Source organism: Pholcus phalangioides, unplaced genomic scaffold (assembly GCF_987345545.1).
Source record: "Pholcus phalangioides strain wild (caught in Gottingen) unplaced genomic scaffold, Ppha-v1.0 ptg000004l_1, whole genome shotgun sequence".
NCBI lineage: Eukaryota > Metazoa > Arthropoda > Arachnida > Araneae > Pholcidae > Pholcus > Pholcus phalangioides.
This window is the reverse complement of record NW_028301597.1, coordinates 3,897,190-4,024,264: the sequence shown is the minus strand read 5'-3', so window position 1 is coordinate 4,024,264 and position 127,075 is coordinate 3,897,190. Positions and strand designations below refer to the sequence as shown.

Here is a 127,075-nt window from a genome sequence, read left to right as displayed (position 1 = left end):
TTTTTTCTTAAGGTTTGAGGGACATAAAATCTATTTTCCCCAGTAGAACTATCACAATAGAGGTGAATATCGGATGCAGGCATCCTCAGTTTCGTTAATTCTACACTACAATCAATATTACCATCCAGGATATTTTTCATTTCCTCATCTTGAGATTGCATTTTGCTCCATAACTGCATGTCTGCTAATGAGGAAAATTGGATTTCACAAATGCGGGATAAACTATCCGCTACAATATTACTTTTACCTGGTAAATACTGAATATCTGTGGTAAACTGCGAAATGAAGTCAAGCTGCCTAAGCCTACGAGGTGAGCATTTATCCTGTTTTTGCTGAAATGCAAATATGAGGGGTTTATGGTCCACAAATAAAGTGAAGGGCCTAGCCTCTAACAAATACCTAAAATACTGAATTGCTGAATATGCAGCAAGCAATTCCCTATCATAAGCTGAATAATTGCATTGTGCAGGTGACAGCTTTTTGGAAAAATATCCAAGAGGTTTTGGGCCATCAGGTGTTACTTCATGTAAAGGCCCGTTTACACGAGGCAAGCGCTTTAGTTGGTAACTTAATTTTTAGTTGCCAAGTACGATACAATGTATGCAGACGATAAGGGCCGTTTACACGGCTTTAGTTGGCAAGTGCGCAAGTGATTTAGTTGGGATTTAGTAATTTAGTTGGTAAGTGAATACGAATGGTTCTATTTTTTCCGGTTAAGTAGACGTATGCGCATGCGCCAGTGGGCGTGACCTGCCGCGCTGGAGGGGTCTTTTTGCTCTCTCACGGAGGGGTTTATTTTGATCTCAAGCGTGAACCTGTTCATGCTCCGTCGTCTCCTGAAGTTTCGCTAGAATTCCGCGGAAATATTGGATGGTGAGTTGGCCAGAGGACACAAGCTTCAAGTTTGTTGAAAAATATCTTCGCCATGAATGTTTGTTGAACTATTGAAATGAAAATTACCTTAACAAACAAGCTAAAAATTATTCGATGTTGGAAAAAGCTATGGAATATTCTGTCGACGTGATGTCAGGAGTTGAAAAAAATTGAAGATTCTTAAATATATATCAGGTGGGGAGGATTTATAAATTAAAAACTGGAAGGGGGCTTTCGAATATTTCTCTCGTCCAGAACGAATTTGCTGTCATCTGTTGTAAAAATACATGATCAAATATTCAACATAAAGATATCATCTCTATAGATTAAATTAAAAAATAATAATGATTTTGAAAATTTGGAAATAATTTTTGTTATTACCCTTACATGCACCTCCTGATGCGTGGGTGGCAGAGGCGAATAAAGGGGACAAGCGAACTGTTTCCCTTGCGTGACCTACTTCTTGCTCAGTGTGTTGCTCTCGCGCAAGTGATATAGTTTCCCCTTTTTTGTTGAATAAATTTATTTAAGTGAATAAATTTATATTCTTTAAAAGAAATATCATATAATGTGGCTCTGATCACAGTATTCTTAAGTTCTACCTGATCATCTTCATCCATCGTTACGAAAGCTATGAGCTTTAAAAAAAGCACCTCTCTGAATGCCAGATAAATAAAAAATTATTGCTATTATACTCCCGCGCGTTGCGTCTCTCTCCGTGGATGTGAGTAGACTGAAGCGCGCATGCGCTAACTGCGCTCACCTCCGTAAAAATTATCCAATGAGCATCTACTTACCACTAAATCGTGTGGACACCTTCAAGAAGAATCGGTAAGTTAAAATTAAGTTGCCCACTAAAGCGCTTGCCTCGTGTAAACGGGCCTTAATACAGCACCCATCGCAAAACCACTACAATCAGTGACCAAAGCCATTTTAGCATTTGCTGAAGGATGGTACAATAAAGTTGCCTCAGCCATGGCATTTTTTGCTTTTTCGAAAGCTGTGTCTAAGTCCGAATTCCATTCGATTTTCCGCTTGTCATTCTTTCTTGCCCCAACCAGTAACTTATTTAAGGGTGCAAGAATGACCGCACTGTCTGGAATGAAACGGTGATAGAAATTTATCATCCCCAAAAATCGTCTCAGTTGGCTAATATCACTAGGTTTGGGAAAATTCAAGATTGCATCAACTTTTTCTTTAGTAGGACAACAACCATTTTGATTGATTGTGTGACCTAAAAATTCAATTTTCTCTTTGCCAAATTCACATTTAGATTCGTTAATGACAATACCATATTCCAAAAAACGTTTAAAAATTTCTTCCAAATGCTGCCTATGCTGCTCCGGATTCTCACTGGCAACCAAAATATCGTCAATGTATGAAAAAACATAGTCCAAACCACGCATAACCTCATTGATAAATCTTTGGAAAGTTTGTGCTGCTGAACAGAGGCCAAAATTTAGAAATGGAAATTCAAATAACCCAAATGGTGTTATTATGGCAGTCTTGGGTATATCAGGTGGATTAACTGGAATTTGGTGGTAGGCGCGAACCAAATTAATTTTAGAAAATATGCACTTTCCATTGAGCATATGCGAGAAATCGTGAATGTGTGGTACAGGGTACTTATCTGGTACAGTAATGCGGTTCAGAGCTCTGTAGTCACCCGTGGGTCGCCAGTCAGACGAACCCTTGGGAACCATGTGTAAAGGGCTGGCCCAATTACTTTTTGAAGGTCTGCAAATACCCTTATCCAGCATGTAATCGAATTCTCGCTTGGCTATATTCAATTGCGCAGGATTTAATCTGCGTGCTTTGGCTGAAACAGGAGGGCCTACGGTAGGTATAAAATGTAACGTGTTATGCTTTACAGTATTTTGAGGTGCAGTATTTAACTGCGTGATCTCTTTATACTTGAGCAAAAGATCGGCATACCCAGATTTGTCCGAAACTGTTTTTACTGCCTGAATGTCACATAAACCAGCACGACCATGAGACACAAGATTTGTCAAGGGGTCAATTAAGTTTCGTTTTTTAATGTCAACAAGCAAACCAAAATGCTGTAAAAAATCAGCTCCTATAATGGGTTTGCTGACATCAGCAACGATAAATGGCCACTGCAATGTACGGCGTAATCCTAAATCTAAAGTGAGCAATTTTACACCATATGCTTTTATACATGTCCCATTCGCAACATAGAGATTAAATGTGCTAACAGCAGTTTCTTTACTCATAAAAGATCTGGGATAACATGAAACATCGCTACCTGTATCTACCAAATATTCAGACTTATTTAAGCGATCCTTCACATACAGCCTGCGACTTAAAACCAAATTCCCAGAAGTCGCAGCTACTTCGGTTGGCTTGACTCGTTTTTTGACCCATAGGAACAGGGCGAAACGCACTTAGTTGCCTTTTCTCCAAATCGAAAATGGTACCAACAAAGCGAATTTTCTTTTTTTACTGCATTACGATTTCTAGAATTAGAGCGATATCGACCTCGATTATTGTTTGTTCGACGGTGACTCAACTCAGTCAAATTCTCTACTTGTTTTGTTAATTCATTTACCTGATGTTTGAGATCAACTAGTGTTGCGCTTTCATCACTTTTACGAGCAGTCAAATGAGAGGCATTTACGGAAGCAACAGAGACAGCAGTGCATTCGCAAATTTTATCTGCCATCTGTGCCAATTTGTCCAAATTTTCGGAACTAATGGCCAGAACGGTTTGCACTGTGATCGGCAATCTACGCAACCATAAATTTTTCAAAAAATTATCATCAACGTGACCTTCGCTGAGATCTCTCATTTGCCTTAACAACATTGAGGGTGAGCGATCCCCTAACTCAACATCCTCAAGTAATGTTTGAATTTTTTTCGTGTGAGAAATTTCAAATTCTGAAAGCAAACGGGCTTTTAGCTGAGAATAAGGCCGATCTGACGGGGGGTCGCAAACTACGTCAGTAACATGTCGACAGTGTTTCAGGGTCTAACGAAGCAACTAATGTGTCAAATTTTGTCTGCTCAACAGTAATACCAGACACCCTAAAACTGGACTCTAATTGAACAAAAAATAGTTTCACATTGTTTGGCCAAAAATTTGGTACTTTGACAGACACGACCACATTGTGATTCAACTTTCTCATCTCCTGAATTTCCAGGTTTCGGATCCGGCATCATGAGCGTGTAAACTTCAATACCAATGCGAACGGAATTGCACTTTTAACACCCCAGAGGACACACGAGAAAGTGAACATACGAATCCGGCCTACCTTTATTCAGCCACGTGCCAATTAATGTTCTTGCGTCATTCCACGCCGCGTCACCACATTTGGTATGTCGACCGAGTTGATTTGATAACGCTCATCTGACTCCACTCTAATTAAAAGACGACTTGTCACAATCACCAAATTAATTTATTTACAAAAAATGCACACACACGAAAAAACATCAACATGTCATTTACACCAAAGCGGCTCAAGATTTAATACAGCTTTAATACAGCTTTGATTTACACTCACTCGCAACCACTGAATATTTTTTCTTCTTTCCGTCGCTTGGCGCGCGTAACCTGCGTAGTCACTTTTTACGCCAAGCGTTGGCGAAACTCCGCCACACATTCATTAGAAGATATCGTAATGTTATTATATGTGATCTATATGTCTCGTGAAAGAGAGAAATTTCAATTACCTTCCTAGAATTCCTCCTACATTCAGAAAAAAAAAAAATTGTGTATGAGATGTTTTTGTACTGCAGGAGCTCCAAATAATTTCTTTTTTCATTTGTGTACCGTATCTTTGATGTTATTATTATTATGGACAAAACACATACGTGAAAAAAGTGCAGAAAAAACATAAAAAAGGGACAAATGAGCACATAAAATACAGTAGATACCTACTGTGTGATCTTCAAGGATCTTTTCGTCTTTCCAGAAAAGGTCAATAACAAATTCTAACATAAAATTTATCCTATTATCTAGGTCCTTCTGTTAAGTTGCTATGTTATTGTATCCGGGTATTAGTGATGTAATATAGATCAACGCACGAGTGGTGCAGTGGTATGATGCTCGTCTCCCGCCAAATGAAGGTTGCCGTCGAGGTCCACGGGTTCTAACCCATGTAAGAACATTAGAAATAAGTTATTTACCTACAGAGTCTGGAGCTACCACCGATAGATGGCACCTGCATTTCCCAACTCCACTAGTTGGAAATTTCCGCATGGTGATACCTTTATATGACCGAAGTTGATGTGCGGTAAAGTTAATTTTCGTGTCAAAATCCAGACTGAAGTCAAAACTCAGGAATCCGCTATTTTTCACATCAAAATATAGAAGGTAGATGACAGCACCACTAGAAAAGAAACACTCATAACTCTGACACCATAAATACGCCAGAAAACCACACTTACGCTCAAAACACACGTTCTGGCATATACTGATTCGTTAGAAATTCCTAAGGGAAATGTTCACTAAGTGCATGCGCAGTTAAATCAGTCTTCGTGTTCAGCTTAGGGAGTGATATCGTAACCCTTACAATTCCGAGATATCTCGTCAAATTTGATCTCTGCTTTATTTCAGTCACCCCGAAATATCTCGGGTTGAAGTTGGTTTTACAGTCAAACATGTTTTCCACCCTCTCCAATCGATCAACTGCCACTGGGCAGTGCCAGCTTTGTTCAAAGTCAGATAACAGAAGGAGAGAGAAACATGGAAACTGTGTTTGTCCCCCCCCCCCTTCTTTCAGCACAGTAAAGAAATATAGTCTCAGTAAAAATAATATGAAAAGATTTTTTCCCCAAAAAAAGTATTTCTCTTGCTAGAAAGCTACACATTTCATGGCAGGTGTCTTTGTATCATAGTGAGGGAAATGAAAGCGATGGGCGGAGTAAATTTTCTTTATTTCTTGTTGGGGGGGGGGGGACATTTATCAGCTCCAATTGAAAAACAAATCTTCTTTAAACTAGGTGGCAATTCGAAACAGGTTTATTTCCAATGTGGCAGTTATAATGCGGATCAGGAAAATTTTAAAAACCGCTTAAAGTGTTAAAAACATTTTAAAAAAAGAAATCTTAAAAATATAAAAAATATATATCTCTATATTACACAGTTGCCAGCCGTTCCGTATCATGTTTCAAAGAAATGTCACGGTGTTCCGAAATTTTTTTTCTGGTCGATTGTTTTTCTCATCTTGTATTTCATCTTGTATTCAGAAAGACTTTAGAAAATGAATTTTTCAGCACAGCTTATGAAGTTAAAAAAATTCTTCTTACTGTACAATTCTTTGATGGAGAAAAGAAAAAAAAGTTTTTGTGTGAAATTTAAATAATAGCAGCCGTAAAAGATTATGTTCCTTATTAATAGATGGCGCAGGAGTTTGAATTGAAACAATCATTCACGGTGGGTGTAGTGTTCCAAGGTTCTCCGAAAAGTGAGCACTCGTCGATACAAACTGAAACAGGAATTTATTAGTAAAAATGTTAGAATAAGAACATACACTGAGGATGACGATTCTACTCTATTGTTTTCACACACACTCCTCTCTCATCTTTTATTTTCGAATGTCCCCCTCAGTCCCCGCGATTTTCCTTCTTCTTTGACTCTTGAGCCTTATACCGTATTGTTACGACAAGGTCTTAACTGGAAGACGCGCATACTACTACTACTACTGAACCACACATGCACCTCGTCCATATTCCTCTGCAGAATTTCTAACGAATTGGTACATGTTGGAATGTGTGTGTATGTGTAGTGAACCTGATGCAAAGTTTGTTTCTGTGTAATGCCTGTTGTGTATAGTGCTTCCACCTGCCATTAACTTTTTTAACTACGAGTGAAATGTAATGATTGAATAATTGTATTGTTGTATCTGTTTCTCTCTGTGGCGAGCCTTTTTAACGGGGAGATCGTCTCGTATTCGAGCCTCGAAGTTGGGAACCACAGAAAACCAACTTCAGCCGCCCACCACTATGGCGATGGTGGGGTTCAAACCCGGATCCTCGCGATGCGAGTCCGTCACTGTGACCATTCGACCACCATCCATAACGGTGAGAGACGCGCATACAGAACACTACGGGGGGTTCGTACATTATAATTTTCGCCACTGACGACCTAGTAGTTTTTTAGCACTGATTATTGTCAAAGGCAACAATATTTCTTATATGCGATATCATCTCATCACAGCCCAGATGAAAAGAAACGGTACTGTTCCATTGAAAACGGTTCACTTGGTTGAAAATTTACTTTAAAAAACATTGTGCTGGAGGGGGGGGGGGTGTGAATTGAAATAGAGTCGTCCTTAAGAGTATGCGATAGCAACGGCCGTACAAGTCTCCGCTCTCGTGAAGTCGCTCCACTTCAGAAATGAAAATCTTTAAAAAAATTCAAAATAATATTGTCAAAAGAATTAACAAAAAAAAAAAAACCTTTTCTGCGATCGTTTTTGTACGAGGAAGTTGGGATTAAGGCCTCCGGGTGCAGAAGAAAATATTGGATTCCTTAAATCAGAAAAAGTGCAAAGTTTGGGTTTTTCGAGGCCCTTCAGAAGTTCGGGGCCTCAGTCGCGAACCCGTCGTTAAATCCGCCATCGGAACCCACATCCAGTAAGTCTGCCCTGGGTTGAGAACACAAACGCACTCACGAAAGGATAATTAAAAAAAACATGAATTGGTAAGAGTCTGTTTCCATCTGCACATACAACTCATAAACACACGCCTGGGGAATTTCAAACGAATTGGAATACGCCGAAACGTGTGTTTTAAATGTATGCTCTGTCCTAACCTATAAACTTTCTCACCCCGGATACCGCACCTAAAATGCAACCGGGAATTTCCCGAGAAATGAGTTCAGATCCCGGAAGGGTAATTAGGTTGAACAAGATCACATTTCTGTATTAAAATAGACGTGTTGAGAAATTTTAATCACTAAAACCATGCATTTTAGAAGCTCAATCAATAAATTTTGGATGAACCCAATCATATTAACCGATAAATTATTAAATTGGTGAATGGCGTTGCGAGTGGGGGGGGGGGGGGGGAGGACTTGGGGGTCTGCCCCCCCCCCCGAAATGTGAGAAAATGACCAAAGAAAGGGAAAAAGATGGCCAAATCTATTGTTCTATCACTTTGCCCTCCCCCCGAACGAAATTTCTGGCTACGCCCCTGATTACTTACATTGCATTTAACACTTTAGGTGTCATTGACGGGATATCTTGTGAATCTCTTGCCTCTTATTTTAGCATCGCCAAGCCCAGACATTTTGTAATGTCGGAAAAATTGTCAGTGATTTGTCGGATAGTTGGAATCTGGAACAACTCACTTGAATGCGGACTTATTTTTCACTCATTTGAATTCAATTATTAACCCTTTATTGACGATATATTTCGCCTCCTTGAAAGGCTTTTATTTTAGACAAACCCAGATATTTTGTAAAGTTGATTTTTCAATAGAACACTTTTCCCTACATGTTTTCACCTGCTGAAAATGGAAAGAAAGCCTACTTCATCAAAAAATATATGGCATTTTGAAAGAGGTTTAATGGTTTCTGCTGTACTGCTTAAAGGGTTAATAACTGAAATATTGCTGCTAGTGCGGAAGTGAAGTTTTAATGCAACGGGAAATCTTTCCGTTTCAAAACTATTTCAGTGTGCGTGTGAGCTGTTACCTTTTTTTCTTTTCTTTTTTTTGAAAAATAGAAAGTACCTAGCTCAAATTGGTTAACGGATTGTTCTACAAAATATTGAAATTACTTCGAAAGGGAAAAAATAGATTTTTCTGTAGTTTATTAAATTTTTCTAAACAAATTTACCAAAGAATTATTTGAAATTATATTATTTCTGACAATATTGTATAACAGTTAACACTGCGGTAATTCTTCTAATTAATTAAAATATTATAGTGTAATAGTTTAATTATAATAATTTATTAACTGCACACATTTACTAAATAGTATTTTAGGCAAGTACTATTGGCGCTCCGCGAGATATCTACATCGCCCTCCCAGACACATTTATCTGTTTTAAAGTCGAACCTTAGGAGAGAAGAGAACGCCGCTGTGGTGTTCGAGTGGTTACAGTGACGGACTCGCATAGCGAAGATCCCAAATTCGAACCCCAGTGCGCCACGGTGATGGTCGGTTGAAGTTGATTTTCTGTGGTCAGGGCTACAACGGTACAAATACTCAGTCATTACACTCTTCACTCACGGTTCGAAATGTAGATGACGGCACTATAACAAACATTGCACAGAAACAAACTTAACGTGTAGGTTCACAACATATACACGCACAGCTTGCAGTATGATCCAGGTCTTATTTAATCACCTGCTCTTCATTGAGACAGAGCGGTGGGCCATGATCTGGTTAGGAGTAGGTGAGAAGAGAACAAATTATTTCTACAAACTAATTTATTTACTCAGATTTTTTTTAACAAACTAATTAATGCACAATTATAATTATCTTAGTTAATAAACTTTAAATATTGTTAACTTTTTAATATTAATACTTTATTTGTTATCAAATGCTTTTAAACTCACTTGAATTGCTCACATGTTTGCACCAAGGGTGCATGCGCAGGCCTCCTCTTTCTCAGTTTTTGAACCTGGTATATATAGAATGTCCCTTTCACGTGGGGTGACCATACGTCCCGTATTTCCCGGGACAGTCCCGGTATTTTCTCTTTTTTTGGCCATCCCGACTTTTTGGCAAAAGTGTCCCGGTTTTTCCCGTATTTCACAAGAAGCCTACTTGAATTTTTATTCTTTATTAAAGTCGAAGATTGAAATTATTTTTCAACTCAAATTATTTTATGATAGTTACAACTATATATGGGATATTAATCTCCCACATTTGCCTTGGTAAACGTTTTTTTTTCCGTGGAATACATTTTAATCCACTGCAATTTGCAGTAATGCATCATTTCCCGCCATTGTGATTTTTCCGTAATTTCAACAATATTTGGCAACTTTATTTGGTTTTGGCGTCGTTTTTGGCGATAATTGGCAAAGTCCCGTATTTTCCCGTATTTAGAATCCCGATGTCCCGTATTTCTCTCGAGGAAATATGGTCAGCCTACTTTCACGTATACCCCTATATACCGTATATGAAGGCGTCTTAGAACCTGGTAACCTTACATTAATTCTCAGTGACGTAATTATGTCAGAAAAAAAAATCGTGCTTTTGTTGCTGTGGTACAGCCATCTGTTATTCCATATTTCCAGTGAAAATAACAGCTTCCAGCATTTTTTTTTGTCTGTTTCCGTTGTTCTACTAGATGGCAGCAGCTTCTAAGAGTGTACAAGAAGTGGATATCTGTGTTGAAAGAAAATAAATTTTTAAAACGTTTGTTTGAAATTAAAGTGCATATACAGTTGCTCAAATTCATTCAATATCAATGACAAGATTGAAAAAAAAAATTCTGGCTGCTCACATTTTTTCTTTTCACACAAATTCTGCATAGGTAGAATAGTTTTTGGCAACACTGCAAATAGTAAACAAATCAGCATTTTTCAAAACAAACATGCCGTGGCCGGGATTTTTTGCCCTGACATCGAATGTTAAAAGTGGCTTCCGCGATGAGCAACAGTAATAATGTGTTCGGCAAAACACGTTGGGCTTTCAATGTCAAAGCGTGGACACCGACGGCCTCCGAGTGGGAAGACGCGGTCAAATGCATACAGGAAGAAGAGAGGGACAGGATCCGCAGCTTCCACTACAAAGACGACACCAAATCGGCCATGGTCAGCAATCACGTGGTCTATTTCTTTATAACTGATGGTGGTATAATATTCCGATTAGATATATTCACAATACACTAGCAGGAACAGCTATTGTATAGCCCACTGCCGTCTTAAGGCATGGGCTGCCATCTCTTTTATGAGATTTGGTTGAAATTCTCGAGAATTTGCCTGGTAAAAAGGGCCTCAGAAAAATCGCTTGGCCCTGGAGCCCATGGTGCTTTTAAAGGCCCGTTTACGCGCGTTAAGTGATTAAGTAGTTAACTAAATTGTAAAGTTGTCAAGTACTTTAAAATGTATGCAGACGAAAATGGCCGTTTACATGGGTTTAGTTAGTAAGTGATTAAGTAATTTAGTAAAATAAAGACGGCTCTATGTTTTCTCATTAAGTATACGCATGCGCCAGTGGGCGTGGCCTGTCGTCTCCTACCGTTTCGCTAGAATTCCCTGGAAATATAGGATAGTGAAGTGGCTAGAGGACACAACCTTCAAGTTTGTTGAAGAATATCTTTGCCATGGATGTTTGTTGAACTATAAGAATGAAAACTACCTTAACAAACAAGCTAAAAATTATTAGTGTTCGAAAAAGCTATGGAATATTCGGTCGACGTGATGTTAGGAGTTGAAAAAGAAAATGAAGATTCAAAAATATATCGGGTGCTGGTGTGGAGGATTTATTATATATTAAAAACTGGACGGGGAGGGGGGGGGGGGAATATTTCTCTCATCCGCAACGAATTTGCTGTCATCGATTGTAAAAAAACCATAATCAAATATTTAACAAAGATAGCATCTGCATTAAATTTTAAAAAAAATTCAAAAATTTTGAAATAATTTTTATGTTTAATGAATTTTTATTATTTAATTTTTAACCCTTAGAATTTCCTACGAATGCCAAGAATCTCCCATGTTTTCGGCTTACATAATTTATTTATTCTTTAACTTTGATTAAAATGTCATATAATCGATATTTACATCAGTGTATATTATGTTGTGTATTCTTTTTTTCCCCTCTTGTATAAGTGAAAGTGAATAAATTTATTCTTTAAAAAAAAAATCATATAATGTGGCTCTGATACAAAATTCGTAAGTTCTACTGGATCATCTTCATCCATTGTTGCAGTAGCTATGAGCTTTGAAAAAAAAAAACACCTCTGAATACCAGATAAATAAAAAATTATTACTATTATTCTCCCGCACGTTACGTCTCTTTCCCTCCATAGATTTGAGTAGACTAGCTAGATTTGAGTAGCGTGCGCTGGTTGCTCTTGGCCTCCATAAAAATTATCCTATGAGCATCTACTTACTTATCGTGTAGACACACGTTAAGAACAATCGGTAACTTAAAATTTAGTTACCAACTTAATCACTTACCGGGTGTAAACGGGCCTTGAATGAGGACATCAACTTGAATAACAATTACAAATGAAGGTTTTAACAACTAGCTGTAGCAAAGATGAATTTTTGGAAAAAGAGAAACTTCATCTTCACAACAGCCAGTTGTTAAAAACCTTCATATGGTAGTGGAGAGTGATATCATCCTTGCATAAGTCACCATCTGGTGGCAGCGTCAGCAGTTATGAGCTTGGACTGAGTCAAGTCCGACCGTCCATCTGCAGTCCTGTTCAGTGCACATGAGGAAAGATTGCTTGAAGAAAAAAGAGATTCGTTGCCTTTGTAGTCTAGTGGTCTAGGGCAGTGTTTCTCAACCGCCTGGCCGCGGCACAATACCAGGCCCTCGCATCAGTCAAACCGGCTGTGAGTGATTCATCATTTCATTTTTCCCAATTTATTTACTGTTAGTTATATTTGTGACTAGGCATTCCCCTCAAAATAAAGAATTCAACCAGGCCGCAGACTTCTAAAGGTTGAGAATCACTGGTCTGACATTCACCCAGAAAATGGATGGATGTGGGTTCAATTCCCTGCAAAGGCAGTTGAATTTTCTTTCTTTCCAAAAATTCATCTTTGTATAGCAGCGTAAAGTGACGTCATCCTTGCAATTACAAATGATTAGTTAACAAAATTTTATGTTTGTGTATTTTTCGTTAAGTACGTTGCAAATATTGCATTTCGCATGATCTGTTTTTTTTCCATTGCAGATCGGAAGGCTATTAATGAGAAAAGCTGCAAATGAAGCAACTGGCATTCCATATGACAAGATTCATTTTTCTAGAACCGAATATGGAAAACCCTATCTCAGTGACTATGCTGATTTCTTGAAAGAGGTCAATTTCAGTTTTAACATCTCTCACCATGGCGATTTCTGTGTCATCGCTGCTGAGCCGCATAACATTCGTCTGGGAGTTGACATCATGAAAATTGAATACAGAGGTAGAGTTTTATTTATTTTTTTTAAATACATGAGCTTTATATAGAGCGCTATCAGTTTATGGTGTAACTTATAAACTTGAAAGCTTGTTTTGTTGAGAATGTTTAACAGAATGAAGACCACCAGCTTGTTTTGGGAAATATCTTCTGATTAGAATACTACTTCGACTAACCCACATATGTATCTCATAAATAGTCTTATTGAGGAACTATTAATTGATTGATGCAAGCAGGAAAGTGTTGTAAATGCATTCTGCATTACAATGGTGGCCAACTTTTTCCCCACCACCCATGCCAATATCAAAGCTAGAAATGTTAAGCTGCTTCTGAGTTGTGCTGGGGTAAGATGCTTGTCTACCAACCGCCATAAAGGTTTCCGCCAGGTCTGTGGGTTTGATCCTGGGTGAAAAAACATGGAAAACAAGTTTTCTTTCCCAATGAACCTGAAGCGACTGCTGATAGATGCCACCTTTATTTTTAACCCAGCTCTCGGTACTAAATTCCTATATAGCAATATGACCAGTGTTGATATGCGGTAAAGTTTTACCCGAAATGTCTGGAATACCACTCTTGAACGTAAATTTTCCCATCATTCATACCATTAATTTTTTATCATTACTCTGATTCGGGATAGCTAGAGGCCATGCTGTACAACGAAATCATTCTTGTACATTTAAAAATTTCCCATCCCCTCTCTCAAAATATTTCAACTTGATGAATGAGAGCTTTTTCTTTAAAAATATTTTTTTTAATGCAGTCATATCCTGACTTATATGAATAATGTTCAGTGGTGTCAGGGCTGGGGGTGCAGCAGATGTTCAAACACTCACATTATTTTGTATCACCATCTGAGCACCCACAGGTGCATAACACTTTCAACACCTCAGGTAATTTTTTTCAAGACTGATGATATATGTCCAAAAAAGACATAAATCAAGGTAAACTTTTTTTAATTGCAATGACCTACCTTCCTCAGGAAGAGACGAGACATAAATTTGGAGGTTTTCTTTATTTTTTCCTATTTGTCTCTCAGGTAAACGTTTATCAAGAACACAACATCATAAGCTTCAAAGCTATGCTCAAAATGTGTCTGATTGAAAAAAAATCATTTTTAAGATGAGATGATGTGAATGCAGGGTGACATAAGTGAATACAGAGTGATAATACTGTCACTGACTAGAGGTTCTGGTTTAAAAATTGGCATTCAGGTGTAAGCTACAACTTATCAAATTAAATCAGAAAATAAGTTTTCATTTATAGCCAAAAATATTTCCTTCCAGAATAATACCCAATGGTCATGAAAACTTCAGTATCTTCAAGTATTTTTCAATCCAAAATTTTCGGGTGTCACTTTTCTTTGTGGTTCTGAACAGTATGTATAGCATAGTTAGCGACTCCTGCCCTAATGTATTCATAAATGTCTAAGGTGTGAATTTTGTGTTTAAAGTGCTGCATCTATCTTTCAAATCGGAAGTAACAGTGGCAGATCCCTGAATTATTGGTAATGTTTGTGGGTCTGCACAATCTCTAGGGAGTGCCTTTTTTTATGAATCGGTATCAAACTAACGACACCTCTGAACATCCTTTAGTACTGTAAGAGAGTATCTTATTGATCTGGGCTACCATCCCCCCCCCCCCATTCAGTGTTTTCCTTTGGAAGGGGTTTGACCAAGGGGTTCTTAACGTTTTGTGTTCGGCAGACAATGTGTGACAGTAAGTCCATGAATCCCCCTGCTCCAATAAAATGAAGAAAAATGAGGGACACAGGCCTATTTACAAAATATTCTTTGTATAGCAATGTGAAAAAAAAGTTGATTATTTCCTCATCCACACAAACTCACAGGCTCTCTGTTAAAGAACCACTGACGCTGTATTGATCATAATGACTGACTCACATCGCGAGGACTTGGGTTGGCTGAAATTAGTTTTCTGTGGTTCTCAACTTTGATGTGCAAATATGACCTGTCTCTCCATTAAAAAACTTTGCCACAGACAGCAACAGGACTACAATGGTACAATTATTTAATCATTATACTTCACTCATAGTTAGAAAAGTTGATGGCAGGTGGCAGCACTACACATAACAAACATTACATAGAAACCAACTTCATGGTAGTTTCACAACACATACACACACATTCCAACATGTAACAATTGATTAGAAGTTCTGCAGAGGAATATGCACAAGATGTATGTTTGGTTTAGTAGTGGTTAAGAACCACTGCTTTTGACTAAGTAAATGAAGTTTTTTCTTCCTGAACTTGAATAGGGTATTACGTTACTTTTTGAACAACTAGAATTACAAATAACAAGAGAAAGAACTAGCTTCAGGTTGCAAAATTTTATAGGATGAACAACAAACAAAAATGGAGCTATGAAGTTTCATGGGGATGGGAGTGCTCCCCTGACAAAAGTTCTAGTGCGGGTGGGGGACATCAGGATTTCACAGATACTTTGATGGGGCATGGGCTGAACTGGGTGGTTGGGAACCACTCAAATACAAATACAACGCCACAACAGGCAAATTGCCCAACGAGGTAGCTGACTTAAGAACATCATGGATCCCCGAGCCATTTTTTGGAGGCCCTACGTACTACTGCTACACCACACATGCACCCCGCCCACGCGGAACCCCCAACGAATCGGTACATGCGGGAATGTGCGTGTACATGTAGTGAAACTTGACGTGAAGTTTGTTTTTGTTTCTCTGTAATGCTTGTTATGTGTAGTGCTGCCATCTGCCACCAGTTTTTCTAACTATGAGTGAAGTGTTATGATTGGATGATTTATCGTTGTAGGACTGTTGCTCTCTGTGGCGAGACTTTTTAACGGGGAGATCGGCTCGCATTTGCACCTTGAAGTTGGGAATCACAGAAAACCAACTTCAGCCGACCACCGCTGTGGGGGTTCGAACCCGGATCCTCGCATCGTGAGTCCGTCACTGTTCTAGTATTTTCCAAAATGTCATAAAATAGAGATGTATGTAAACTAGTGAGTGGTAGTGTTTATCATCTCAGGTTTTGAAACATTTTTTATTCGAAATTTTTATGATAGTGGCATAATATCTGTTCAAATGACTGTGATATATAAAACATTTCTTTCAATAGTTTTCCACTGATTTAAAATCCTTTTTTCTTCAAGGTACAAGAATATTATCAGATTATTTCAACTTGATGAAGAAGCAGTTTTCTTATTCAGAATTTGAATATATGACATCACCAGGATCAGAAAAGCAACAACTTGAAAGGTTTTACAGATTATGGGTATCAGCTGCATTGATATAATCTTGTTACCGTATCCCCCCCCCACCCCCTATTAGTCAGCATGCCGTGAAAATTGAGAGACACCAGCTTTTTGAATTGGTGTCTGGTTCATTCTCGACATGCTGGGAAAAACAAGGTTCAACAAAGATCACACGATACATTCAAAAGACTGATACTAATGTATAAAGTACTGACTAACTAAGTGAATAAGAATAAAATAATACGAAGGTTTTTTAACAACTGGCTGTTGCGAAGATATATTTTGGAAAGAGAGAAAATTCAACTGCCCCTGCAGGGAATCGAACCCACGTCCTTTCACTTTCCGGGTGAACGCCCTGGACCACTAGACTACAGAGGCACAGAATCTCTCAATCTTTCCTTGGAGCTCGTGTACACTGAAAGGGACCGTACATGGACGGCCGGACCAGACTCAGGCCAAGCTCACAACTGCTGACGTTGCCACCAGATGGCGACTTATACAAGGATGTCGTCACTCTCCGCTACCATACGAAGGTTTTTTAATAACTGGCTGTTACGAAGATATATTTCGGAAAGAGAGAAAATTCATCTGCCCCTGCGGGGAATCGAACCCAGGTCCAGAGTCGGTAGTGGAGAGTGACGTCATCCTTGTATAAGTCACCATCTGGTGGCAACGTCAGCAGTTGTGAGCTTGGCCTGAGTCTGGTCCGGCCATCCATGTACGGTCCCTTTCAGTGTACACGAGCTCCAAGGAAAGATTGAGAGATTCTGTGCCTCTGTAGTCTAGTGGTCCAGGGCGTTCACCCGGAAAGTGAAAGGACGTGGGTTCGATTCCCCGCAGGGGCAGTTGAATTTTCTCTCTTTCCAAAATATATCTTCACAACAGCCAGTTGTTAAAAAACCTTCGTATGGTAGCGGAGAGTGACGTCATCCTTGAATAAAATAATAGTTTACCACTGTAGCAAACATTTTTTACATGGGAATTTGATAACTACAATAGAAGTTCAGCATTTTTTTTATCGCTCTAATATTTACCATCAACCCAATACAAAATACAGGATTTGTAGTATGTGCAAAATAGATCCTTTATTTTGTAGGTTTCTTTCCATGTTCAGAGATTGAAGATATATTGTCTCTTTTGTATTACAGTATCATGCTTTACAGTACAATTATTCAGCCAGTCATCTGGCTATGTGACAATTTTTGGTCTAATTATTTCAATTTTTTAAAACAAATTAGTAAACATTTAAATTATTATATATATTTTTTCCTTGATGTAAGAACACAGTTAAGAACGAGATGAAGTCAGTTGCAATGTATTCATATGAAATTTTAATTAGGAAAATATATTTTATTAGCTTCAAACTTTTAAAAAAGGGAAAAATGAGAAATTACTTGGTGAGATGACTGGTTAATTTTTTACTCTGCTAATTCCAATTTCATGCATATAAATATATTATGAGTAACAACACTTGTGCTTCCATTTAAGTGATAGGAACCAAGAGACACCCAGGCTCTGTCACACTAGGTGATGTAAGCACATTAATACCCTGGCACACGAGTCCTTAGGAAAAGTCTCTCTGGTGCTTCCTTTCAACCAATTTAACCTAATGAATATGCTTAACCCTCCAGCCACTGGGGTGTTTTAATTTTTCTGTACAAAATCGCGAGGTATTTTCACCCGCTATGTATACAGAATGTGATAATAGTGTGCCCCAAAACATTTTTCAGGAAAAGTGAAATGTAATATTCACATTGGTCACAGCTAGAGGGTTAATATCCTACATTTTTAATGAATTAAGATTTGTGGTGGCAAAAAACAAATATAAATAGTACTATATAGATAATTCATAAAGCAGAAAGAATCCTAAAATGCAGAAGACAGACAAGGTTCAAATCAGCCAATTCAATCTATTCTTATAGTCTAGATATTTGAGAATTATTCGATGAATCTGTAACTCAAATTTCCCGGAATGCTGGTCCCCCCCCCCCCCCAGTGTTTCAATGTTTCCTGGCATGCCAACTAACGTGGGGGGAAATACGGTGTATAATATCAGATATAATAACTTTGAAGCCAATTATTAAAATGATCCCTTCTTTCAAATAAATGGAGCTAAAATATTTTGTTGCTTCAAAAACCTTTTCCAACACTTTGAACACTAAATGTTCTTCACTCAAATTCTCCTTCATCCAATTGTGAAGTTGTTTATCTCAGTCTGCAGTCAGTATTTGCCTTTTTCAAAGTGTTTCTTGGTGTTTTATGAAAGTTACTTTGAAATTTGGGCAGTTTCTCAAATGAATTAAATGGTTTTTCATAGAAATCTATGGGAAAATAATGTTTTGGCTAAGGAATGCAATTCCAAAGAAAATTATCTTTGTTAGTCGAGGTATCACTGTATTTTTTTTAATAGTGTTGCATAATCAGCATAATTCCCTGTTATGATTCTAGTGCTTAATATAAATTATATAATTTAAAAAATGCTGACAAAAATTCAATATGCTGTATTACTAGGGGAGGAAAAAAACCTATTTATGACTATTAGAAGCTTTTCAGTCCTTCAAAGTGAAATTTTAATGTTGTTTCAGTGTTTGAAAGAGAGCTATGTAAAAGCTGAGGGGACTGGTATTTCTCGAAACTTGAAAGATATCGATTTTGAATGCTGCACATTAGACCTCTGTCCAGATATTGTGATCACCAATACAATTCTTACTGTGGATGGAAGGCTGGCTGATGAATGGAAGTTTGAGGAAATGCTTATAAACTCAACTCACTGCGTTGCTGTGGCTACTGAGAAGGTTAAATATGTTTAATCTCAATTTATTAGGATTATCAATAATTATATTAGGGGTCATTCAAGTATTACGTCAGCATCGAGTCGGGGGAGGGGGTTTCAGATTTGATGACAAAAGGGGGGGGGGGATTTGAAGGTTACTTACGTCATCAACAACCTTTTTTTAAAGATATGAAATATTCTAAGCTGCTGACAAAATTTTGCTGACGGGGGGAGGGGGTCAAAAATGGCTGAAAATCTGCTTACGTAATACTTGAATGGCCCTGTATTAGTTGTATTATATAATGAAATTAAAATACTTCCAAAAAATAGATTCCACCCAACATTGTTTTGCAAAATAAGTAGTAATGATATCTCCCCCCCCCCCCCCACCCCTATTCACCAATGCAAAGAAAGCCATTTTATGATTGCAGGAAAAGAAACCTGTTTTGAAGGCAGAACTCGTTCACACACCAGCAACCATGTGAAGTTGGTGGGGGGGGGGGGTGTACTTGATTTTCAGGAATGCGTCATCCCATATAAGTTATCCTAGGAACGTTACTCATAGCTGTTGATGTTAAATTTTAACATTTTTTTGCTTATGCTAGGAAGTGAGAGGAAGGAAAATTATTTCACTATAACCAGTGAAAGTTTTGCTCTCTCACAATTTACTGGTTTGAACAGTAAGGCCATAAAGATGTTGAAATATGTTTGCTAATATGTGCTCTATCATAGCACCAGACCTGGTTATAACGAACACAGACATTACTAATTTTCACATGTTTCAGCAAAGTATGTCTACAATAGATTTTCTGGTTTTCAAACAATAATTTTTTGACAATTTCTTTGTATTCTCATCTGAAAATATACCTTTTTGCGATACTTAGCTACAGCTGAAAATGTTCCTCTTCTTTTCCTGGAAGACATTCTATTGGTGCATTTTTTGGTATTTATTGTAAAATCTTTGCTTATTTTTTTTTTTTTCCTGTCCTCCAATGAGTCCTATTTTGCTTGAAGAAAGAAAAGTATGGTTATTTATTATTTTTTAATCTTAAGACCATAACCTCCAAAACGCCTTTATTACATTTGCCACCAGTTACATCAGAGCGAGGGTGCTGCGGATGTTCCCCCCACAGTATTCATTATCACATATCAGAGTGGCCTTAGAATTGATTCAGAAATCAAAGTTTCCTACCTAAAAGCACCCTACAGGTATAAAACACTTCCAAAGACCCTGTTTGCCACATTTCTTTAGCTAGATTCGGATGTTGATTGTGGTAGTGTCATCGTGTGCGAGTAAATTTTGAGTCCAAGTGCAAAATGCTTTATATTGCTTTCAAAATTTTAGCTGTAGTTAGCTTAAAGCCAAAAAACGGACAAAAAGTGAGGTATCAAAGGAATTTGGGGTTATACACGAAGTTTGTTATTCACAATTTTGAAGACAAAGAGAAATTGAACAGAAATTCCAATTGAGAAAGAAGAAGAATCCGATGATCATCTAAACATCTGTAAGAAGAGATTCAGAGAATCACACTGATGCAGAGGTAGCTCTTGCATTGTACGAAGGAAATACTGTACATATGATCATACTAAAAGAAAAGACTTCACATTTGGCAAGCCTATTACAGAAATATGTTTGTAATACAGAACATTCAATGTCCAAACTCATGTCAAGGAAAAATAAAGTAGCAATGATTAACATATTTTTGTTCTGTATTCAATTATGTAAAATTTCAATAAGAATTTCAATTTTTTTAAATATACGGAATTTATTTTTATAACAATCTATTTTTAAAGTACTTGCATTATTGAGAAACGGGCATGTGCTTATATGTTTAATTTTGCTTAATCATACCATTTTCCTAGTCAGTATGGATATAATGAAGTTCGTGTATAACGATCAAATTCACTGTATTTTCCAACTTCGTCATATGCGGGTCTGACTGCATTTACCATGTTTCCACTGCAATGCAGGATTGTTGTTGCTAGTGTAGTATAACCTGTCTAAAATGGATATTGTATGAGACAGAAACCTGTCTTAAAAGAAATCAGAAAGTCCAATCAGGGATTAATGCTTTGATGTGTACCTTTATGAAGTGAAAACCATGGCCCCCACATCCTGAAACAGGGTTCCTAGGCTTGGATCTTCTGCTCCTGCCCGCCCTATTACCCAAATCAGACTCACGGGCCCCTTTATGATGATTTTATAACGTAAATAAAAAAATGATGAAAATCATCCCTGATCCCCAGAGCTGGAGCCCTGTCAGCCCCCGACAGTGGTGCTTACTGACCATGGTGAAAATCTGTCTAAAAGGAAATAATAATATAATATAAGTGTCTTGATGTTCCATTTCATCCAGGTATCGTCTTGTAATAAAAGAAAGATATAAAATACATATTCATTATTTTTAGGGAAATAAAAAATTATTTTTCTAATACAGTTAACTCTGAAAAACTCTTTTCACATTGAAATTAGCTTTAATCCACGATAATTGTGAATATGCCTTAAGTTCAATATGCTGATGGTTTTTTTTGTTTTTTTTTAAATGCAGAATGCTGCTCTTTCTGATGAAGAAACTTCACAAAAATTTACACAGCTGTCTTATGATAACCTGATAAAAAATGCAATGACTTTGGGAGAATGTGATGAGAACGAATGGATTAACTTTCATGATAAGCCAGACAAACCAGGATGATAAATTCACTAGAAAACTTCTAATTTAATAAACCAGTCCTATCTGTTATACAATAATTCAGAATGTCAAAAATATTATGGAAAAGAGAAACATTTATGTATATCTATTTTATACAATTTTTATCATGGAATTATCATTATAAAGAAAATTATATTTGGTAAGTTAAATATTATACAGAAAGTTTCAAAAAGAAATAGCCATTTTGAAATGTGTATATTACGAAAAATATTGAACGTAGACACTTAAGATTAATCTTATATTACATGGCTTATCATAAAGTTTTTTTTTCTGATAAGCCAAGATGCACGGCATATGGCTATACAGTAGTTATAGGCATATGCCAACCAACCTGTTGCTAATATTTGTGATGGTTTCCAGACCAATGTCAGAAAATCATAAATCGTTCTTAATTCATACAAAAAATTGACACGCTTTTAAGATGACATAAATGAAGCGTGTAAATTTTTTGTATAAGTTAAAATCAGGCAAAGTTCTAATTTTTGTGATAATTGACACGCTTTTAAGATGACATAAATGAAGCGTGTAAATTTTTTGTATAAGTTAAAATCAGGCAAAGTTCTAATTTTTGTGATAATGCCATAGGATTCTTTATGCTACTGGCATTTCACTCAGCTGTAATGTCCCTATGTTCCCCTCCCTTCAAATGCAGTTTCTGTTAGAGGGGGAGAAATCGTTTTATAATTTCATCCACCCTATCTAAATGTTGTATTTTAAAAAAAAAGACAGACATTGCAAAAAGATGTGCTAAGAAGCAGAGGAAACACATTGCCAAATTTGTGCTTATCATATATTTTTAACATAGTTGAGATGCTCAGGTGTTTCCAGTGAGTTAGGCGGTTTGGTATAATACTTTGATACGTGCATTCACATATTGTACATGTATAAATAAATGAGACATTAAAAAACATATTACTTTTTGAATTTCTTAAATTTGTGGTTTTTGTAGTCTACATACAAGCATGTTATAAAATCATTGCAATATGTGTATAAAAATATTTTTTTGTATGTCTGTCTGTGTGTGTGTTCTTCATGCAAATTTAAAATTTTATATTTATCTCTGCCAAGTTTTGTATGTATACCAGACAATACCTGACTTGAATGATAGTCTACTGTAAAAGTTCATTTGAGCTTGACAAATGCTCAAAATCTTCTAAAAACTGTCCAGCAACAATTGTTTACAGGAGCTTCTACAATAAGTTTTGAAATGTTTACTTTATAGTTGTCATGGCTTCTAAACAAATTGTTTCAAACATGCTCATCCTTTAATAATGGTATGTCACTTTTTAATGTTCCTAGTATATGGATAGAACCCAGACAAAAAAGTGCTGAATAAATCCAGGTTTTTATTGTTAGTTTTATGACGCAGTCATTTCCATTTTATTGGCAGGTTTTCTCTGTACTCGGAACACAGTGACAAACATTGTAATGGAATAAGTATGTTGAAAAAATTGTCAAATTGTTCATTAGGCACTATAACCAAAGTAAGCATTTCAGATGTCATTGCTGAAGCAGAGTAACCTTTGTCGCATGGCATCATAGTAAAATGCATGCCTGACTAAGTATCCAATTGAGGTGCTGTGTGTTGGCGTCTAAAATTTTCTATTAGTGATTAGAGGTATTAATCTCTGATTTTATTCAGAGTTGTTAACTTCTGCAATCAGTGCCGTTTTAACGCATGAACACCTTAAGAGGGGACCCCAGAAAAAAGAGTAGTTGAATTTTTTGAGAATTTTCCAGGTAGAGGGTCTCGGAAAAATCACTTTGCCTGAGGCCTCATGATGCTCTAAAGACGGACCTGTCTGCAATATTTTAACCTGTCTATCAACATAGAAGGGGTCGCTAAGCTCTGCATAAGTGGGAAACGTGTTATTCCCGAGAGTTTTCCTTGAGGGAAAAGGCTCTCGAATAAAGTAGTGTCGATTAAAGAAAAAATAGGAAATTAGAATACACTAAATTTCATATTTCCAATTGTCGGCAAAACAGTTCTAAAAAAATTGGTGCGAAATAAAGGGCTGCTGTAAATCATGGGGTGGTAATTTTTTTTTTTCACTCGTCAAACTATAGCAATGGAGAAAAGAAAAAAAAATGCTAAAGTAAAGGAGAAGAAATCAAATTCCGTGTTCATATTGATTATCAATGAAACTTCGCGATGATGAAAGGGAAAAGTGAAAAAAGAGCTGTAAGGTATTTCTTTTAGCTGTTTCAGTTCGAGAAGTTAATCCACATTTTTAGTGAAGTACTCTTCATAACGGGACAGCTCGAAATATGAGAATGTTTTGAATCATACGGGTAGTATGGTCTTCATAACCAAGTTCCATTGAAATGGTCGGCTGAAGTTGGTTTTCTGTAATCCCCAACTTCTGGGCGCGAATGCTAGCCGATCTTCCTGTTGAAAAGTCTCGGCACAGAGTGATAGGCCTACAACGGTACAAATATTTAATCATTATATTTCGCACGTTTGAAATATAGATGGCAGCACGAAAACATCCGACGCGATACGCACCCAGTGTGTTAGGTACACGCACTCACATTTCCGGCATAACTCACTCGGTAGTAGTAGTACCGACCCTGGATTTGTGCCTGGTTTGAAAGAAAGAAAGCTTCATCGAAAACTGACCGTAAAGCCAGGTTTTCCTCGGAGCAGGTTTCTACAGCGCACGCAGCGTTAAAACGCTGATTGGTAAAAAAAACTTGAATTTCAGGTTTTTAACCAATCAGCGTTTTCACGCTGCACACGGCCAACACCACCTAGAGCAAGTCTGCTTTAGAAAGTATTGACACTGCGCAAAGTTCCACCAAAACCCGGCTTCGGTCAGTACGGCCAATACCTTCTAGAGCAGAGCTTCTACTCTAGAAGGTATTGGTACAGCTCAAAATATACTCAAGCACGAGGTTGTAATCACTGAGATCAGAGGAGATTCTAAATTAGGACAGCGTCAGCCAAACTGCTTCTGCCAAACAAAAAACTTTTGCCTAACTCAAGGAATTAAAATGCATTTCGCGAAAAAACCTAATTATCGTAATGTGTCTAATGTATAAGTAACAAAAATATCCTTTCCTTCCTGCATGATTTCGGTTAAAATTGCAAATTTATATAAGTTTCGTTGAAACTTTTATCAATTCGTTAAAGCAGAATACGGGTCGTATGGCCATCATGCTTTATAAAAACTGTAGGGACAAAAAAAGTGGCAACACGGTAAGTGTCGTCTGCTCGCGCTGGGATTGAAACACGTTCACGGGCAAAATTGATTATAAATCGTTTCATTTTCAAAAGTTTGAAGGAATTTTTCGTGTCAAATTTGTTTATTCGTCGTTATCATTATTTTTGTGGAAATTTTTGCCGCAAATCCGGAGAGAAATGGAGGACTTCGCGGTGAGCAGCGAAGTTTCTGTGCGTCAATCGTTAGGAATCGATGATCTCTGGTTGCAGGAAATAGTGCCCGAGGAAATTTTGAAAATCGTGTGTAATGATGATGGAGATGCGTGTTACAAAGAATCGCAGTTGTTCCGAATCAGAGAATATTGCGTGGAGCTCATCAACAAACTCGTGGTTGATATAGATCGAAGTGATCATAGCGATGTGTCAATCTCCTTAGAAACTCTATTCTACGGTTTCGCCGCTATGTTGAAAATGATAGCGTTCGCCGGCAATAAACTGGACAGTGCTGCTCAACTTGGTGATATTATGGTTAGCGTAATATCGAAAGCCAAAGAGCTGTGGCTGCAATATGGTGAATATGAAAAAGTCCACAGCTACTGTCGAGTCTGCATCAACATATTATCGAACACTCTAAGCGCTGGTGTAAATCCAAAATTTAACGTGATATCACCCCTTTGTTTGGGGAATTGTATACTACTTCTTCATCTTCTCGATGCCGAAACACTACTCAAGTCATCAAAAGTATATGAAGCGGTCAAAGTCTTGAAATTCCTCAGCCTGCGAGTTGATAACCCTTCAAATAAATTAGCTGTTGCATGCTTGTGTTTCAATGCTGGATTATGTCTCTTCAAACGACAGGATCATGTCACAGCATCGAAAATGTTCAAGCTGAGTTTTAATATTGGTAAGGATGTGATGGATTCGAGCTGCATTGAAAAATTATTACATTGCTTATCATTCTCTTATTTTAAGCAAAAGGATGCTAAAAAATGGGCAAAAGCTTTATCAGTTCTTCAGTTACATTTTAAAGACAAGAATGAGAGATTACAGGCTATATCGGCTGTAAACGCTGTATTTTTCTATTTGAATGAAGGGAACCAAATGCATGATGTAACTCTACTTGATTTTCCAAACAAGTACATGCTAAAAGAACTATTAGAAGTTTTGACTTGTCTGCCTAGTGATGCTTTTTATGACATACTATCTACGATTGGTCAAGAACTATCTGATGCTACTAAGATGCATCTTCTTAACTTAAACCTCAAGGAACATTGCCTAGATGACAACATAAAACAAGTTTATGCTGTTCTTGACAAAATGATTGAAGTCTGTTGTTTCCCCAAGAGTGATTTAAACATAATTATTCCGGCTATACTGTTGCTGATTGACTACACCAAACAAAAGTTTCAAGCCAAAAAATATGAAGAATCATTACAATTATACTATTATGCTAGTTCCCTGATTCAAATAAGGCTTTCTTCAAAAAACAACTGTGGGAAGTTGTTGCGACACATTTCTATTCTTATGAGCTATTGCTGCATAAAGTTGAAATATATCGAGAAAGCGAATTCTATAATTATGAATATAGAATCATTTGAAGAAATAACTACCGGTGAATTGACTTATCTACTGGAAATAGCACTTGTAGCTGGTAATGAAAATTTGACTGTGGATGTGATTAGTGTTATTGGTAGGTATCATTGAATCGGAGGGCTTGGGATACTTATCTTCTTTCCCAGTAAATTTTTTTATGATCCCTTTAGTTGTGCATGTACAGGATGACTACTATTACTTTATCACACACCAACTCCGGTCACATTGCCATACCGCAATTTACTACCAATTGTGTTGGTAAAAATTTGTCCAAAATAATCTGTTGTGGTTGCTTCAGACTCAGTAGAGAAATAAGAAATAACTTGTTATCTATGTACTTTCCCCGGAATGAACCCGCAGACCTGATGACAACTTTCGTGGTGGAAGATGAGTATATTATCACTGCGTCACTTAGGCGTACAGGACAACTCATAACTTTTGACTCCCCTTGATATTTCTTCATGTCTGTACTTGTTATAACTTATTTGATAAGTTAATGAAGCATTGATTTAAGAATTTCATCAATTTAATAATTGTTTTGAAAGTCCCTGTAAGTCAGTGTTTCCCAAAGTAGGCAATATCACCCCATGGTGGGCAATGGAATGTGTTCATGGGGGCAATAGAAGCTACGGCTTTAACATAGAATCCTATGTGTTCACTTGAGTTGGGGGTGATGAGAGAAAAAAAATTTCTGAAGAAGGGGCTATGGAATAAAAAGTTTGGGTAATGATGCTGTAAGTAAACAGTATTTGGATTGTTGTTTATTCATTGAATGAATCTGTCTCCTGTCAAATTTGTTAAAATTGGGCTCAGGTGTTAATAAATAAATTGGGGCATACTTAGGACCAACCTTTTCTACAGAGGAAAATGTACCGAGCGTGTGAACAGTTAAGTGGTAGTGAATTTTTCGAGCCAATTTGGCCATAATTTGAATCACAAAGCAGGTAAATTTCACCCAATTCTGATTGATTGGATTGAATTAATCAATTATATATTGCAAAAGTGTTTTAATCTTTTTTTTTTGGTATAGGTATAAATTTGCTAAAGTAAATGCCATTAATAACTCAAAATCATTGAAAATTAGCACAGAATTTGGGAATTTATCAAGATGGATATTGCATTTGAACAGAGATTTCTGCATAACATTACCATCTGTGTTTTCTTGTATATAATGACACTAGTCTTTGATCTGGGAGATTGCCCATAGCAATAATGCACATGTTTAATTACACTAATGTCCATAAATTAAGGATAATGCCAGTTCTGGCAAATAAAGGTTCAGAAACAAAACAAACGTTACTTATTCATAAAGCCCATTTATTAAACAAAAGATAAAGGACAAAAACGATGGTGTATGTATGATACCATTCAAAAAAACTACGATTTTTGCTCCCTGGAGCAATTGTAAAAAATATCTCCTTTACAAAAACTTACTATTACATGGTTGGTATAATGGTTAATACATTGTATGTCTCCCATGCGATGAAATACAGGCCGTACAACGCCTAGGCATGCTGAGTATCAAATTATCCATCTGATCTTGGGGAAGATCACTCCACTCAGCAAGCAATGCTCTCTGAAGTTCCGGTACACATGTAGGAGGTGGTTGACGGGCTGCAACTCGTCGGCCAAGCATGTCCCACACATGCTGTATCAGATTCAAGTCAGGTGAGAATGCTGGCCATTCCATACGGGTTGTATCCTCAGATTCAAGACATTCGTTTATGATGTTTGCTCGGTGAGGACGGGCGTTGTCATCCATAAACACAAATTCTGTGCCCATGGCACCCCTAAACAAACATACATGTTGTTCCAGAATGATGTCCTGATGAATTTGGGCTTTCATGGTTCCGGTTTGAACATGCAGATCTGTTCTGGAACTCAGTATAATTCCACCCCAAACGAGCAATGCTGCACCACCGTAACGGTGTCGTTCAATGATGTTGTCTTGGTGGTAACGGGTACCTGGCGTTCTCCATATGAAAGTCAGACGTGAATCAGACTACAAGCTAAACCTGGACTCGTCGGAAAACATCACACAAGCCCACTGTGACGATGTCCACATTGCATGTTCTCTACTCCAGGCTAATCGCTGCCGACAGTGAGTTGCAGTGAGCGGAACACATCTGACAGGCCTGCGAGCATATAGACCAATATCTTCCAAACGTCTGTACACGGTTTGCCTTGAAACTGTGGTACCCGTGGCTGCAGATAGCTGACGAGACAGGTCGGATGCTGTGCTCCGTCTGCTTCTTTTGGCAGTTACTGCCAAATACCGGTCTTCATTCGGCGTTGTAACTCGGGGGCGACCTGTACTGTAACGTCTACTGACATTTCCGTTATCTTGGAATCGTTGCCAAAGCCTAGAGATGACACTTTGGGCAATTCCAAGTTCCTCGGATACTTCCATCTGAGTACGCCCACATTCCAGGCGGCCGATAATTCTACCACGTAAAAAATCATCCACATGCGTCCTCTGTCTCATAACTATTCGCTTATGGCACTGAGCGCCTTACAGAACTCTTGTGAACAATTTTACTTCTTTGCCACCATTTCTTATATATCCTCCTCTTACACTCTCGTCATTGTGACGTACTATCGGCATCATCTGGTGGCTTCCTGAAATTTGCATATCATTCTTGCAGATGTGTGTGATAATTCTACAGGTGAAATTTTTACTTTATATTTCGATTTCCGTGTGATTCTGAATTATCCTTAATTTATGGACATGAGTGTAGTATTCCATCAGTATGGTAATAATTTTAATTAATTCAAGCTGTTATCAGCTCTTTGTTGTAAATTTCAAATTGTTTGATTTTCCAATGCGTTGAATTTCTAGTAATGTAAATTAACTAATTTAGGATTTCATAGTTACAGAAATGCCAAAGAATGAAGTATTTTATCTGATATTATCTTCCTGCAATGTTGCTATGAACAGTGATAGAACAAATGAAGTTCTTGTTGCGAAAGTCCTAAAGAAGTTGCTGGATAACATAGAAGAAGATTTTTCCCTTTTTTGTAGAATTGTAAAATGCCTTACACTCATCCTTGTTAAACATGCTGGTAAGTTGATCTGTATTAATATGTAGTTCAGTTGAAAATATATATTCTTATGTGATGATCTTGTTATGAGTACAGGCATAAACTTGTATTGCCTCTTTTCCCTGAGACCTTATTGCTACCATTTTTATTGTGTTTATTAAAATATTGGGGTTCCCCCCTCTCTCACCAATATTTTCAACGTCTCTCAAGATTTTTCATAATGTTACACCTATGCTCATGAGTAGTAAAACTTTTGAAGTACAAAAAGCTTGCAGTTTGAGATAGGAGTACAGTGGCACTCAAAAGTCTTGACAACAATAAATTTGTGTATGAATTTCATATTAGAATTTTTTAATGGAATCTATCCTATGAAACACAAACACTGAATCTCATTACAAACTATTATGATAAAAAAAATTGTTTATTTGCACTTTGTAAATACAGAAAAAAAAAAATTAATCACTTTTATGGCGGGTAATTCTTTTTTTGACACAAACAAACCAGAATGCAAACAACTAATAAATAGTCAAATCTGTCATGCCAATGACATTATAATAAAGTAGAATAAGTCAATTCTTTATTGGAAGACCATTGGATTGTATAACTACTTGCCATGCTTTTGTATGGACTCAGTGAGTTTGTTCCATGGTCAGTGGGTATTTTTTCCATTCTTTTTTCAATTTAAAAAACAATTGAACTTATACAATTTTTGGTTCTGACCCATTTATCAAACTCAATCCATAAATGGTTGAGGTATTCAAGTCAAGGCTCTGACTTCACCGCCCATAAAACTCTCATTTTTTTGCCTTTCAGGTAATGTCTAATAACTTTTGAGCTATATTTACAGTTATTGTCTCGCTGGAATATCAGTAATAGCAGCACGTGTCACGTTGTTGAGGACAATATGTGGTTATGAAATAAATGTTTGTAACAAAACTTGTCCCTTGTGTTTTTTTTCAGAAGGTAAAGAGGACTGTGTGACATCTTTAGCAGAAAAGTATTCCCATTTCCACCATCATGTTTAACAGTAAGAACCTATAATAACTTGGTAATTGCCTTGTAATTTACCCTATAACTACCTATAAGAATGTTTAATACCTCATACGTGCATTATATATCTCCTATTTGTACCTTGGATTGTTTCTCTTGTCAATGGGGAGATTGACATTCTCCCCTCCTTTGCCCTTCTGTAATTTAATAATAATGATTTTTTTTTCTGCTTGGAAAACAACCAAACAAGCCCATAATGTTCAGCCTATGTTTTACAAGTGATACACTCAAACTCAGTCAGTGTTTCAAATTAAATTCATCAGGTTTTTTGCCTAGTGGATATTACGAAAATCTATCTTTCCTTGCATTTGACTGTTCTGTCTATCCTATCTGATGTCGTCTTTGGTCATATTGAAAGCTAATTACTTGTTACAGATTTCCAAGAATATTAAACATGGTCTCACAAACTTGTGGTCTGTGTCCACAATTTGTCTTGAAATACCAAAATAACTTGCCACTTGAGCTGGATTTCACTCCATACATAAAGCCGTAATTAAGCTTTCTCGAAATTTTTTTTTACGTTTCTTACGTTTTAGAGTGTTATATATGTTACATATTACGTTATGTAATGCAACACTACATATATATATACACGTTAGTGTTACTTATATATATTACGTTTTAGTGTTATTACGTTAGAGTGTATTATTATGTTTTAGAGTGTATTATATTCTTTACATTTTAGAGTGTTCATTTGTATTCTGCATATCCTACCATAAATTCATATTAAATAAGAATTAACTACTTCTGTATTTGATTACACTGTATTTGTCAAAACACTTTTGATCTGCCCAAAAACAAAAGTTAAACAATAAAAGCTCACTAACCCCTAAATAACAAACAAATTTCAGCTACAGGTGTTGATAAATATCTCCCTTCTGCTCTACATATGTCAAAATCAGGGCAATGCATGCAAATGAACTGGTGCTACAAGCATTATTACATTTGTTAAAAGACTTTTGAGCATTACTGTATGTATCTAACATGTGGAAAGATTTTGTAGTAATTTTGTCAGTAACACAAATAAATGGTTTTAAGAGCTGCAGAAATTAACAGTTTTTCAAGAGGGTGAATGTACTAAACAAAAATTTGTACCAGACTAGTACTTTTCCTTTTGTCTGATAAGGCAAAAAAAAAATTTAATTGACTATTTGCTATTATTTTTTTGTGATTTCACTAATATTTTGTCAGATTAAATGAACCAGTATGGGAAGGGACATGAACATGAAGGACCAGACACACCCTGCTTCCCATCTCAGGAGATAAATTTCTGGATGCACCCATCCTTTGGGAAAGCTTTATTAATAAGACTCTCAAATATACAATAACATTTGTGGAGAATGTGATATGGTTTAAAGATCAAGCGGTTCAGATAAATCACCAAGATAAATAAATCATAATATGAATCTTAAATCACAGAATAAAAATCTTGAATCTTGGTTCTCTTCCATCATGTAATGAATGTGGGAAGGGTCAGGAATGAAGTTTTTAATGCAGCATTACCTTGAGTTACAGTTATCACCATTTACAAGACATGCAAATCATGAGAAAAATTATTAGTTTGAAATACTTTTACTTTTAAGCTAGTTTTCGTTAAAAGCTTAGATTGAAATGATGAGAAATTGAATCTATGAGAAAAAGAGCATTTCTCAACTCTTTCTTCAAGCTCTTTCATGCTCTTTCTTCAAGAGCAGCAACACATAAATTCTAACAGGGTGACTATACTATACTGAATACTGTATTTGTCCTGCAAGCAAAATTACTTTTCCTGTGTACGATGGCAATAACTTTTACTATACTATGGCAATTGATTTTTTAATTTAATATTAAAGAATGGGAAGCAAATTGAAGAGAAATTCATTTCAAACAGGAAAGTTTCCTTTGAGATAAAATAAAAGTTTTTTTTATCAAGTAGTTCTGAAACAGATTCTCCTCGTAACTTGAGTTACCAACAGGTCTGCAACTACATGCTTGGCCAGCCAGGGAAGCATGTATTTTCGTGCTGCCCCCCCCCCATAATGTTGATGGAGACATCAAAGGGTGAAATTTGCATCCCACTATCCAGTGCCAGACCCACCTGCTGTCCCCTAGTTTCGGACCTGGATATCACTGTAGACTATGCTGCTTTGGTACTATTATTTGGTGCTATATACTACAAACTAAAAATATAACTATTTTTAGTTTGAAATATTATGTATAGATGCCTTTGAATTGTTTCAACAATCAAAAGAAGATATAATAGTCCTTGCACATTCATAAAAAAAACCTCTATTCAAAATCTTTATTGCAACTAATGTAAGATGAAATAGAGCTAGAGAAATTTTTATATTTGGAAATGTAAAACCTTTACATAGCACATTTCTTTATTTATTTTTCTTTGTATCATATGGATACTATAATATGTTGTGTATTCTTATATATTAATATTATTATGTTGTATATTGTATACATAGTAGTACCCTTTCTAATTTTATTACTTTTATTTGCATTACAGCTCATGGAAACATAGGTAACATGCTAATGTTGGTGAACTCCTTGTCTGGAACTTTTGCGAAAATGAGAAAGTTTGATCTAGTGAGCTTATTTAATACGCAATAGCAGATAAAAATGGCATGCTTAGTAAAAATTTCAGCATTTAAAATTTTTATAAATAACATTTAAGATATTTTGCTAGATTTTAGCAAATTGGAAAAACTTGTGGTATAAAATAATTATACAATTTAGATTGTGAATGCTCCTTTTTTGTAACCAATGTTTGAAATTCTGTCTTTGAAGGAATTATATGTTGTATCTTAATTTAAAGAATTTTTTTTTTTCAGTATGTATGTCTATTTTTTCTGTAGTCATGTAGGTGTACACAGAGAAAAAGGGCATGTATTTAAGCAATATTGTAATTAAAATGATTTTAATATTTTTATTTGAATATTTGTTTAATCTTGTACCTTTATTCACACAGAGTCTCGAATCAAATATGTTGACTGATACTTGTAAATGGATATCAAAAGTAGTGTGGGATTACATAAAATGCACTGAACTGTCTTCTGATTTCAAATTTGAACTGACTTCATACTGCTGTGATTTTCTGATGATAAGATTGCCATACTTAACTGTGGAAGATTTCATTCAGCTCAAGTCCATTCTCTTAAATCTATTTTCTTCAGGAATTAGTGCTGTTCATCAAAATGAAAATGCAAATATTAATAAGAAATACTTGAGGTGATATTCTCAATCAATTTTTTCAACTGATTTTTAAACTAATTTCAATTGTTTTCTTGATTTTTTTAAAATTTATTTTTATATTTTATTGCTAAATTGTTCAAAAAAAACAAAAAAAAACAAGTTAAAAAGTTCTTGCATCATTTAACATTGCTTATTAACATAATTATAAAAACATTAACATCCATTGAAAAGAAAATGTCTCTCTCTGTCAATTTTTTTTTTTCTGAGATTGGTACATAATTATGAGTTCAGCAGGATTTAACATATCTGAGCTTCTTCTTTATTGGTTATTTAAATCAATGAGTTCAAAACTCTGAAAAATCAAGACAGTCAAGTTTTGAATTCACTTTTTACCTTTCTGCAAATGTCTGAAATTTTATGGAGTAAAAATCCATTTGGTTATAATCATTTTAATTGAAGTGAAACAAGTTCAGTGCATTATTCTTTTCTTAATATTGTGCTTTATTATGTTTTTCAGAAAGCTCATGTGCACATGGGAAATCATAGTTAAAAGTGCCGGGGGATCTACTGCAAAGTCCATTTTTGGTGCTGATATAAAATCCATGGAAATTTACCTGTTATATTTTTTTGAAGTGAACTTGATGTTGAAAAATCAAGTGAATGTTGGCTTTTTAGCTAATTTAGTGAATTCTGGAGTTGACAAAGATGTGGCTATCCTCGAAAAGATGGCATTCATAATTTTGGTAGTTTTCTTTTTTTGTTATCATTTTTAATATTCTATAATAGTTTTAAAAAATGGGTAAATTCATCATGCTTTCTAAGTATTGTTATAACCAATATCTAAATATTATGTATAGTAACTCTCAAACCATAGGTGCCGGAACCTAGAGGCTACTACTACTACTTAACCATATATGCACCTTGTACACATTCCTCTACGGAATTTCTAACGAATCGGCACATGCCGGAATGTGTGCTCTGAGTGCATGTGTGGCCCTAACATATTTATGTTGTCGAGTTGCGCTTGCTTCGTGTTCGTGCTGCGATCTGTCTTCGATTTTCTGAAGTAAAGATGGAAATGCTTGAATTTTCATGTTATGTTAGTATCTTGTTGTAGGTCTGCCTGCTCTATGCGGAGAGACTTTTTCAACTGGGAGACCGGCTTGCATTTGCGCCTCAAAGCTGGGAAACCATAGGAAACTAATTTCAGCCGACCATGGAACCTAGAGGCTGAGGCCATTTGAGCCCCCCGCCCCCCCCCCAATAATCTTTTAAAATACAATGCAAGACAACATCTTCCCCCTCCTACGTACATGCTTGAATCTCGTATATGTACAGGATGATCAGCATGTTTTAGCCGCCCCCCCCCCCCAACGTTTTGTTCATGTTGGTGTTTCTTCTCAAACTGATAGACTTGTGCTATGCAAACATTTATAAAAATGTTCCTTACACTGCTTGACAGCTAAGTAGTCAACATGCCAACTATGGTGTTCTAACAAATTGGTTCAAACTTTTTTGTGATTTTAAATTCTCACAAGAGCCATGGAAGTATAGTGATTTCAATAATAACAATTTAAATGAAATTTAAATGTCAATTTAAATGAACCAGTGTGTGAAGGGGCATTAACATGAAGGACCGGACACACCCTGCTTCCCATCTCAGGAAGATAAAGCTTTCCCGAAGGAAAGCTTAAGGTCCTTTATGTTCATAAAATTATATTATTATAGTAAAAGTGATGATAATGATCAAACAAATTCTCACAAATTGTAACATGCTGTTTTTCATTCTAAAGAACACATTAGCATTAGACTTTTTTTTTATACGCCTCTTGGAAAGCAGTATTTAGGATGCTTGTGTACACATAAATTGGAAAAATAAAAATAGGTAACACATCAAATGATCAGTGTCATAGTCAAAAATAAGTACTTGCAGAAATTTTTACAAAGTTTTATTGTTCAAAAGATGTCCTGTGTAAGATAAAAATTAGAAAAATTAAATTTCCAACAGAATTAAGAACAGTCTTGATAAGAATCGATAGGGAAATACATTTTCATAAAGTGTTTTTTAATATGTTTTTCAGACAAAATATACTGCAGAGTACTCTGTAGCTGTTGATGCCTTAGAAATTGCTGTTAACTACCTACTGAATAGTAAAAAACTAGATTTCTCAAGAATCATCAAGAATATTATTCTTATGGTTGAGGTATTTTTAGATTATTTTTATGTTATTAATTGAAATTCAATGTTTTTCTCCCCATTTCTCCATTTCATGGCTGATTACAAATATTATTTTTCAGTTTTGACTATTAAATTTGAAATTGTTGATGTTTTGTTAAAGACAGGTAAATTCTGAATGCCATTAAAAAAAAAAAAAAAGCAACAACAACAACAACCGCTCTAAACTGCAGATGCTAGGTAAATTGTATTGTACACAGAAGTTGCTATGTGGCAGAAATGATTAAATAATGTTATAAATTTTTTGTTTTACAAAAAAAAAATTATGTATCATCTTTATGCCAATTTTAGTGTACTTCCTTGGCTATATGTACTTGGCTTTGTTTTTGAAAGATCAAATTATAAGCATTGTTAAATACAATGGAACCTCTCATATCCAAAATAAAAGAGGCTGATCCCATTTCAGAAAAGACAAGTTATCTATATAGACCAACAAAAATACTAATAATTATAGAAATTCACTTGTTTAGCAACACATGGAAAAGAACTACTATATTGATCTTTCCTGATACAGGAGGTTTGGGTATCAGAAATTCTGATGTAGTTAGATTAACATGCTTACATTATACCAACTTTTAAACAATGTATATAGCTTGTAGGGTTACTCTAGTTGTAATGAAATGCATTCTTGAAAATTAAAAATTTTTAGATGCTGTTTCACATTCAAAGATGTACTAAACCAGAGGTAGATGCTGATGCTATGAAAAAAAGTGAAGAGTTAGCTGATCTGATTCAAAAAGCAAGCCATGATCTACCTCAAATAGAGGTGATTTTTTGTTTTGTTTTATGAATTGAGGTATGAAATTAGTTAAAATATGTTTTATTTATTTCATTTCAATGATATTAATACTTCGGTTCTTTTCAACACATAAAAGTTTATGCATTTGTGTTAGCAATGCATGGGAAGTTAGCGGTAGCATTGAAATAAAATAAAAAATATAACAAATTTTCAAAATTAAATTAAATTTTTCAAAACAAATCTCAATATACTCATGAGCAAAAATGCTGAAATCACTGTTTCAAATCTGGTCATCAGAGTGTGTAGGTATGCAAATATTTTTAGGTATTCCAGTGGCTTTAAATTAGGCATCTTATTGAATTATTTTTAGATGAATACATACAATTAGAGTTAAATGCTTGAATTAATTTCTGTCAGAAAGTGGTTTACCGAAAATATTTTTACAATTAATTAGGAAACTATAGATCACTTGTAAAAGAAAGAATGATTTTGAATGAAGAAATGCTAGAAGGAAAATGTTAAACTAAATAAATATATAATAAACGTGCCAAGTTTTCGATTAGAATTTGCTTTAAAATGTCATGCCTGTTTGTAATTTTAACTCCTTTAAAATTTTTACATTGATTTTACATTTAAATTTTTCACATTTAATATAAAACAACAATGTAAAATAAATAAAAGGAAAAACTTTAGAATTTGCAAAAAGTAAAAAAAAAAATTCTTTAAGAATTTCATACAGTGTTATGAATTTTGATGGATAGGAATGTATCAATTCAGCACTGTTCTTAAAAAATTAGTAGGCAGATACGATAGCTACTGAAAATAATAATTTGTTTGATGTAAATTAAATTTTAGTTTTTGATCTCTTCAAAAATTACTTGAATATGATATCAGATTTTATTCCAAGTTATGGGCCATTATACTGTCGATTAAAAATAACTAAAATTAATATTGTGAATATTTTAATTCATAACTGAAGTTCCATCTAACTTTTTCAATGTAAAGTAAGAGTTTTTCTGAAGTTTTTTCCGCTGTATCAAAATCGGCACATGGTCATTTACTTGACAGCTTCTGTGAGAACAGAAGGAAAACAAATTGCAATGAATAAATAGTTTTAAAATAAATTTATTTGACCATTGACTGTAAACAAATAAATTTTTTAGGAAGTTTTTACAATCATTTTGTGTATTTTTTTTCTTGTGTTGAATTTTATCCAATGCATATTTTATTATTTCATTTACAGATTTTGCATTTTATGAAGGAAACTTGGAATCATGGAGTAAATCATTTTTTTAATGGCTGCATTAAGAGGGCCATGTGGTGGTGTGACTATTCTATATTCCTTCTCAGGAGATCAAAAACTTTTAGAAGCATTTACGAAGAAAGACTCCAAAAGAACTATTCTATGCTTTTCTCTGCCAAAGAAAATGAAATGTTGTTGGATATGTCTTATTTCAAAATTCCTTTAAGCTGCAGAAAGTTTTGAGTTGTAAGTTTCTCATTTCATTGACACGGTTTATTCTGCATATGTATTTGTTTGGTTGATATGTCACATGCATACTAAATATACTATTAAACTTACAGTATATCAGTGCATTTGCATATGAAATAAACTTGTTATGTTCAGCTACAGCTATCTTTTCTCATTCAAAATGTTCAATGATGTTGATGTTCATTTAAATAGGATTGGTACTTCAGAATTTTAATTGCTTTCCTGAGACAAGGGCGAATTAACCCCCCCCCCCATAGTCTATTTGGAAGGATTACATGTGAAGTTGAAAAGCAAAGTTTTTTTTTTTCACTTTCGTTACCAATCCTTCTTTGTATTAAGTGGAATAATAAGAGAAAGCTGCTCCTCACTTTATAGAAGATGGAAGAGATGAAGGAGTGATGGTGGTTGCTCGGGGTGGGGGTGAAAAGAGGGGTGTTGATGAATGACAAAAGAACCAGGGAATCAGGCGTGGATCCAGGGTGATGTGTTGGGGGCGATTTTTTACAGTTGAGGTTTCAATCAGTGAGGCCCGACCCAGTGTCCAGATGCCTAAAATATAAAAATTAATATTTTTAAATAATTTATTGAAATAAATAATTAAAAATTAGAATTATTTATACTTTTAAATTATTTAAAACTTTAAATTCTAAATTAATTAAACTGAAACTAAATTAAAATTTATATTAATAAAAATTATATTTTTTTCAATAAGTAACACACTTATTTAAGAAATTGCTTGTAGCAACTAATGCTACAATTAATGGATTAGCTGTTTTTGAGAATAAATTTGGACATTGTTCCGGCTACCCTCACCGAAAATACTGTACGCATTAAAAAGTTTGAGGGGGCAGACTGAATAATGAGTTATATTTTAAACATGGTAAAGCCTCCTTAGCCGCTTGGCAGTCGAGTGGTTAGGGAGTTAGCCTCGGACTGAGTAGATCTGGGTTTGAATCACGGCTTGGGCGGGGATGTCTAACGAATTTCCCGGACAGATCATAAAGATATCTTGGGAATAAGTGAGGATCACGTTAATTCTGATGCACATTACCAGCTAAAAAATTTTTTATGTACAGCATCAAGTGCAATTGTACAAATAAATGAATACTTTGTACAAATAGATGAAAATAGAGAAAAATCTCAAAATCATGTGAAGAATTGTCATTTTAAAATGCTCCTAGAATCCTACTTCCTTCTCCTTTGCTTGATAAAAATTAAGGCTCGCAGTTGACTGGTCAAACAATATACACAAATAAAAATACATCTGTATGTATTCGATAAATATTTTTTCCGAGCTTTTCATGTCAAAGTAGGTAGATACTTTCCTTATTAATTTAATTTTTTGATCCCTGTGAAAGTATTAAACGTTTGTCTATGAGACGTTTTGATAACAATAAGTAAAATAATATGAATAAAATAAGGCTCTCGGTCGACCAGAGGAAATCAATTCTGAGCTACCTCGGATGCCAGAAACTTCGTTCAATAGAGACGATCCTTGAATATTTGAAGAAAAAATTAATCCAAACCCTGACACACAAAAACAAAGCAGTTAGCAATTAAGTATGTACTCCATACACGCAATGACAATCCCTTATCCGTAATGGGTTGCACTGTGCTTGCGAAAAATGTATGTAACCGCTCACAAACTTCAAATGGTCACATGCTATCAGAAAAAAAGCTGAATCTAAGCGACGCAGCTTTTGCCCTCTCACGTGTAGGGTCCATGATAAGACAGTTTCGGTTTCAGTACTGCATAGTAGTTTTGTTATCCATTCAGATTTTTCGTGCCACCGCTGGAACTTGGCTAAACGAGCTTCCTTTATATCAGTGAGGGACCCCAGGTGGGCCCCTCTGTGGTCTCTGCTTGTCTCGCTCGGTATTCCATTTATTTGCCAGCCTATTCAGGGGCCCTCAGTTGGCTCTGCTTGGCTCGTACTCTATTCATATCAGCTCAGTACTTGCCACCCAGCACTGGACCTGACCAAAGGGACTTGGTTACCATCCATGAGGGACCCTTAGGTGGGCCCTTTGAGGTCTCTGCTTGTTTCGCTCAGTACCTTGTTTAGTCTTTACCCTTGATCTGCTTGGCGTATGCACAGAAAAGGTTGGGGCGCGGTAGCCCAGGTCGATAAGATACCCGCCTAAAGTACCAAAGGACGTTTAGAGGTGTCGCAGTTCGATACCCGTTTCATCCTTGTCAGAAAACTTTCCTGACAGAGGGGTACAGAAAAAATTGCTACCGGAGGGAGTCCCCCATCGAGGGATTAGCGCACCAACCTCTCGATGAGTATAAAAACAAGCCTGCCGTTCGGAATCAGTGATAAAATCGGTCCCAGTCAAATTAGCTCTCGTGTGCAGAAAATGACCTTGGTGCGACAAAAATGATCCAAAAAAGGTTGCGAACCACTGCTGAAAACTCAAGCGTTCACAGCCGAGCTCCGCTCACTTCAGCAACTTTTGGTGTTCACAAATACGCTTTGAAGAATACCTTTTAACTTCCTAATTCACCACCTATAATTTTCAAACAAGATAAAATCAAGAAAATTCATTAAAAATTTCAAACATAGTACATTCGATTTATAAAAATTTTTGCGTCGGAAACCCATATTCTTTGTCTTCAAATAAAGTATCCCATACTACTACATATAGAGATAGCCTCTCAATAATCCCTCCAGTAATTTCTTGTTCTTAGGCCTGTTTTTTTCGAGCATGGAAGAAGAAAACATATCGTAGCATGTCTATGAGCAGAAGTTCATATTATTTAAATGGGCTCTATCAATCAATTTGCAGTAATTCGGCGATTTCGGTAACCTAGCACCATCTGATGTGATATATGCCAGATTAGCGAGAGTCTACTGCATTAATAATTCGTATCTCTATTCGTATTTCTCCAGAAATATTCAAATCGATTTGCGTATTTTTTATTTTACTTACTTATTTATTTTTTTGTGGTTTTTTCCCCTGCAACACTCAGATTTTAAACCTGCATGCCCCGCTACTGAAGACAGTGTCCTATTTACAGAGGGGCTTAGCGGGCTTTTGGCTAGGGCGGCAAGTTCAGAGGGTCGGAAAATTTGAGGAGTGAGTGACCAAGAAAATTAGCAGAATGGGAGAAGGGCGGTGAAATTTGTATAACCTTCCATAAATCAACCTCTGCCCAGACAGCAAGTGAATAGGTCAGTGAGTGATCAAAAGAGTGACTTGGAACCTGAGTAAGCATGTGAATGACCAAACGAGCGGCCTACAGAGTGAGGAACCAGTTCAGTGAGTGGCCTAGTGACGGCCTTGTTAATTAAGCGTATCCTGGGCCCTCGGGCAAAGTGATTTTTCTGAGGCCTCCTATCTGGCGAGACATGTTTACTTTCGGAAATTTTAATCAGATATCATTTTCACGAGGCCTCCCCCTCCCTGCACTTGAGGTCCCCGCCCGTGGGGGGGGGGGGCGTTAAGACAGCATTGCCTAGAGCATATGCAAGTAACCAAACAATAACCAAAAGTATCAAACACTTGAGTGACCAAAACAGTGTGCAAGCATGTAAATGACTAAGAGAGTGCGTGTACTTTCAGGAGTGGGGCGGAGGCAAGCGGGTTATAGCACAGGGTGGTGAATTCGAGGAAAGAGTAGTCAAGGAAATTAGACTAGAATGGATGAAGGGCGGCAGAATTCGTGTAGCCCACGAAGGGAGGCAAAACCGTAAATGCGCTTCCGGCACTGAAGAACATAAAATCACTCTCTTCAAACATAAATTTTTCGTTTGTGAAAATAAAAAAACTCATAAAGGATGAAAATTTTAATTTGGAATCACCTTAGTATGAGTTTCGGAATTACTAATCAGGAAATACAAAACATTGTAAACACAAATGCAAGTAGGAAGTCAAGATAAAATATGAAAATGTTTTATAAGTATTAAAATATAACATTGAAAAGTTATAGAAATAAGTATAGACTGGTTTCGATAACAAGAAACAATTAGCACATATTTTTCAATAAAATATGTGGGTACTCATTGGTGTGCCTAATTAGGAAAAATTTAAGAGTAAAAAAATTCATAATGAAATTCTGATTCCACGATTTAAAATGATAAATTTCTCTTTTAATTTTGTGCAGACTGGTTGTCAAAAGCCTATTCATGAACATGTTTTTCCGCCACAAATACGTTAAACAACAAAAGCTTACTTTCATGCGAAATAGAGTGATTTGCATTTTTTAAATAATAATTTATTAATTTATTATGATTATCAAGTGCACAATATTAATTTTAAAATTTTTTGTCTGAAAAGATTCCTCTCGTGATTAAATTTAATTCCCGCAGAACATCCGACACCATAAAATCAATTTTATAAAGTGAATTCCGCTGATAATGTTCTTCAGGGCCGAAAATTGTGTTTCGCGTCCTGTGAGCTGGATCGGGAGGGCGTATTTCACCCTTTTATTTCCTTTCAACATTACACGGGAGGGGGCAAAATGCTGACTAAGCATCTGGTCGCGGCACTGCTCTTAGAACCTTTTCCCGTTTAGTAAGTTTCATTTTCGTGATCCCATCTTTCACTAATACTCATTGATATTTCCCGTATAAAGCGTTTTCCTGCTTACAACGGCTTTTTATGACGGTTTTTGGAGAAATTTTATAAGCGGGATCCACTCCCAACGTTTAATCTGGGTATTTATTTATTTGCACCTGAAAGAGTGGATATATATATGTATATATATTATAAAGGCTTCAAATTATTGGATTGGGCCGAGGCCTCACCTTCTGAAGCAGGGCTCGAGAGCTAGGGGGATCTTTTTTGGGGGGCTTTGCTCAGATTTTCCATATTTTTTGGCGCAACTATAGTGAATTTGTAGACAAAAAATTAAAAATGATGAGAAGCCCTGTTAACCTCACCCTGTGAGAGCCCGTGCAGTGGCGTATTTATATGGGGCTTAGTAGGCCATAACCCCGGATGGTAAGTTCAGAGGAGCGTTAAATGTGAAGAAAATTGGGAGAAGAGCACAAAATTTGTATAATCCTCAATAAATCCACCTCTGCCTAGATAGCTAGAGGCTAGGTCAGTGAGTGACCAAAAAATGATCTAGAGAATTTGTAAGTTCGTGAGTGAGCAAAAGAGTGGCGTGTGTGGCGTGCAAGCATGTGAATCACCAAAAGAGTGACCTAGAGAGTGTGGAAGCATGTCAATGACCAAAAGAGTGATCTAGAGCATGTGCAAACTTGTGAATGACCGAAATAGTGACCTAGAATTTGTGCAAGCATGTGCATGACCAAACGAATGACCTACAGAGCGAGGGACCAGGTCAGTGACCTAGAGCGTGTGCAAGTTTTTGAATGACCAAAACAGTGACCTAGAGACTTTGAAAGTACATCAATAACTATAAGAGTGACCTAGAGACTTTGAAAGTACATCAATAACCATAAGAGTGACCTAGAGACTTTGAAAGTACATCAATAACCATAAGAGTGACCTAGAGACTTTGAAAGCACGTCAATGACCAAAAGAGTGATCTAGAGCATGTGCAAGCTTGTGAATGACCATAAGAATAACCTAGAGCATATGTAGATGATCAAAAGAGTAACCCAGCAAGGAACCATATCAGTGAGAAATGAAAAAAACGACCTAGAGCATGTGCCCGCATGTGAGTGACCAAAACAAAACAGTGTGCAAGCATGTGAGTGACCAAAACAAAACAGTGTGCAAGCATGTGAGTGACCAGAACAGTGTGCAAGAATGTGAATTACCAAATGAGTGACTTAAAGGGTGTATGAACATGGGAGTGACCAAAAGAGTGACTTAGAATCACAGGTGTACTTGCAGGAGTGAAGGGAGGCCAAGCAGGTTAGTGCACAGGGTGGCAAATTCGGGGAAAGACTAGTCAAGAAAATTAGACTAAACCAAGGAAAGGTGGCAAAATTCATGTAGCCCACAAGCAGCAAAATAATAAATGTGCCTCTGGGCCCCTGTTAATGTCATTATTAGTGAATCCGCAAGAGAATTCAGCTTCATTCCCTGGGAAAACTCCAGATGTGCTACAAAATTTAGAATTGTAGAATTTATTTTCTTCACTCACCTATTTTTTGAAACTCTGAAATTTTCACTTACCGAAAATAGCTTTTTTTTTTTTCGAAGATCCTGCCGATCTTTGGCCCACCTCAAGCTTGCATGTTTAAAAACTGAAGCAAAAAAAAAAAAGGAATAAAAAAGAATGGCTAGAAACAGATGATTCATCTTATTCGATGCCTTGTGCTTCATTGTGCGTTACCAAGAAAACTGAAGGGTGTACGTTTGCCCCCTCTAGCTCGTAAAAAATTACACATGTGCCCTTGGGCGCTACGGGTATGTATGGGTGTGAGTTGCACCCGAAAGGCAGCGTGACGGCCGAATCGCATCCCTACAGAACCTATCTTTGGTGAGAATGCAACTGACCCTCATCCGGCTATACCTTCTTTCATTTTCTTAAGACCATACCACCATAAGAAAGCTCAAGGTCACACTTCCTGGGGGCCTCTAGGGTGCACAAATTTCAGCGAAAGGAAATTTGAGGAGAAAAGAAAAATTAAGGATTAATAAAGAAAAAAAATGAGATAACCGGAATTAAATGTTTGCTTGAAGGCTCCTGGGAGGGCGATCGCCCCGTCACCCCTGCCTGGATCCGCCACTGCATGGAATTCACTCATCTGTTTTCCCTTCCCTACGTGTTAACAAAGATTCCAGTTTTGAAGACTTCACTGGAACAGAATAAAGGTGCACAACGATCTCTGTCAAATGCGGCCCGCAAATGGGTTTCCGATTGAAGACCGAGGTTATATAAATGTAATATTGTCTCAATAAGGCGTACATCTTACTAGACGTTACGTTTTTAGCTGGACGTTGCACAAGGGATCTGACCGTATTTGGTTGAGACAAAAATGAAGCACATCCAGTGCCCTAGCCAGAAATTTATTTCGGAGAAAGACAACTGGTGTTTTGGAAGGGGGCGGACCAAAGTGATAGAGCAATAGACTTGACCATGTTACAATTATGGCCATGAACAATTAATTTAAAAACATCAAAGAAAAGTTATTCTATCTGAGCAATTCACGGTATATTCATGCATGCCAATTCTTTTCATCGAAAGATTAAAACATAATATGCGATGAAGTTTAAATTTTTATGTTTGATACTTGAAGATTTTTTTGAAAAAATATGGGGGAAAAAATGTGCAATAGTGTTCTTCGCGAAGTGGCCAGTCGGTCATTGTTCCGAAGATGCTATACTTCGGACTTAGACCGTACACATATAAGAAGAAAAAAAACTACTAAACTAGTCATAAAGACTACTTGTCAAAATTCAGGAGAGCCTTGAACTTTCGGCTTCGCTGATAAGAAATATTACGTTTTTTATTCTACAAGGCATTTTTGGTGCAACGCCCGGCTAGAAAATTTAATTCTCTCAAAACACAAAGTGTTATAACGAAATTCCCAGCTCGTGTAACAACTGAGATCCTGTTTCTCGTTTTTCTGCACAAATCTGTTCACTCCATTTTAAACGATATTTAAGGAGCAATTGGACTGTTTACAACTGGCTTTATTTTTTCGATCAGTGGTGGTCTATTGTGTGGTGGTAATAGATCATATTTTCTCCACATGCCCTTTGTTATCACGAGAAATTCACCTCGTTTGATTGCTTCATGCGTTTTCTTAATGGTTCCGATGGTGTTCACGCGATTTCCTCTTCACTTTTTCCTATTACCCGCAATCGGGATGAAAATATAGATGTATAATTAGCTTGAGGCTGCATGTTTTATAACCAGTTTTCATCGTATCATTTCTCTTTTATTAGCCCGTGCGAAGCAAGTCAAGGTCATGTGTTGAAACAAAACAAGAATTTTGATTTTTCCTACTGCACTTGGGAGAGAAACACATTTCATTGCTGGTAAATTTAATCCCCTTTTCTAATTTTCTTACCGATGCCGATAGAATTTCGTTAGCTGATAAGCAATAATAATGACGTTTCATCTGAACTAATTACACTGCGATGGTGCTTTGAAGATCGGATTATCTGAATTGATCGAAACCTTTGAGAACTAGTGAGAGAAAGTTCTTTCGTTGCTTATCGTGCAAAGGATGAACAAAGAAACGGTATGGAGGATGGTGGCTTGGAGCCCCGTGCTCCATTCTGCAGTTTTGATACTCGGAACTTCCTTGTGTTTTTTGATTGCCTATTGTCGTGGCGATGTCAGTATTTATCTGCCTTACATAAGGTAAGCAAATATATATATATATATATATCATTACATATTTTCAATCACGTTTCCTTTTATTGGAGGCAATAGATTTAGAATAGAAAATAGATATGATTTCTTTTCAGAAAAACATAGAGTAAAATTATCGATCCAAAAAAGTCTTAATCTGTGCTATTTTTTGTTCATTTTGACGATTTTTGACAGATGCAAAACAAAAAAAAATGTTAGTTTTATATTTATAATAGAATGGCAAGAAATGGGGGAAAAAAGAGGGGATATCTTTTAAATCAACAAGATGGGCGAACTAACCACATTTCCAAAATGTTTGCGCAATGAAACTTGAATACATACTGTATTTTATTCGCTCACATTTCAAGAAGCATACGGAACATATGCGAGTTTTTATTGTTATGGAAAGATCTCGTTTAGACAAATTCAATGGTGCCCCATCGATGTTATACCGTATGTCTTCAATATTGTAATACATCTTTTACGCTAAATCTTGGAAAGTACGCGATGCAGATAGAAACTAGTGATCTCTACGGATAGATTTCAATTATATGCATCCCTTGGTATGTCATTTATGTGAATAAATCTTCGAATTCGGTTACCAAATCGACTATAGTACATTGTAACGGGGTGTAAAAGATGCATTTTGTTTAAAACTTACAGCCAAGTCTATGACATCAGACACTTTCCCCCAAACTCCCATTTTAATTTTTTCCACCATGTTGTTAATAGATTACATTTCGAATTTTTTATCATTCATTTAATATCGCAGTAATTGCCTTGATTTCCTGAGTCGTTTGTCTGAAGAATTCGTCGGATATTCAATTCTTACGGTCATCTTTTTTGTGTACTTTCAGCGAATCATATGTATTGTGGTGGTTGTATCAGCGACTTCTGTGACTTCAAATCAAAATTAATATGAGCTCAGCCAACCGCATCGCAATCCGATAATTTCTCCAATTTATTTTCTTATTTGTTATAGTTTTTACCCACTCATTATTTCTAACCTTTGTGCCATTGATAGTTCCTAGGTGAAAAGTGTGGATATTGAGCAAATCTGACGTTACGTTAACGATGCGAGAAGTAATAATGATGTTCCTCATAGTGTGAATCATCCTTAAATTGAAAAGCTGAGTAGCGCACAATTGAATCTGTTGTAAGGTTAATTATAACTGATGTAAAGTAAAATTAAAAAAAATTAACATTAGAACCTCGTTTTTGTAATTTCGACGGCCCAGTCCAAAAAGGCAACTACTCGAAAGTCTAAGTTTGGAGATACCTGATTTTTGAAGATTCACTTTGTATGGAACTCAATGGGAGTCGGCTCAGATTTAATATCGGTTGGGAGCGTATAAGCAGAGTTGGGAGTTGTTGCTGTTTTGAAATATGTAGAGGCATTTTCCACCGTTCTCATGACGTGCATAACAAAAATACAATATTCTGAGCTGTTGCCTTTTCGAACTGGGCTGTCTATCTGAAATAGCTCCAATATGCCCCCCGCCACTGTTTCAAGAATTATGAGGAAACGTCTAATTTATCGAACGACGAGAGAGTACAGTATACCAAAAGTACCGTTTGTCTACATCACCCTGTTGTTAATGTTATAGTCGGACGTTTTCTGCTTATCAAAATGAGTTCTTTTTTTAGCTTAAGGGATTTCTAGGCGTTTTAATGTGTGAATGAACTGGTATCTGATTGTAAAGATAATATCTTCAAGGGTTTCTACGTCAAAGAGTTCTTGTCAGCGTTTCTTAACCTTCCTGAACACGAGGACCAGTAGAATGTCTGAAACAATTTAACGGACCACTTGTGTTCCGTATTACGGGCATTCCATAATTTTTTATTTTATTTTTTATTTATCAAAGAAATGTACAAGCATACATATACAAATAGAGACAACTCTTCATCCAAGGTGAACACGACTGTCACATACTGGATGATGGGTTATTGAATAATAAATATGAATATATTAAGGTCATAAATACGCAGTTTTCGTAATATATAATTTTTTTTAATGATAATTATGAGAATAAATATTCATCGCACATGATTTTTCAGGTTCAAAGTTTTTTTTCGCAATTTTAATAAAAATTGGTGATTGCGCCTAATTCTGGCAGCGTTTTTGATGACAATTGACAATGTCCCGTATTTTACCCTACTTGAGATTCCAGTATTTAAAATTACCCTAAAGTAGTAAGATTACTCTAAAGCAGTGATTCCCAACGTGGGAGATGGAATGTTCCGGGAAGGCGGTAAAAGCTACGGGCATAACATAGGATTCTATGGGTTAGATTGCGTTGGGGGGGGGGGGGAATGGGACAAAAAAGGTTGGGAAACTATGCTCTAAAGCGTTAGAATCGAAAAATAAAAGTCACTGGTCGCACGGAGCAACGAATACAAGAACCTACTGGTCCGCAGACATCATGAGGGGTCCACTAAACGAAATCTGCTCTGAATAATAATTCATTTTCTCCTAAATATATTTTACAAGTATTATTAATATATTACATGTAATATATTATTTGAATTATTTAGAAGAATGTGTGTGTGTGATATGCCACCAAGGGTGCAAAAAGCCATAAAAAACAATTGGAACTGCAATCAATCATTCGGCGTATTGGTGATTCCCCCATAGAAGATTCTTCCGCGATTGACGTATTAATGCGGAAGAAGAAAGAGGGGCGAAAGCTTTTTCGCTACTGGTGGCGGACCACCACAATTTTTTTCTCGGTGGTCCGATTGCTTAATCAGTGGTCGCGGACCACTAATTATTTAGAACCCTGCTCTATTTAAGATCCGTATTTTTCTCAGTGAAATATGATCATTTCACCATTTGAATATTTTTTCCCCAGTGCAACAAATTTTGTCTACTGCGAATTGTAGCAGTCAATCATTTCCCCCACCCTGCAGCAATTAGAAAATTGCATTTGAGGCAATAAATTGCATTTTTTGACTAAATTTAGTGATACACCCCGTGTTTGCATTTCCTACGTGATGTATGTTGAACCCAAAAGTATGAAATTATAATTTTTTATTCCAACCCATGTGGAAAAAAACTATCATCAATATGGCAAAGGTTGAATAATTTTTCATTCAGTTAGAATTAAGTTTTATTGGAATTAATTTTATCAAGTGTGCGTGCGAACCATAGGTTGAGAAACACTGTCTTAAGTGAAAGAGAAGTGGTGATGAAGCGGGTGGAAGCAGCAGCCAGATTGAAAACAGATTCTCCTTGTGCTTCTTTCCACCCCGACACCCACCCTATAAAGCAGGGCTGGACAAATCGCAAAAAAATCAAGGCGCTAAAACATTTTTACCCTTAGAAAAGGTCTGACATAGTGACCCTTTTTCATGTGTAGCAGATACGCTGCTATAATTCCAAACATTTTATGCTGCTCTCAGTCTGCTATTTAGTAACTACATAAAGAAAAGTGTTAAGCGAAGTGAAAGTGCAAAAGCGTTTAGTAGCCGTTATGACATTGGGGAAATAAAAGTTTGTCTGAACAGGGATAACATTGAATACTTCCTTAAGGGCGACAAACCGCTGAAAAAGGGACTCGATTTTTCGCTTATTTCTCGAAGATTCGTGAAGGGAAATGATTATCATATGCTCGTAAACATCGCTAACCAGCTCAGCCGGTTAGCCGCTCATATACACGCGTGAATCTCAAGGTAAACGCGTCACTAGTCTTATTAAATATATATACACACACACACACTTATCCTTGTAGCTTAGTTATTTTTTTAACTCGAGTATTTTGACTGAGTATCACGTGATGCTGAGTGAGGTCTTGTTTTTGAAGATGCTTTCGAAATATTCATCAGACGTTATCTCATCATCTCTTCTTTTCATCTATTCAACTTTTCGACTGATATATTAAGAAATTTAGCTTGCATTAAGCCTCACTATGGCTTTCAATATTGTGTCTTTATATAATCTGTATACAACAGTCATCATGCTTTAGGATTGAGACCCGAGACACACAGGAAAGAGGGGGGTTGATCATGAGTTGAAAATCTTTTTTCTAAAAAAATCCACATATCGAAAGACAATTCCTTTACATGCTATACTTTTACATTTCTGTTTATTTAAAATGCTTTTTGAAGGTTATTAACTCAAAATTCTCTCTGAAACCGATTCCTCGTATATTCGAAATTAAATGCCAAAAAATATCATGTCAGTTCTTCCATCGTTTTTCCTGAAACAGAAGAAAAGAGAAATAAGTGTAAAAATATTTAAAATGAAAATTTAATAAATATTTAAAAATATTCGAGGAAAAATAAACGTTGAACTGTCTGGAGCGATCGTCCGTAAGATTTAAAAAATAAAAAATTTCACCAAAATTTCTGAAATTTTTTTAGGGATTTTTATAGGAAATTTGTCTGTGAAATGTGAATATCCGAATTTTTTTTTTTAATTTTATCAATTTTAAAAGTTGAAAAAATATAAATTTTAAAAATCAGAATGCAACATTAAAAAACAAGCACTTTCCATTGATCCATTACTAAATCCAAGGTTTATTTCGCAAACACGTGTCAAATAAACATTCCTACAAAATTTATGCTATTTTTGTACAGTTTTTTTATTTTGATCTTAAGTAAAAACTTCACTACTACGATCTGAGGAAAAACGCGTTCAAAGTTTGTTTCTCGGATACTTTTACAATGCGTCATTCACATCTTTTTTCTTTCGTTTTGAATGAACCAATCAACCGATTGGCACGAAATTTTTTACGTTTGATGTGCACTCAAATGAAATCTTTAGAAAAATCGACTTTTTGAAGGCTTAGAGGTCATGGCAGCCCTTAATTTTTAAATCATTGACAGCTTTTGCCTGAAACAAGCATAGACGGGAGGGAGGGAGGGGTGGGGGGGGGGGACATAGAGAAAATTTTTTATTTTATTTTATTCATCACAATCCAATCACATAATAATGATAATAATGTATTAAAAACTAAAGTTTTTTGAGTTCAAGTTTTGAGAAATTCAACTCGACCATTTTTCCAAAATTTACAATAACTGATATAGTAACCCGTCATATTTAACATTTTAAAAATCATCTTGCTCAAAGTTATGCATTCATCGATGTAAAAAATGTATATACCGATAATTCTCAGTATCACAAGCCTCACCATGTTTTCAACTCATCCAATTTCTTAACCCTCAATGATCCTTTTTTCAGTATATTGGAATATGCATGGCAAATACATGGTAGAAAAAAAAATTTTACCAATTTCTTTTCTCCATTTTTTTTATTGTTTTAGAAAGTACATCTTTTTGTGTCATTTCAGTACAAAATACGGCTATAGAAGCCTTTATCTAGATTCTAGAAAGAGTTTATTTCTTGTGTCATTTTTTTTAGAGCTGCTGAAATTTTAAGTGTTCACAGATTTATAAAATCGCACCAATTTCAGGGAATTAGAAATAAAATTCGAGGTAAAAACTATTCAACTTTTCTAAATAAGATTTTATCTATTTATAGCTATCAGTAAACTTGAAGCGAACTGCATATTTTGCCCATAAATCACCCATTTTCGCGAATTGAAAAATCCACTCTAATCAACTAAATTCGTGTGAATTAAAACCATGCTAAAAAACAGTACCAATTTACATCCGTATTTGTAAAAAAAATAAACAAAAAACAATTTTCAATACGTTTTTATGGGGTGAACCACAGAGCGTTAGATTTTCTTTAACGTAAAGTCGATAAAATTTCCATCAACACAGCAAAATTGGGAAACTTGATGTACGTAATTTCCTAATAACGAAGGTATATACATATTTTTCTTTGTTTCTGTGTATACAATTAAGTATTGATCGTGATTCTTCTATCACGAACACAACACACCATAGAGTGAAACTATTGGGAACTGTCAAAATCGAAACTACCAAATGTCAATTCAGAATCCGAGATTTTGTAGCTGAATAATAACATGCGTTCACTTGTTTTTTTAAAGTCAAATTTCAAATATCTAAGTGTGTTATAATTTTTTTTTTTTATTTTATTTTAGTGAAACTGGAGCTATTGTTCCTGAAATGTGCTTGTTTAGTGCTTTCTTGATTTTCGGCTGCTTTGTCGGTAAGTTTAAAAAAAAATCTGCAATGAAATGTGGAAAAATGTGGGAAGAAGGAGGAATACTTCTTTGACCTATTAATACCCATTGTGATTATATTCATTTCTCCGCAACAGAAAGAGGAAAAGACAAATGCCATTAAGATGGGTCTATCAGCTGAAGGTACAGTACAACCTTAATCCGGATCTTCAGCTGGGGGGGCACGGAAAATCCTCAATTTTTTCCTTTTCGCTATAAAATCACAAAAAAGGGGCCCGTGAAAAATATAGCCCGGGATATCCAAAGCTCCCAACCTAGGGGGCCCTGTTGCAGGATGGAGTCATCTATCCATAAACCGGGCTTAAAAATTCCGGTTTTTAACTTCATGGCGTAAGTGATGTTACTTTCGCACTTACGATGTATATTTGCAGTATTGGAAGACAGCAGCAGCGCCAATAGAACACGGAACACGCACAACTCTAACAACATATTTATGTTGGAGCCACACACATACTCGCACAACACACGTTCCGACACATATCCATTCGACTTCTAAAGGGTAGGAATAGGATTTTAAAATGTAACTTCAAGCGATGTTCATCATTGCTAACTTTACTACAGTAGCCTATTTTAAAACGATATCGGTGAATTCCCGGTATCTCGCAATTTATTCATTTTTTCTCAAGATTTAGGGTACGAACATAGTGCACCCTCGTTTTCCGATTTTGTAAGTCGGCATTGTTACATTAAAAATTTCACGCTTTTAACCAATCCGTAACGGCACCGACTCGGAAACCAGCGTGCACTGTGTCCATACTTTTATTGGCTGTGTGATTCTAACCCGATATTTATTTCCTTCCAGAACATGCCTCTTAGATTCTATCGTTTTCTCCCCCTTCATAAAATTTTGAGCGTTTTCAACACATGTATGAAAGATTTTGTTTTCTTTGGCGATGTATGTGAAGACTTTAGAAATTTCAATAGAGCGGTTCTTTCTCATTGTACATTGTAGGTGTTGTTGCCATGTTTTACCGATTTATGCTTCTGTCTTACATGATAGACGAGAGTGAACATTTACTCTGCAAAATCAACATAGTTGGATTCTTATGTGGTCTGGCTTCTATGACTGGTCTTGGAGGAGTCGCAGCTTTTCCGGTAAGCATCCCCTCTTTTTTCTGCGTGGTTAACATGAGTGGTTACCCCTTCGCTTACAAGCTATTGGCAAGAAGTTCAGACGATCTCTGACGAATTGGCGATAAATATGGTAGCCATGTCCTCACCTAACTACAGGGAACGGAAAAGGTGAAGAAAAAAACAAATGAAGAAAATCAGTATAATGTATAAGTATAGATAATGGAGAAGATAAAGATAAGAGAATAGGTACGAAGTAGATTTCTCTTTTCGCTCTCACCCTACATGTTCTTTTTGCTCTTATATGTATATAATAGGAAGATACATCATATGTAAAACACTAATAGTAGTATAGAAATAAACGGAAGACAAAGAACAACTTCGTAAGATTGCAACAAAGCCCCTCAATGATGAGGAGAGAGGAAAGAAAACAGAAAACTTGGTTGAATTTTCGCACTGGCGTTTGGACGCAATATTACGTCCTTGATCGTAAAATGGCTAATATTCGTTTGGTGGAGGTATCCGTATGCATTTATTCCATATTCACACTCTTAAATTATTTTTTGTCGGTCATCTTACACGAATATCTCACATTGATATTTATACTTTAAAATGTAGTTTTTTTTCCTTTAAGACACTTTTTAATAATATACATGTTTTTAATGTATATATTCTGTAACAGGCTCTTTTTTTGTTTTGTTTCTAGATGTCCACACTGTTGTACGTGCACGTGTTCATTGCTGGAATACATTTTACATTTGCAACGTTGTACACGTTCGTTCAGACATTCATCAGTTTCAAGATGAAACCACCTTATCGTAATAATGCCTTGAATAAAATAAGACTCGCCGTGTCCTTGTTCCTGATTCCCAGTGCCATACTCGGTATTATATTGCATATATTCTAATTACAAATTTTAACCTTCATTTTTTTCACCTCGATTTTATAGAAGGTTAATTGACAAAATCAACTAATTTCCATAGTTTATACCCGCACTGCATTTATAGAAAATTTCAACTCTGGGAAAGCAAAAAAAGGAACTACAGTACTTGTAAGTATTGCACAAGACTAACGTATGAAATTTGTAAACAGATAGGGAAATTTCTTTGATCGAGTGTTTCAAAAAAGAACCGTGAACTAAATTTTTACTTGATCCCTGGGTGAAAAAAAATGAATTTCCTTATTAAATCACCCACTTTAGTAAAAAAAAAAAAATTTTTTTTTAAACATTTTTCAGATGCTTAATGATTGCGGTGTGTTTATTCTGTAGTTCGTTGCTCTTCGATTACTTTTTGTACTTAATTACTGTTATTTTATCAAAAGTTGATATGTATTCCTTAACGTAGATTTCTCTTTCATATATAGTAACAATACTGATGCCTCTGGGGCATTTCAAGTGGATGAAGAAATATCCAGACAGATCGGAAGCAACGAAAACTCCCTCCGATGAGGTAATCTCGTGAAAGGGGCCATATTTTTATTGAAGAAAATTATATACTGAATTTTTTTTTTCAATCATATTGCTTAAAAAAAATTGAAGAAATCCGTCTTCTATTTTCTGCGAAATCTGTTATACAGTAAAACCTCGATATAAGTCGTCACCTCATGTTATCGAAAAATTATGACGCCTTAAGCGGAGTGCCGTCAGTTTTTATGTGCGATATTGTGAAATTCGTATAAATTTAAAGTAATATGACATTTATTAAAGTATGAATCAAAATAACAATATTAATAATATTTATAGATTGCAAAAGAAAAATAATAGCAATTTTTTATCTTTTTTTTCATCTCTTATTACTTAACTTGTGGTAAAATGTACTGGTACTCTTTGATTTATACTAGTAATTTTTAATTTAGACTAACATAGCAACTGTTAGAATAGGTAGCTTTTCTTCATAACAGAACTCTCTATTGAACATTAATTTTACATATACATCAAATTTAATTTGGTGTTTTAATCCTTCATCAGTAATTCATGATACAACTACAAGATAATCAATCTCGAACACTGGACTTGGGGGGGGGGGGGTTAGCAGGGAAAAGTAAACAGACTTCCTCAACTTGGGAAAGAATGATTGTTTTCAACAAAAATATTTTGTTGTTTAAATTTGAAGCCCTGAATTAGTAGGGTCCATGCAGGAATGAGATATAGCTCATACAGTCCCTAACGTTTTAAAAACCTTGGTCGGTAAATAAACTTCCCAGCGTAACTTTCTTTACTTAAACTTCCGTTTGGGTATATAGGATTTTATGGCGACTTTTAAGCATATGGCAATGCTGTTAACAAGTTCTTTTTTTAATGGAAGCCATAAAAATAGTCTGTTCCTCTTTCTCAAACTTTTTCATAGTGACGACTTAACCGAAATTAGCGACGAGTAAACGAGGGTTTCATAGCATTGTTGTCTATGAAAGCTGGAAGGGCCTGAAGAAAAATGACGACTTAACCGACTTAACGGTGTTTTACTGTATCTATCACATTGAAAATAAATGCTAGGTTCGTTGCATAAGAACTGAGAGTATTAGCATAAGAAATCAAGAAATATGGGTACAGCAAAAAATAATTTATTGTTTTTCAAACTATCTTCCCTCAGATGATTTGCAATAGTCCCATCGTTCGATCCCCTTTTCGAAGCAAATGGAGAATGCTTTTTTTGGAAGCTGCAGAAGTGAATCATGCACAGCTGAAATTTCTTGAATTTTTATGATATAAAAGGATTTATGTGTAATTCGCTTCTCCTTTTCTGCATCTGATTATCATATACGTACCGTATTTACAATAATGTAGTGTATGAACGATCAATTCACAGTATTTGAAGAGTAAATAATTCAAGTTGAGCGTACGGGCACGAGTACGATTATGAGTCACATATCTGAGAACACGTGAATACCGTATATTATGAGAGAAAGTCGTTTGCAGCGAAATTCTCTCACTATCACTTTGCATCAGGGCCGTAACTAGTATAGGGCAACCAGGTTTCCCCTGGACTGAATAAGGGCCTCAAAAAAATTGCACTTATTTTGCATAATAATAACCCTTTCAAGAAGGGCCCCCAAGGCCCTGCTCTGCGTCGGTACTAGTTTAAAGCAAATTGTATGCTACAGTGCAAGACATAATTATAAGACGCTACGAATATTCGTGAAAATGAAAAAAAACGGAAAGAATATTTCCACAATAATGAAACTCAATTACACGTATCGTTCATCTGTACAATTTCGAGTGAAATTACAAGGACGTCGGAGAAATAGTTTTTGATATTTTAATATTTTTGGGAATTGCAGTAAAAAATTAGTGGGACAGAAATATAAGACATTTTCATTTCCACCATGTTATAGTAGTGTAGCACGTTACTTTATGCAAATCATTTTTATGTTACTGGATAGCAAACTAATAAAAATATTCCCTCTTCACAAGTACCTCTCATCAGTAGAAAAAAATACCACGGGGTACAGTGCTGCAAAAAAGTGAAATTCGTGAAATTTTGCACCGGTGTTTCTACTAAAACGTAAATAGCAAGTAAAATTGGATGTTTTCGATGTGCCGTCACAAATTTTTTAAACCGTGGAATATGTGATTTTGTAGAAAAACGATCTGGGCGCACCCCCGTGCTTGTCTGGCCCATCAAAGTGCAATGTTTGTGCTCTAGCATTAAGGAGCAAAATGTCATCCAGACACATAAAATCTGCCTTACAACGTCAGTACCCACAGCGAACAATTTCTAGAGTTTTAAGTTCTACAAGTAACATCAAATTCATGAAAATCAAGAAAAATCTCCATTAACTTTGAAACATAAACAGGATCATTTGCCTCTCGCAAAACGTACCATGCCTTGGACTCTTTGGCGGTATTCTGCTCTGTTCTCCGATGAAAAAAAAATCAATCTTGATAGTCCAGATGGTTTCCCTTCATATTGGCATATTTTGAGGTCTGCAACGCCGCAATTAATGAGCCGTCAAATGGGCGATGGTTCAGTGATGGTTTGGGGAGCATTTTCTGCCCAAAAAAAAGATTGATGTTTTTCTACCCTCAAGGATGAATGCAAAAAGCTACGTAAAACTCTTATAGGAGCAACTTGATATATATATAAAGAAGTTCTTTGTGGCGAATATTGCATATTTCAACAAGATAATGCGCCAAATTCATGTGTCAGGTCACACAAAGCAGTGGTTCGAGCAAGAAAACATCAATGTTCTTTCCTGATCGGCTCGTTCCCTTGACCCCAACCCCATGGAAAATTGTGGGGCATGCTTTGCAGATCAGCATATACAGGTAGGAGGCAATTTTCTTCTATCGAACATCTAAAAGCAGCTTTATAACAGGCTTGGAATGATGTCGCTTGTGACACTCTCATTGATTTGGTTGAATCCATGCCAAATTGCATTTTTGCTTTGAATAGCAACAGAGGTGGTTGTACAAAATATAGATTTTGATTTTGGCAAATTTATATGTCACTTATTTGAATTTTATTTTACTTTGCCCTCAAAAATCAGTTGGTGTCTTATAATTTTGTCCCCACTACATTTTGTGTATTTCCATAAAATAACGTGAAAATATTTTTTTTCAATTTCCAATATTTAGTATAAAATTACTTTTTGCCGTCATAAAACTGCTTGAAATTTTTGATATTTTTTGTTTTGCTCCTTGTGAAAGTGTCTTATAATTATGTCTCGCACTGTAGTTATCGTAACGTTGCGCTATGGTTTTTTTCATTTTGTGCTATATAAGTAATGTGTTTTGTATTTTGAAATAACAGGCCATAGCTTTATTTTATGTTTTTTCCTCTTTCGATATCATGTAGCTCTTCGGAATCGTCTTTACCGGTTCGCTATGCGAATGGCTGTGGTATTCCGCTTGGCTCTTTTACTTTTCGTCTTTCATGTGGGAAAACATCAAGTTCGAACTCGTGACTCTAGTGAAACCAAAGGACCTAAAAAAAGAGCTCGAAGTCTACGTCAATGGTAGCAGCATATGAGCCGTATGTTGAAGGAAATGGGCGAACATGCATTAAATGAAGGAATTTGTTTTTATAAAAGAAAGTTTTTTCAGAACTCTAAAAATTATACATGAAGATAACATTGCGGTAGGAGCTTGCATTGTGCTTACTTTAAGCAAGTGAAAACAACGGCTACGCGTTTTTTCTACCGGGCGGTACATCTGATAGAATAAATAACCCAGCGATTTTCGATCTTTTTTTTCCATCTCTCGGCACAACTGAAATTCTGTTCCACATCTAATTTTTTTTGTATATGTTGTATTTTTAAATGTATAATTGTATTACGTATTCTACATTTTTACGGAGCACATTTCATAATCTAAGTCAGTGTTTCCAAAACCTTTTTTAGCTCATGGCCCCTCTTTGTACCATATTTTCTTCTCATGTCCCTCCCCCCCCCCGTACTATCTGGTGCACCTACCCTCACCCAAAAACGAGACCCTTTCTACTTATAGAACTCAATTAAAATTGAGACTGATCTCTTTAACAATGGACCAGAGATGGGTGATCATCCCTCCCGAGAGCTGAATTTTATAGGAAGAAAATAGGCCTGCGTAAAATACAGGATGGTCCAACGAACTTACACACTAAATGGATCCTCCCGACACATCACCCTAGATCCATGCCTTAGTCTTAAGTGCAGTAAACTTCCTTCTTCTTGGGGGAGGGGGTTATGCATGACAATCTCAACATCATGTCTCCTGCAAAGTGTGTTCTTGGGCCCCATACTTAGCTGGAAGCAGCAGATTACATATTTACATAATTGCATTTTCGAAAACCATAGTACCAGATCTCATCATACATATATATATATATAGGTCAGGCCTCCAATTCATATATACTATGAACAGTGCCATTTTAACCGCATGGGCCCGGGAGCCTCATGAAAACTAAATCTGGTTGAAATTTTCAAGAGCACGCATTTAAATTGGGGGTGAGGTAAGCATTTTTAAATAGGTGGAGGGTCTCAAAAAAATCCTTTTCCCGGGGGGCCCATGATGCTCTTAAGATGGCCCAACTATGGATATGAGGCACTGCTACTATAATGCACCTCGTTCATATTCCTCTGCGGAACTTCTAACGAATTGGTGCATGCTGGAATGTGCGTGTAGTGAACCTGAAGGGAAGTTTGTTACAGTCTAATGCTTGTTATGTGTAGTGCTGCCATCTGTCATCATTTTTTCTAATTATGAGTGAAGTGTAATGATTGAATTATTGTATAGTTGTGGGCCTGTTGCTTTCTAAGGCGAGATTTTCTAACGGGGAGATCGGCCCACAGTTGCACCTCGAAGTTGGGAATCACAAAAAACTAACTTCAGCAACCACCATCGTGGTGACGGTGGAGCACGAAGGATATGAGTTACTCGGCCATGTATCGCTGTGGCCCTCTTGATCTGATTTTTCACCAGTGGCCCCTTAGAATATTCCAGGTGACGGACCGCTCAAATATCGCTGGAATGACCAATATCCGTTTGACCAAGTGAAAAAAATTTCAAAAATTCTAAAAGAACCTTGACTGTGGTTTTTCATTTGAATACAATACCCAATAACTATTAAAATAAAATTAAATACATTAACTATTAAACAAAAATGCTCCCGTATTTCGCTTCAAAATGAACGTAACACGGTAACACGTGTAGATACAATTTGCTCAATGTGTTGGTAAATGTTGTTTCATATATTGAGTCTCTGTCGTTTTTGTTGTGACATGTTATTGATCATTAAATGTGTTTTTTTAAATCCTATTTTTCATTTGTTTTGGTGTCTGGTTGCAAATATTTTATTTCACGATGGGAGTTTATTTTTATCAATATTTATAACGTTTTCCTACGAAATCTTTGTAGCAGACCAAGGGTGGTCAACATTTAGAAGAGTGCGAGCCATTTCATTGACTTGAAAACGTGTCGCGGATCACTTAAGTGGTCTGCAAATGTGCCGCGGAGTGCTTGGGTGATCTGGAACTGCGCCGTGGGCCACGTTTAGTGAACGTAATGTGCTGAAGGGTTCCTCGGCCAGCCTGTCCTCCGGCTTTAAAAAGTACAATAGAAATAGACAAAGAAGGTGAAATATATAAATAGTCAAACTACGTTACTGCGTCATCCGGGTAACGCATCGCTCCACTTACTATGTCACTTTTTGGAAATTCCAACAGTCCTCCATGGCATTCTAATGTTATTAATAGAGCCCGGATTGTATGCACTAAAAAAGTGCCGAAATATGCTCTAAAAATATGCAAATATGCACTCAAAATATGTACTTAAAAATGCCAAAATATTCACTTAAAAATGCCAAAATATGCATTAAAAAGCCAAAATATGCATTAAAAAGCCAAAATATGCATTAAAAAGCCAAAATATGCATTAAAAAGCCAAAATATGCATTAAAAAAATTCAAAATATGCATAAAAACCCAAAAATATGCACAAAAAAAATTCAAAATATGCATTAAACCGAAAATATGTATAAAAAACTAAAATATGCATTAAAAATTTCCGAAAAGTCAAAAATTCCAAAATATGTACCAAAATTGAGAAAATATATACATTAGAGAGAAAATACATATACACAAATGCATATTTCTTACTTCTTAGTGGATATTCATTTCAAAAACATATCCCCCACATGAATATATATATATATACTTCCATATGCAAATCACTACAGCTGCTCGGTAACGAAATATCAGTAACAGAAGGACTGACACTATTTCTAAAAAAATTGAACATTTTTGACATATATCTAGAAATAACCTTACGAGAGAGATAAAAGGCTAATGTTTTGAAAATGCAGTATTATACAAAAATCTTTAGTAATCCGATAAATCCCACCTGCGGGGGGGGACGGGGGGGGGACGATGTTACGAAAATATTATAAGAAATATTTATATTTGAAAAATTATAAAAAAGTGATTGTTCTTACGTAAAGCTTCAAAATATGCATTTATTCTTAAAATATTTTGATTTTATGCATTTATATGCATTAATGCTAAAAAAGGCCAAAATATGCAAATGCATATGGAAGTATTTATATGCAAATGCATTTGCATATAATCCGGGCTCTAGTTATTAAACTCCTGATAATATGTCATCCGACTCCGCTTAAAGAGTCACTTTTGTGAAAGCTATTTCGAAAATTACCATTTCGATCGGAAACGCTTCGTACAATATACACGATAAGTTGAAAGTTAACTCTCACGCCAAAAATCTCCAGCAATTCAAGCAATAGTCATTGAAGCCTCTATTCTCTCTCTCTCTCTCTCTCTCTCTCTTCCCCCCCCCCAACTTCACTGCAGGCTTGTTGACAGATTCTTTTAACATTGGGCTAATTCTTATTTGGGAATGGTTCAGCGGAAATGGCGAATTGCGGTTCTTGGTCAACTTTTGCTGAAAAAGTGTCCATGGCAGAAATTCTCCGCTTTTGTCGGCTTTTCGACGTTTTAAACAAATCTTAGCTGGAAGATTGTCAAGCTTCTGTAATACTGTGAGAATGTTAAAAAGAAGTTCGTGTACCTTTAAAGACAAAGCAGCGTTATAGTGGAGGAATATGTAAAAATCGACCTGCAAAGAAAATTATTATTGGGACTGGGAAGCACGACAGACTTCCAATTTCTATCTTCTTTAGAGAAAGGATCGCTTCTTCAACTACCAATTCCTCGCAAATGAAACTCGCCAATGTTTTTATCAGTGAAAAATGAACAAAAATTTTTTCGAACTCGTGAAGAGTATTTTATTTCCATTTTATGATGTTCCAAATGAATGAAACTGCCTGTACGAGACGGCAATATATACTTTGGTTTTCGTAAACATGAAGAAAAATTTGCGAATTTTTAAAAATCGAAAAAGGTAATATTTTTTTGCGTTGTTCAAATGCGTAATTATGTAGCAAATAAACATTTAATTGATTAAGAAAAACTCGAGTAATCAATTTTCATGACTGAACTCGTCTGAATAATTAAAGTTTGATTTTTTCTGCATGAATAAGGAGACAAGAATCTGCGCGGTCATGGCTTACTCCGTTTAGCGCCGTATTCACCGACATGGTTTAAACAGTAGTCACAATTTTTGAATAAGAGTTCAACATAAATTGGTTAAAACCTGACTTTAATCAATTCGTGTCGATCTCTTATATCAAAAAATTGTGACTACAGTTTAAACCATGTCGGTGAATACTGCCCTTAACGAGTCACTCCGTTTACGAGGTCACATTTTTTGGTCTCCCAAGAGTGACTCATTAATGAGGTTTAATTGTGTGCGCCTATATATATATGTATATACTATACATACATACGGTATATTGAGTATATGCTCTTTGCCCCCCCCCCGCCCCCCGGAAAAAGTTGAAATGACGGACATGACTGCGGTGTAGCTGTACATCACTTAAGTGGTCTGTAAAATGTGCCGCAGAGTACTGGAATGATCTTCAACTGTCTCGTGTGGATTGGTTGAGGGATTTGAAACCATGCCATGTATCACTTAAGGGATCCGCGACATATTTGCAAGACTCAGGTGATCTGGAAATGTGCCACGGACTACTTAAGTGATGTGCAACTTCACCGCAACTCACTTGTAATATGGAAGTGTGCCGCGGGTCGCATTAGTGATCTATAAATGTGCCGCGTTGTTCATTTTCACAAATTTAGGTTTGAGGTCATGGGCCACATCAAATCTCTCTGAGGGCAACATTTGGCCCGCAGGCCATGAGTTGAGAATGTATGTAATACACGAATGAAATTATAGTTCTGTCATTAGACTGTCTGACTCGCACATGTTTTTTGTAATTGCATATATGAATGCACATACATGACTACTAAACCAAACGTCCACAATCCTCTACGGAATTTTTAAAGAATTGGTTCTGGAATGTGTGTACGTGTAGTGAACCTAACGTGAAGTTTGTTTCTGTGTACTGCTCGATGTGTGTAGTGCTACCATCTGCCATCCATTTTTCTGACTATGAGTGAAGTGTAATGATTGAGTAATTGTATAGTTGTGGGCCTGTTGCTCTTCTAAGGTGAGACTTTTTATTAGGGAGATCGGTTCGTATTTTCGCCTCGAAGTTGGAACAGCTGTGGCGGCACATACATGACTAGTGGTCCTTTAAGACCCATGATAGGGATGTCAATTATTATTATTTTTCCTAACTTAGAATTTTCTCCGGCACGACCACGCTCTCCTGGGCAATGAACTTATATCGCGTAAGCGACAGAGCCTGGTCGTGCTCGATCCGTTCTGCTCTGTACTGTCAATAGACTGTGTGTTTGTCTGCCCTTTGCCTTGTTTCATTAGTGCGCGACTTGTTCATTTTGCGACCCTCTACAATATTTGTATGGAGATGGGTTTGTCATTAATAAGGAAAATATGAGGAAAGTAATTAATTTCCATTAAAACGAATGACATAGATGCATTTTTTGCTGAGGCTCTGTTATGCAGTTGCAGTCAACGTGGAATACATAATAGCTAATGTATTTTTCCTTTTCATCTCTTTTACATTCCCCCCACCCCCCAATATACACAGCTCGTTGCGACGCGACTGCGCAATTCACACACCGATCCGAGTCGACGCTCTAATTTTGTCTTCTCCGATCCTTGAGATGACGAAAACGAATCCAAGAGTTCATTTTCACCCTCGTCAAATCAAGGCAAAATATGAAAGGCTTGTTACTGTCCAACAAGACATTGCTGGGCGTGTTTCCATTCCTCCTTTTTCCCCCTTCATTCAGTGTGTTCATGCAATTTTTTGTTCGCCACAAATCTTCGCGTGTTTCTTGCAACATGGTGTTCCTTGGGCCACAAGTATAGGGAAGGACGGGTAGGGGAGCGTGTGTGTGCCCAACAACACCCTCTAAGGAAGAGGGGGTGTTGGCCATGGTCGCTAGGTTTACTCTTTTTCCGTTAATAAAGAGGGGAGGGGACACCAAAATGGGTACTGCCCAAAGCCGTCTTAAGAGCATCATGGGCCCCGGGTCAAGTGATTTCATTGAGGCCCTACCTGGCAACGTGGAATTAACTGCTTCTCATTTTTCTGAGGGCTCCTCTTCTCTTGAGGTCCCCTGGCATAGGCGGAGATAGACTTTAAAGTCTGAAGGGGGAGCGTGATGATGATGATGATGATGTCAGTTCATATGTACGCATTGTTCAATTATACACATACATTAAATTACTAGGCTCCACCTTTGACGCTGGGGGGGGGGGGGCAATGCCCCAACACCCCGGGCCGTGTACGTGTGAGCTCATGCGTTAAGACGGCACTGGTGACCGAGTGCGCAAACTTTTGTTTCCAGTTGCGGCCCTACTCACCGATTAGCCAGTATGTTTAAATAGGGTTGCACAACGTTTTCATTCCGCGAGCCCAAGAACTGGTGCAGTATACCTAATGTGTTGTGTGTATTGGTACTTTTTTCTTACGAAATATATACCTATCGATAGTACTCCTTGGTGGCCCGAGATAGTTGCATTATAACATGGTAAATAATTTTGGTCACTAACAACAATGAATGTAAGTAGTTTTCCGATGTGCAACGAGAATAGCTCAAGCCTCAAGTAATGATCACAATTTGATTTAAGACCTTGTAAATTATTAATTTTAATTTAATAATTTATTGTTACTTTGTCGGGGGCCGCACAAACTCATCCCGGGGTCACATGTAGCCCGCGGGCCAGTTGTTGGCCAACTCTTCTCTACAACATATAATACCGTATACTCAAGGGGAGCGGGGTGGGGAGGTTGTTACCTCTCTCATTCAAAAACAAAGAAAACAGGAAGCAAAAAACACTCAATGCTGATTCCTAGGGACGTCATCTCTTGTGAAAATTAAGAAAATTCATGTTAAAAAGGTTACACGCACCAGCATGCTCCTTTTTGTTTCCGAATCCAGTAACCCTATGTGCATCTCTGTTAAAAGGAATAGCAATTTTATTATTAAAAGGAAAATCACATATAGATGGTAGTGGCGCCATCTTTTAAGTTCTTTCATGAGACACGAAAACTTTCCTCTTCTCTAAATAGCGTTTTATCATTTATGGTGGGAATAAATATTGCGGATTTTTTTTAATGCTTTTTTTCCGCTTGTTAGAATGACTCCAATGAGAGAGAGAGAAAATACAGTACTGCGTACAGAACCTTTTTTAACATAAATTGTACAGCCATTGCCCAGCGACGGGTTTCGTGCCAGAGACCGGAGGGAGCGCAAATATTTCATCCTTCAAATTCTTCAACAGAAGGGGGCGCCGAAATGAGAACTTGTCCGGCTGATCAAGCATCCAGGTGTGGCCTTGACGACACTGGCCGTTGCTAGGGATTCACCTGTCATACACAGTATGTTCTTTATTGTTCTCCTGTGTATGACAGATGAATCCCTTGACGACACTGGCCGTTGCTAGGGATTCATTTGTCATACACAGGAGAACAATACAAAACATACTGTACCCCCCAGTAGGAGATGTCAAAAAGCAAGTGTAGCGTGAAATGAACTCATTCTCTTTTCTGCATAAATTGATTCATTCAATTATAATGAAGGGGAACTGAAGTCCATAAATTAATTATAATTTAAAAAAAACATGATGTCAAAGTGTTTTCGGAGACACGTATTCGGCATCCAAGGGGTGATTTTATCACAAGGCTAAAAATTAGAAGATAGCTATTCACACCCAATCACTAATAGATTGCTGAAAAAAAGACTTCAACATTCTAATTCAACGATAATCAGAATATAAATAATTAAAAAATAATAAAATAATTAAAATAATTTTGGCATCGTTTCTGGGAAGGAAAAAAAGTTCCTGAAAAAAAATGCAAAATACCGAAATTGAAGGAACAGCGAAACGGTCTTGAGAAAAGAAAACGACTCCTCTTTCATCATAAAGTGATTACATAATGTGTGATTCTAATATTGCATGTACAAACCACTTTATATGCATCCCTTGTACACATTCCTCTACGGAATTTCTAACCAGTTGGTGCATGTCGGAATGCGTGTTCTGAGTGTATGTGTTGGTCCTAACATATTTATGTTGTCAGAGTTGTGCTTGTTTCGCGTTCTTGCTCGTGCTGCTATCTTAAAGATTCAAGTAAAGATGGTAATTGTTTGCATTTTCATACGTCATTATCGTGTTCTAGGTCTGCCTGCTACCAGCGGAGAGACTTTTTTAAATGGGGGAACGATTCGCATTCGCGCCTTGAAGATGGAACACCGCAGTAACCAACTTCGGCCGACCATCATTGGGCGTCAACGAGGTTCGAACCTGGATGCTTACGATGAGAGTCTAACCCGATGCCCACACAGTGGCGTATTGCTTGCATAGTTAAGTTCGGTTGTAATATCTATGGCGGTCCGGACAGACTCGGAGTGAATAATGTTAATGAACCTTGATCATAATGTCGATGAAAAGCAACTACCTCGGATATAACGACATATTTTTCGTCACTTTCGTTTCCGTTTCTATGACGTTTTCCAGAGAAATTCCAAAGATTGGGGTTAAATTATAAAATTTTGATAAAAGATCTTTTACAAACAGGAAATATATAAGCGCATTGGTTGAATTTAACCGATGCGTTTATTGGTTGAATTTTTCAAGTTTTATAAAAGAACTTTTTAAAACTTTTGTAATGTAATGCCGACCTAAGCTTAAGGGTCACAGCATCGGGGGGGGGGGGATTTCAAATTTGCTGACTTTTGATGACGGGGAGGGGGACGGGCTTTGAATGATAACTTACGCCATCAACAAGCTTTTATAAAAATACGAAATATTCATAATAGCATCTTACTCGATGTGCCAAAAACGGGAAAAGCCTTTCGCTAATTTGTGGGCAACTGACCTAGCATTCTTTCTATTGATAAGTCCTCCACAGAGCCACTTTAGTGATCTCTAAATGTTCCGCGGATCCTTCAAGTGATCTGGAAATGTGTAAAGGGTCACTCAAGTGTTTTAGAAATGTGTCGCGGGCCGCTTAAGTGCTGTGGAACTGTGCCGTACCCTGTCACTCAAGTAATCCGTAACTATGCCGCGATCACTTAAGTAATCTGGGAATGAGCGGGGGTGACGTAAAACTACACTGCGGGCAGCTTAAGTGCTCCAAAACTGTGCCATATGCCACATAAGGGATCTCTAAATGCACCACGGACCGCTTAACTCACTTAAGACTCGGGCCACTCAAGTGGTTTGTGAATGTGCCACGGCCCACTTGAATGCTCTGAAATTGTACCACTGGCAGCTTAAATACTCTGGAATTGTGCCACGGATCACTTAAGCGATCTGTCAATGAGCCACTTAAGTTATTTTTACAAAATTACGTTTGAGTTGCTAGGCCGCATTAGATTACCCTGAGGGCCACATTTGGTCCGCGACCATGGTTTTAGCATGTATGGCTTAGAGGGTGGGTCGTAATGAATTCCTTAAAAAGAAATTTTGAGTTCTTATCCTTGAAATAGCATTGAAATTAACAGAAATTCATTGTAATGACGTATATATAAAGGTATTTTCATCCGTGAAATTTAAAAAAAAAAAAAAAATATTTTCTGCGTAAAAAAATTTGATCGACGTGGGGAGGAGGCATAGGAGAGCTCGGGCCCCCCCCCCACCTCAACCGCGTACGTCACCGATCCTAAAATATGCGTTTGGAGGTAAGGGGGCAGAGCTCACGAAAGTTTGTTGACGGGGGGGGGGGGGCATTTAAAAGTGGCTAAAAATGTGTTGACGTAATACTTGAACTGCCTTTTTGTGCTGATCACATCCAGGGAATGTTCATCTATTTCCTATCTTTTAAAAAAGAGAAGGATAATTGCATCTCTGATGTTTCGACATTGACACATGACGAGTGTACAAAACATCTCCGTATTTTGCCCTTCCCGACTATTCTTCATAAAAGTGTCCCACTTTTTTCAACGAAGCTTGCTTTAATTCCCAACTTTCACTAGAATCAGGAATAAAGGTAATTTGCATAATTAATTACACATTTATCAACCCGTGTGGGGACATTCTGATCAATTGGAACTAATTCAGTGCTGGTTGGTTCATTGTTCGGCTAAAATCAGTAAATTCCTCCGTAATCACGTGATGTGCAGCGATATTGCCGGTTTCCCTGACAAAGCAGAGTTGATTCTTGAGTTCGCAAGATCCCTCGACATCCGGGCTTGTGTGGCCGTAACGAGAAACACCCATGGACCAAGTGACGGGTTGATTTGCCGCGCTGTGGAACGCTATCGGTATACTTTAAAATCAGACATGCATGGCCCAGGCTCTGTCCCATGGGCTTATATAAGCACTGTACCTTGAGGAGTTGATGTTCTTGGTTGGATTTGAACCCGTGGACTTTGACGATAATCTTCATGGTGGAAGACGAGCATCTTACCGCTGCGCCACTCTAGCTCGCTCAATATCGACACACTGGAACGGGTTCCTAGGACCCACAGCGAGGAATATAACCCCCTTCACGTACAGGCTAGGCAATAAAAACGGGGAGAGCTGGAATATAGTTTATCCATTTACGTGGGGCTGAGATATCTCGACCCTGATCGTTAAGGAATTAAATGACTCGTAGTTAAACTTTTCAGGTAATTAACCCTCCACCTCAACGGTAGCGGAAGTCGATTCATAACTGGTCTGCCGGGACCGACTGCGACTACCTGTATTTGTAAAAACATTCATTTCGTATGTTTGATGAAATTTCCTTGCCCGAGCACTTCAAGGATAAAAAAAAAAAACCATTGCAAATATTTTTCTCTTGCACTGCATCTGAGAAACTGATATGATCAGCTGCGCACGTTGGGGCAATCGATTACTGCAAAGTTGTCGAATATATTCTCCGTATATAAGTAGAAATACATATTTAGATGTATAATATTTTTCCTGGTCACATGGACCGAAGCACGTGCTTTGTTTGAACCATTCGTAATAAAAAAAAAAAAAGGAAAGATTAGTACACAATAATTTTTTAAAGCATCATTGACCACTTACTACGTCATTGGGCAAACATACAATAAAACTGTCTATTATTCTTTTTCTTCGTCATCCGTCAATTATACGTTATTTTTCTTCTTCCTTAAATGAAAGCTTCTTGTTTATCCAACGAGTAGCGGGTTTTCCTCTTCTTCTGTTTTTGCTACAGGCCATCTTATTTGCAGTCTTACAACGACATTTCACAAGTTCACGGGCGAATTCTCTCGTTATTTTAGACTCCGTCAAGCACCGGAGCTTTTGAACGCCTTGTTTTAAAAAAGCCGTATTTTTAAATTGAAAGAAAAAAGGAACTTACGGCATGTGCTTTTAGACATTGGTCCACGGAGTGTTGATATTACTGTTTCCTAGTTTGATTGATTTGCTAATTTTAATATCGATAGAACGGCCATGAAGGAAACCGTGTGGAGGGCTGTTGCCTGGACCCCAGTGATCCACGCCGTGGATTTGGCGTTTGGAGCTCTTTTGTGTTTTGTGATCGCCTTCAACCGTGGCGATGTAAGCATTTATTTGCCATATATCAGGTATGAAACATTTTCTTTTCCTAATCTGATCTAAATTGATTCATTTATCTGTCGGTAATGTGGGAAAATTCGAAAAGTACGAGGGACGACTACTGCCCGGTTGAGTTCTATAAGTATTTGGCTATTTATACAGGGTCTGGCACCTCGCACTACTTCAAGTGAGCCTGTTCACTCGCACTGCATAAGGTGCGGATACAGGACTTTTCGTCGGCATAAGTGGATACAGGCTCCTCGAACGAAGGGGGCGAATCAAAGAGGGTGTGTATAGTGAACGGGGGGGGGGGATGTCCGACTTCGCCCTCCTTCACCCGTCAATAATACAATTTTTCATTGAACGGAAAATTCATAGCAGACATGTTCATCTCTTGTTATGCATAGGAAGCTTGCTTTCTCTAAGAATTGCATAGGAGACTTTCTTACTACGAGAAATGCGTGTTAAGTACGTGTAGGTATAATGAGAAAAATGCTCGGGAAGCTTACATAATTCAGTGCATGCTGTGCACCACTGTGCGGTCGTGTAGGCATCGTGCTGAACTCTCGTCGTGAGGATCCAGGTTCGAACCCCGGTGGTGGGGTGTTTTTGTTCTGAATTTGGTTTTCTCTGCGGTTTTTCAAAGTCGAGGCGCGAATGCGAGCCGTCTTCCATTTAAAAAAAGACTCTACGCAGAGTACAGGCAGTCTTACAACACGGTACTGACATAAAATGAAAATTCAAGCGTTTTTTTACCATCTTTACTTCAAAATGCGGTACACAGACGGCAGCGCTAGCAAGTACACGAAATGAGCGAAAGTCGGACAGCATATATATGCTAGGGCCATTCATACACTTACTCAACACGTACCGATTCACTAAAAATTCCGCAGAGGTGCATGTTCGGTTTAGTAGTGGTAGTGTATGTTGCGCCATATCTTTTATATTACTTCACTCGTAATTTTTTCGATATTGCTCGTTATTTTTCGCATACCCCTGAATGACTCGTCTCGTTGGGAGTCACTATCTTAGAACAGTAATTCTTTATTGGTAACAGGGCTTTGTATTTCCCGACACTATGGGTGGATCGGAGGTCACCAAAATACCTGGAAATCAAGCAATGGTTGTTACAAGATATCTAAAATTTCTAAAGGTGCCGCGAATGTGAAACGGGAATCTCCGACGTGGAAAAAGTACATTTCGCTCATTAATTAGGATAGTTTTACATCTTTCGGTTTCTTCTTTATCGAATGTCGATGACAAAGTATAGTTGGAATGCACAGATCACAGATTAGACGCTTACGTTTAAGTACAGACTAATTTGCATACTCCAAGTGTAGAATCTGTATTTATGTATTAAAATATGCCAGAAAGTTATATTTTGTCAAGTGTTTCTTCAATTCTGTTAATTCGTTTCCTTGTTTGACAGTGAAACTGGAGCTATCGTTCCCGAGATGAATCTGTACAGCGCTTTCTTGATTTTTGGAGCATTTGTTGGTAAGTAATTATTGTCGTGTGCAGTGGCGTATGGGAACTTGTTTCTACTGAGCTCATTAACCCTGACAGCGGCAATACCGAGATATATCGTCTAACTTGATCTGCTTTATGTTACCAATCCCGAAATATCTCGAGTTCTCAAAACGCTCTTATTTCACGCTCAGCTAGCCCTGTACAATAAACAGCTTTTCGCTGATAACATGTTTTAATCCACGCCCCCCCCCCCCGTCCTGTCATTCAACAACGAGTGGAGTCAGCTTTTATCCAAAGTCTGATAACAGAAAGGAAGAGAGACGATGTTTTTCTTCTCCCCTTCGGTGTAGAATAGTATTCTTACGTGCAGCATAAATAATAGAAAATTGCAGTGTTTTCCTCTTCTCGTTTATTATTATTATTTTTCTTTTTTTGGTGTTGGTGGGAAGCATTTATTAGCTCACACCCAATCTAAAAAAATTGAAAATAAGTGGTAATTTCTAGAAGGTTTAGTGATTTTTACTGTGGCAGTTACTAATGCGGATCAGGAAAGTTTCAAAAGTCACTTAAAGGCATAAAAAAATACCACGTTTCTAAGGGATTCGCCGGGATATTGTTCATTGAAAGTTCCTCCGAATTTAGAAAAACTTTTATGAAGTGCACCTACAAAGAATTTTTTGAAGTATTTTCGCATCGAATTTGGTTCCTTAATAATATCTACCGCTTATTTCCAGAGATTTTCGAAATAAACTATCTCGGCTAATATTGCCCTTTGAAACATGGATTTTTTCTTTTTTGACAAGGTAACAACTTTTTAATTAAAAGTTAGAGGATAAAGGCATAAAAGGTTTACGTATAGAAATATTACATTTTTATCTTAGCACATATATGGCCCATAATACACGAATAACATATCTAAAACGGGCACGTTATTTGGGTACTTTTTCTAATTGAGAAAGTATGTGTTTGTAACCAACGGTTCATAAAATAATGGGTGTACAAGGACTTCACACCCTGTGTGATATTTACGAATCATCCTTTTTCCCGGGGGGGTATGCCTTATTTTAACATCATTCACTGAGACAGTTTGGATTGATTCGATGCATATCCTTGAATTGCGTCTTCTTTCTAAGAGAAAAAATAATATTTTTTACCTGAATTGAACGAACCGAGTACAACCAGTCTCTGTCGCATTTTTTACTTACTGCTAGTGTTATCTGCTCAAGCCAATCAATTAAATATCTTACATTACCACTATACTAAATCGAATATGTATCTTAGATTCATAGAACGTTATAGATGCATTATTTTAAGATATTATTATCATTTATTCTAACGCAGTGATTCTCAGACTTCTGTCTCTCGCAGCTCCCTTACTCTATCCGCAGCTCCCCACAATAATCTAACAAAGAAAAAAAGTCTTCAAAACAAGCGGCACGTATCAATATCGACACTCACAGTGACGCCCCCGACAATGGTTGGCGACCCTAGGAGCCGTGACACACACTTTGAGAACAACTGTTCTAACGAATTTATGGTAACTGGAATACTAGGCAGACTCATCATTTTCCATTTTAAGCGTAGCAAAACCAGTTTTTTGCTCAAAGTGATGTCTAATCTTCAACAACAAAGCGACATAGGGAACAGCGATTGGATGTGGTGACGTCACACTCTGCACAAAGATGGAGGATAAGTCAACCTGTGTTTCTAGTAGCCCTAGTACAGGCCGAAGATGCTGTGTACCTCAACGTAAACATGATTAGTTTGAGATGCTTGAGTTTGTGTTCAACGAGTGTTCTTTCTCTAGGTTCAGAATTCGGAAGTGACACATCGGGAGGTGTATTTACTTGTACATACACCTCCCGATTACATATTCAAGCATAAATTTAGATGTTGTGTTCTGTGGAGAGACTTTTTTAAATGGGTGTGTGTGTGTGCATCAGCAGAAAACCAACTTCAGCCGACCACTCTTGTCTCCAGTGGGAATCGAACCCTGACAATACAGCACAGAGAGAGAGAGAGAGAGAGAGACATATATTTTTAACTAAATATTCATATAAATTCTGAACAGATCTCACTCGAATCATTTGACAATAAAATTGGCATTTATCGTTTGTAAATTTCTATCGTTCGACATGTGATTTGACACAACTTATCCCTTAGGTTTGATCGCCATGTTCTATCGATACCTGATGCTGTCGTACATCATCGAAGAAAGCGACAGAATGCTCAGGGTTATTAACGTTATAGGAGTCATCTTTGGTTTGGCATCGATGGCTGGCCTTGCAGCGATCGCAGCCGTTCCGGTACGTACCATTTAACGCATGAGCCAAATTTATTTTGTTGTTTAGTCAAGATTTGTTCAACTGTCCAAATTATATATTACGTGTAGTGAATAATTTGGAAATTCAGTGAACATGGTGTATATTTATAAATTGGATCATTTCAGTCATTCGTTTATTGCCGCTATCACAGAGTTAAATCCACCAGTTCTTTATTTTTGCAATCATATTTGCCCTTTCAAAATACTGTGAAACTGAAGGTCTATTTGTTTTAACCATAAGGATTCGTTACGATTGATAACAATGCAATATACAATTGTTGACTCATTTTTAGTAAAGAAATACCTTCTTGAGTACAGTGAGAAAGATGAAAACCAACGATTTTAACTCAAAATAGGAAAATGAGACACCAAACAGCTGTTTCGAGGCTAATATAGCCCCTTCTTTAGTGGTAGAAAGTTTGTTATAGCGCAGACTACTCGCTTGAACACAACACATATCACAAATCACGTGTTGTTTTCAAGTGAGCAGTCTGCACTATAACAGACTTTCTAACACTGAAAAAGGGGCTATATTAACCTCGAAACAGCTGTTTGGTTTCTCATTTTCGTATTTTGAATTATAATCGTTGGTTTTCGAGACTAATTCTATTTTCAAAGTATACATATACATATGTATGTACCAAATTAAGAGGTTTTTTTTTTAAGTTTATATTATGATGGTTGACGAATGGCAATACCACTTTATGGGGTTTGCCTCCTAGTATTTACTTTCCATATTAGTAGAAACTGAGCATTTTGTCTCTGTAGCTATGCGACCACATGGTGTGACCACGAAAAGATGGCCTCTGATCTTGTGTGATCTTCATTACGAAAAAAGAGAAAGTTCATTCTTCAGTAGGGAGAAATGGGAGAAGAAAAAGAAAATACACATCCCTATAAAAGGGGTTGCTGCTAGAGTCCCCCCAACATTTCTCCCTATTGAAGAATGAATTCTCTCTTTTCGTGATAAAGGTCATACGAGGGCAGAGGCCATCTTTTTTCCGTGGTCACGCTATATATTTCTCTATGATTAAACTTTTGTTATGGATTTTCTCTGCTCTCCCCTCCCCATTCAATGTGTTTAACTATAAATTATTTTCGTTCACACTTTTCTCAGCCTATTGGGCTGCAAAAACTCGCCGCTTGAAAGCGTCGTGTCATTACTGACAAATTAAAATATGTATCTTCAGTTCATGTTGGGGAAGTCAATTCATGGAGTGGACCACAAAGACTGATGGACCGGGGAGAGCAGGTAGTGGTAATATTTTAAATGACTGGTGGAACATATATGCGCACAGACTTTGCATCTACATTATGCCAAAAAAATCAGAGTAAAATACTTTTGTAAATTCGATTTTAATTCATTCTACACAATGAAAAGGTGTATTTACGTTATTACGTGGTAATAACGTAATTAACAAAAATGTAAACCAAGGGTGCATTCACCAATTCTTTTCCCCTCAACACTTCTAACGAAATTGGTTTTATACGAGCTATATTTTCTCTCCGTCTTTTCAGATGTCTACATTGTTGTTGATTCACGTCCTAGTCGCTGGAATACACTTTGGTTCGACGACGATGTATTCGCTGCTCCAAGCATACATCAGCTTAAAGATGAAGCCGCCTTACCTGAACAGATCATTAAACAAAATAAGGATCGCTATCGCCATATACCTTGTGATAACGGCTACACTGAGTATCCTTTGTATTACCGATACATTGCACATATTTTTCATTTATTTAAAAAACTTGAATATATATAATCATATAAAAGAGAAATGATTTCACGTTATTGGAAGTTTCAAGCAAATGTTGTCAGTGTTGCAAAGCCAGGTCTACACCCGCAGCGATGTGCAGCAAGAAACCGGCAGCAGAGAGCAGGCAGACGTTCAACATGATACAACATGAAAATTAAAGCATATACCCATATTCGCCTCAAGAAATGCAGCACCAGCAAGAACACGGAAAAAAGCACAACCCCGGTAGCATAAATACGTTAGAGCCACATTCCAGTATTTATCGTTAGAAATTCTGCAGAGGAATGTTTACGAGGTGCATGTACGGTTGAATAGTAGTAGTAGTAGTAGTAGTGGTAGAAAACCGGTTCCTGTGGTGAAGTTGCACTCAGAGCGGTCGATGTAGACAGTAAACAGCCCAGAATTGCGAATCCTCACTTTCGTCGAAGTGAGATGCATTGGGAGTCGGTACATCAAAGAAACTGGATCATTCTTGTGCATCCTAAAGGTTGGTTATAAATAAACTGACACTGCTTGATGAAACTTGGTATATAGGATATAATGGACTTAGATAAAATAAAATAAAAAATCAATAAAAAATAGTGTTATTTTTGTCCGCCAGGGGAAAAGGTGGCACTTTTTTTATCGCAGTTATCGTTTTCCCATGGTCCAAATAGCATATATGCCAAGTTTCAATGAAATAACTACACCACAATGAGCGCTACATAGGTCGGAGGGAGTAGTGCCAGTATAATTAAGCTACACCCGAGTGGTGTAGTGGTAAGATGCTCGTCTTCCACCATAAAGGTTCTCGTCAAGGTTCACGGGCTCGAATCCGAAGAACGAACATCGAAAATACATTCTTAAACTATCAATCCTGGGGCAACCACCGATAGAGGCGCCTTCGTTTGTCCCCCGACCCCACTGTTTAGAAATTGGCGATATGGTCGGAGTTGGTTTTCCGTCGAGCAATATAATTAAGCTGAGTAGTGCAGTTTATTTACAATCCCCCTCTATTTGGACGGCGTTTTCTTCTTCCGAGGTACATCGCTATGTCGTGCAATGATCGGTAATAGCGCTCACTCCACAGGGAACAAGCTGCCCCGACCATTCAAAGTTGTTCCGTTAACTTTCCCGCTCTGTTGTGAGCCACTATAAGTTTTCGCTCGCTGCGGGTGTGGACCTGGCTTAATGTTTCGTTTCTTTTTCCTAAACTAACTTCACAGTGATTGTATTGATGCCACTGGCTCACTTTCAATGGATCAAGTATTATCCGGGACGGTTAGAAGCCACCAAGACCCCAGCAGATAAGGTAAGTTTATCTAATTATAAATAATTAATTATTTATAATTGTCATAATTATTATTGCTCCAAAAAACAAGAACATATCTTTGTTTTTGATTCATATATTTATGACAAATTTTAGGATTCTTTGCTACACTTTTAAATTCTCTTAATTCTATTTCAGGGATTCAGTATGCTTTTCGCCGGATCCATGTTCGAGTGGCTTTGGTACACCGGATGGCTATTTTACTTCATGTCTTTCACTTGGGAAAATAGGAAATTCGAGCTCGTGATTCTGGCCAGACCCAAAGAGGACAAAGTCAAAGATCTCGAAGGAACGCAAGCGGCAAACAACAACACGGGTAGTAGCACTTCCACCATTGTTTACTGACCGAAGAAAAGACTGTTCGTCCAAACGCCAGTTTTAAAAATCATTGTCATCGAATATCTGGTTAGTCGTTCCTCTTGGGGAAATTGAGGAAAGAGGGGGGGGGGGACGTTATTACAAAAATCTGCAGAGGTTTTTTCCATAAGAACACGTGCATGTTTCGTTTATCAATCTGGTAGCCAATTTTCTGCGAATGGAAATGGATGCACCTGTAGTGAAATTGGGCTTGACTTCATGGGGAATGTACTCGCATATACTCCTAATATTACATGAGTGCCTGTGATTTATATCGCAAGTTCAAGGAACCGTAAAGGAATGGCTTTCCTCACTAGAAATATCATCATACTCATTATAAGCATAGCTACAGCGCTGCTTCAGAAGTATCCACATTTCTTATGTGAAGCGGGTGTGTATCTGGTCCTATATATAATGTCAATCCCACCGATGTCTAGCATCTTCTAAAGTTGGGATAATGGCACATATATATATTTATATATGAACGGTGATTACATTAAAAGAATTTAACCAATCAGCAGGTGATTCAATAAATAGCTCTCTCTCTCTATCTTTTGATGTATTTATGTTATTAATACTTTCTTTCCGCCCCAGAAATTTCGAAGTTTAAAATCTCTGAATTTAGTCCATAGATACTACTGAATACACAGTCAAACTCTGACATCGAAAATTCGTTGTCGTTATAACCGAGTTGTCATTACAACCAAGGTTGACGTTTTTAAGTATGAAAAATATAATCAGATGCAATCAAATAGTTTGCATGCGTGAAGTTGTTCTTTTATTATAAATTAGGGGATGACAAAATTTGATCAGGAGAAATTCGGGAAATTCAAATTCAATTGAGGTTATAAATACAGGATATCGCCAATTCTCGCTAAAGATGTTGCCAATCGTCTGCCAAATCACCAATTATTCCTTATAAATAACTCTTGGCAAGAAATGGAGTGCTACAGCAAGTCTGCAGTGATTTAAAACGTATTTCCCGAAAAAAAAAATAACATGCTCCCGGGCAAATTGATTTTTTTGGTGTTCCCTACCTATCTAGCTCCTATCCAGTTTACATACTTAATGTGGAAAATTTGACTAGATCTCACACACATTTTCATGAGGTTCTTTCCTCGCTTGAGGCCCCGGGCAGTGACCTGGTGGTTCCCATGCGTTAAGACGGCATTGAACATGGCAAATATGTATGATTAATATTGATATTTAGTCACATAATTGCCATAATATAATCTATAAATTATGCAAATTATTTTCATCCCCGATTTTTATAAGGATTATGAATTGAAAGCTTAATTATTAGTCCCGAAACGCAAGCTCGTTGAAAACAAGAAGCTTTTTCAAATAAAAAAAGTCAAGCAAGGGAAAAATTACCCAATTTTCGTGCACGTGCCATATTATCACTATAATTATGATGAATAATACGGAATAACGCAAAATATGTATCGTTACCTCCGACGTCATTGACGTTATAAGCAAGGTTCATTGACGGTATAAGCGAGGTTCATTAACATTATTTCAATGGAAATTAGTCAAAATCGCCAATTATTGACATTATAACCGAGGTATCACCCGTCAATAAAATGTTACTTTTGTACGCATTTTTGTTTTTTAATAAAGAAAATGGATCATTTCTCGCATCCTTTTCGAAAGGCACATACTATATAGAAACAGTTTAATCGTTTGTTCTTGGAACTGCCACATCTTTACGTCAATAACGTTGAATACAGTTAGTTATTTTGTGTTTTGATAAAGCCGTTTTGTCTACCGTTCCCTATTCCCTATCCAAAGGCCTTGAATCGTGTTATTTTGATGAATGTTGCTTGCATGCGCCAATTGATATGAATATTCTTTGGATTATATCCAACATCACTGGTCCAACACACCCTGGAGGGAAAAAAAGACTTTGGATTCCCGAAAGTTCTGGAAAATCGAAGGTGGGGGGGGGGGGGTTGACACACACGCAACCTCTACAGTGCTCATTTACAATAACATGGTGCTATGTAAAAGCTGATAGTGGACAAGTCCTTTGAGAGCGTCGATATGGACTAAATACAAACGAATTACAAAAACCGCACCGAACCGCTTTAATATCAATACCTCCTCTTTTTATTTTTTCTACAAAACCCACTAGTTCTCATATCTCATCGGGAATCTGATACCACCGAGCACTCGTGCGGTTTTTTTCTCTCCTCTTGTTATAATTATTTATTATCACCATCTTTTACGCCAGCGGGAGATAACAAAGGAGAGCGTACGCAGTAATAATAAATCTAGTAGCACACAGATGTTTTTATTCAAACTATCTCTTGTGTCGAGACTATGATGTAAATGGAAACTTTACTGATGACATCCGATGGAAAGTTTATCGTTCCAAGCACACTCATTCTTCACAATATTTAACCGAACTGGGAAAAAAAGACGTTAGTGTATAAAAATTAACTGACGAAATTACAAAAAATGAACAGGAGAAATAATTTGCGGACCAGTAAAACAAAAATTGGATATTAATTTGAAGACCGGCAACAAATAAGTAAAGGAGATAATTCCAGGACTCTGGTAAAAAAGATACATATTGTATTTTAACGTGTATAAGGAACCACTTGTTGCCAGAAATTTTGTCCCCGAAATAGAAATGGGCGTCTTATACATGGACAGTGTTATAGATATATTTGTGTCACCTTTTTTTTTCTGAATTTTAAGCCCAAAAAAATCAGTGGATTCCTTATACACGTAAAACTACGGCAAATAGGAGGTCACAAACTTACTGACGGCGAAGGCAGAAATAAAAACCAATGTATAGATTGCATTCTATTGTCAAAAATTACGTAGAGGTTACACGAATTGGTCGAAAAGTTTTACGGACTGGCAGGAATTTCCCACGTACCGGTCCGTGAACCAGCGGTTCAAGATCATTTGGTTTTCAATATTCATTCAATTCATAGCAAATTCTTTTTGGCTTCCTGTAAGGACTTCCACATAGTGTATATTCGTTATATGTGCATGTTTTTATTTTGTATTCCTTTTTGTTTGTTATTGTGCAGTATTTGTGTAATGTGTATGTGTGTGTATTTGTTTACAATAATAATAATAAAAAAATGGAATATTCATCATGGAACGTTCCAGATTGAAAATGGGCGCGGTAGCCTAGGTCGATAAGATACTAGGTATCCTAATACCCTTAAATACCTAATACCCTAAAGTACCAGAGGATGTTTAGAGGCATCGCGAGTTCGATACCCGATTCGTTCTTGTCAGGAACTTTCCTGACGCGGGGTACAACAGAAACGGTGACAAGACCACAGAAAAAGATTGCTACAGCAGGGAGTCCCATATCGAGGGGTTAGCGAACCAACCTCTCGATGAGTATAAAAAAGGCTGCCGTTCGGAACCGGCAATAAATTGTAGGTCCCGGCCCTCGTGTGCAGAAAATGACCGTGGTGCGACAAAAAATGATCAATGATCGAACCAGATTTAAATGTTCATGCCAAAATATTTATATACCTATTTCATACGAACCCCCCCCCCCCCCCATTGCAACAGTTGTAATGGGAGGGCAATACATTTTCTCCAGAATTCTCAAACAAAAAAATGAAATCCTATTTACTCTGTTAGTTTCAAGTTGAATACTTCGGTTGATGAAACATTTTCCTAATGTTGATGGTTTGCACTACACGGAGAGTCCAAGTATTTCTAGTAAATACGTTGCGTGAGCAAAGTTAACCACTGATTAGATAGAAGCTCGCAGAATATTTAGTGTCTCAATATTACAGACATGATAAAGATTAGTGAATTCTGGATTTAAGAAAAGAAGAACATTTCCGAACCATTTGCTTAGATTTTAAAGTCGTTGAAGAGGAAAATTAGGAATGCGTTCAGTTCAGTCAAGAGGAGAAAAAAGTTCGTCAGAATCGAAGTTATGGTTGTTATACAATGAATTGGAATACGTACTTCAACAATGTAAAGCATGGAGATGCACTAACTCGGGCCTACGAAACAATTTCGAAAATATATCCTTTTTTCCCCCCCCTCTTTTTTAAATACGCTATAGGACGTGAGGTCAGTAAATATAATAATGTAGATGAAATAGAATTATTATTTCAATGCAATGATAGCTATGCAGAAATTACGTCAGCATCAGCCAAACATATTCTAATTAATTTTATTTACCGTATTTTTTACTGATATTTGGGCCCCGCGAAGAAATAATTTAGCTCTTTTTGCCTTTCCGACCGTGGTTCTTGACCAGGGGTGCGGCGAAAGATTTTTCGGAGTGCGAGATGGGAAAAAAAAGACATAACATGCCAACCATATATTCAGGAAAATTGAAATGATGAGAAATTTTTGCGATTCTTTAAAAAATATGGAGCCTACTAACATTTTCACACAGAAATGTGTCTCGAAATTCACTGCAGTGGTTTTTTTTCCGGTAAGCGATCGTACCTGCTTTTCATTTCGATTGAGGGAAGATCCCATTATTGCTCGAAGTATTTTGCGGTGTGTTTAAATTCGTAACTCTTGTTAACGTCATGCTGCGCTCAGATTTGATACCATCATGAGCATGACTTGGAAAAAATGTCAAGAAGTTTAATCAAGTGTCAAACAAGTGTGTATTTTGTTTTGGGGCTGAAATCAATAAGAGAAAAATCATACAGAATTCATTAAATAAATTTCTTCTCAATTTTCAAATAACATGTTAAAAAAATAGTTTTTTTCAGTTTAATTTCTGAATCAACGTTCGAAAAAGCCAAAAAAGAATTTTACAATAATGTATGTGGAAGAATTTGAAAAAAAATTAATTAATACAATTAATTGCAAAAAACCAAATTTTGTAACGAATAGTAAATGCATTAATCAAGGGGCTGCGGGGAGTCAAATCATATTCCGCTAAGGGTGAGAAACGGGAAAAAGGTTAAGAACCACTGCCCTATTCGCACAAACGGGAAGGGGGCAGTTGCCTTTACTCGGTCTAGATTGGGGGGTGGGGGGCTTCGTGATTTTTCCCTTCTTACCTTAAAAAGAAATAAGAAGGGAGAAACGAACACCACGAAGGCCCCGGATAAGGCCGTAACTAGGATTTGGGGGGGGGGGGGGGCAAGAAAGCATGCAAACATGATTTAACCGTCCTGACCACTGTAAAATTCGATGATTTCATAACGGTGGTTTTTTCCAACTTAAAATTTGTCTCCCCCCTCTGTTTTTTTTTCCTTTCCCCTGCAATGAATCTTTATTTTTGTATAAAAATGTCCAAAAACAAAGTTTACACTGTCAAAGCTGAATAGAAATCATCAAGGTATTAGAAAAAGGGGAAAAATTATTTTACACGTCAAATATCGCTATAATCTTACCCCATAATTCTCCTTGCAGCATTTTACGGGCGAACCGTTGATCTTACAAACATACTTTCAATTAAAAATGTATCAAAATAACGAGTACAACTTGGATACATCATTCATGTTGCAAAGGGTTGTATAACTATTAAGATGAAAAAAAGGAAATTATACGCGGGGCTGTAACTAGAGGAGAGCGGGGAGGGGGGGGGGCAACTGCCCTGGGTGGTAGTTTTAGGTAGTAACAAAGAACACCGTTACGAAATTATCAAATTTTAAAGTTGTGGGGTGGCAAAATAATGCTTGTCCCCTCACGGCTGAATCATGTTTGCCCGGTCTGTAAAAATCCTAGTTATGGCCCTATTATACGGACACCCTATCCTCAAAACCCGATTAGAAAGTTGTTGCCCTGTCTCTCCTGAGGGTAAAAAAAATTCCATGTTTTTAAATCGATGAGATATTTGAACTAAAAAATCGGAGAAAGTTGGGAATGGGCAAAGAAACGAGGGAAAGATGATTTGCTTGTCCATGTACATTTTTATAAGGGCAAACATAAAAACATATTAACCAGTATTTTGGCGCATGAAATTTATGTATGCAGCATAAAAGCAAATAATGTATAGTATAACACATTTTGTTCGTTTTCGTGCTCCGTACCAATTCGAAACTAACAACCAACTTTACCTGAAAAATTATAACAGATAGTTTAGTTTTTACTTGGTAGATGGCAGAGGGTACCCCATATTTTTGTGAAGGATATTTTTCAAATATTCTTGTTACCGAAGAGAAATGTGTATGAATGTTTTCTACAATTTCAGAATCGATCGCAGAAATTTTATCCCTTCCGGACACTTTACATACTGTGGAATAGAAACGGAATATACTGTGGAACTACCCACTACTGCTACACCACACATGCACCCCGCCCACACACTCCCCCCCCCGTGGAACCCTCAACGAATCGGTACATGCGGGAATGTGCGTGTACGTGTAGTGAAACCTGACGTGAAGTTTGTTTCTTTGTTTCTCTGTAATGCTTGTTATGTGTAGTGCTGCCATCTGCCACCAGTTTTTCAAACTATGAGTGAAGTGTTATGATTGAATGATTTATCGTTGTAGGACTGTTGCTCTCTGTGGCGAGACTTTTTAACATGGAGATCGGCTCGCATTTGCGCCTTGAAGTTGGGAACCACAGAAAACCAACTTCAGCCGACCACCACTGTGGGGTTCGAACCCGGATCCTCGCATCGCGAGTCCGTCACTATAACCACTCGGCCACCACAGCGGCAAAAGTTCTATACCTTTGTTATTTTTGAAGAAAACAATTCTTTTAAGATACATAAAAAAGAAAAAATTTGTGCAAAGTGGCGTATTTGCCCCATATAGTGGGGCAATTCTGCCATGGTTTGGGGTACCAGTTTGGTTTTGGGTCCAGGGTCTTTTGCTAGCACTGGTGAGAGCTCTTCAATTGTTTTTTTTTTAAATTATCTTTCCGAAGTTGTGCCTGGTTGAGGATTAGCTTACAAGTCTTCTGATACTGAAGGACTTGCACTGGTTACGGTGGAATCTGCCGTTTCAGAAGCAACATTCTTATCTTCAATAACTACTGGCTGGATTAGAGCAATACCGCTACATGGCAGAATTGTCCTACATTGGAGTGGCGGAATCACCCCATTAAGACATTATTGTAGTTTGGACCCTACAGCTGACAAAGTACTGGACGAAAATAAATGAAATTTTCGTACCAAGTACCTGATAATGTGCACTATTTCTTTATATTCTCGCAGAACTAGAAAACGCTCATCTTTTCACGAATGTCGCAAGTTGAACAGATAGGGAAAACTGTAGAACAATGAGGAAAATTTACTTATTTGCAAACAGCCCACACGCACTAGAAGCAACAGGTGCAATGGCGGTACTGACTGAAGCTTCCCGCGTCTCCCTCTAGGACAGTGCCTAACTCGCTCGCTCCTAGCAACAACACGAGAGCCAGTAGAATGGGGTGGCGGAATTGCTCAGAGAGTGGCGTATTTGCACCACTCTTCTCTATTACAGTACGATGGTGAAAATATGTCACTGCACATTCGTATCATGGCTACCAAAGAAAGTATTTCTATGGAATTTCACGCACGTAAACAGGAATACTTGTGTTATCGTTGATGAAATAAAAAAATTATATACCCGTGTCGACCATGTGGTCGGAAAAAATAGATGGCCGGTCGATATTTTTATATGCCCCGGCGAGAAGAAATCGAATTAGTACTTTCGAAATTCCGAAAGTCATTTAACATCATCATGGGTTCAGGATCTCTGTTTGACAAACATAAAAGATTCATCAATGGCATCTACAATCTTGGTTTTAAATAAGTTTCAGAATAATAGTAATAACGTGCACAGGAATATTCATGTTGCTCAAAATTTACTCAAATGCGTTTGAATGAATTCTTTGCCGGAGACCCATAGTTTTATTCTCATGGAAAAAATTACAGTTTTTTCTCCTCGATGATACTTTTTTCCCCTCGTGTTATTTCAGAGAATAGTGAGGAAAATAATATTAAAAACCACCGTCGTTTACTCTAAACGGGAAATGGATTACCGTAATTACTTCTAATTGAATTTAAGGAATATCGCGTATACTCTTACTTGGCATTAGCTTCTTATTGCAAGACTTCTGATGTAAAGGTTTCTAATTCAAACGAAGAATTTCTGAAAGACTAAAAGTTTTCTGAAGCCACTAGGACCGTGTCCCCACTGTTATGATAAGTATGATTGAACTATATTCGTATTAATTAGTTGAAGAATCGGTGTCTTGAGCTGATCAGTTCATTCAAACGAAACTGACCAGAAGACACGTTCCTCGTCTCTCAAAACATTGCATTTCTTTAGCGAATGCGACTTTCATGAAGATTCGCACCGAGTCTGGGCGTAATATAAGTTTGATTAAGACCGGGATTGCGCTATAAAAGTTCGATAAAATATGTTTTATAAAAGTTAGAAAAAAAAAAGCAATAAGCCTTATGGTTACTTTCGCTTGAATATAACTGATACACTTATATTAAAGCGAGTACTGGTAGACGTTTCATTATTTTGGAAATAGATTGAGTCATGTGACTCCATTCTTTTTAAAACTTATTTTAATGTACAGAAATAGAAGAGAGATTTTTAGCACATGTTAGTCGATGGTCGGAGCCAGACTGAACTCCGATGCAAGGAGATACTAGATAATGCCAGTTGATTGCCACAAAAACATAATGAAAAATACAAAAATTTGCCTAAGACAAGAAGTGGCACATGCTTATTGGTTCGATTTTTCAAGGTTTATAAAAGATTTTTTATTTTAACTTTTATAGTGTAATTCCGGCCCAAGACTGGGATTACACTGTAAAAGTTTGAGAAAAGTTCATTTATCAAACTTGAAAAATGTAACCGATAAGCGCATCGGTTACATTTGAGTGAATGTAATCGGTGCACTCACTGGTTGAATTCTTCAAGTTTTGTAAATGAACTTTTCTCAAGCTTTTATAGTGTAATTACGGCCTAAAACCGGGATTACACTATAAAAGTTTGATAAAAAATCTTTTATAAACTTTGAAAAAACCCAACCAAAATAAAGCTCATAGGTTAAATTTGTGCAAATGCAAGCGATAATCTTATTGGTTGAATTTTTCAAATTTTATAAAAGAACTTTTAGAAAACTTTTATAGTGTGATCCCAGCAAGAGATTTAAATATTTTATTAGCATTGTGTATGTTGAATGTAACATTTTGTCGAAGCTACCTATTGCATAGTATGCAATAACTTGGTGTAATTCCATCCAAAAATGAAACAGGTAGTTGGCCATGCTAAGATAGTTTTCCTTCTGTGAAACTAATTTTGAATACATGGTCAGATGTTAAAAAAAAAATACCGAGAAATGTCAGAAAAGACTCTTTCTCATTCGTGTAGGGGAGGGGGGGGGGGGATATCTTCATTTTCCTTTTTAATGGGTAATTTTTTTGGAATGTTTGATTTTAATACAATATTTGCTTCGCCGAGGCCTGTACAAGAGAACGCGGTGGTGAAATTCGACATAGGGTATGATTGATATTGTGGATGAAATAAGAAATCGTAGAACTGCCTATGATTTCGTTGGGACTTGTTCCAATCGGTTATCGCTCGAGGAAAGAAACTAGATTTGAAAAGAGTCTGTTCAGTTAGATTCGCTTATAACGAACACGGATGTTACAAATTTTCACATACAATGAATTTTTTCCATTATCCGTGAATTTCGTATTTCTTACGTAATAATATGCTTGATAAACATGGGTAATACGTATGTTTATCGAGCCAGGGGATAGAGAAATACCAGCAGTTTAAAATGAAACGGTTGGATTTATTTTGAATGGGATTTTAAATTGCCAATATATTGTTGAGCATAGTATGCAGAATTTTCTCCAGGGGGATTGCAGATTTTTTTCCCCTTCTGAGGGGGGGAGTTACGTTTTTTCATGCAAAATAACACTATAATCTTGGCCCGGGGGGGGGGGGGTAGAACCTTAACCCCCCTTCCCCCCTTTTGCGTACGCCAATGTTGGTGAGTTTACGAGGTTCCCAAATGTTACATGCATAGGAGAGAACACGGGTAGAGGAGGTGACGGGCAGAGTATTTAGGTTTAGACGTAGCCTTTGGATGCGTTTTTGATGGATGTGATTAATTTAAAAAATATATTTATCTTTTATGAAATCACTCCAATTTTTTAAATGACATTGAGAGATTCTAATTTTCAATGTAGTTTCTATGGACAGGGATATAACGTACAGCAAAGAATTTTTCCGGTTGAAATCTCTAAAATATAAAAATTGAAAAAATAAGAAGAGGAAATAAAATGATAAAAATCAATCCCCCTCCTCCAAATTCATCTTATAAAAGGTTTTCCGCATCATGAATCGAGACTCCTTTTCCTGTTTTCAAATGTCTTCATAATGCCTTGAGATCTTCAATTGAAAAATTCAGAGAAAGAGATTATCTTTGACATGATGTTGTTGGTCGGGTTGACCAACCACGTACTGGACGCGTGTGGAGGAGGAGGGCCGGCCATGTATCACTATCAATGAAACATGGAGAGGAGGGTGTGTTATTTGACGCGTTTATCTTCTGGGATGAGAAGAAAAGAAAACACGGAAAAACTCCGATAAGATAAGGAAGGTTTTTCGCTCAATTCCATCATCACCATTACGATAAGATAGTGAAACATGTACGGCGCTCGGGCCTGATAATTTCTTGTTAAAAAGTGGAGCAGCCCTAAGCTTTGCATCTCATTCACCCTGAAAATTCGGCATCTCCATCAGTTTGCCGGCGTGAGTTCTGTTCAGCCCGAATCAAAGACCAAATATTCAGGTGAGTGGTGAGAAAGTATCAAAAATTCTAAAATAAAAGAGAAAATTCCTGATAATGTGTGTAGACCCAATATTAGCTTTTACTTCTTTTTCTTTGCGCAAAATCATTTTTTCGAAAAAAATATAAATTACTACCGCATTAGGATATCATTTATTCATGTTTATTTGCTTCTATTTTTAAAAAAAGTAATAATGTTTGATCGATTTATTTATAGCGATATTTATTTAATGGAATATAATTATTTTAATAGAGTGTACGCGATGGATGTGAGCGTCAAGACTTTTTATAATTTGTGTCGCCTCGGCGTCAGGCACGCGGCTCGCAGCAGCTCCAGTAGAACGGTAACTAACAACCTGACATTCCTGAGGAACCTTCAGAGAAGTAAGTCATAATCATATTATCAATCATCGGCGAAAATTTCGAGAAAACATTTTTTCCGTGTAGTGTACAAAAAAAAACAACAACAATGTAGTATTTTCTTTTGCATGTGCGATGGGTGCAGCTTCCATGGTCCCCACAAGATCGGGGCAGACAGGGCCCGGGCAATTATCATTTTTTTTTGTTTTTTTCATGCTATAAATTCAATGTGGAAGGGTCCGTGAAACGTATGGTCCTGGGGCGCGACAAAGATCTCAGCCTAGGGGCCCCGATCTAGTATGTGGGGGGGCCATGGCAGCCTCATAGGAGCATAAAATATTATAGTGGCTAAAGGGAATTTTATATAAAATCATTGACCACCATAGGTGTAATCGGCCGCTAATATTTTCTCCTATGGAAATATGGGGTTTCAGCCCAGCAGGGCCACAACTAAGAACGAAAATGTAGTCTGTCACCCGGGGCAGTATTCATTTTGTCACTAACCTCAATGTAATTTTGAACTGAAAAAGAATGAACTCGGCGCCCTTTCTTGCCTAGCGCCCGGGACACCCCACCCCTCTGCCCTCCCCTAGTTACGGCCGTGTTTGAGACTCTCCCCCCCCCCCCCAAGATTTTGCAACCCTCCTATTGAAATTTCATTAATTTACAGATATTTCATTAATTAAAAACCTTGTTATATGTCTTGTAAACTCCATATATGCTTTATTAATAATAACACTGCGCACGATGCCAGGGTTGGACTCTGTCTTGAGGCCCTAGGCCAAGGACCCGCACTCTTCTTTCAAATAAGGAGAGTGCGGACCACTTAGTTAAAAGTGATGTGGAATAGTGCCTCAGATTATTTAAATGGTAACGTGGCCGAGTAGTCTAAGGTTATATAAGTGGTCTGTAAATGTGCCGCGAGCCACTTAAGTGATCTGGGAATGTGCCGCAGGTCACCTCCATTGATCTGAGTTTGTCGCGGGTAGGGATTAACGTTTCCCGGACTTAGAGTGCTCGATCCCGGGAACGGTTGTCGCAAACATAAGAGCAATTTAAGCAAATTCAGAAGCATTTGATAAGCGATGAAGTTTTTGTTAACAAATTATTAATATTTAAAGTTTATAATTAATGTTATTAATGATTATGTGTTTAATTAATTTTTTATTAAAAGAACTTGAATAACTAATACATCGATTTGTAGAAATAATTTGTTCTATTTTAACTGAAAGCTCGACTCCAAAACAGGCCAATGTGTCTGGGAGGGCGGCGTATGTATCTCGCGGAGTGCCAATAGTACTTTGAGTCTAAAATACTATATCCTCAACCCTCCCTCCCCCTCCTTCAAAATGGCATATCTTCTTTTAATGAAGCGAGCTTTCTTCCGATTTTCAGGAGTTGCAAACTAAGAGGTATAGGGAAGAATGTTTCATTGAGAAATCAACGTTACAAAATATCTGGACTTGTCAATGTTAAAACATGAGACTTTCGAGGAGACGAGATATCTCGTTATTGTGCTGCTTAGAGGGTTAATAAATGAATTCACAAATGACTCAAAAGAAAGGGAACCGATCTCGTCAATAGCACCTGAAGGGTTAAATATAATGTGTGTAATTCACATTATATTAATAATTTATCTATTAATACGATTAATTTTATTCAAATTTATTCATTGCAGCTTTTAAAACGCATGCTTTTAGTGATAAAAATTTCTAGAGCATCTCTAATTCAGTACAGAAATATGATCTGGTTCAATCTAATTCTTCGGGATTCGGGGAAATAACTTCAGATTCCCGGGGAATCTCCGTTGCATTTCAAGGAGAGAAATCCTAGTCGCGGGTCACTCAAGTATCCGGTAATATGTCATGGGTCACTCAAGTGATGTGGCACTGCACCGAGGGTCACTTAAGTGATCTGGAAATCTACTCAGTTCATTTTCACAAAATTATGCTTGAGGTCACGTGCCACATCAGCTGACATCCCGGAAGTCGGCTAAGCGTGTATGCCCCGGGCTATAGCCACTACAATAGGGGCTATATCCCGGACCCTTATCAAGTCGCCTTACCCGGGCGAAGTACGAGTGTGGGGGGGGAGGCACTACTGAGGTCAAAGATGCGTTGTCAGTCACTGAAGGTGTGTGTGATTTGAATTTTCACGATATCTAAATGATATTGCCTTCGTCAAATGTGCCCCTTCTTGCTAATGTGTATACCAGGCCTAAGATTTTGTAAAGGACTTCGAAAATTTTCTGCACCGTGCCACAAAATAGTTGAGCCCGGCTCTGTTTCTCGTATACTATGTGTTATATGGATAGAGAGATCGATGTTAACTCAACATTTCTTCTTAATTTTCTCACCGAGGGATCGAAATTCCGATACTTAATTATTTTCTGGAGCAGAATGAAACTTTAGATGTTAAATCAAAAAATACCAATTGATTTTATTATTAATTTTAAATTTCCACAGGCACTTCGGCGTCGGCTTATGTGCATCCGAAGACTGCGCCTGATGGCTGTTCCATTGTGAAAACATTTCCGACATCTCATCAGTCTCTGTCAGTCGGTTTTCAGGATCATCTCGAATCGGATTTCCAGTACATATGGGTAAGCCAATAGTCAATTTATATAGAACTAGTAGGTATTATCCGAAAATGTTGAGGTGAAATTTTCGATAATAAGAAATAATTTATCTTTTTCCACTTAATCTCGAAAATCAGTCAGATTTGCTACGTTATAAAGTTGTTGAAAATTGCTACTTCATCTACATTAAAACGTCTTTTAGATCATTTCGTTCTAATATTAACGACATAGTCCTCCCCAAGGGTGTGGGGCTGACAAGGCTCCATCCAGCCTGGGGCCGGCACAAATCTTATCATTTTTGTTTTTTACGCTATAAAATCATTATACGGGGGGGGGGCACAAAGGGGCTCGTCTAGGGGCCCGGTTCTACGATGTGTGTGTGTGGGGGGGGGGCGTGATTAACAAATGAACAGAACTAGTGATGAAATTGATTTTCGGTCTCTCACAGTTGATTAAGGGACATTTTTTTGCATAGAATTTCGTATTATCAAAGCGATTTAGGGCCGTATTCACCGACATGGTTTAAACCTGTAGTTACAATTTTTGGATAAGAGATCAACATAGATTGGTTAAAACCTTGAATTTAACCAATCCGTGCCGATCTCTTATCAAAAAATTGTAACTATAGCTTAAACCATGTCGGTGAATACCGCCCTCAGTCACCTTTCCGAACAATTAAAATTCTTTATTATTATATCACTGCTCACTTCCATGGATGGATGTATGGACTCGTCAAAATTTCAGGTAATTGAAAAGTTTTTTTGGTGAAATTTTTTCAGTAATTCGGAAACGACTTTAAACTGTAAGTTTCGGTTCTGTGAAAGTCACTGGGAAAGTCGAATAAAATAATCCCGCATTCCATGTGTAAAGTATAGGCGTGAAGAGAGAGAGAGAAAGAGAGCCCTATATCCACACGGGGAAAACGTGATGTTTATAGCGAATGCTTCCTGATTTTCAACTCGCTATACTATAATATTTTTTTGTATCTTTAACATTGGCAATCATTTGCAAATCACACCTTATAGCGAGATTTTCGTTTTAAGCCGTACTCGTTGTATTGGACTTTTACTGTGTTTTCGTACATTTCTGTAACACGATTTTTTTGTCGTTGCAGCTGCGGGACAATTGTCATTGTGGAAAATGCGTTCATCCCGAGAACAGGCAGAAAATCATCGACACCGTTAGTTTAAATATAAACATAAAGCCGAAGTCTTATAGGCTGACTGAAAACGGACTGCTCATGATCGTGTGGCCAGAAAAGGATGGACAAGAACATGTCAGCACTTACGATCCCAAGTGGTAAGATGGCTTTTCGTCTGCATCTTGATGCGATAGTGGTTCAAATACAGTTAAACCCCTCTTAACGGACACCCCCCTCGGATGCGGTCACCCCTTTTTAACGGCCAAATTCTAATTTCCCCGTATAATAAAAGTATGCATTTCAAACCTCTCTTCGCCCCACCGGTGTCCGCAAAAGAGAGGTTTTACTGTACTCAATTCGCGACTCTTGGAATATTCTGGGGAGGGTCACAAAGGTAAAAATCAAATAAGAGGGAGGAATGACGGAATGACATAGAATTTTTCATTAGAATTTTTTTAGCGGGGTTGGGGGGGGGGGAAAGACACGAGACCTGCTGAATAGAGACATGAAGCATTTTTGGGAAATACAGCCAAACCCGGTTTTAACGACACCTCGGATATAACGTCAATAATTGGTGGTCCGGGACGATTACCATAGAGAATAATGTAAGTCGAGAAAATTAGTAGAGTGGGAAAAAGGCTGCAAAATATGTACGGCCCGCAGGTGATAAAACCGCAAATCCGCCTCTGTCTAGAGAGCAAGCGACTAGGTCAGTGAGTGACCAATAATAATAATTTTTTTGAAGTCCTACATGATCTCTATCTTCTGAGCAATAACTGAAATTGGCGATAGAGCCTTGGTCTATCGTTCGGTTTCAAAAGGAAAATGAGCGAGCGAAAGAGTCACGAATGGGGGAAGAGCGATAGAATTTGTGCAGTGCCACAGCAGGCAAACCATAAATTCACCTTTGTTCCGGCTGAGTATTCACAATGTGAACAAAAATGCAATTTCACTGGGAGAATTAGTGTAGGAGAGTCATTTATTCAGGGTGACGTCCATTGAAAGGACGGTTGTTCAATCCTTCAGAATGTGATAAGTAAATACAGTATTCACCTCTTTCCTTCTTTCAAAAATGTGCACGTGCAACAGTCAAACCCCCCCTCCCCCCATCGGTGATTTATTCGGTAGCAGATTAAATTTTTTCGTCTATGATTGATAAAAAAACAGGGGAAATCTGCGGGGCGCTGTGGAAGCGGATTATGGAGTGGGAGATGTGTTGTTCTCAAAAGCCACACCCTCTCTCACACACACACCTGCTGCGCATCTAATCCCGATGCTTCAAGTCGTGAGATAAGACACCCGTTGCCCCCGTTTTTACATACCTCTTTTTAAGATACATACAAGAGTTTTTTTAACTGTGATTTTGTGTGATGTTCCTATTCATCCTCTTGCTGAGATAATGTCGTTTCATCTTAAGGTGATAGATACCAGTTCAGTTTCTGAAACCCCCACCCCCGCATTTGTAAGACATCTTAAAACTGGGGTATTTTTTAGTCAAAAGCGGGGGGGGGGGGGTGCATGCCGATCATAAAACAAAGGAGCACCTATATCAAGGTGCCTAAATGTTGATCAGGTGCTCAAAATTTAGGAGAGTGTGGGTCACTTCATTCTTTTGAAAATACAGGAGATTCTAGCGTCAATGATGAAGCCAATATATGCCTATACAGTCAAATCTCGATAAGTCGAATGTGCAGCTGACGGCATAAAAACTCGAGTTAGGCTGGTATTACACTAAAAAGTTTGATAAAATTCTTTTATGAAATTTGAAACATGTAACCAATAAGCACATATGTTACATTCGAGCAAACGTAACTAATCCGCCTATTGGTTGCATTTTTCAAGTTTTATATATGAACTTTTAACAAACTTTTATAGTGTAATGCCGGCCGTACCGTTAGTTCGACTTATCGGAAATTCCGATTTCCGAGTGGGAAAAATAAAGATTTATCGCAATAACAGTGCTTTTTACGAATATCCTATAAGCAAAACATCTCAAATAGAGATCAAGAAATTCGAAAAGATAAGTTATTCTAACTTACGAAAATTTAATTATTGGATGAAAAGATTTAGAAATAAATTAGACGTTCGCACCGTATTAGGGAAACGGTAATTACTGTATTATGCATACATGATACTCGTTTAAATGGAACGAATTAAATAAACTGTATACACCAAAATACGGAAAAGTTCTGGGGATGAGTGAAAACTTCGACTTAAACGGATATTCGAGGTATCGGAGTTCGACTTATCGCGAATTGACTGTATATGAATTGACATCATCAACAACCTTCCCCTCTCCAGCCTTTCATGTCTTATCTGGAAGTGCTCTTGAATCGCATGCTATTTGAAAGTGCTATTCGAAACCGTAAATATGCTTAAACTATAACCAAATAAATGATAGTACTTAAAACGCGATCGATGTCGATCACGCGAGTATAGAATCACGTAGATTGAAAGCACATACTCTAAACCAGAGGTTCTCAACCGTTTTTGACTCGCGGAGCCCTTTTCAGTATATAATTTCTATGGCGAAGCCCTGTTTTAGTCGAGGAGCCCTTTTTTGAGCATAATGTTTATGGCAGAACCTTGTAGGCCTTCCTTATTTACTTATCTGTCAAATTAATCGATTCATTTTATTTTCCTCGAGTCGCCGCGGAGCCCCTGGGATGTGCACACGGAACCCTTGGGACTCCGCGGAGCACCGGTTGAGAACCGCTGCTCTAAACAGTACCACGGTGCTCGTGATAGGCACGCGTATTTGGACTAAACTCTAGCAGAAATATCTAAATTTGAAGATATGAAGTCCTTCTTTTCTTTCTTGGAGGCGGTAGAACGGAAAGAAAAGGGGAGGGGGGGGGGGACAGAAAAGAAATTAGAGGATCAGAACGAAATACTTTTTATCAAACTGGGGAGGAAACAACACTATTTTGACTTGAGGGTGAATCGGGGAAGCAACTAAGCCAGCTGATTTCAACGATGACCGCTGAATGTTCTGCATCATTTGGGAGCTTTCATCAGAGGGCAGCACTTAAAGTTGAACTTTTAGGGTGTTTTTAAGATGGTTTCCAGGGAAAAGTGTGATTTGTTACAAAAAATTTGTCAATAAAATTCTGGAAAAAATTTCTGGTATGTGAAGATGGATATACCCTTCATACCATCTTGGTTGAGAAAAAAATTGAACGAAGTGAATTATATATGTTTTTTTCTTCTCAAAGAAAACATATTTGAAAAAATAAAGATTTGTAGACCTTTTTTTTGCTTGTAATGCATTTTTTTAATATCAAAAATGCAAAAAAAAAATTGAAAAGTTCGAAATATGAATGCTCGGGTATGAAGGGGGTTATATTCAGAAATAATTAAGTAGAAACACCGTGTAGTAATTAAGGTTGCCAGGAAAAAAGACCCGTGGCAGTCAGCGCAGTCTTAACGCATGGGCGCGGCCCAGGGGCCTCAAGAGAACAGGGGACTCACAAAAATGAAAACCGGTTAAAATTTTTTTATAATTTACAAGGTAGGGCCTCAGAAAAACCACTTGGCCCGGTGGCCCATGATGCTCTTAAGACAGCCCTGGTGGCAGTGGGGGTGGTGAGGTTGGATTATTTAGAAGCTTTTTTATATATAAAACTATATTATTATTATTATAACATTAGAATTTTCTAACAACGAGATATTTGAAATAACCTGACTCGCCAGAATAGGGTTTAATACAAGGGTTGCTCAACCGTCAGGACATTGTGCGGGCCACTCCATCGATTTGAAAACGTATAACGGGCAGGCACGGATTTGTGTGTGTGTGGCGAGGGGCGGGGGCGCAATCGCCTCCCAAGATCCGCGAATAAAATATGAGTAAAACTGGTCTGTCCCATAAAATACGTGAAGATCCAACGAGAGAACTTACACAATAAATTGCTCTCCCAAGGCAAATTAAGTGATTTGGAACCAATACGATGCTGAAAGATTAGGAGAATGTGCGAGTCACTCAATTAAGTTATCTAAAACTAGGTTACTTAAGTGATCTGTAAATGTATCGCGGGTCACTTGAGTGATCTATATACGTGCCGCGGGCAGCTTAATTGCTATGAAACTGAATGAATGAACACCAGAACTCTGCCACCAGACTTGTCCCGTTGGCGAGATCTCTTCCAGCCAAGCTTCGTGCGGTCGGACGAAGTTGGTTTTCTGTGGTTCCCAACTTCGAGGCACGAATGCGAGCCGATCTCCCCGTTAAAAAGTCGCCGCAGAGACACGCCTACGACGGGACAATTATTCAATCATTAAATTTCACTCATATCTTGGAAGAAAATTATTGCGGATGGCGGCACTACATATAACAAGCATTACACAGAAACAAACTTCATGTTATGTTCATTACACATGCACGTACCAATTCGTTAGAAGTTCCGCAGAGGAATATGGACGATGTGCATGTGTAGTTTAGTAGTAGTAGCCCAGCTTCGTAACAAAGTCTGGAACAAGTGTCCCGAAACTGTGCAGCAGGCCACTTAAATGGTCTGTAAATGTGCCGCGGGTCGCAAATTACTCTCAACTGTGCCGGAGGTCACTCAAACGATCTGTAAATATGTCGCGGATCACTCAAGGATCTAGGAGTGCGCCGCAGGTCACTTAAGTCATGTGGGAAATGTGTTGCTTAGTTAATCTAAAAAATAATGTTTTAAGCCACGGGGCCACATCAGATGACTCCGAGGGCCATGGATTGAGCATTTATGATTTAATGCTCGTGTGAAAACAGGATAGAACAATTTGATGTACAATTTTCGGTAGATGAGCAGTTAGAAACAAATTACCGATAATTCCGATACCAATAACGTTGTAAAGAATAACCTTGATGTGTCAGAGATTGATGGGAAAGAAGAAGAAAAATATTGTGAAATGAAATTACTATTAGGGAAAACCGTTAAGAGATTGTTTGATACACAGCTACATGAGATGAGTTCTTTTTACAAGACGTAGTAGTCGTCATGTCATCTTATTATGTAGAGAAAAAACACGTTGAAGTTGAAAACTGCGTATTTATAAAAACAAAAAGTTACAGGAGATTTTCTATTTAAATCCATTAATTTATTTTTGAATTCGGTGTTTAAAGAAAGATCCTTTCATTTTTTGTCATTCGTATTTGATTTGAGAGATCGATCCCTAAGTATGTTATTTGCAATAAGATTATTGGATTTTTTTTTTTTGGAGGTGGGGGGGGGGGGTTGTAAAACGTTCCCAATTTACGTCGACAGCAACCAATTTAACAAAAAATCCCGATTAGCGTCAACCTCAAAACCCGGAACAGGGAAAATTCAACAATCTTATGAGCGATAGTCACGAAATCCTCATAAGTTATTAAAAATATTTAGCAATTTGGCATATAATGGTGAAAGGTTATTTTTTTACGAGCAGCGTGTTTCTGATCTGAGGTTCCGCGAGAAATTGTCTGTATCAGTGATAAATACATACTTACAGCAATTTTATAGTGCAGTGTTTCTCATTCTAGGGCCATATAGCCCCTTTGGGATATTCTAAGAGGGCGCGGGTGAAAATTGAATGAGAGGGCAACTTTATCGCATGGGCCAATTAGAAATGGTCCGGGGTCCCAATGTCCCTAGAAATCTTACATGGTGAGATCTCGTGCTCGGATCTTCGACAGTAAATTATTACTTTCAGTGAAGTACGAGACCCCAGAACATCACTTTACCCGAGTACTATGGTATGTCAAGACGGTCCTGCAATGAACCACTACAAAAGAGACCTACCTCACTGAACAGGAGTCCACTAGGGTCGATCTAGCCCTAGTGACAAAATGTTTGTTCATCGTAAACTTTATAAAAAAAATCAGTTCAGTAAGTAGAAAGTGTCTCGCTCCTATATGAGGATTGGTGTGGGAGCCACAATAATAAAATATGGTTGCAAAGGGGGGCTATGGGCAGAAAAGAGGTTAAGTAACAGGGTTCTGGAATATGATTTCCCAACCTTTTTGGGAAGTTTGTGAAGGGGTAGGAAATATCGGAGGTGAGAAACTCGATTATTTCTAAAAACCACGAAGAGATCAGCGAAAAAATATAGTTGCATCAAGTAGAAGAAAACTTATTACAAACCTAAGAATTTAGTTTTGCTTCGTGTTTTTTTGTTTTTTGTAGTCAAAAGCATGAAACAATTTATCAAAAATGAAAGAAAAAAGAATGAATTATAATGTAAATTGCACACAAAAGAAAAATACACTTTGAGAGTTGAATTCAACATCTTTTTAAAATACCAGTATTTCTGTCAATACTTCACATTGGTCAATTGCGAAATCGGAGGTTCATTTTACTAACACATGTTTTATAATTGGTTTCTATAATTTACATTGTAAGAAAAACTCTTCCAACTCATGATGGCCTGCTACATTGCCTGCCCCCCCCCCCCACCCCGTCATATTTGCAGGTTGCACAAGTATGGCAAAGGTTTCGAACTCGAGAAATCGGTGCACAACGAGCTTCCTCCAATGGTAACGTGGAATCGGGAGAAGATCCAAAACATTAAACCAGAGATCACTTACGACGAAGTCATGAACACCGAGCAAGGCGTCAAGGACTGGCTCGAAATATTGTACAAATATGGCGTCGCAATCATGAGAGGTTTGCATTCTTTTTCTCTTTCTTCCACCGCTCTTCACTACTATTTACATTTCAAATATTTCCACATAAACATGTCTGATATCCCATAGGAGTAATTTCATTTAGACGAAGTATAATATTGGAGCTAGAAATCTTACAGTGTTGATTGAACGAGAGCTGGCTAAATTACAGACCTATCATGTGATATTATTATCTTTAGTCTGTGGACTGAATGAGCAGGAAGAATAGCTGCTGCTTGATGGCGTAAACTCTGGTTGATTTATGTCGAATTGCCCTATTAAACATTGTGGCAGGCTATGGAATTTCTAACAAATGAGTATGGTACATGGTGGAATGTGCGTGTACGTGTTGTGAACTTAACGTTTGTTTCTTAGGAATGCTTGTTATGAGTTCAAATAGTGCGGCAATCTGTCTTTCGAAAACTGATTGTATACTAAATTAAAATAAATATTTTATATAATTTGATGAGTATAACACTAGGCTTTCCTTTCTTTTTTTACAGTGGGGGGAGGGGGCAAACGTAATTTTGTATAGATCCCTTCACTTAAAAGTCTTCCTTGAACCTTCATTCATTATATCGGGCATTTTAAATCATGGTTTGGTATAAAAATATATCAATGATGTGCTTCACTTTCATTCCTAAAACCTAAAAAAATCCCCAGAATAAGATAGCCTTCTAAATGAATTTCTCATCAATCTCCCCCAGGTGGGGCACGAGGCCCTTCTAAACGACTTTAATTTTATTTTTGAAACCGGAAATTTCCCAGAGTCTTGAAATTACCGCGGTACTAATTTTGAACGGTTCGTTTCCGAGTAACGAAAATGGTAATTTCACTTATGTTTCGTCCATTGGTTCTAGTGTAATAGATTCCATTATCTCGCCCCTCTTCTTTGCATCCACACACATTAGGGATTTTGAAGTGCTTCAAGTTCCCAATAGTGGGTCACTTCCATGGATCCACCACTTCCAGACCCTCCCCTAACCATACAATAAAATTTCCCTGGTCTGATCTAAAGGCCCCTGAAAATTCCGCGATATAGACTTTTCTTTTTAAGTAAGTTATTTATATTATTTTTTCCAACTTACCATTGAGGTGTGTGTGTGTGTGTGTTTTTTTTATACATCCAGCTCGTACGGAGCAACATCGAACATGAAAGCTTATGGGAGTCTTAAAGACTCGGTACGCCCTGAGAAAATGTATCTACCTCAGTTAGTCAGTCATTAAGGTTTTTATGACATGAATGTCGCTCTCCACTTGTTAATACAAGAGGTAGAGGCAGAGATGAGTTTTTTCCTTCCTTAAAAAATTAACATCTCAAATAATATCTTCACAACATCCAGTCTTCTGTATATCTTGTATTAAGGTTTTTTTTCATAATTATACAACTAGGACGAGGACTCCGTGTAAAAATGCCGTGGATTCCTGGACGTCCAGGCACCCCTGATTGGGAACCGCTGTTTTAGACCAATTTCCGTTTTGAAAACGGATGTTTTTGTTTGCAGGCGTACCATGTAAGAAAGACGAAGTCGTCAATGTCGTCGAGAGATTCGCTTACATCAAGAAGACGAAATGGGGGACATCATTCGACGTGCTGTGCGAGCCAGTGCAGACAGATCCCAGCCACTTGGCCTACACCGGAATGTATTTGGAGCATCACACCGACATGAATTACTTGGAGAAATCACCTGGTTAGTATGTTATATTGAAACATAAAACGTTCGAGTTATTCATGGAGGAAGTATATTTGAACAAAAAATAAAGCGAGAATGTTTATCGATCATTTTATGAGTTCTTCGGTTGCACATACTTGGCATAAAAAAAATAAAAACGGATTGTTGTTGTTTATTTTAGGTCTTCAAGCTTTGCATTGTCTCAAAGCGAACGCGTTATCCGAAGGCGCTGATGTTGGCGGACAATCTTTTTTCGTCGATGGATTTTACATTGCGAAATGGCTGAGGAAACATCATCCAGCTTCTTACCACGCTCTGACGTCTACTACTGTCAATTTCAAGATTTTCAGTCACCAGGTATAAAAGAAAGAAGAAAGAAATCCTCAACCGTTTACTTACTTTTTTTTTGGACCGACTTCAAATGACGCTCATAATAATTATGCTAATATTTTGAAGGGTTTTACGCAATTTGTCGTTATGCAATTCTGGCAATGTTTTGAAAATTGGTAGTTGTAGCAAGCAGGTGGCCTGACATTTTCAACGTGAATAGCATTCACACGGCTGAGAGGTTCTCTTCGGCTATTCCGTATTGAATCGAATTCGGCTCGTGAACACCAACAAAATATATTTTCAACAAGCAGTGATAACCGACCTTGCCTGAATTATCATTTCTTGTTTTCTCTGTAAACTGGGAGCATAAGAGAAGTGACAAACCATCGTAAAGGGATAAACATGTACCACGGTAACCAAATTAAACATTCCAAAAGTTGAGGCCCAAGAACCATTGTTGTCCGACGGTTTTTCGCCTATTTCGGGCATTTGCCGAGTTCTGATGAACTTTTAAAGTAGCCTATAGTTCAAATCGAGCCCTTTTTAGCATTAAAGTAGTATAAAGCCCGAGAATATATTTAAAAAAAAATTACCGTCGTGAGATCGGTTAGTTTTACCCTACTGTTGATAGGCTGGGCTTTCCAGATTGACAGATGGGTGAGACTTCAGCTTGGTGCATGTTTTGCACTAAGCCCTGGGGTCAGCGGCTTTGGCTCTGTAGCCATAGGCAAAAACTACACGACGGACATTGGGGGGGGGGGGCACGTTCCCCTCGAATCACTCTCCACCGGCACTCGACTCTGGATTTACTTCCGTTTCGCCCTGCCACAGCATGTACTGAGCAGGATGGTGGCGTCCGATTTACGAAGTTTACGCGCATACCCTTAGGGGTGGGACAGGGGTGCATCGGTGAGATATGTATATTAAAAATTTGACGATCGGTCTAAAATTGTAGATTTGTATAGAGAACACAAAAACACAGACAGCCATACAGAAAAAGCAATTTTATACATCGTCGGCGATCAAGCAAAGGTCGTTAAGGCCACAAAAAACTTTTTGACGTACTGCTGCAGTTGATTGGAAGTTCCAATTAACTGTTTCATGATATGAACCACGGCCCAGCTATCTAAAGATCAGCAAACCTACTGTAGGAGTTAAATTTTTACTATTTTTCATAATGACTTAGGAATAGAAAAATGAAGTAGATTATACCATCATAAACAATTGTTGTACATTGAATTTATATATTTATGAGAAAATGCTTTATTTCCTCAAACAGATGGAATATTCGAATCACCAGAACGTTATCTGTGCCAACAGAAACGGAGATATTCAAGAAGTACATTACAATACAAGAACCATGGCACCACTTGAAGGTCCGCCTGATGCTGTTCAACCATTTTATGAAGCATACCAGTAAATATGCGCCAGCCTTCACATTCCTTTGGTTCTTTCTAATGACCATAATTTCTGTCAAATACGATGGGCCAAAACACGGTCCCATAATTTTTCGTCTGAAAATTTAACGATAATGTATACCTTTTTTTGCCCTCACACGTTTGTTCTTTTTACTTCAGCTTGTTCGGCCGAAAGATGAGAGAGCCCGAGTCAGAGTTCAAATTTAACCTCAAACCAGGAGATCTTGTGGCCTTCAATAACAGGAGAATTCTACACGGAAGGACTCAATTCGATCCCACTAAAGTGTATCGGTAAGAATTTCTCAAACATTATTCATCCCCCTTTGTGTCAGAAAATATTTTTTAATCAAACAATTTTCAATCGTACTATCTCTCCAAGCTCTAGCTTCTTCAAAATGTACAACAAAGTGTTATAACTGAACTATAGGGCTTTATCGAAGTGCAATCGTCATATTTCATTATTTTATTGAAATTTAAAAGCAGCAAAAAATGAAAAATGTGTTTAATATTCAACGAAAGCTGATGCATACAATCTTCAAAAAGTTTTGTTGCTTTTAAAAATAATGTAAATGATTCGAGCTGTTTTCTTTCAAAAAATAGAAACAACACTTATTAAGAATCATGCCCTTATGAAATTTTTCCAACTCTCCAAAACTGTAATTGAATCTTCGGAATGTCAGCTATATCTTACTTGCGTCTTTCTAGTATACGCTAGTATTCTCTGTTATACAGGGTAATTACTTAATTACCCCTTACCGCATTTTACTGCCGAATTGTTGATCCTAAAGGCATACTTCCAATTAAAGGAATTATCTAAATAACGTGCGGAACTCAGATGCGTCATTCATGTTGCAAGGGATTGAATAATTATTAAAATAAAAATAAGAAAAACTTTTATATGGACACCGTGTCCTCAAAAACTCAACAGGAATGTTTTTTCCCTGTCTCTCTTGAGGCCAACAAAAAAATTTTTACGTTTCTAAGTGAGAAATTCGCCGAGATAATTGATTTCAAAATCGGAGGAAAATTGGGGGAAAACAGCATAAAAATTAGTGAAAGAAGCGTTGTGCCGTTAGTTTTTTTATGTTTTTTTTCAAACTTCCCTCCGATTTTCGAATTCAAATATCTCTGCGAAGATACACCTCTAGGATGAACGGTTCACCAATGAAATACGGCCAATGGGGAATTAAGTCATCACCCTGTATAAAAGAACATTACAACAAATTTCTTGAATTTCATTTTACGTCGGTGTTTAACCGAATACCGGAAGCATGCAATAAATCACTTAGAAAAAACTAACCTCGAAATACGGAAGCTTAAGAAATGAATATGAAATAGTATATGTAATTCAGGTTCCTCATAATGAAAGTCAAGGCTGTTGTTCAGAAAACAATTAGTCAAGTTGATCAAAGTTCAATTAATTGGGCCCCAGGCTTTAATTACTGAGGCTCTGTCACATCAAAGTTGAACTAGAACATTCCAAGTGAATGTAATAACAGTATACGTAATCAAATATCCATTCGAAGTTATGACTTTTTATTTTTTGTCATATAATTCAATGGCGTATTTACAGGGGGGGGGGGCACACACACACACACACACACACACACATATATATATATTATATATATATATATGGTATATATGGCAAATTTGAGGAATGAGTGGCCGAGAAAATTGGAGAAGAGCGGCAAAATCATAAATCAAACACTGCCTAGGGAGTGAGGGACCAGGTCAGTGAGTGACTTAGAGCAGGGCTTGACAAATCAAAAAACAATTTAGGTTCAAATCAAATTTCTTTGGAGCCAAGCATTTTTTATCCAGAAAAATTATTGGCTTTTTTTAAGCTTGTCCAGTACTCAGTAACCTTTTTCCGTGTGGTAGACACACTAATATAATTTCCAAAAATTTTGCGTTGTCCTAACACTGCAATTTAGTAATCAAACGTATAAAATTTTAGACACAAATGTCAATTTTCTAGTCACCATGTTGAACTCGCGCGTGGGATTTGTCACGCCCTAACCTAGAGCGTGTACTAGCACGTGAATAACCAAAAGAGAAACCTAGAAACGGAGGGACCTGGTCGGTGAGTGATCGGAAGCGTGACCTAGAGCGTATGAAAGCACGTGAATGACCAGAAGAGTGGCTTAGGCATATTCACAGAAGCGGGAGACCAAGCCGTGTATTGCTGAGGGCGGTAAATTCGAAGAATAAGTAGTCACGATTATTAGAATGGGGGAAGAGCGGTTAAATTTGTGTAACCCAAAGCGGCAAAGCAGTAAATACGCCTCTGCATATATTTTGTGGTTGATGAAATAACTTTCGTGTTCGGTAGTTGTCATCTCTGTGTCTTCTGATAATGTTTTTTTTTTCCACGTGCTATTTTCCAGTCATTTACAAGGCTGTTACGGTGACATAGACGAAGTCATCACCAGATACAAGGCCTCCGTCAAAGAATCCATGCTGAGAAACAGATAAAAGAAGTAAAAAACAAAAAAAAATTTCTGCATATATCTACATATTTTCTACACATATTCTTATCTTTTTTTTCTCTTCTTGATGATGTATAGAAATAGTACATACATATGTACACTCAAAGCGATTGTATAGATTATTTCGCAACTGATCATTGCCACCGTGCAATGTTTCTGAGCAAAATATTTTTTTGTTATTATTACTTTTTTTAATGTGTGAGTTTCTCTCATTTTAATGGACGAGAGATTGTATTTCATGTTTTTTTATTTTACGTCCGAATTTGAATCACGAGAATTTTCAAAGAAATTGACTCTTGATTATCGTTTTGCGAACTCCTATATCATTTGCAATGCATATTTTTTTCTTTAATGTGAAAAATTCATGAATGTGTGTGTGTGTAAATTTATACGGTATATGTACATAATGGAGTTATACGTTTCCGCCGAGTTGTGAAATGTTACGGTAACGGTTTATATCCATGCATGAAAAGTGAAATTTATTCCCGCTTAAACGTAGACTCAATAAACATTGTTATTGACTATTGGCTTTTATAAGTTTTTCATATTACACCAATCATAAAAAAAACCCTTTTTTTATTAACAGATAACTTACAGATAAGATACGATACAGGATTTATATACGTGAGTGCACTTGAAATTCGCGATACATTCTGTGCTTTCCCCGCGGATTTCAACAAATGTCATCAGAACATGCGTGGCTAAATGGTCGGTTCCGATGGTTTGTTTCTAGGGAAAAAAGAAAAAAAAAAACGTTATCATTCCTGATTATTCATTTTCTGAACTTTTAACAATTATGACAGCTGAGCTTCCCATTAACAAACACTTTTGGAATTACGTTGACCGGTCTCGATGTATTTTACCATCTATTAATGGACACCTCTCGTTGCAGACAAAATTTTCGGTCCCATGGGTGTGCTCGTTATCAAGAGGTTCTTCTGTATCTTTCATCTGGTTACTTGTGCGTGAGGATATCCTTATATAAAAATATTTATGAGGAAATAATGCGTAAAAACTCTGAATATTCGAAATGCTGCCATAAAACTTAGGCATCGGAACATGGAAGCTAAGGCTATTTGAACCCTTTCAATAAATTTTGTAAGGGAGGCCGAGCCCTCCCCCAATAATTCATGGATATACAATGCAATGTCCCACCCCCCGCCTACTACGTTCGGGACTTGAGTCCCGTATATACGGGACGAGTGGCGAGTTTAAGTCCCCCAATGTTTTCATGTCGATGGCTCTGTCATAAAATGCAAAAATACCGTGCGATTAGTTTAAAACTATTCCGCATTATGTGTAATGCTCTTCTTCCTATGTATACAATTTCAACTGTGCGTTCCGAGTTTAACTAAAAATAATAATAATGCAGTTTTGTAAATGAATGCATTACGTCATAGCGCAGTGGTCGTTTCCCAGATGTTCGCCTTTGTCCATGTTCAGCGTTCCGGCTCCCATACCGAATCCGTACCCTTTCGGACCGAATTTCCTTCCGTAGCACTGCTTGCAGAACAGGTCACCATCGTGCTCTGTGGCATTCGTACTGTCAAGCCTCTTTTGACACAGACCTGTAAAATCAATCCGAGAAAACAAAAATCACCAAAACACTACGAATAACATCGGCATACGATCGAAGAAAATACTGTCTAGAACGAATTTGATTAGATTTAGAAAGGTACAAATGAAATTTGTCAATGCCTATCAGACCTGCAACTATCAAAGTAAATAAAATATTTAGAAAAGGCTATATTGAACACATCTATATCGTAAGATAACGAAACACTTGCCGCATTTGAAGCATCCTTTGTGCCATTTTTTTGACGCGGCTAAAACTTCTTCAGCGGCGTAAACAGATTTCCCGCATTTTGGACATTTCGCTTGGTCGATTGGCAAAGAAAACGGCATGATGCTTCTCAAAAATCTGCAATTAAAAAATAATAATAATAAGTAAAACCTACGCATCTCTGCGAACAAAAGTACTTACTGCTTGGGAGAGATTCATTAATTTTTACTCGTGGTTAAAATTTTGCGCCTTTTAAAAAATCTCTTAATGATTACATCCTTCAGTAGGAAACGTACTTTGCATGAAATTAGGAAATGATCCGGCAAATTTCGATAGCATAGCCCCTATACCTTGTTTGAATTATTGTCACCACTGAGAAAACTTCTCTGATGAAGATTACAACAAAGAGACGGTTAAACAGATAGAAATTCGTGTGTCCACAGCATTGTTTCCCAGACAGTGTGCCAAGGCACCCCCAAGATGGGGGGGGGGATCTGGGCCAATCTCACGAGATTTCTTACATTCTAGGGCAAGTTTATGACAAACGACCTCCAGTTTCCAGGAAAACAGACTCACTCCTTTCCCCCCCCCCCCCATCAGATCGAATAAGGCGGACAAACGTTAGTACGACCCCCCTCAAGAAACGTATTAGGAGCAGCGAGATGCAAAAGATATTCACTAACAGCGATGACGACTCGGACTTTCTCCCACAGTCACTGGTGGCTCCGAAGTGTCACACAAGAGTATGGAATAGGGAGTGTGACGGAGTTATTTAACATGTATTCTTGAACTTTTGTGGGCATTTTTAAATTTTTCCATCTATAGCCTCCGTACATGCCGTATTTTTCTGCGGCAACATGTCCTCTGCACACTTTGTTTTCCCGTTTGTTTTGCACTATCCACTGTACGACTTTGCACTTCAACCGACTACCATTGCGTTGAAAACAGGGTTTGAACCTAGATCCTCCCGATGAGATTCCAGCACGATGCCCACACGTTTCAATTACAATTAGTATCTAGAACCGGGCCTTTAGCGTGAGGCAGTGGCAAGTGTACGGTGAGAGTAGATGAAACGAGTGCGAAAATCACACAGAACAACAAAATTAGCCTTGAGTGATCGCTATCAGAGACCGCTCTCTCAGCTGGATCGTACGTTGTTATATATCCGATTTTGTATTTGTTATTAGTGTTACGCTCACTATCTTTGGGTGAACTTCGACATTTTCACGAGCCTAGAGTGAATCTAGTATCTGGAATAACATCAGTTAGGATGTGATAAACTGATTTCCCGCTTTTTAACCCTGGTTCATTGAATTACTGAACAGCATGAGGTGGCAAAAACCGAAATGGCGCTCAAAAATCTTAAGTAAAAGAAACATGAAAAAGGAAAGAAAATTCGTGCAAAACTTTACCTGATACACAAATTGCGAGCATATTTTACTTTATACCGTAACTTCCTGACTATAGCAAGGGAGACGAAGTACGCTCTCTAAAACTAAACTTCGGTATATAGCCAAACTGTTGGATAACCCAGTGTTCTTCATATTATTGTATAAGTAATTATATATTTGAAGAATTATAAGAAACTGTTTTATTTTTACTGGATAGATGGCAGCAGAAGTCTCAGCTGAACGATGTTTTTGGTCGCTGAAATTCTAGCGCAAACATAAAAACATAGTAAAGGTAAAAAGTTACACCGGTGTGTAGCATTAAAATTAGTACTTTTTGGTATGATCTCTGTGCTGTTCATTTTGACGTAGCAGCAGTTTGAAACGAACGACCAATCTTGCGTTCAGAATTGTAAGAATAGTTTTGTATTTACTTGATAGATGGCAAAACAGAAGACCAAAGCTTTTTCACTCGTGTATAATGATAGACCATTTTATTGTTAAGAAGTCAGCCAACAACTAGGTACTTATAGGTACTTTTCCGTTGAGCAACAGAGAATTAAGATTTGGTATTCAACCGAAATGGGATACTCGGTCAGCTTGATTAGTAGTTAAATATTTTTTCCTCTGAAGACAACACCCATTGCGTGTCGAAATGCATTAGGAGACTTTGTATTTTTCGTGTATTTGTTTTATTCGCTGGTTGACTTCTTACTATTCGTGGGCAAAGGTGCGCCCGAGTGGCGTGGTAGTAAGATACTCGTCTACCACCGTGAAGGTTGCCGCCATGGTTCCAGGTTTAAACCCGAACACCCCTCTGTTTTGATGTAACAATAATATAATTATTATAATAATCAAAAGCTCTGCTGCGCGCCATCTACAAGAAATAAAAAATATCCTATTGCCCGTTAGTTTTAGCTATGTATTTGTATTCGACGTAGTAACGGAAACCTAATTTTGTAAAAATGAACTAAGCGATACATTTACTGATCGCTTAAGTGATCAGTGCCATAAATCCAGAACATTAAGCGTGTCGTGGTATATTTTAAGACCATTCAAGTAGGTCCGCAGCACATTCACAGATCACTCAAGTGACTCGCGGCACATTCTTAGATTACTTAAGTGATCCGCGGCATATTTACGAATCATTTGAGTGACACGCGGCACAGTTGCAGAGCACTTGAGCTGCCCGAAAACATTTCCAGATCACTTAAAGGATCCGCGGAACATTTAGAGATCACTAAAATGGCTCTATGGAGGACTTATCAATAGAAAGAATGCTAGTTCAGTTGCCCACAAATCAGCAAAAGTTTTTTCCGTTTTCGGCACATCGAGTAAGAGATGCCATTAAGAATATTTCTTATTTTTATAAAGGTTGGTTGATGACGCAAGCATCATTCAAACCCCCTCCGCCCATCGATGCTGACGTGATATTTTAATGACCCCTAATTTAAGTCAGGAGGTGTTAGGAAATTTCTCTCCTATTGTTATGTTTTTGTTTGATTGCTGGTGCTAAAATTATTTCTCCCACTAATGCTGGTCCAAGAAATTGCTCACTTAATTTCATCAGTGCGCAATTATGAAAGGGTTGAAGAACACTGATATATGACCCATATTTGCGGATTTGTACAATTTGTAACAAAAGAAAACATTGGAAACACTGTCAAGAACACCGGAAAAATACTAATTGTACAATTTCGTATCGCAACTCTTTCGGAAATGGCAATGAATGGGTGGAAATTCATTTATTTAAAACACAAAGCAACAGATTGAAACCCAATTACAACTGGCAGTAAAAATAAAAATTAGCTCAGAATACGAATGAGAGTAATAAAATACTCGGAACACAAAGTAACAAAAATTACAATACAAAAACTCTACATAAAGATACAGTATATGCAACGCAATCGCAACAAAGATCGGTAACAGACTGATGAAAAATATCCAGATGTCGAGTTCATTATACAAAATAAAATGGTACGAAATATCGGTAAGATATTGTTTAGCATCATCTTCAAAAACTGTCCATGGGAAAAAGGTACGAAGGATGAGTGAAAATTAAATACCGCATGAAAAAAAAATATCGTTGCATCATCATTTCATTGCTCAAAGAGGGTAAAAAAAACGCCCCCCCCCATTTTTTAGATAGACTGGGAATTACGATGAATCGAAGAGGAAGAAAAAATGTACGATAAAAAAAAAATCATGTGCACGGGAATGTGGTTATTTGTTTTGTACACAAATCCATCTTTGGTGCTGTGCAAGAGCGCGCGAATTTTTTCTTCTTTATAATGATTTGTGCTTCGGAGGGTTAATTTTTTTTCTTCTAACATCTATAAATTGGTCACCAGCCATTGGTCGGAGATCCCAATCTCATTAATAAAGCTCTCTTTCTCTGTTCTCGCGTGTTGGGTTACACTTGTAATGTGCGTCACAACGCGAGCAGATTCTATTATGAGTGCCACCCACTCACTCGTTGGTCGACCACATATTCCAGATAAAAATAAAGAATTAAAACAAACAAGTAACTCGCAAGCATATTAATTCCATATTATAGCATAATAAATAACATAACATAATAAATTGAGCGCGAAATGTTTCCATTATTTTTTAGTTTTACGAACACAATGACTCTTCTCTCTCTCTCTCTGGGTTGTTTAGCCATGGTCCAGAAGCCTGAATGAAACCTGACTATTCGTCTGACTCAGGTAGAAATCATCATCATCGAAATTCAAGAGGAAATAAGCAATAGAATTGAATTTTTTTTACTTCATCAAAAACCAAAAAAGTTTCTATTACTCAAGATATACAGAAGACTGGATGTTGTGAAGATATTTATTATTTTAGATGTTAATTTTTTAAGGAAGGAAAAAACTCATCTCTGCCTCTACCGGGAGTCGAACCCGGGTCCCTCGATTGCCGGACGAGTGCTCTGACCACTAAGCTACAGAGGAGATAGAGATTTTCCTTCGCTAGAGCGTATATGTGCCGAACGGAACCGTGCAATGGACGGTGAACCGATCAGCTAATAGCTCATGGACGACGAACCACCAGAGGGCTATTTCTATTACTCTTTTCTCATTTTTTTAGTATAAAGAAATGCTATGCAAGGCCGGAAATAGAGGGGAGCAAAGGAGGCAACTGTCCCAGTAGCAAACTTAAAGGGGCGGCAAAATTTATTAGGGGAAAAAAATTACCATAATAAAATCATTGAATTTCACAGTGGTAAGGGCGTCAAAATCAAGTTTGCACCCCTTCTCTCCCCCCCCCGTCCATCACAAAATCACAAAAATCCTTGCTACTGCCCTGCATACGTAGCAATGGGTGTCGAACATGTGAGCATGGATCTCTTGAGTAGATTCCTAAAAAATTGTGAGTGGTCTTAGTCTTTCCCCAAATTATTCAAGAATTACTATTCAATCTAGTAATCAGGTATTAGGATGTCTTCTTTCTTTTTTCAAACCTTATTAGGTCTGTAATTCGCTGTTACCAGAGCGTCTTAACGCATGGGCCTACACAGGCACGGCCCGGAGATCTCAAGAGAAGAGGGGGATCACAAAAAAATGAGATATGATTAAAACTTTTTAGAGTAAGCATGTGGTGATGGAGTGGTCATTGTGATGGACTCGCATCGCGAGAACCCGGGTTCGAACCCCACCGTTTCCACAGTGGTGGTGGACTGAAGTTGGTTTTCTGTGGTTCACAAATGCTAGCCGATCTTGCCGTTAAAAAGTCTCGCCATAGAGAGCAACAAGCCTACAACGGTACAAATATTCAATCATCACACTTCACTCATTTCACTTCAGAAATATAGATGGCAGCACTGAAAAATCAGACACAACACAATATACACATTCAGACTTTTAGGTACACACACTCATATTTCCGGCACAACTCACTCGGTGGTAAATTGCCCATGGCGATAGACCAAAAGCATGTAAATTTATAGGCAAGCTTTTATAGCCAGGTAGAATCTCAGAAAACTCACTTGACACGGAGGCCCTGACGCTCTTTACCCTTTACAGTCTTATGTCGAGGTGGATTCGACAGAGGCGTACGCAGTGGGGATGCTCAGAGGGCCCCGCCCCAAGCCGATCAAAAATTAGAAAAGAATTCAATGTTTCGGTGGAAAAATTTAAATACTGGAGAAGAAAATATACTTTATGTATTATATTAACCAATATTTCTGTTAATTTAAATGCTTTTAGAAGGGTGGTAAACCCAAAATTTCTTTGGGAAGAAAACTTTTGTGCCCCCCCCCCCCCAAAAGGTCTCCACATACATATCCACGTAAGCACTTCAGTACTTCATTGCTAAAACGGCCACTTGCGATTACAGGAAGGCCCTGTGAGTTTGGCTTCTTAACAGAACTTATAAGCTATCCAAAAAAAAAACGCAAAAGCTAGCAACCAGGAACCTTCCTGATTGTGATGGAGCCGCTATGAAACAAGAACTATACCAACCAAGTACCGAAAAAATATCTTTATCGCAAAGGGTTAAGACTGCGCTGGCTGTCGCGAAATTTTTTTCAAAGGGATGGCCAGTTCAAATTATGCACCCTTAAAGTTGGGAAACCATATATGATGCCAACTATCTTAAGCTATGTTTCCATCATACAGGTTGGTCCAAATTTACAGTTTATAAATGCATAATGGACGTCTTAAAGAGATTTTTTTTAATTATCTTATTAAAAATAGATTATCGTACGAATATGCGGTTTTGCACAGGAGTAAGTTTGGATTTTTCTTTGGCAAGAAGTATTTTTTTCTATAGATTTCAGTTAAAGGTAGCACTTATACACTCGCATCTCAATTATCGAATGCCATTTCAAATATGTAAACGAAACCGCCGTTTAACTGAAATAAAACGCCAATTTCCTCTTTTCAGAAAATTCGAACAGCAATGTCTTATCAACTTAAATTAAAATCAAGAACTCTCAGAATTAACTCTTTTATTAATGGGCAGAAGTATTTTTTTTAAAGGTTTTGCATATTCTTGGTTGCTTCTTGTGAGAAAGCGCTTTCTATTGATAAAATTGTGAGTGACTTTTTGTTACTAACAAAAACCAAATTCTCATGACATTAACTTCGGTGTGAATCTCTTACTTTTATGACAATTTGTACGATTTTCATTCATTTTGGAAAATTCTAGTGAGTTTTGATTCATCCTGCATTATTAAAACTTATTACTTAAAGAATTATTCCGTAATTTACGGGAAAGAAATTATTTTTACCTGTATTTTGTGGCTCTTAGGGGGGACGATCGCCCTGTTCTGGATAGGTGGGTGTCTATCTCCGTCATCACACCATCACTGGCTGTCCAGAGTTTCATCTTAAAGATGATAAGAATGATTGCTTAAAAGCGTAAATCATTAGAGTCTACATCATGATGTATTGACGGATTCCACATGGTAATTTTATCATAGAGATCAAATTACAAAGATTAATTTTAACACTTTTTCTTGATTTCTTTTCTTCTAACATTACAGTTAACATTATCATATTGTACGCCAGATTCTATAAGCAATGAAAATCTAATCAAGAAAAAGTGTTAAAATTAATCTTTGTAATTTGATCTCTATGATAAAATTACCATGTGGAATCTGTCAATACATCATGATGTAGACTCTAATGATTTACGCTTTTAAGCAATCATTCTTATCATCTTTAAGATGAAACTCTGGACAGCCAGTGATGGTGTGATGACGGAGATAGACACCCACCTATCCAGAACAGGGCGATCGTCCCTCCTAAGAGCCACAAAATACAGGTAAAAATAATTTCTTTCCCGTAAATTACGGAATAATTCTCCGAAGAGCTTCAGATATTTTCGCAAGCCCAACAACCTGGCGCATAGCACTTTCAGACGCAACTAACCTGTACAATTAGTCACTCCCCTCTTGACACATCGCCATGGATCCGCTCCTGAGCAGAGATGAGCACCTGACTTCTCATACTTCGAATCAACCAAACATACAACGGCAATTCCTGAATTAATTACCTCGGATTTCCAAAATATTTTTAGCGTACTAAAAATCCTACGCCCACAAGTTCCAACGACCATGGTTATGTACTGCATTATTTTAAACTTTGCATAAATTATAAGACAAAGAGTAATCTGTAGAAATTATTCTGAACCTATTTCCATTTCCTTTCTTTGGCTGATAATAATATTAAATGCCTAGCTTGAACTTGTTTTGATAAAAAATCACAACAGACGTTAATAATAACGTCTAACGTCTAAGATGTGTTTTTTAAATAAGTAATAAATCCTGATATTATATAAAAGCGCTTACTTTATAATAAACCGACAACAGCGTATTTTGATAACAACTAATCAAAGTAAGTATCAAATACGACTTCGATTTCGGTAGCATACAAGTGTCATCAGTAGATATTTACCATAATTAACTAATTACCGGGTACTGTTAGCGAAAACTATATCGAAAACGAGTCGGTTTTTTTTTTCTTTTCAGCCCGATGCATTATCAAGGGAATAGATATTTTCTGGATATTTTGCCGAGATGAACTCGAAAGAAAAATCGCCTATTCTCCGCCGGGAATCGAATCCAGGTCCTCTTGCAAACTGGGCAGGTGTGCTACCACATACACCACACCACTGGAGACAGAAAACGCACCCAGGAGGAAGGCAGAATCTCTAGTGGTGTATATGGGAGCGTCTTGCCCGGTTTGCTAAAGGGTCTGGATTCGATTTCCGGCGGAGACCTTTCTTTCCGAATTCACCTCGGCATAATATCCAGAAAATTTCTATTCCTTGTTTCGAAAATGTTTGAGTTATTGAAATACTCCGTACCTAAATAGATGTATTTTCTCTGTAATTATAGATAAATATTTTGATCTGATTTCCCTCGAACTGAAATACAAATCGAGAGAAGAGCAAAAAGTAATAGAGTTTAAAGTGTGCGTGCCTTGCACACCTTTTCACATGTACCTCCGAATAATCATTGGCCCCTCTATGAAAGTTATGGATTCTCACTACATTTGAAAACTATTTTGCTTTTCGGCATAACTAAAGATTCGAACAAGGATAAATCGGAACATTTTCAGAAATATTCGAGAATCCCTACTTATGGGATTTGTTGTACATATAGTGATTATCACAAGCATCTCATTGATCAATTTAAACTTTATGCCTCCCAAAAAACCGATGAACTTCAAGAATTTATTTCTTCTGTGGTATGCTCCTGTATACTCAGCACAAAGGAGTTCGTAAACGGAATTTTACGATCAAATACGATTGCATACAAAATAGTATTGTACTCACCTGCGATGACGTAGTTAATTAGGTATGTAAATGCACAAAAAAAGGTGTAGATCGAAATATCCCGCAACGGCTAGAAGAGACCGGACGAGTGGCAAGAGCAGCACAAGAGTGACTAATGTTTCTGATACCACTCCTATAAGAACATGACACACATTTGTTTATTGCGGCGCCCACCGAATGCTTCATTTCTTATTTTGGTAAGTGCTTGACGCTTTTCGCTTGACCTCATCTCGCGTTACGTCATTTGTTCACTTTTTTTCTTCTTTTCTGGATGGCATACGCAATAGCGCCCGAACAGCTTTTTCTTAAATTCGCATTCGAAGAACCACTTTTACACATTGCTCTTTTGTCTTCTCTCACTTCCCTTTCTTCCTCTCATTACCTCTCTCTCAGAGAATTTTTATTTACTCATTCATTTTCTTTACCTTTCCCGTGAGAAAAATTCAATTAGAGAATTTTTTTTTTTTCGTTATTTGCGATGGTGCAGTGTGTGTGTATGCCCTAGTCTTTCCCTAGCAAACAATATTTATTAAAATACCGTTTCTTTGAAAAAAAAGAAGCTGTTGAGAATGTCTCGTAAAAGAGCTTAAAACCACTTGCGAATACCAGAAAAAAACCAAAAAAAAACCCCGTATTCCCTATAAAAGTATTAGCTTATCAAAAGCGGGAGTAAAATCAAAGTGCATTAAGTACTTTAGATTTCTACTAAATGACGCGCGTGCTACGTTGACAATCCCTTTCATCAGACTAAGCACCTACTTGTCTGCTTGCATCTTTACAAATGCCATTACCACATAAATACAGTGGAGTCTCGAAACTTCGAGCTTCTGGACAATCTGGGGTGCTGGAATTTTACCAAATTCCTTTTCACTCTTCCAGTTTTTTTTGTTTTTTTTTGCTGAGAATACGTTTTCGATTTTCGATTCCTTTTTTTTCTTCGAACGTGAATAACTTCAGTTTGAAAGGAAACTTGTTAGGGACTCAAACGGGTCTTAGCCCCACAGAGAGAATTTTTCTCAACACCGTCTATAGTGAATTTAAAATGTAAAAAAATACACACACACACACACACACACACACACACACACACACACTGAAGAGCCAAAAAAACTGGTCCACCTGCCTAATATCGTGTAGGGCCCCCGCAGAAGTGCCGCAACACGACTCGACTAATGTCTGAAGTAGTGCTGGAGGTAATTGACACCATGAATCCTGCAGGGCTGTCCATAAATCCGTAGGAGTAAGAGGGGGTGGAGATCTCTTCTGAACAGCACGTTGCAAGGCATCCCAGATATGTTCAATAATGTTCATGTCTGGGGATTTAGGTGGCCAGCGGAAGTGTCTAAAGTCAGAAGCGTGTTCCTGGAGCCACTTTGTAGCAATTCTGGACGTGTGGGGTGTCGCATTGTCCTGCTGAAATTGTCCAAGTCCGTCGGAATGCACAATGGACATGAATGGGTGCAGGTGATCAGACAGGATGCTTACGTACCTGAGACGTACAGAGTCGTATCTAGACGTATCAGAAGTCCCATATCACGCCAACTGCACACGCCCCATACCATCACAGAGCCTCCACCAGCTTGAACAGTCCCCTGTTGACATGTAGGGTCCATGAATTCACGAGGTTGTCTCCATACCCGTACGCGTCCATCAGCTCGAAGCAATTGGAACCGAGACTCGTCAGACCAAGTAACGTGTTTCCAGTCCTCAACAATCCATTGTCGGTGTTGTTGGGCCCAGGCGAGGCGTAAAGCTTTGTGTCGTGCAGTCATCAAGGGTACACGAGTGGGCCTTCGGTTCCGAAAGCCCATATCGATGATATTTCGTTGAATGGTTCGCACGCTGACACTTGTTGATGGCCCAGCACCGAAATCTGCAGCAATTTGCGGAAGGGTTGCACGTCTGTCACGTTTAATGATTCGCGTCAATCGTCGTTGGTCCCGTTCTTGCATGATCTTTTTCCGGCCGCAGCGATGTCGTAGATTTAATTTTTTACCGGATTCCTGATATTCACGGTACACTTGTGAAATAGTCGTACGTGAAAATCCAAATTTCATCGCTACCTCGGAGATGCTATGTCCTATCCATCGACTATAACACACTTAAATCGTTCAAACACACTTAAATCTCGATAACCTGTCATTGTAGCAGCAGTAACCGATCTAACAACTATGCCAGACACTTGTTGTGTTATATAGTCGTTGCCAACCGCAGCGCCGTACTCTGATTGGTTCCATATCTCTTTATTTGCATACGCATACCTTACCAATTTTTTTGGCTCTTCAGTTTACAATAACTATTAACTAAGGGTTGGGGTAGCTGTCAGTCTGCCTTATGAGACGTCAATGGGTCTTAATTGCTCTAACCTGTAATGGATTGAAAACAAAAAAAGGTAAAAGTATGAATACGTAGATCGGAAGAAAACAAGTTAGAGCACAATATTGTATTTCATCAAATAGAAATAAATTCACAACTGCAAATTCTGCAGAAGCTGCAATTTCTACAACAATACAAAATTTTCACTCAACGGAAGTCGATCGCCCTTCCCCAGTATTCGCCTATGAGTTGAATATAACCACTATTTTTGTTTGTTAAGAACAATGGTACCATCTAGCGTAACCGGTGTAAGTGACGAAGGGACACGAACGTACGTCCTTATTTTGGAGTTTCCGAATCTGGTAATCCTACTTTTTTGGTTTTTATGTACAACTGCAAACACCGTAAGGCAGGGGTCTTCAACGCATGATCCGCGGAGCTTTTGTTATGGCCCGCTGACCATTTTGAGATAATAGCTCCTCAACATGGAAAGACGTAACTCAGGGGGTTACGTCTTTCCATGTAAACGAAAGTTACTTTTCGTAGCTTCTTTCTCTTCATGGGCCAACATGATGGAAAGCTGCAGAGTCGCGGGACACACCAGTGGTGCCACCTCGATGTATAAGCCACACATTATTTAAATGAGTTAATTAATTATTAAAATTATTTTCCTCATTCGAAATAAATAGTTTGTGAAATCCGGCAATTATATTTATATTATATATCTGCTGTTAGAACCGATAGCTCAAACAATGACCACAAATGTAATTTAAAACACGGTATTTTTACTTTGTCGGGGGCACACAAAATCACTTTACGGGCCGCATGTGGCTATCAGGCCATCCCTGACGTGACTTATAAAAGAAAGTAGATAATATGTGTTGTCCTCACACCAAGAAAGAAATATAAGCTACATTTGCGTGCGACATTGAGAATTATTGTCAGGTGCCGTCCAGATGTCGAATCCGGAGGTTCATGAACCACACAATTTCTGGGCCTCCCTCCTCCCTTATTTCACACATTCCGGAAGGGAAAAATTGGCATCTCCAACAAAGAATAAATAACAAACTTTACAGAAATGTTCAAAAAAAAAAACAACAAGAAATATTTTCATAATTACTTTTAGAAATATTTTCATAATTACTTTTAGAAATATTTTCATAATTACTTTTAGAAATAATTTCAGACAATGAAACAATTCAATAATTACTGAAGAAATAATAATTTAATGATTATTTCGAAAAATAATTTCATGAGAAGGAAATAATTCCAGAAATGGTCAAAGAAATAGTTTCGGAATTGATAAACGAAAGAATTATTTCCAGAATCAGTGAAAAATTAGTCAATTATTAGTGAAAGTTATTGAATTGCACGTGAAAAAGTCCCAGATTTAGCGAAAGAAATTATTTCAGAATAAATAAAAGTTCTCAGTTATTTGTTTCCCCCACCCCCCAATTTAACGCGGGGTCTTGTTGGCACATTCGTTAAAACGTCACTTTACATCATTAGTCAGAGTCCTCATGAATCTGGATATCATCTTACAACTCTAAATATCGCAGGAAAACTTGGTGGCCCGCGGGCCTCATCGAAAATTTTAATTTGGTCCGTGATGTCTGAAAAGTTGAAAACCCCTAGCGTAAGGACAGATATTTTTCTCAGATTAATATCTTCACGAATGGCCCTCCGAGCTCTTTTGCAACATGTGTGTATGTGGTATAGCTGTGGGAGCTTGTGGGCATGGCTACAACTAGATAATTTGTCAGCCGGGGCAAGCAAGCATTTTGGCGTCCCGTGTAATGTAGAAGGAGCAGTTGGAAGTTAAATTTGCGCCTTCTCTGAACCAGCGTCCGCGACACCAAACCGGTTTGCCACTCGCCCCCCTCCCCAGTTTTGGGACTCTACTGGTGGGCCTCAGTCAAATGTGGCGCGCTGTGTTAGCGGTTGAAGGCACATCTGGATTGAGTTAGCGCAGCCGTTCTCAACCTTTTCAGACTCGCGGAGTGTGTACAATTTCTATGGCGGAGCCCTGTAACTCGAGGAGCCCTTTTTAGTATATTATTTATATGACGGTACCCTTTAGGCTTCTTTTTTTTATTTATCAAATTTATTGATTTATTTTATTATTCTCGACTGGTCGTGGAGCCCCAAGGGCTCCGCGGAGCACCGGTTGAGAACCGCGAAGTTAGCGTATTTCTATAAGAATAATCGTCATCAAGAACATCCCACAATCGACCGTGATAGGTGTCATGATCGCGATCGACGGGTTGCAGACCTGGTGCGAAATAGCATATGTGATATGATGTACCTCACTCTGGCCATCTCTATTTTTAGCATGTGTAAAAAAATATCGACAATATTCATCAAACACCCAAAAACCTCGGTCAGTGCCAACCGGGCTTCATTAATCGCTTCGCTCACAAGCGATTGACAAGAAATTCGGATGATCTCTGTTTGACGAATCGGCGATAAATACGATGTAAGTTTTGATATCCTTGTTCTAACGCAGGGGTGAATAACGGCGTGCCGCAGTCAAAATTATTTTCGATGCGCGTGCCACCCTGCGTTCCGTTTACGTAGACCATACGTTCTGTTTTACGGGACATGAGTATTCTCCCAGTTTCTATAAAATATATTTCGGTCGTCTTATTTTTGCAAAAAAACTTTCAGTTTCTCACTCTTTTGTGAATCGTAAATTGTTTTTATTTTTGAGTCATAAATTCGATCATCGCAATGCAGAATGTGTGTGATTAAAACCAATTATAAGTTTAAACCGTTTTAGTACAAAAATCCAGTTCTTTTATAAAAGCCTGTTTTGTGATAAACAAAAATAAAAACTCAAGAAATTCATTAGCCATCAGACAATATTTACAAAACGTATAAATACAGTTTTGTTTGTGTTTATGATCGTTTATATAATTTTTCACTTATTTTTTATTCTTCGGCCTTGAATCCCTAATAAACTATTCAACTTGAAAATAAGTGAATAGATGGCAGCACTACTGATGGAAAGCCAAAACTTTTTCCCCACCTAAGGGAATTTTTTATCTTGGAAAAAGGATTCCCTTTTTTTTCAATGAAAAATGTGCACTAATTTCGCATAACAATAACCCTTTCAAGGCGGAAGGGGAGGAGGTGCTCAGAAAAAGTCTGCCCCGGAGCCCCGATAAGGCATGCTACCTACGGCCGTGCTTTAAAAATTATTTTTTCTAAACTCGCTCAATTTTAAATTTTCTGACACACACCATGCTGTCCTTATTTATGAAGACGTAATTTCATGTCTCATTTTTAAAGACCTCATTTATAAAGTCCTCATTTATGAAGAACATGTCCTCATTTTTTAAGTCCTTTCAAGCGCGCCCTCATACGTTTTTGAAAGTTCGTCTTCGTGTTTCAGTGTTTTTTTTTTCTCTATTTTCTTTTTCAGAAAAAAAATATTGCAATGTGCCTAACAAAAACCTGTTCATCAGTGTGTGTCAAAACACAAATTTCATTTTCTCTTCACACATATACGCACTCTTCGAGGAAACCAAAGGGGCTGTACTTGCCCGCCATCAAAAAGAACCCCCTTCCTCCAAAAAAAACAAAAAAACCACTGCACACATGTTGTTCCCCCTCCCCTGTGCCAGACGAATGTGTAAATTTTCACTTTTCGTGTTTTATCTCCTATTTTGCTGTGTGAGTTTTGCGAGAAAATCGAACGTGTATCCCCCATTGCATTTCGGCGGGGGGCGGGGGGGGGGGGTGTTGAAGTACTATTAACTTAATTACGTGATTCCATCAGTCATTTTATTACATCTCTCTGGCCCTCAATATGCACATGGGCAGAGGAGATGGACTTGAAAGGCTTCGGGGGTGGGGGGGGGGAGTGGTGTGATGATGATGATGATTACAATTCATATATATGCATATGCATTATACCGAGAGAACTGAGAGAGACACCCAGGTTCTATGACACAGGGTGATTCAAGCGCATTGTCCCATGGGAGCTGAGGTGCCTCCGGAGATTTATTGAACATTAAAATTACATCGTCGACCACCACTGGCAGCAAATACAAATTTTTATAGATGGGCAGGTGCAATCGTTCGTGCACATCGCTAGTGAGTTCCGGCTAATCTAATCTAATCAAAATGAAATGTATTAAATAAAACCAATCGCACGCATGTATAAAATCAGTAATAAATCAATAAAAATCAACAGTAAATCAGCATTAAATAAATTCAGAGTTCCTGTTGTCGCAACAGGGGTACAGTTCTAGATAATAAACTAATATCGAATTCCCATCAGTCACATTTTCCGAGCAAGTGTTAACTTTAAACGGATTGTCTTTGCTGTTGTATGCTCAGTGACTTGCGGATACAAAGTATTACGAGGCGAATACACATATACATTATACCAGTCGGCGGTGATGCATGTCCCCTAACCATCTCCGCACATGAATATACATACAGATACAGCTAGGTGTACAACCAGTGGCGTATTTACGGGGAGCTTCGCAGGCTGTAGCCCAGGGCGGCAAGTTCAGGGAGACGACAAATTTTAAGAATGAGTGGTCACGAAAATTAGTAGAATTGGGAGAAGCGTGGCAAAATTCGAATAACCTGTCAATAAATTCGCATCTGCCTAGACAATTAGATACTAAATAAGTGAGTGACCAAAAAAGTGACCTAAAGAGTTTGCAAGCATGTGAATGACCAAAAGAATGGCCTACAGAGTGAAGGACCTGCTCAGTGAGTGGTCTAGACTCTAGAGCGCGTGCAAGCATGCGAATGATCGATAGAGTGGTTTAGAGCAGTGGTATTCAACCTTTTTTGACCCACGAAGCCCTTCCCGGTATATAATTTCTATGGCGGAGCATATTTTTTATTTATTCATCAAAGTTACTGACATTTTTATTATTCAAAAATATTAATAATTATTTTTTTTTATAATTTACTGTTTCTTTTTATTTTCCTCGAGCGATCGTGGAGCCCCTGGGAGTTCACACGGTAAGTTGAGAATCGCGGAGCACCGGTTGAGAACCGCTGGTCTAGAGCATGTGTAAGTAAACGCGTTAAATGATCAAAAGTGACCTAGAGCGTGTGCAAGTATGTGAATGACCAAAACAGTGTGCAACCATGTGAGTGACGAAAAGAGTGGGTGAGCATGGGAGTGACCAAAAGAGCAACTTAAAGACGCAGTTGTACTTTCAGGAGTAGGGGAAGTATGGGCGGAGATACGGAGGGGGGCATTGCCCCCTCCCCCAGCGTCAAAGGTGGAGTCGACAGATCTAATGTATATGCTTATATATGAATAGACATCATCTCATCATCGTGTCCCCCCCACCCCCCCAGACTTCCAAGTCTATCCCGCCTATGAGGAGAAGGACAAGCGGGTTATAGCACAGGGTGCTGAATTAGAGGAAAGAGTAGTAAAAAAAATTGGACTATATAGGGAGAAGGGCGGTAAAACCATAAATGCTCCTCTGTGCACAACCTCCGGCCATGCCGCCACAAAAGACTTTTACTGACGCCACACCACTATAGTTAATTTAAAGTGTGAAAAGATAAAAAATGATAAGAATCATCCCGGGCTCTCAGCTTGGCGCTCTGTTAGCCTCACTTTGTTAGGAGGCCATGCCTGAGTCCCACCAAGAGGGTCTTGGAAAAAGTAGTACAGATCCAAAAGCTAAGATAAAATTGAATGTCTTGACGAAAGAACACGATGATGATGTTAATACATATAATACACGAAACATTATTCATGGTACATAGCTACCAGCACACATTGGCATGGCGAACTGTTTGTTTATCCTAGAGGCACACTTCCAATTAGAAAAAGTATCCAAGTAACGTGTAGAACTCAGATACGTTATTCATGCTGGACGGGTTGCTAAGATAAAGAAAAAAGTAACTTTTTATACATCCTGTCCTCAAAAATCTAATGGGTAAGTTGTTGCCCTGTCTCTAGACAGGTCAAAATAACAAAATTCCAATATCCTAAGTGAATTCACTGAGACATTGCAATTTAAGAAGCGGTTGGGTAAGAAAAGTTGGGCAATAACAGTGCATTTTTAATCAGGGAAAGAAGTGTTATCCGTTAGTTTATATATATATGCTTGTGCTGTTCATTCTTCGAGACCTAGCACAGGGTGTCCGCATAAAAAGTTTACTTTTTTTAAAATTTTATAACTATACAACCTCTTGCAACATAAATGACGTAGCTATGCACCCTGTGTATATTAAATGAGCGTTTTTCGACCGCTGGTAAGGGGACCGCTGCCGGTCCCATTCATACTGCCACTCATAATTTTAGAATTTAATTTAAAATACATACCGCTTATATTGGTCTTTATTTGTCTTAGCCATTCTATAGCAGGGGTCTGTGAATTATTTCTCTGATTCTCTCTCACCTGTCCTCAGTTATAAAAAGGTTGAAGAACACTATATTAAATCACCCGAGTGGTGGTGGTGGGGGGGGGGGGGTAACTCGGATCGGAATAACTTTTCCTTTCTTCATTTAATGCGTTGTGCTGGAATAACAGCAGCTTCGATTGAATTTTTTATTTTTAAAAAAAACACGTTTTTCTCCCCTCAAACTTTGGTCCCAATCAAGAATCAACTAATTATGTATTTACATACATAGTAGAAGTCGAACACAACGAGTACTGCTAATAACGAGAATCCCACTATAACGAGTAATTTGCAAGTAATTTGTCTGATCTGTCAACGAGTAATTTGTCAAACAGCTGATGTTAGAGACAAAATAACATTCGGTTATAGAGTATTCAAAATTAGGAAACATTCGCTATAACGTCGACAAAATTCTAAAAAAACGAGTTTTTCCTTTTCTCTCTTCAAGAATCGAACAAGATGACCCTTATTTTCCATTTCTCACATTTTCCTTGTAAAAGTTATTCTGAGTTAACGAAGACTAGACACAAGCACGCCAAATTTTTAAACCCCCCCTCCCCCGTCACCTTCCTAGTTGGGGTTCCACGCAAGGGATGCGTGATGATTTCATTAGATTTTTGTCTCTCGCAATGACTAAGAGGCTACAGGATCAGAAGTTTAGAGTCGTTATCGAATGACTAAAAAATCGTGCTAATAAAGACTTTCCGAGTTGAAGGAAAAATGTTGATGAGACTATGAAGCTATGGAAGTGAGCAGTGATGTAATAATGATTTTAATTGTTCAGGGGTGATTAAATCCTTTTAATAACGAAACTCTATGCAAAAATGGCATAGAGAATCAACAGCTGTGAGACTAAAAATTAATTTCATGACTAGAGTTCTAATTACGCGTTAGTATTGGAACGAAATGATCCAAAAGACGTTTTAATGCAAATAAAGCAGTAATTTTCTACAATTTTATAACCTGACAGAACGAAAATGAGAAATTCGCTCATAACGAGAATTCCGTTATAACAACAATTTTCCTCGTGATTTTGACGTTATTACGGATTTTTACTGAGTTTGTAAGCAAAACTTCACCCTGACACGCGGTTATTTCGATCCGACCTATCGCGTTATTTAGGAGAAGCGTGTTACAGTGGAACCTCGATAACTCGACACCCCAAGAAAGATCGTAAAACATGTCGATCTAAGTGGATGTCAAGGGGGTTAACGAGGTTTCCATTGAAAAATTCCATATTTCATCATCTGCAAATTCATAAAAGAGGTTTTGATCTGCAATTTTCCGCATAAAGAGTTTTTGCATTCAGAATAATCCCGAGAATTAAGTATTATAAATTAATTTAAGTGTAATTAAGAATTATTCCCGAATATTAATTATTTTTATTTTGATTGCCGGAATATCTGTGATTTGTTTGTGAATGAGCAGTGCAATTGTTCAAAAAATAATTTTCCTCCTCTCACTTATGATGTTTTGATCTAGCTTTTTCGACCCCATCTGTTTCTCAAAACTTTCAGAAGTCATCCACATCCATTCGTGGCTTTCGTAGGTAAACAGTTTTAAGGTAACAAATAGAGGAGCAATGGGAAATAAACCTACCCAGAGGTGTGAGGAAAATCTTCGACTCATATAAGTCAATAAACAAACTGTAGGGACAATGGAACATGGGATTTTTTTTAAGCACACGGAGAGTAATGTAAAATTTTTCGAACTGATCAACAAATAAGCTATTTCTGAAAATTAGTTATAATAACGCAATATAAATCGTAGTCGACTTCAGCGGGATTTGGTCATCATGTGTAGAGTTAAAGAAGTTTTCCTTCATTGTGTGAATTTAATATTGTGTGTGCCAACCATAGAAATAACAAATGCCGAGTTACCGGGATAGTGTCAAGTTATTCACGTGTCGATTTATCAAGATTACACTGTACTTTTAAACTCCCCAAGGAATTGCTTAAAGAGTTATATAAAATGCGCTTGACACAGACAATCAGTACTCGTTGATAATATACACTTATTTCTCTCTTCTTCTTGTGGGAATTTGACTGAATTGAAAAGCTGCCTTTATTGAAGAAACTCCGAATTTCATTGTCTGCGGAACCCGAAGCATTTCATTCGTTATCGGATGTATTTATACATATAAGCACATGATCGTATATTTAATGGTTTCCGCGAGTGCCAAATGGACAACTGGTACCATGAAGAGTGAAGAGGTTACGGGGTTTTTTTTTTTTCAGCGAAGAGACAATATATGTGTGTATATATGTATGAATGCTTATTTATGCGCGTACGTGTGACTATTCCGCGTCTCTTGTTAAATATAGGAGTTCACTGCCCGACAGCGAGAAGAGGACCGATAAGTATTCACTCGATGGTGTTGTCTAAGCTCAAGTCCAACCAGTTTCGGGCCGCGAGCTTTCTAATATATTAGTACACTATTTTGGGGGCACCCGATGAATATGAGGAAGTAGAAGAAAAAAATTACGGCTACTGTTTTTACTTCGGGAATGCAAAACTAACGTTCGGATAGAAAAATCTCTCGACCTATCACCATCTGGATTGTAATGCAGAACGTATTCCGAACTTTAATTAGGTTCAACGGAGACAGGGCAGTGAGAAGAAAATCTCTTCCGTTTCTGTTTTTTATACTTATTTTCCGACTCGAATCTTAGCCACATGACAGGAAATGTTTGAAGATGACCGCATATAAATAACACTCATTTTCAATCGGAAGTTTTGAAAGATCAGAGAGGCTATTTTTGAGAAATCGCCGCTTTATCGGAATGCCACGAGTGCAAAGCGAGTAAATTGATTTGAAAGAGCAGATTATACAGGAGATGAGAGGCCACAAACTTGAACGATTCAGCTGTTCCCATTCAGTTTCTCAAGTTTATACACGATGCGACTGCCTTTAAACATTTTTTCCCGTCGTGTAATCTTAACACTGAAAGATCAGAGTTACCAGTCCGATATGGCTAAAATATGTGGAGCGGTTTACCTCGCACTTTACAAAAGCATAAAAACAAATTTTGAAATCGAGCCGTATCTCCTCAACAAGAATCCATATAAAACGATTGATAACCAACTACGTTTTGCCTTCCACATCATTTATTTTAGTAAAAATAAAATCTGCACGGTGAATATTCAAATTGCACATTTTGCAACATGGGGGTAATTGAGACCTGGTCTCATATTTTTCTAAGGTGCACTGCTTATAACTCATATAGAGTGCATTTTCTGGGACAGGTCTCGACCGATGGTATAGTAGCCTCCTTAATGACCCCCACAATTAATTATATATAATAGTCCGTTTTTTTCCCGTGCATTTGTAATTTCCGTTCTTTTTTTGTTTTTTTTGTTTGACTGATTCCCCATACACA

The 127,075-nt window shown here is 37.5% G+C and overlaps 6 protein-coding genes and 2 non-coding genes across 9 annotated transcripts; 6 read left to right on the top strand and 2 right to left on the bottom strand.

The window, feature by feature from the left end:
* The first annotated feature begins 10,345 nt into the window (after positions 1-10,345).
* On the top strand, positions 10,346-22,124 carry LOC149086460 (L-aminoadipate-semialdehyde dehydrogenase-phosphopantetheinyl transferase). The gene is made up of 5 exons (XM_089255625.1): positions 10,346-10,602; positions 12,702-12,933; positions 16,072-16,193; positions 18,759-18,968; positions 21,496-22,124. Exons 1-5 carry the CDS (start codon positions 10,417-10,419, stop codon positions 21,637-21,639), a joined length of 894 nt encoding a protein of 297 aa, XP_089111751.1. The 5' UTR covers positions 10,346-10,416; the 3' UTR covers positions 21,640-22,124.
* TRNAS-GGA (transfer RNA serine (anticodon GGA)) lies at positions 16,478-16,551 on the bottom strand. The gene has a single exon. It is a non-coding gene; the product is annotated as a tRNA-Ser (tRNA).
* Positions 16,945-17,018, top strand: TRNAS-GGA (transfer RNA serine (anticodon GGA)). The gene has a single exon. It is a non-coding gene; the product is annotated as a tRNA-Ser (tRNA).
* Positions 22,125-24,848: 2,724 nt separating the features above from the next.
* On the top strand, positions 24,849-38,291 carry LOC149086459 (testis-expressed protein 11-like). Its single transcript, XM_089255615.1, has 8 exons — positions 24,849-26,510; positions 29,285-29,476; positions 33,000-33,079; positions 33,462-33,721; positions 34,203-34,428; positions 35,767-35,889; positions 36,571-36,687; positions 37,904-38,291. Exons 1-8 carry the CDS (start codon positions 25,019-25,021, stop codon positions 38,144-38,146), a joined length of 2,733 nt encoding a protein of 910 aa, XP_089111741.1. The 5' UTR covers positions 24,849-25,018; the 3' UTR covers positions 38,147-38,291.
* Positions 38,292-45,611: 7,320 nt separating this feature from the next.
* Positions 45,612-60,299, top strand: LOC149086458 (DNA damage-regulated autophagy modulator protein 1-like). Its single transcript, XM_089255603.1, has 6 exons — positions 45,612-46,388; positions 52,391-52,458; positions 53,445-53,587; positions 54,270-54,447; positions 54,929-55,014; positions 58,360-60,299. Exons 1-6 carry the CDS (start codon positions 46,252-46,254, stop codon positions 58,531-58,533), a joined length of 786 nt encoding a protein of 261 aa, XP_089111729.1. The 5' UTR covers positions 45,612-46,251; the 3' UTR covers positions 58,534-60,299.
* Positions 60,300-69,619: 9,320 nt separating this feature from the next.
* Positions 69,620-78,871, top strand: LOC149086457 (DNA damage-regulated autophagy modulator protein 1-like). Its single transcript, XM_089255593.1, has 6 exons — positions 69,620-70,029; positions 71,430-71,497; positions 73,634-73,776; positions 75,312-75,489; positions 76,756-76,841; positions 76,998-78,871. The coding sequence occupies exons 1-6, from the start codon at positions 69,896-69,898 to the stop codon at positions 77,202-77,204; spliced, it is 816 nt and encodes a 271-aa protein (XP_089111719.1). The 5' UTR covers positions 69,620-69,895; the 3' UTR covers positions 77,205-78,871.
* Positions 78,872-85,189: 6,318 nt separating this feature from the next.
* LOC149086456 (uncharacterized) lies at positions 85,190-105,058 on the top strand. Of its 2 annotated transcripts, none has more exons than XM_089255579.1 (10): positions 85,190-85,309; positions 88,174-88,304; positions 90,746-90,882; positions 91,973-92,157; positions 98,429-98,622; positions 100,127-100,312; positions 100,476-100,651; positions 101,904-102,040; positions 102,202-102,333; positions 104,433-105,058. In XM_089255579.1, exons 2-10 carry the CDS (start codon positions 88,184-88,186, stop codon positions 104,518-104,520), a joined length of 1,356 nt encoding a protein of 451 aa, XP_089111705.1. In that variant the 5' UTR covers positions 85,190-85,309; positions 88,174-88,183; the 3' UTR covers positions 104,521-105,058. The 2 variants fall into 2 exon arrangements, with proteins under 2 accessions (XP_089111705.1, XP_089111695.1); XM_089255569.1 differs by lacking the exon at positions 85,190-85,309 and adding an exon at positions 87,661-87,923.
* A 35-nt stretch (positions 105,059-105,093) lies between these two features.
* LOC149086455 (muscle LIM protein 1-like) lies at positions 105,094-115,149 on the bottom strand. Its single transcript, XM_089255587.1, has 4 exons — positions 114,990-115,149; positions 106,322-106,455; positions 105,928-106,102; positions 105,094-105,263 (listed from the first exon to the last, which is right to left on the bottom strand). Exons 2-4 carry the CDS (start codon positions 106,437-106,439, stop codon positions 105,236-105,238), a joined length of 321 nt encoding a protein of 106 aa, XP_089111713.1. The 5' UTR covers positions 106,440-106,455; positions 114,990-115,149; the 3' UTR covers positions 105,094-105,235.
* Positions 115,150-127,075: the final 11,926 nt, after the last annotated feature.

Bases quoted from the DNA above. Each gene is read 5' to 3' on its own strand.
- LOC149086458 (XM_089255603.1), top strand. From the start codon at position 46,252: ATGAACAAAGAAACGGTATGGAGGATGGTGGCTTGGAGCCCCGTGCTC. The intron at 52,459-53,444 runs GTAAGTTTAAAA...TGTACATTGTAG, and splicing joins GATTTTCGGCTGCTTTGTCG to GTGTTGTTGCCATGTTTTAC. The intron at 55,015-58,359 runs GTAATCTCGTGA...GATATCATGTAG, and splicing joins CGAAAACTCCCTCCGATGAG to CTCTTCGGAATCGTCTTTAC.
- LOC149086459 (XM_089255615.1), top strand. From the start codon at position 25,019: ATGGAGGACTTCGCGGTGAGCAGCGAAGTTTCTGTGCGTCAATCGTTA. The intron at 29,477-32,999 runs GTAAGTTGATCT...TTTGCATTACAG, and splicing joins CATCCTTGTTAAACATGCTG to CTCATGGAAACATAGGTAAC. The intron at 33,722-34,202 runs GTGATATTCTCA...TATGTTTTTCAG, and splicing joins ATTAATAAGAAATACTTGAG to AAAGCTCATGTGCACATGGG.
- LOC149086456 (XM_089255579.1), top strand. From the start codon at position 88,184: ATGGATGTGAGCGTCAAGACTTTTTATAATTTGTGTCGCCTCGGCGTC. The intron at 92,158-98,428 runs GTAAGATGGCTT...TCATATTTGCAG, and splicing joins AGCACTTACGATCCCAAGTG to GTTGCACAAGTATGGCAAAG. The intron at 100,652-101,903 runs GTATAAAAGAAA...TTCCTCAAACAG, and splicing joins TCAAGATTTTCAGTCACCAG to ATGGAATATTCGAATCACCA.
- LOC149086457 (XM_089255593.1), top strand. From the start codon at position 69,896: ATGAAGGAAACCGTGTGGAGGGCTGTTGCCTGGACCCCAGTGATCCAC. The intron at 71,498-73,633 runs GTAAGTAATTAT...CTTATCCCTTAG, and splicing joins GATTTTTGGAGCATTTGTTG to GTTTGATCGCCATGTTCTAT. The intron at 76,842-76,997 runs GTAAGTTTATCT...ATTCTATTTCAG, and splicing joins CCAAGACCCCAGCAGATAAG to GGATTCAGTATGCTTTTCGC.
- LOC149086455 (XM_089255587.1), bottom strand. From the start codon at position 106,439: ATGCCGTTTTCTTTGCCAATCGACCAAGCGAAATGTCCAAAATGCGGG. The intron at 106,103-106,321 runs GCAAGTGTTTCG...TTGATTTTACAG, and splicing joins CAAAGGATGCTTCAAATGCG to GTCTGTGTCAAAAGAGGCTT. The intron at 105,264-105,927 runs GTAATGCATTCA...TTTTTTCCCTAG, and splicing joins AACGACCACTGCGCTATGAC to AAACAAACCATCGGAACCGA.
- LOC149086460 (XM_089255625.1), top strand. From the start codon at position 10,417: ATGTTAAAAGTGGCTTCCGCGATGAGCAACAGTAATAATGTGTTCGGC. The intron at 10,603-12,701 runs GTCAGCAATCAC...TTTCCATTGCAG, and splicing joins ACGACACCAAATCGGCCATG to ATCGGAAGGCTATTAATGAG. The intron at 12,934-16,071 runs GTAGAGTTTTAT...TTTTTCTTCAAG, and splicing joins CATGAAAATTGAATACAGAG to GTACAAGAATATTATCAGAT.